Source organism: Myodes glareolus, chromosome 20 (genome assembly GCF_982192425.1).
Source record: "Myodes glareolus chromosome 20, mMyoGla1.1, whole genome shotgun sequence".
Lineage (NCBI taxonomy): Eukaryota > Metazoa > Chordata > Mammalia > Rodentia > Cricetidae > Myodes > Myodes glareolus.
In genome coordinates, this window is record NC_142045.1 from 20,022,798 (window position 1) to 20,166,976 (window position 144,179).

The 144,179-nt window shown below is 43.4% G+C and overlaps 5 protein-coding genes and 1 long non-coding RNA gene across 9 annotated transcripts in view; 3 read left to right on the forward strand and 3 right to left on the reverse strand.

Annotated features, from left to right (window-relative positions):
• The first annotated feature begins 2,502 nt into the window (after positions 1-2,502).
• Rarres1 (retinoic acid receptor responder 1) lies at positions 2,503-37,814 on the forward strand. The gene is made up of 6 exons (XM_048424602.3): positions 2,503-2,843; positions 22,173-22,238; positions 27,015-27,198; positions 32,775-32,911; positions 37,066-37,128; positions 37,213-37,814. Exons 1-6 carry the CDS (start codon positions 2,589-2,591, stop codon positions 37,360-37,362), a joined length of 855 nt encoding a protein of 284 aa, XP_048280559.1. The 5' UTR covers positions 2,503-2,588; the 3' UTR covers positions 37,363-37,814.
• A 5,260-nt stretch (positions 37,815-43,074) lies between these two features.
• Gfm1 (G elongation factor mitochondrial 1) lies at positions 43,075-85,434 on the reverse strand. Its single transcript, XM_087899463.1, has 18 exons — positions 85,239-85,434; positions 83,688-83,840; positions 82,245-82,377; positions 79,616-79,820; positions 77,451-77,567; positions 76,140-76,290; positions 72,371-72,525; positions 70,991-71,075; positions 67,450-67,587; positions 65,963-66,064; positions 64,282-64,338; positions 61,285-61,422; positions 59,848-59,930; positions 50,511-50,673; positions 48,906-49,050; positions 44,508-44,668; positions 43,541-43,594; positions 43,075-43,422 (listed from the first exon to the last, which is right to left on the reverse strand). Exons 1-18 carry the CDS (start codon positions 85,320-85,322, stop codon positions 43,291-43,293), a joined length of 2,256 nt encoding a protein of 751 aa, XP_087755589.1. The 5' UTR covers positions 85,323-85,434; the 3' UTR covers positions 43,075-43,290.
• Positions 54,575-59,819, forward strand: Lxn (latexin). The gene is made up of 6 exons (XM_048424483.3): positions 54,575-54,902; positions 55,999-56,061; positions 56,850-57,027; positions 57,310-57,446; positions 59,184-59,246; positions 59,491-59,819. Exons 1-6 carry the CDS (start codon positions 54,774-54,776, stop codon positions 59,587-59,589), a joined length of 669 nt encoding a protein of 222 aa, XP_048280440.2. The 5' UTR covers positions 54,575-54,773; the 3' UTR covers positions 59,590-59,819.
• Positions 85,435-98,158: 12,724 nt separating the features above from the next.
• Mlf1 (myeloid leukemia factor 1) lies at positions 98,159-121,438 on the reverse strand. Of its 3 annotated transcripts, XM_048424765.3 has the most exons (8): positions 121,290-121,438; positions 111,358-111,502; positions 108,094-108,138; positions 105,982-106,065; positions 104,864-104,992; positions 102,871-103,030; positions 100,437-100,575; positions 98,159-98,757 (listed from the first exon to the last, which is right to left on the reverse strand). In XM_048424765.3, exons 1-8 carry the CDS (start codon positions 121,334-121,336, stop codon positions 98,652-98,654), a joined length of 855 nt encoding a protein of 284 aa, XP_048280722.1. In that variant the 5' UTR covers positions 121,337-121,438; the 3' UTR covers positions 98,159-98,651. The 3 variants fall into 3 exon arrangements, with proteins under 3 accessions (XP_048280722.1, XP_048280723.1, XP_048280724.1); XM_048424766.3 differs by lacking the exon at positions 108,094-108,138; XM_048424767.3 differs by lacking the exons at positions 105,982-106,065; positions 108,094-108,138.
• Positions 121,439-121,580: 142 nt separating this feature from the next.
• Positions 121,581-131,344, forward strand: LOC125394227 (uncharacterized). Its single transcript, XR_007230133.3, has 3 exons — positions 121,581-121,749; positions 122,520-122,670; positions 131,132-131,344. It is a non-coding gene; the product is annotated as an uncharacterized LOC125394227 (long non-coding RNA).
• Positions 131,345-143,628: 12,284 nt separating this feature from the next.
• Positions 143,629-144,179, reverse strand: part of Rsrc1 (arginine and serine rich coiled-coil 1) — a 290,122-nt gene continuing 289,571 nt past the window's right edge. For both annotated transcript variants that reach the window (XM_048424583.3, XM_048424582.3), the window contains exon 10: positions 143,629-144,179. This exon is cut by the window's right edge and continues 1,490 nt beyond it. The gene's annotated coding sequence lies outside the window, so the exon portion shown is untranslated.

The window sequence follows — 144,179 nt, forward strand, 5'->3', positions numbered from 1 at the left end:
TCTTCCTCAAAGACAACCACCGTGGCTGCTTCCGGTAGGCTCTTCCAGAGGCATTCTGTGTGTCCATGCATATCCAGAGGGCACTGGGTAGTCTTGACAGGGGATATAGATGGGGATTACTTTTCCATCCCACATTATCAAAGAGGATCTGCATGTGTATGTTAACAGCTTAGTTACAGACACCCTGTGATAGCTCGTTTGCTCCGAGTTAACTCTCCAGCCCTGGACAAACGCCGGGTTGATTCCAGAAGACATCAGAGTCCATATAACAAAGAAGTTCCCGAGCCTAAATGGTCAAAGGAGGAGGGAAGGCTGTGAGGAAGAGGATGAGAGTGGCGTAGACATCTCAGGTCTCAGGGATGCAGCCACCTGAGCGGAGGGGCATGGCCACTCCGGAATGACTGGTTGCTTGTTTCCCTCCTCCTGGCTTGGTGAGACGGAAGGCAGCTTGTCCTCGGAGTGTTAATCTGTTGCCTTCTCAAACTGCCTGCTTTTCTGAATAAAGATCCAGTTCCTACCTCTGCTCATTGGCACTTGTGGCAGGAAGGGGACCCAGTGCTCTGGCAACGTCTCACCCTTGTACACCAGGAAATGCGTGTTTTCTGACCACAGATTGCTTTCCAAGTGTCCATGTGGCTACTAACCATGGTTAGTCTAGAGACAAGGAGAGAAAGAAAAAATGAAGTGGAAATTAAATGTCTGGCCCTTTTTAAATACTCCATCTGCCCCAATGATTCTGCTATCCCCTCTGGATACGACTTCCAGTCCTGACCCAGGTTAAACCTCTATCTTAGGGCTTCCTGCCCCATCCTCAATTTCCTGCCGAGCATGTTATTCCAAACAGCACAAGACACGGGCTCTTGACCTGATTGACTGTCTGAGCCCCACCTGCCTAGGTGTGCTCCAAATGTTTATCTGCTTGCTCATCCTCCTCTCCCCATGACCCGGGTTTTCCACAGATGTGCAGGAGAAAAGCATAGATGGGCAACAGGACGGAGTGCGTTTGGATGGTTCCTTCTCGTCCATGGACGAGTGTCCCGCGCTACCTTCTCGTCTGCAAGAACGACGCAGGGCACTTAGGATTCTTCTGCAGTAAAGCTTTAATGCGTCTTGAGAGGGAGAGCATAAGCTTACATGGCGGAGACCCAGAATGAGGGAAACCCAGCCCTTATAAAGGAAACAGTCCTCGCTTCTGACGTATCACTCTTGGATTGGTCCGCTGCCCATTATCCCAGATGATGCCTCGGAAGTAGGCAGGGACGCAGCAGTAGAGAGTTACCAAGCACATGCACTGGGATTAAAGGCGTGTGCTACAACACCTTGAACTCACAGAGATCTGCCTGTCTCTGCCTCCCAGGCATTGGGACCAAAGGCGTGTACCGCGTGTACCACCACACCTTGAGGTCGCAGAGGTCAATCTGCCTCTGCCTCCCAGGCATCAGGACTAAAGGCGTGTACCACCACACCTTGAGGTCGCAGAGGTCAATCTCTACCTTTGTCCCTTGAAGCAATGGAGAATGTGGTTGCGGCCCTCCACAGACGAGGGACTTGATAACTGCAGAACAGCTCGCTCCAGAATCCCATCTATGAGTGCTGGAGTCAAGGGCAGACAGCAGGCAGCGAAGCTACCCAACCAACCGCCCTCTTTCCCCGTATTTAACAAACTGGGTCTCAACCATTCTTTGGCCCTTTCAGAGGGGTGACCATTGCTGATAAGGTGGGCTAGACCCCCGAGTATCTCTACCTGTCCTGGATTCTCTCATTTTCTGTCTCTTTCTTGCTTTTCATTTATTATCTAATTTGTTGCGTGCTAGGTGGGTGGTTGATTGTCCCGAGAAGAAACTCTAGTAATCAGGCTTGACAAAAGCCTTTTTATTCGCTGTCAGACCCCCAGGAGCACGTTCTCTTCCCCCTACCCTCCTCTGTCTCTCTCTGTTTAGAAACAGCAGCCACCTCTTTTACTGTCTGTCACTTTGTATCCACGTCTCACAGTCCTAGAATCTGGCTTCAACCCAAGGCCTCTCACCAGTATTAAGTAATCTGCTTGATTCTCAGAACCTCTGTCGGGCTGCCCACCACCCATCCTCCCTCCCCGCCTCCAGGCTGACCTGCAGGTGTTCGCCTCCAGGCTGACCTGCAGGTGTTCCCTACCTGCTCACAACCTCAGCACACTTTCCCTGTTCCCAGCTTCCTCTTCTAAGAGTCCCCACCAAGGCCTGAGGCAGCCCATCCCTGTCACCTCTCTCCTCTTTGACCTGCAGCTAACCTTTGGAGTGGGTTCTCTCTAAAGTCAGACGGTTGTGAAATCGGCGACAAAGCCAGGTCCCCAGAGCTGGGATCCGGGTGTGCCGTCGAAGAGGCGTGCCACTGCCCTCTGACCCCTCTCACTGCGTAATCGGGGACACGCTCTGTGACCCGCTTTCCCGGAGGCGCTTTCTGGTCCTTCTGCTTGGACAGGGCGGCGACCCGGGGGCGGAGGGGAGTGGCTGCCGCGGCCTATTTCAGCGGGCATCGCAGACCCGGTTCGGAGAGCTCCGTGCCAGCCTCTCGCATTCACGCCGTCCAGTTGACCCTCGCCGTCAGCGTCCATGCAGCCTCGTAGACCCCAGCGGCCCGCGCTGTGGCTGAGCCTCTGGCTACTGTTGAACCTCGCGCTGCCCGCGGCTGCCGTGGCTCCCTGGGATCGGGAGCACACCAATGTCCCCACGCGGCCCCCGGCGGAGGGACTGCCACGCGGGATCCTGCAGCGGGCTGCGAACGCTGCGATGCACTTCTTCAACTTCCGCGCCGCTTCGCCCAGCGCGCTGCGGGTGCTGGCGGCAGTGCAGGAGGGCCGTGCGAGGGTGAGTGGGCCGCGATACGGAGGGACACGCGCGGGGACCGCGGTGCAGATCTTGCTGCTGCTCGAGGGCCGCGGAGTCCTCAAACGCCGCCTTTGCCTTTCTGACATTTCCGAAGCCAGACATACTTTACATGCTATAGCATCATAGGAACCTTTGGGGAAACTGAAGAAAGGGTCTCACGAACAACAGTCCCTGGTTAGGGTCCCCCAGCATGAGTGACTGTTGGGATGCGCACTATGTACCTATGGCTTAATTTACCTATGGCTTAAATTCTGCGGCTTCTACCAAAGGTTAGGGAGGTGTGTCCAAAGTCTAAGCCAGCTCTCAGCATCGCAAACAAGTTTCTGGTGTTTCGCCCTGTTTGGTTGTTAATTGAAGACTACTGTGTAAGATTCCTCTAGGCCTGCGCGGGAACCACCTAGTTCTGGCGTGGTCCTGATCTAACCAGTCAGTGATAGGGCCGCAGTCTTCTGCTGGAACTGAAAGCGGTGCTCTCAGACCGCGAGTGTAGGCGTGGATTTGTGTGAGCGAAGCTGTATGGCTCCCTTCATCAAACAGATCTTAAAAGTTTACTTTTAAACTGCAGAGTCCCAAAGGCAGTGCGGCTCCCCCGAATGTTCCACAAAACCACAGACCCCGCGACCTTAAATCGTGTGTAGCTCTGAGCGTTAAGATTTGAATGGGTAGGATGGTAAAGATGGTTCTCTGTCTGGGATCAGATGATGTGAACCGCCCTTTGGACGGTCAACCTTGCTCCTTATTTCTAGAAAAGGCAAACTATTGTGATTGGGCAAACTATTGTGATTGTTTACAAGCAAAAACCTTTACTGTCTCGGGGACATGCCCCGCCCAAGCTCCAGTCTTTACTAGTTTATCAGAAAAAGGTCATATTAAGAGCTCGTCTTCCTCTCCGGGAGGAAAGAGGAGCCCTGAAGGTAGCCTCCCTGGTTATCTAGGGGGAGACTTCTCTGTTAAAACAAAACAAAGCAAAGCAAAACACCCAGACTGGCAAAGTATACCAGTTTTCAAAGACCAGGGATTTTCCTGCATTCCAAGGCGATTTTCAGAAATCATAAAGAGGGTGAGTGAGGCGGTCGCTAGGTAAAGGTGCCTGTTGGCGAGCCTGATAACGTGACTTTGGTTCTCTGACCTCGGGGCCAAAGGAGAGAACTGACTCCCCCAAGTTGTCCTCTGACTTCCACGCGCCTGCTACAGCATACATGCACACACATAATAAACAAATGCATTTTTAAAAAAAACATTAAATACCTTGCAGTTCTATACTTTTGGCCACCCTTTGGAAACGGAATCTTTGGCACCCTAACGAAATAAGCTAGCTCTCACAATCTGAAGGAAAACCCACTCCCCTTCCCTTCACTGAGCGCTCTGGTACAGCTTATCTGTAGCAGTGTTCCGGAACTTTAAGAAGACCCTACTTCATTGCAAGTGGCGAGTGTGAGTGAAACTAAAACATGGGATCTAAGACATCAGCCCAAGAAACAATTCCCTGATGTTATGTTTCCTCTTAACCGCCCTTAACCTCCCTGGTTTTTAACATTTATGTGATTGCGGGAGCCAAGGAAAAGAGGTCAGTGTGCCAAGAATCAATTTCCGCCATGAATCTAGTCAAATTGTTTCCCTTAAAAGGCTACTAAAGAAAGGTCCACCCTTAAAGATGATCAGGCCGGCCAGTGTTGGGGAGATAAACATCTAACAAGGGCATGCAAATGTCTGGGAAGGTGGCAAAATGAAGGTAAACGCCTGGGAATGGGGGCTGATCCCTGGCCAGGGATTGCAGTAAGCTGGCTTCCTAGGGTCTGCAGCAGGACCTATTTAGACTTTAAACTGGGTCTTGTTTTACCTTCAAAGAGCCAAACAACTTGGAGACCCATATATAAGTATTCTCCAGCTATCACCCCACTTAGGATAGAAATAACATAGTCTGCCAACGCTGGGTGGCTATAAAAGTTGTGTCATATGATAAAGCAGGCAAAGTATCAAAATAAGAGTTAGAGGTAGCCCATTGCCCAGTATCTAAATCTTGAACATTTTATGTTAGGCATGAAGCTGGATTTTGTGACCTTACTTCAGATGTGGGGTAGCAACCTTAGGAAGACATCTTTGGCATTCTTTTTGCTTTGAAGCACTCAACCACCTCTTTTAGGTGACACAAACTTAGCTTGGTGGGGACAGCTTCCAGAAAGGTGGCTGTAGGAGCTCCAATGGCGAGAGAAGCCGCAGTCCTCAGAGAACTCATCTAGTGTAGGTAGATGGCCACCCTCTGGTTAGAATCTCCATCCCATGAGCATTTCGTTAGGATAATGCAATAGGTTGCCACGCTGCAGCTGTCCTTCACCTGGTCCTGAACCAGGGGGAGCAAGAGGATGCCTGAGTGGGAGAAGTGGAACTCACAGGGACCCCTCTTCACTTAGGGCTGAGTATGCTCCTTTTTTTAACGTGAGGGGCTGGGACTAAGTCAGGTTTTCGAGGTAAGGGATCAATTGCTGTGGGTCCAGTTATTGTAATTTTTGGCTCCAGGGATTGAGCACAAAGCCCCATACATGCTAGGCACATGTTCGACCACTGAGCTACTTCCAAATCCTATGTAATGAAATGACTTGGGCCATACACCATGAGGGTGAATGGCAAAAGCAAGAGAGGTGTTTCCCAGTGTGGTCCAAATCTATGTGCATAAACCAGGCCATGATGAGGGATGCAGTTCTTGATGTAGACTTTATCTGAAAACAAAAACAAACAAAGCAAAACAAAAAATGGAAGCCAGGGGACCAAAAGATGTTTAAAGACATCTTCCAGCCTGGAGATTTCCTTGTTTCTCTTAGCGCCTGGAGAGTCCTCATTTTAGAAACATTGTTGCCCTCTCGTGGTCAAATGCAGTAATCACTGTAGATTATGGTTTAAGAAAGCACAAGGAAAAGTCTCTGGCTCCTGATTGAAGATGAGACCTTAAGGTGGGTGGCGGCCTGTGTTCTCTGCTATCCCTACCCATTGTCACCTTGTTCCTGGTCATACACTATCATTCCATGACCAATTTTTTTTTTTTACTTTCCTTCTACGATGTGGCCCAGGCTCAGGATCACAGTTGGAGCGGAACAGATCCCCCATGGTGTTGGAAGTTCTTAGGCTTCTGGGTATCCTGGGTCAGGCCTATGGGTTTCTCCACTCCTGGATACTTTGATTTCACTGAGATGTATGGATTTGAGGAGAGTTCTGTGGGCACATACTTCCCAAGAAAGCCACCGTATTCAGGAATCAGTTGCCTGGAAATTGGTCAGGGCCCATTTCCCATCCAGAACCAGATGCAGTTCAAACAGCTGGGCAAGGTGTGTTGGGGGAGGGGATTGCCCATGCTCTCCTCCAATAAAAAGTAGTAAGTATAAATATATCCCTTTAATTTTGATGTATGGCTGTTTGACTGAAGCTTTATGGGGGTCTTTCTAGCAAGAAAAGCTTCACTTCGGTTTCCATTTTGGTTTGCAGCCAGTGGGGTGTGCGCGTAGAAAGGATAAGGTACCTAGTCTTCTACGCCGGCCTTTCCCCTGCTTCTTCCACAATCGTGGCTTGCTCATACAGCAAGAGTTGAAGAGACAACCCCGTCGATTCTTTCCAGAGCACTGAGTTTGGACCTTGTGAGTGTGCTAGTTAGTTTTCTTGTCATCTTGACACAAGTCTGGTCAGAGGGAACCTCACCTGAGACTATGTTTTCATCAGATTGGCCTATAGACAAAACCATAGGAGTATTTTCTGAATTAATGATTGATGTGGGAGAGTCCAGCTCACTGGGAACATAGCCACCCTGGGCAGGTGACCCTGGGGTGTATTTAAGAAGAAGGGGATGTTGAGACAGTCACAGGGAGTCAGGAAAGCAGCCTGACCTCTGCTTCAGTTCATGCCTCCAGGTTCCTGCCCTGCTCGTTCCCGTCTTGGCTTCCCTCAGTGATGGATCGTAATAGGAAAGTGTAAACCAAAGAAACCCTTTCCTCCCCAAGCTGGTCATGGCCTCTATCACAGCAATGGGATGCAAACTAGGTCAGCGGGTAGGACACATGTTTTAGACCTGTTCTTCACAGCTCACCCAACAGTCGGCGCCCAATCAGGTAGTAAGTGTGTCTTAAATAGCCGGCCTAGAGGTGAGTCAGTGGTTTTTGGAAAACATTGGACCACGCTTGTCAGGCCAGAAGGTAGAGCAGCTGCTGCTCTCAGGATTCAGACTGACTACCGCAGGCCCGAAGCAGGAGCAGAATTCATCCCCTGGGCCACACAGATCCAAGTGCATGCACTCCACTGAGAAAGAAACGCACCGCTTCTCAGTCGACAGAGCACTTTAGTACAATATTAGACACCCAATTACGCGTCTTCTTGAACCCTTCTCTCCATTAATGTCAATAATTCAGAGTCAATCAGTAAGACTAGGAAAGCAATGCATTATGTAGGCCGTATTACATGGAGACAAAAATTGGGGAATCAAAGAGGCTGCGATGCATACGCAGGAGGAAAGATAATAAAATAGTAAGGCAAAGTCAGGTTTTCTTTCCCTGAAAAAAAAGCTCTTAACTTTTAGGGACTTCGTGAGACGACAGCCAAGTCAGAGGCCCTGTAGGGCCTTGCTGTCATTAGGGCTGCGAGCTGCCTAAGGAGGAAACCTCGTGGCACAGAGCACAGGGATGCACAGAGTAGACAGTCCTGGCCTGACCTGCAGAGACTCAGGCAGACTACAGTCTTTGCCCACCACACGAGCTCCCAGGGGGTAGGATCCAGGTCCAGCATTTGGCAGGGAATGCCAGCGGTATAAAACCTGGGTGTGATGTTTCCTTGTCCCTTGCCCCAAGTTGCCCAAGTGACTGAACCCAGATGAGCCAGCGGATAGGAATGCCCTCAACTATTCTGGAACAAGTTGGTTTTGTTCCTATTCTCCTGTCCGCAACATTTTACATTTGGTTTTCTACTTGTCAGGCCAGGGTGTTTGTCATCACATGGTATTAGCAGTGCCCCAAGTAAAGACGACTGGCTAGGGGCAGGTTGATCTTCTTGGGCGTCTGCCCAAAAGCCTTCCTTTAAGGCTCTTAACCGTTCCATTGGAAGTTGAATGCAAATACTCAATCCCTTAAAGATGGTGTGGGAGAATTATCTGTATTCTGTCAATCATATTTTAATAAAACGCTGATTGGTCAGGCAGGCAATATAGGCGGGAAAGCCAGACAGGAAGTAGGGGTGGAGCAAAGAGACTGGGAGTATTCTGGAAGCAGAAGCTCTCTCTCAGCCATTCCTGTACAGACCACCGAAGAGGCAGCATGTAACTTGCCCAGCAGAGAAAGGTACAGAGCCATTATGGCTAACATAGATGAGAATAATGGGTTAATATAAGTTATAAGAGTTAATAAGAAGCCTGACCTAATGAGCCAATTAGTTTATAACCTTCTGGAGTCTTGTGTGTGATTTCTCTTTGGGGCATGCCGGCTGAGGGGTACCAGGCGGGACAGATACCCCAACAAGCCGGCCCTCATGTTACATAAAGATTAATTTTTAATACTAAAAGATGAACAGTTTCAGTGACTGCTAAGCCGTGAGTCACTCCATGCATGCATACAGCCAGGGCAGGAGCAAGTCATCCGGAGAATGTTTTAGAGAGCCAACCCCACACTGATTAAGGCTAGGAGCCCTGACAAGCGTCCATTCGGGTTATTTGTTATGGTTGCGTAAGGTATCATCATCATCGCCACTAAAATCAAGTTGAAAGAGAATCTTCTGTGTGCTTGTAAAGAGGATCTATGTGAATCCACGGTCACATCAAGGACACATGTCCACACAGCAAACATTACATGAGGGACCACAACTAATTCTCTATATTTCTTCCCATCTCCACGTGACACATGACCATAATGCTCGTGGGTCCAACACGTGAGATACATTCACCTTCAGTTCTAGAGGTCAGAGGTCTGCAGTGGGTCACGCTGCCCTGGAGGAGGTTCAGCCGAAGCCTCATTCCCTTGCCTGTTTGGTACCAGCTGTGTTCCTTGGCTCATGGTTCCGTCTCTTCTCCTCCGAGCCAGCAGGGTCACGTCTCCTGTCTCCAGAATAACGAAGGATAATTTCATAATGATTACAGTGTATTATGGTTATTCACAATATATAAAGATTATTCGTGATAATGATTATGAGTGACCTTGGGGAAAATTCCCGTTGTTTGCCCAGCCACACCAGTCCTGGGGCCCCTGAGAGTACTTCCCACACTGCCAGGTACTGATGGTTCTTGGGAAACGGCTGCCCTTGTTCCCTTTGTTCGACTCTTGAAAACCATGGCAGTACTCCGCTGGCTGTGGCCTGTTACGAATGTGAGCAACTTTTGTAATATGAGCTCAGTTTGCTTTATCTGCCCTTGCCTGAAAGGAGGAAATGCAATAATATAATTCCAGGGCATAATATAATATGCGCTCTGTCTAGAACCTAAGAATGGCCCAACAATTTTTATTTACAAATGAGTTATTTTTCTCCAACCAAGCCTGACTCATAAAAGTAACCTTATAAAGTGGAGATGCTTGCTTTTTTTGGAATGGCATGACATTTATCTTTTCTCACCAAATATGAAGATGGAGGGGACATTTAGAAGCAGAATGTTAGACCAGTGGGTCCCACTGCGATGAGAGGGGAGCCTGGGAGCCCTCTGAGCGAGACAGCATAACCTGCTTCTCACTTGCCCACCACCCCAGCATGAAAAAAAAAAATGTGGAAAGTCCTCAGCTATGGCCCGAAGACAAAAGGAGGGGGACAGAGTTTAAGAAGCAATGGCAGAGAGGAGAAACAGAGTGAACATTTTGCTGGAGCACAGGGCTTCCGTTCACACGTGAGCCTTAGGTTTGGGTGTCTTATCACGCAGGTTCTTGCGTTGCAGATGAATTTAAACAGGGAGATGGAGTTGTGAACTGTGCTCTCGGGATGGATAAATACCTGTCGCTTGTCTTCTAGTTCCTTGACTTCTCTTTAATACTTACTCCTCCCGGCTCAATGCTTTATACAGCGATTCGGAGACAAAGCAAGACAGAAGAAACCTGCCACTGGTTAGAGCCTCATCAGATTCTGCTCCAGAAACCGAGCGTTAGGATGATCCATTAGGATGGAAATAACTCTGCGGTTGGTGATGAACAGCATTTACTGAAAAGAAGTGAACTGATAGAGCTGCACTTAGAAGTGTGCTTTTTACTTCTTGGTGCACATGCCAGCGCTATATATAGCAGTGCCTCCGCCATGGTGGTTTTGGCTCTCTGTGGTTTGTTACTGGTGGTCGATAACAGAAATACGAAGTGGGCATTTTCAGAAATAAACATTTGTGAAGTTTTAAAATATATGTCATCCTGATGGTGTGAAATCTCATGCTAGCCTGGTCTGCCCTGTATGTGAATCACCCAAGTGTCTAGTGCATCCATGCTGTATATGCTACTCTCCAGCTAGTCACTCAGTAGCTAACTGGTTATATTCAGATCAGCTGTCACAGAATTACAGGGCTGTGTTGAAGCCATTTTACTTCCTAGTAGCCCTAGAGCAAAAAGTCACTATAGAACGTCACAATTCTTCTATTTTATTATTGTTCTTGCTGTATTAGTCAGGGGGTCTTTAGTGGAACAGAACCAAGAGAGTGTCCATATAATTTAAGTGGGGATTTTATTAGATGGACTTACACAGCTAGAGGCAGGATAGTTCCCCAGGAGCCCCCTGCGGGAAGGAAAATCTGTGAAACCAGCGGCTGTTCACGTCCAGAACCTGAAAGCCCAAGAACAAAATGTCCCGATGCTGTGGTCCCGATCTGAGGCTGAAGGCCCAGTGAGTAACTGAGCAAGGGCAGAGCTGAAGGCTGAACGATCTCATCTGCAGATAACGGCCAAAGCAAGAATGCCTGCTCAGGAGGTTGAATGTACCGGAACTCAGTGTACACGTGGAACTATGAAAGGACAAAATTTACTATTAAACATAGTCACTCACCTTCTTTCAGAATTTTAAATAAATCCTAAATAAAGTGTTCCATAGTTTAGGAGGAAGAGAAATCATCCAATGTGTGAGCTTCTTTTTCCTTCCATCCTTTTGTTCTGTCTGCACCTCTGGTTGATTAGACCCACGTTCGGGGCGTTCGAGGCATTCAGGGGTCTGGAAGGACTCTAGTGAGCAGAGAACTTTGAACCCTAAGATTCTCAAGGGTTTATCTCACCTGAAAAAGGGCCATCACATTCCCAGTTAGCTCTCTCTGCCTGTGGATCACCATGCCTGCAACCCTACCTGCCTACTGCAATGCCTCCCAGCACAATGGCCTTGGACTTTAACCCTCTGGAACCAGAAGCCAGAAATTAAGTACTTTCCTTTATAAATTGCCTTGGTCCTGGTGCTTTGTCATAGCAATAAAAAAAAAAGTAACTAAGACATCTACTCACAGCTACACGTAGTGACATGGGTAAGTACCTCATTACATTAAAGCAAGGTAGTTACCCATGTCACAGGAAGCAAGAAGTAAATTTTCTTCAAAAAAAAATAATTTCATTTCAGATTGCCCTTCTTGGAAAAGAGCCCACACTAGATTTATAATCCATCAGTTGCTGCTGAAGCAGAGGGTGGCTTTGCCATCTGGATTTCCAAAGTATCATAGTTTGATTCTCCCAAGATTCTGGGTGCTTACACTGACCACAGTTTAAAAGAAGTTCTCTATATTGCTGACCCTGATGATGCCTTAGCTTCACTACCGAATGAGCTACTTGTCACTTCTTATCCCTCAGAACTTCTATGGTCCCACGCAGCAGTGAGAAAGAACTTCTCAAAGTGTGGTCCCAGGACCAGCAGCTTTGATAGCAGCTGGAATTGGTTAAAAAACAAGTTCTCAGAACCCACCCCAGACTGTCTGAATTAATACTTAGTGGGTGGGCCCAGCACACGGTGTTTTAGCAAGCCCCTTTAGTGCATTCTAGTGAACAACCACAATACCAGGATAAAGTCCATGAAAGAGACCTCCTCTAACCTGGCCCCTGCCCAGCACTGTGACCTTAACCCCAAGTCTACCCCAGGTTGATATGCCAGCGCTCCAGCTGGGCCGCTCCTGTAAACTGGTTCACATTCTGCCCTGTCTGGAGCAGTTTTTTTGTCTCTTGCTTGTCTTGTTCCTTATCTTTTCTGACACTTTCCACACCTCCCGAGTTTGCTTCCATTCACAATGTATCCAAAAGGGTCTCTCTTCAGGGCCCCTTCTACAGTCCCAGGGCATCTTTCCATCCGAACTGTTAGGGGTTACATCCTCCCAAAGGGGTCTGTTCAAGTCTTCATCCAGCTGGTGAACGCTCCCCTTACTGTAAAGAGGGTTTCGAACGATGTAATTGAGGGACAATGAGGTCCTACTGTATTAACCTGGGCCTTAAATCCAGTGACTGCTGTCCTTTTAAAGGGCCATGAGAAGGGACAGACAGAGGAGGAGAGATCACCATTTAAAGGCAGAGGCAGAGGCTGGAGCAATGCAGCTGCAAGTCAGGGATGCCAGGGAATGGGATCCACCGCCTGGAGCCAGGAAGAGGCAATGGTGGATTCTGCCCAACTACCTGTTGTTTTGAGACACCCAGTTTGTGATCCTTTACTATGAAACCTTATCAAATTAGTACAGAGGTCCTCCATGGCCAGTGTCTCCCAGAGAAAGGTTATCATCTCCGGGATCTGGCTTGCAGACACCATACAAGGTCCACCTCAGGCCAGGAATTCATTCCACCACTCCCTCGCACGCACACACCAGCAGCAGGCTTGCTGGCATCCTTTTCTCGGAAGGGGCTGCTGACACCTGCTTTTGCAACCTCTGTGTTTGCAGTCTTGGGAGGATGGGCTCTGAGGATAGGTCATATGCTACAACTGACAGCTCTTGACGGGGCAGTTCTTTGTTCTGGGACAAGTTGCCTGTTTCTTCATTTATAAAATGGCAATAGTGAAATATCTATTTCAAGGTTTTGTGATAAAAGTTTCTACACAGCATCTTTGGGAAGTCAGGAGAAGCACAGAATGAGAGTGGCAAATATATATATAGAGAGAGACGGATGGGTGACATGAGTAGATAGATGATTAAAAGATGATAGATAGATAGATGATAGATAGATAGATAGATGATAGATAGATAGATAGATAGATAGATAGATAGATAGATAGATAGATAGATGATAGAAGATGATAGATAGATAGATGATAGATAGATAGATAGATAGATAGATAGATAGATAGATAGATAGATAGATAGATGAGAGATGGATGATAGATAGATAGATAATAGATAATAGATAGATAGATAGATGAGAGATGGATGATAGATAGATAGATGATAGATAGATAGACAGACAGACAGATAGATAGATAGATAGATAGATAGATAGACAGACAGACAGACAGAGGGACTGATTGATTGTAGTAGGTACAGACATAAATTCATTCCCTCCCAGTGGCTTACAGGATGCTTTATATATAAGCACTAAATAAGCACATGATAGTATTTGATACGGATCTGAGGAGCCTTTTGCTTACGAAAAAAGAAAGAAAGAAAGAAAGAAAGAAAGAAAGAAAGAAAGAAGTTAAGAAAGAAAGAGGTATAGGATAATAACTCTAGTTCTTTGAAGGCACCTCATTGTATGTTTTCTCAAGCAGAATTTTGAAAGTAGCCCCCAACCCTCCCAAAGGACTGCAAATCCAGCCCAAAAACGTCAAGGTACTGAGCAATTCCCAGAAGCCACCGGGGAGCAGGAATGCAGGGACCAACTAGACAAAGCCCAGATTCAATATAAACTCTGTGCCACTAATGGTGCAGATGGTAAGGCATTATGTCCTAGGCTGTAGCACATACACTCTCCTTTCTCACAGAACTACAAAGAGCCCTACTAATTCCTTTGTGTTGTAGTCACATGGCCACTTGCTTTGTTTGCCTTTTCTTAGCAAAGAACGTTTTCCTGGAAAGTGTGGGAATAATGCACTCTCCCTCTGGCTGTGTCTAAGAAAGTAGCACAGCATCCTCATCTGTTCTGCAGATGGTCATTTTGGGTGGCATGGGATGCTGGGCATTAGATACCCAGATTTTCCCTGCAGTCTACTCCCCATGGTGGGAAAGCTGGGGCTGGCTCGCCTCTGCACAGTGTTGGATTCGGCTCTTTTAAAATGAATGTTCTCACTTTTTTACATCACATATGTAGAAACCTCTTATGTAAGATGCAGAGAGACTGCGTGGTGGGCAAGGGGGCGGGTCAGTTGACCAAGAGGGGTCTAAATTCAAAACCTTGCATTGTGTTCCCCACAGCCCCCGTTCTAGGCACTCTAACAATGAGAAAACTAATGAAAACATAGATCTAAACTCTGGGGTGGGGCACCAGTGCCAAGTCACTTTGGGCTGGATTCATGTTTTTAAATGCTTTTGTGTCTTTTTAAAAGCCTGTCTGTAAATTTGTTTTGGAAAGGTGTGGGAGCGGGGTACTGAAGAAATAACTTTCTGGTTCAAGATCCATACTTGGAGAGAGAGAGAGGGAGAGAGAGAGAGAGAGAGAGAGAGAGAGAGAGAGAGAGGTCATTTGTATACTTGTCCTCAAACCCACCACCCGCCACCCTCTCCACTGGCAACAATTCCCAAATGTAAGCTGCATTTGTATTTGTGAGTTACAAATATTCTATTCATAACTTTTTTTTGGTTTTTTGTTTTTATTTTATTTTTATTTTATTTTTTTAGGAAGTTATATTGGTTTGTAAAAGTCAGGATTTTTAGAATCTGTCCATGTTTGCTGCCTGTATGCCCACTTTGTTCCCTGGCATTGCTGTATAATATGCCATGAAGGTACCCCCACGGTAGCTGCTTGCTGATACCCACATAACATATTGTGCCTCAGTGAAACCCTCATGAACCTGCTCACAGCTTATTGGAGACATACAGAGCAGGGTTTCTAGACTGCTCTAATCAGTCTAGAAACCAAATACAAATTTGGTTTGATTAATTATGAAGATTGCTGATAGCCAAGCTGTACCAGGCTAGCTTCCCACCAGCCAGGCAAGGCAATTGTAACTCCAGGTCATGACCAGAAATAGATCCCATCTACCTTCCCATTACTAATAATCTAGAAGCTGTATAGTGACAGCTCGGTTTCCTTACATTGTGTTTCCTTCTGCTGAGATCAAACAGGCCTTCAGAGCTGCCTCAGTATTCTTATCTAGGAGAGTGCTTAAAAGGACCTGGCACTGGCCCAGTTCGATGTCTGCTATGCTGATGTGGGTTCCCCTCTGTATTCTGTGAATACCATTGGTGAATAAAGAAACTGCCTTGGCCTGTTGATAGGGCAGAACTTGGGTAGGTTGGGGAAAACTAAACTGAATGCTGGGAGAAAAAGGAGGCGGAGTCAGAGAGAAGCCATGTAATCCCACCAGAGACAGACACTAAACTTTGCCGGTAAGCCACTGCCACATGGTGATACACAGATTAATGGAGATGGGCTAAATTAAGATATAAGAGTTAGCCAATAAGAAGCTAGAGCTAATGGGCCAAGCAGTGATTTAATGAATACAGTTTCTGTGGGATTATTTCTGGGCTGAGTAGCTGGGAACAAATGAACAGCCTCTAACACCACTATGCTACATGCATGAGCATCCCAAATGACCCTTGATGAGCATCTCCAATGACCCTTGATATTTGCATGCTGTCTCCATGGTGTCACTTGTCAGTTAACCATGGAAACGTGTGCTAAGCGTTACACGGTTGGGCTGTTTACTGTGTGATGCACCCCTTGACCAGCAAGCGGGAACGACCACGAAATCGAGAATTCTTCCCAAATCACAACTTTATTGGAGCACTCGATTGAAGGGGGAATGGGGGACAAGAGAGGGCGAGAAAGGGAGAGCAGGAGAAGGTGAGAGGGAAAAAAGCAAGAGAGAGAGAAAGGCCCAGAGGCAGCTGCTTTTAAAGGGTGAAGGGACTCGGAAACTGTCCTGATTGGTGAATACCATTCTGCTGGTGCCCGGGGTCGGGGGGTGGGGGGGTGGGGGGGGTGGGTTCGGGATAGGCTAGGGAACCAAGGCTCAGTTGCGCATGTGCAGGCAAGGGCACTCAACCCCACATGGCTATGCCAAATATGGACTTGTTTACCTCCAAGCTGTAGGATCACCTGCGCCATCTCGTAAGGGTGGTTTCTCCAGGTGGCTCCTTACAGTTTACCCTTGTATGAACTACAGTGTGTCATCACACAAAGTTGGATAGTACTGTCACCCAGTGTGGCTCATTAATGCAACAAAGGGATGCATGAAAACAAATTGTGTGCAGCTGCTGCCAGCCTGGCATGTCATAGCCACTAACATCTCTTTGTATAGGTACAATATACTCTAGAATGATAAAATCACAAATCTCAGCACAGCAGGCATATAACCCAGAAACATGGCAATTTCTTCTCAAGGGTTGTGTATTGTATGCAATTTGATACGCTACACTTAGGAGATTTTTAAATTTGTGTGTGTGTGTGTGTGTGTGTGTCCAAGTGCCTATTGCCTATGGAAAACAGAAGAGCATATCAGAACCTCTGGAGCTGGAGTTGCAGGTTCTGTGAGTCACCTGAGACGGCTTCTAGGAACCAAACTTGAGACCCCTGCAAGAGCAGCCAGCTCTTAACCACTGAGCCGTCTCTCAAGCTCCTCCCTGAGTGCTGCCTTTTTATACAACTGACATAGAGTAGCATAATAATCTTATAGAACCACAGATATGTGGCCCACAGTTGACCAAATATCACTGGGCATAACTTCTTTTTGTACCTTCTTTAAAATGTTCGATTTAGTTATTTATCTGTGCGAGTGTTTTGTGTGTCTGTGTACCACATACAAGCCTGATGCACACACAAGTCATAAAAGATCGTCAGAGCCCCTGGAACTGGAGTTAAGGATCATTGTGGACCACCATATAGGTGCTGAGAATTGAAGCTGGGTCCTCTGTAAGAGCAACCAGTGCTCTTAATCGCTGAGCCATCTCTCCAGCCCCCTTTTTGTACCTTTTGATGGGGCTTGTATCAACCCAGCAGGTATTTCTGTCCACATTTGTGATCCCTGCCTTGGCTCAAGCCCCAGGAAACACCCTTCACTCTCGGCATTCTGTCCCATCCTCCCTCCTTGTTGCGGGTATCCATCTCTGCTTTCCCACCAGAGGCCTTCTTAAAGCCCCCCCCCTCAAGTCATGTGCACTGTAACCTGCACTCACTCACCTGGTCAGCTGCTTAGGGCACTAATGCTAGCCTTTCTGTCCTCTGATTCTCCTCAGGCCCTTTAACCTTCTCGCTCTGTATGAGATGACTGACCCACTCCCTCCAGTTCCTCGTCCGTCTTCAGAGTTGAACTCAAATGTCACCTCCAGATCCCTAGATTGGATCCTAGCCTTCCAAAGCCCATAAGTCAACTGTAATCAGATACTAATCATGTCTACAGTGGCACATATGAGTCTTTAATGCTCTAGGATTCCTGAGCACAGAATGGCATTGTTTTTGTCTGCTTTTCCCTCACCTAGCACAGGGTTTGGGGTAAGGCAGACCCTCTGTAATCCTGGAGTCAGGGCTACTGAAGAACACAGGCTGCCAATCAAGGGCAGCGGGAGTCGAATCTCTCAAGATGAAGGTGGCCCGGCCTTGTGGGGCTTATCTCATGTGGGCCAGCAAAGCTGCTTGTGACTCCGGGTAAGAAAGAGGGGGAGGCTTTGGGGAGATTAGATAAGAGTGAGAACCTTGATACACGATGAAGTACTAAAATCCTATTTGAGATGAAAAGTAGACGCTTTCAAGGGTGCCTAGTTAAAATGAGAAGATCCAAATGGCAAAGAAAGAAAGAAACATTTCAGAGAGGGATTGACTCAGCTTCTGAAGGGATCAAGCAAAAGCACCCGGTCCTCAGTACTGCCATTTTGACTTCAGACCCCATTTTTATCTGTAGGGTGAAGTAAAGTGCAGGTTTCCAAGTCCTGGGGGAGGTGGAAACTTCCCAGTGACTGACCAACCTCCTCCTCAGACAATAGAATCAGTCTGTTATGCCCCTTCGTTCTTTGAGACATTATGGCTACTCCGAACAACAGAAAGAACAAATGAATCTGATTGGTGGGACTCAAATTCTGTGTTGGTTTCTAATGATGGAACACACAAGGAAAGTCCCTAGTCTTTGATTCCTGATTGGAAATTGTAGCTTGGCAACAAATGTTTGTGATTTTCATGCTCATAAACCCCAATTCTGCCCCTGCTTGAAGCTGCCAGGAAAAAAAAAAAGGCCCCGTGTCCTTGTCCTACAGCCCTGATCAATCAGGGACCCGCTTATGTGGGGCCCTTAAGTGTCGTCTCTTCTTCCTCATGGTGCACAATGGGCCAGGTGACATTCGGAGCCTTGATGAGCCTGGTCGTGGTTGTCACTTCCCTCCTCCTGCCTAACAATAGTTTATCGACCTCACTTGTCTTCGTGTATTTCCAACAATCTGGCAATATAAATATGACCTTAAATCCCCTATTACCCTTAGTTCGGGCGCTCCAAGGTAGAGACAAGTGAATCCCTGTGAATTTTAAATAGTGAGTTCCAGACTAGTCAAGGCTGCAGGGGAGACCCTGTCTCAAGCAAACAACAACAGCAATAAATTAAATGTGCAGAATTATTTCAGAATAAGGAAGACCATAGTATGAGGGGCTGGCTTGTCGGGGTTTCTATCCCACCTGGTACCCCACAGCTGGCAAATCCCAAAGAGAAATCACACATAGGACTCCATAAGGTTATAAGCTGATTGGCCTATTATGTCAGGCTTCTTATTAGCTCTTATAACTTATGTTACCCCATTATCCTTATCTACATTAGCCACATGGGCTCAGTACCTTTCTCAGTGTGACAGCTCACATGTTGCCTCTTCGGTGGTCTGCGCAGGAATGGCAGAGGAACCTCCCTGCTTCCCAGAATTCTCCTGTTCTCATTGTATCACCTCTACTTCCTGTCTGGTTTTCCCGCCTATACTGCCTGCCTGGCCAATCAGCGTTTTATTAAAATATGATTGACAGAATACAGACAATTCTCTTGCATCAGAAGACCCTCGAGAGTGCTTCAGTCTGGCAGATCAGCAGCCGCCATTTGTTACTGCCATGAAGGCTGACGCTTCTGTTGCCTCTTCTCTTTCTCTGTGTCATCCCTGGAGGACCTTGTCCACTTCCACACTTCAACCACCTCTGCTAAGTCCTCCTCTTGCACACTTCAGATGCTTCCGATCTGATTTGGCTCCTTCTGCCTCCTCTTCTCGTAAGGAGCTCACCCTCCATCTCTGACACCCCTTTCTCATCTGGAAACCTGAGGAAAGTTCTGGCTCCCACAAATACAGCTGCACTCAGAAACTACAGCACCCCAGGGAACATGCTGGGCCCGTGGCCAGGTCCTTAAGGTCACATGTGGAGGGCAGGGGCCCAGAGCCCGGGCAGCAAGCCATTAAAGGCCTAGAGCCTGTGGTTAAGGAGCGTTGCCTACTGTGGGCTCTGACCATTCCCCCTGATACGTCACCTCCAATCCTTTGTGTCCACATTTTGTCTAGCTAATAATGGCTCAGGAGGTAGCTTAGGGACTGGTGAGATGTCTTAGTGGGTATAAGTGCTTGCCGCTATTAATCCAACTAGGTAAGAATAAGGCCACTACCACAATTTTTGAGCCAAATTTGAAGCAACTTTGTTTTAAATCCTGGCCAAGACTATGGATACTGACCAGATCCATATGGGGAATTCCCAGAGTATGACTCCAAATTACATTAGGCAAAGCCTACAGGGCTATGTACTTCCTGCCTTAGTCCAATCAGAGGTAAGCATGCATCCTGATGTATTTCCTGCCTAAGTACCTCCTGCCTGCGTGTGATCAAGCACACATCCTGTGCAGTTGGTGCAACCAAGCTTATTTACAGAAGTGAGACCACTTGACTTGTGTTTTACACAAACAGCTTCAGCATTCCAGGAAGCTATCTGGCCTTGGCCAAGCAGGCCTTACAGGTTAGAGGCAATTTTGTTTTATAGATCTCTTAAGCACAACACTTTAAAACTATAATGTAACTTTAACTGTTACACCAACAGGCCTAAAGACCTAAGTTTGATCCCTGAGACTGACCCGCATAATAGAAGGATAGAATCATCTCTTATAAGTTGTCTTCTGACCTACACACACACACACACACACACACAGAGAGAGAGAGAGAGAGAGAGAGAGAGAGAGAGAGAGAGAGAGAAACACATACACAGACACAAACACCCCCCCCCCAAAGAAATGTAATTTAAAAATCAAAAATCAGTTACTTCAGGCCTCACCTACTACAATACAGATAACCTTCCTAAACTTAGTGACCTTCGCTATGGCTACACTGGTTGGCTTTGCTCACCTGCTTTCTTACTGGAAGTGGATTCTGGGAAAGCTGGCTAGGGAGGTCTATCTTTTAGCTCCAAACGGGTGGACAGACAGACTTCCATGTGTACCTTTGGTAACATGTTGAAAGCTTAAAATGAGCCCTAGACAAGCACCATTCTCTTCCAGAAATAACCATACATTTTTTTATATTTAAATATATTCTACATAAATAATTGCTCCTCACTCCTGTCTCTTATCCGGTTGTAATTGTAGAAATGGATGCTTCTGATTGATTTAAGGTCAAATAACCATGTTTAGTCACTGCATCTTTGGGCAAAAATTCAAAGGAAGTTGATGTTTATAAAATTCTATTTAATCAGTGTTATGTGAAGTAATTTCAACTCTATGCAATACAAAGGTCCCCTTTTTTCTAGGTAGTAGTCCTCTCATTGAACGATCATTTTGGTCTGTTTTTAAAATGGTGGCAAATAATATAAAATTCCAGATAACTGAAGTTCACTCCACTAAAATTCCAGATAACTGAAGTTCACTCCACAAATCCGTGCTAGGATCAGTTCAGAAGTTTAAAACATTCAAATGTGCATATGGAAAGCTTAGAATGTCTACCTGCCTGTGAAAACCACAAGGGGAAGAAGCCCTGCCAATCAGCTTTCTGCTACAGCAAATGCCCAAGACAGCCAACTCTTAAAGGGAAAAGATTTTATTTTTGACTCAGAGTTTCAGTCCGTGATGGCTCCATCTTGCTGTGTTTGAGCCTTTGGTGAGACAGCACATCACAGTGGGGAGGTGTGGCTGAACAAAACTGCCCTCTCTGTGACCAGGAAGGAAAAAAGAGAAAAGGGACGCGATCATGCATGGTCTTGCGATGGCTTGCTTCGGTGGCCTTACAGATCTGTCACTGGGCCCCACCTCTTACAGTCTCAGCTCTCCCATGGGCACCTTGAGGGACTCAACCTTTAGCACAGGATCTTTAGGGAACCCTTAACACTGGGACTATATCAGGGAACATAAGACCTGAGGATGCCTTCACTGTTCCTGACTGTAGGGCATCCCCAGATCTAGACGTGGCGGCTGCTTTGCCGTCCTTCAGCCCTCAGCTAGGCTACTACACTGTCTCCGGCACTTCCCTGGACCACCACCCTCTTCCTTTATGCTCTCCCCTGAAAATTCATTATCCATTCATTGTCTGTATTCCATTTGACCAAGGATGACACCAGGAAGTCTTCATCTGCCTTCCTGTTGAGGTTGCCTGGGTACCCAGATAGTTCCTGGGGTAACACGGAAGGATGTCGGAACTGATGTCCTTCCAGCCTGTTCCCACGCCTGTTTCTCACTGAATGACTGCTCTAAAAGCCGACTTCCACTCTGGGTTTTCCATATCCCTTTCTCAGCTTTGTCTCTGTGAGTGGGTCAAACCATAAACAGAACAGTCCAAGTCTGAGATAAGACTCTCCAGTGTCCCTGAGGCCTCCTTACAGCAGCTCCACTGACTCGCCTCAGTGTCCCAAGAACATAATGCTGGTAATAGTTTTAAAATTTGTATGCAGATGAGTGCTTTACCTACATGTGTGTATGTGTACTGTATGCATGTCTGATGCCCTTGGAGGCCAGAAGAGGGCACTGGACCCCCTTTACTGGAATAACAGGCAGTCGTGAGTCACAAAGCGGATGCTGGGAATTGAACCTGGGACCCCTGAAAGAGGAGAAATCACTCTTAACTGTGAGTCATCTCTCTGGGTCCAAGAATATGATTTGTCTTATTTTATTTGAAACAGAGTCTTCCTATGTAGTCCTGGTCTCAAACGCACAGAGATCCACCTGCCTCTGCCTCCTGAGTGCTGGGATTAAAAATGTGCACCACTATAACCCAACAAGAATATAATTCCGGATAGGAAAATAGCTGTGATGATTCCACCATGCTAAGATTCTATTTCTGCATTTCAGGTTGACCCTCAAGAGGGATGTGAAGTGAACCTGGTGTTTAGCACAGAGCGCTACAACCTGGAAGAGGTACGTTGCCCTAATTAGTGATGTAGTCTATTAGTCGCATCTGTAAATAGTCTTTAATGGAAAACGTGAGACTGGGTACCCACCACAGTAGTGGGAGAGGACTGGAAGGCAGTAACTGAATTTACCCTTCAGGACAGTAGGGAAATAGTTTACTGAGCTTGCTCCAAGAGGAAAGCAGACTGGCAGTAGCTGGAATCTAGCCTGCGTGTAAGGCAGGTAGGTTGCAGGGACTCCTCTGGCGAATTACTTTTACCGTTATGGTGAGCTTTTTCTTAAGTCAATATGTTCGGTCTTCACTTATAATATTTTAATTTATTCTTTGCAAGTTCCGTTCATATACACAATGTATTTTGAGCTTATTCACCCGCTAGTGCCTTTCTCTAATTCCCATAGTGGCATCTCATTTGTATTTTAATAAATAAAGCTTGCCCGAAGGTCAGTCTCATTCTGAGGTTTACTGGAGGCAGGATGGCCATTTCAGACTGAGGTCAGGGTAAGAGCCAGTGGCTGGCAGTTTTGCTTTTCTGACCTTCAAGTTGAACCCCAATTTCTGTCTCTAAGTTTTTGTTAATCATGCTTCAAATTTCCTCAACACCCACCAACCTATCTTCCTCCTAACTTCATATCCATTATTATTACTATATTATTATTATTAGCACATGGAGTCTAATTAGCACTGACCACATACAGATGGGGCATGGCCAACCTACCAGTGGCCATGTTACCAAAGAAAAGTGAGTCTCCCTCCTCCAGCAGCTACCCAATTGCCCATAACTCCTCTCAGCAGGCCCACCCCAGTCCATGTGAGAATTTTGATTGGCTCGACCCTGTGCAGGTCCCCACATCTGCTGTGAGCTGAGTGGGTGTGTGCATCAGCCCTGTCATGGAAGACAGCCTTTAACAATCGTTTTATGTGTATGGATGTTTTGCCGTCATGTATGTCTGTTGTATGTCTGTGTACCACGTGTGTGCCTGGTGGCTAGAAGACGACACTGGACTCCCTTAAAACTGGAGTTACAGACACTTGTGTCGTGTGGGTGCCGAGACTCAAACCTGGGTCCTCTGGAAGAGCAGCCCAGTGCTCTCGACACTGCGCCATCTCTCTAGCACGGAGACCTTTCCATAGGTTTTCACCCTCTGTACACTCTTCTTTGAGGTTCCCTGAGATTTGGATGGGGAGGGTGACATAGATGTCCATCTACTCATCGATGGCTGAGACTCATTAGACTCAGAAGTAACTGCTACTCCCTGCGAAAAGAAGCTTCCCTGCCCAAGGTGGAAAACAACACAAATCTATGGGTATAAACATAAATAATAAGAAGAAAGTGGACAACATGATCACTGATCAAAATAACTCCCCCGGGGCATATGAGTTCCCAAGCCATGAGCTTTTGACGAGGCTTACCGCACCAGACATGAAATCGCTCCGGTGGAGCGGACCTCACCTTTTAGCAGAAACTGAATGGTCACCTCTGAAGCATCGGTCCCTATCACACCCGTGGGTACAGCGCTGCCGGCATGTCAGTGTTGCGACTTGCAGGGGCCCACGTTCAACAGGACTATTGGCTGCTTCTCTCCCCCAGCAGTTTGCAGAGCACCTTCTAGGATTATGAAACCCAGCCAGCAGGGAAAGCTTTCTGGTTGGTCTGAGATCAATTTCCTGATGTCCTGCAATCATGGTTGAAGTCCCCAGCACTGGGCCCGAATATTTAGTTACAATGCTTTGATTAACCCCCACCCCTTTCTCCTGGGCCTCCCTGACCAATGAATTGCAGAGAGGTTTCCTATGCCCAACACTTAAAATTTTCTCTAAATGACCCATTTCTTCTGGGAGGTGGTGTTTGAGGGCCATTTCTTGCTGTGTAATCCCTGCCAGGTGAAGGCAGACGGTCAGACTGGCAGGTGTACTCTTCTGGGACGTACTGTGAGTCACTCTGCACATAATTTCCAGTTGTACAATCTCTAACACATAAAGAAGGCCATGCGAACTAGAGGAATTCTGACTGATCACACATCTGTCGTGGTCCAAGGCGCAGGTCACAGATGCCAGGCTGCAGAGCTCCACGGCAGGGGTTTAGAACTCCCGGACCATGCTCGGGGACCCCTTTTCTTTCATTAAGGGCTTCAACAATTGCTGGTTTCATATGTCTGCATTTAAAAACCGTCCACCATCCTGTCATTTCCCCACTTCTGTCCGGCCCTGGGAGAGAATTTCACAGCTCCCTTGGGTGTCCCTCCTCGCACTTCATAGTCCTTAGAATGACTCACTATGAAATACCAGTGTGTTCTTTATCCTGTCAGCTGGTGACATTTCAAGTTGGCAGGCTGGCACAGCACAGGGCCAGTTCGGTATCAGGTTGGAGAATCACTCCATGCATAAAACATGGAGTGGTGAAGCCGAGTGGTGGCGGCAGGTGCTTTTAATTCCAGCACTCGGGAGGCAGAGGTAGGTGGATCTCTGTGAGTTCAAGGCCATTCTGGTCTACAAGAGTTAGTTCCAGGACAGGCTCCAAAGTTACAGAGAAACCCTGTCTTGAAAAACCAAACCAAATAAAACAAAACAAAACAAAACAAACAAAAAGACAAACAAACAAACAAAAACCACAAAGCAGTGACCTGCATGCTACAGGCTCTCTACCTCCTTGCAATTCCCACCACGTAGCCCACGACTTGCTAGTTTGCCTTACCCCATTTTCAGGAGAGAGAAAGCCGAAACCCTATGTGGAAATTAGAAGCAGATGAATGTCCCTGCGTGGAGTCAGACTGAGAGGCGGCAACCAGAATCTGGGTGGAGAGGCCGGCCGGGATTGTCAGCAGTGGTGGGCCGAGCCTAGGAAGCCTGGGAACTGCAAGCTGCTGTGCCCCACATCTAAGCGTGGGAGGCAGAGGTTCAGAGAGGGCATGGCCTCCCTGACCCAGTGCCTCTGGAAGAAAGCTCGCCGGGATCAGAAGCAAGTTCTCGCGTGATACACACAGACTTTGCGTATAAACTGCAGAGTTGATTTTTCTGGAAGGATTAGGGAGGTGCCTTTGATTTTTAGCTTTGTAAACTGAAAGCATTGCAGCTAGACGCTAACGATGACTGTTTTTTTCTGACCGACAACATGCTCCCGTGGATTTGATGGAATAGCACTCTCGGAGCGCAGCTAGCCGACCAGCGCAAAGGTCGGACTTTCGTCTTAGGGGCACTGTTTCCACAGAGCTGTCTGAGGGGAGGTGCACAGAGGGGACATAAATACCCAGCTCTCTTCCTCTTCTCCGAGGATGGCTGTCATCAAAGGAGAGGGGACTTCTCTGATAGCAGCTTAAAGAGTCTTCCAGTTTTTCTATGCTGCACCGATCACTAGCATGTTAGTTACTGCACCAAACCCTCCTCCCATCCCGAACAGACACTCCCAGAGGAAAGCTGCCCAGTGGAACACTTGTTTCAGTTTTTTTTTTTTTTAAACTAGTTCTAAAAGCGGGCTTATTTTGAAGACCCAACTTTGATTATAATTTCCTTCCCTTCACTGGGGACCTTTTGAGTTTGTTTCTGGTTCTTGCCTCAACACCAGGATGCCATTGAAATCACTAAAGAGAAATGAAGGTTATTGCTTCAAGGGTTCCACTGGTCACATTTTGATAGGACGCCTTTACTGGGCACCCATGGCTAGTGGGCTAGTGATTATGAACTTATCATTCCAAGTCTAATTCTGATGGTTGTAAGCATGTGCGCTTTTCTGGGGATAAGTCCTTGACTTTAATGGCCAAGCTAAAGAACCTTGACCAGGAGAGGGGAAAACCACTACCCAAAAGCATACACATCTGAAGTCTTTGGATTTGACATAAGCGAAGGTGGTCACAGAATCCTCGGTCTGAGTGCAGGTGTCTGAATGTGTCCTATCTGGATGATTGGTGGGTTTAATTTGGTAGAGCTCTCAGAATAGGGAGGCAGAATTATTATAGCCTGGGTTAGTAGCTGAGCTCAGACAGGCACCAGTGCAAGTCACGTGAACTGAAGATGTGGAGTGGTTTCCTTTTTAGATGTTAGCATTTGGGTATTTAGGGAAGGAGCTAACTTACACACATACATGCTGGTATTTTCGTCAATAGGAATCAGCTTCATCTTCCAACTCAAGTTAGTAAGCATAATACCCAAGTACCATTGTGTTAGTTCCAGATAGAGCAAAGCGGCCACTATCCTAGAGAGGTGAGCCAAGGTGGGCTCCACAGATTTCTTTGCGAGATTTCCAGCATCCTTATGTAAAGGCAAAATCAGAAGGTACAAAGTTGAGATGGCAGCAAGGTTGAAGGACAGTTCCCTTTCTGTTGCTGTAAGAAAATCCCGACGAGATCGATGTGAGAAACAGAATTTGTCTGGATGGCAGGTCCAGGGCACATTCCATCACACTGGGGAGTCACACTGCACCCACAGTCAGAAAGCAGTGAGGGACGCCGCTGTGGCCTCCCCAGCGCGCCCTTCCTCCACTTCCGTAATCCAGGCTCACAGGTACCCACAACAGGTGGACTGATTAACACAATCAAGCCACCCACCTCGGGCATGCCTGGAGGTCTGTGTCCTAGGGATTCTGAATTTTGGCTAGTTTCCAGTTCACGCTAACCTCAATCCATGAACACAAAACTCACCTTCTACAAAGTTAGGCTCCTTCTGTTGCTGCCAGCCTGCCACACTCGATGGATGCTCAGCCCCCCATGTGTCTGTGTGAGCTGCACTGGGCACAGCTGATAACAGCTGATAAGGAGCCGCCTTTGGTAACTCTGAAACTTTGATTTCAGGAAGGTGAGGAACGTCTGGGCAAATGTTTCGCGAAGGTGCTTTTCAAGAATCAAAAACCCAAACCAGCCATTAATGTCTCCTGCATGGGGCTCACTGAGAAAATGAAGACACAGGAAAGAGATTATCTGCTTTACAAACAAGTGAAGCAATTGAAGACTCCTCTGGACGTCGTCCGCATCCCTGGTATGAATCAGTAGCTGGGGGTCCTTTAGTCAAGGTATATGTAATCGCTAAGCCTTAAAAGGAAAGGTTATTTATACTTGCATGTCTGGAGAGATGCTAAAGTTCAGGTGTGGATTGGGATGTGTCTCATTATTTAAACCAAGTTCACAGGTATCATTTTCTATTCATCTCTACCATATACCAAAGCCACCAAAGGCTGAGTCCCTTAAGCTGACCATTTTACATCCCAGAATGAGAACCCAAGAATTGATTCTATGAATAAAAGACAGAAGGCGTTGAAAACAAAAAAGATCACATAGCTTCCAGCGCAGATTGCAGGGGAGTCTAGAACCTGAGGTGATACTTCTAGAGTTTCCTTGATAGCCTTGGGAGGTTTAGCTGACAAGATACTCCATGTCTGTGCTCAGCCCCCCTGCCCCAGGGCTGGCTGAGTGACTGTCTGGGCCGTTCTGGGTTGCTGCAGCGGGCCGTGTTTATCTCATTTCAGGTCAGTGGCTAATGGGCAGTGGAGCCGTCTCCCAGAGACGTGCCCTGCCCTCTGCAGTGACTCAGCTGGAGTAGAGCACAGCTCATTTGTCTTGGCACTCAGCAGAGTGTGTGGGCGCAGTAGGCCTTCAGCACTTACTGGCAAATCCAATTTCCCCGAACCACAGAAGTCATCTCTGGACTTGCGCTTGGGCACGTGCTTGACATCTGACCGCCCTGATGCTCTCCTTCCCACACACGCTCTCGGTTTGTTCATTTGCCCAGAGACCCCTCAGTTCCTCATCCACTCCTGAGAGCCCAGGCTCCGTTTGTCACCGCATCTGCCCCCACCTACTGACACTGACTAAATGCTTGCACTTCTAATATCCTGGGCCTGAGTGATTCCTACCTAAGCCTTCACTGACAACAAAGATCAAATCTTGAGCCAAACAACTATAAGAACTCAGAATATTGTTGAGGATAGCCATGCTGCTTGGGATAGGTGAACTAATGACTAATATTTAAAAATCAATAGCTTCATGGGGATCTTGTTTCCCCTTTAGTTTGGGGAATAGGACTCATTTGCTCCTTAAAAGAGATGTATTTTTAACTATGTGTGTGTGTGTGTGTTCATGTGTGTGTATGTGTGCACGTGCATATGAACATGTGAGAGCATGTGCCCATGGAGTAGAGAAGGCATCAGACGCCCAGAGGCGGAGTTGCAGGTGGATGAGGGCTGCTCCGTGTGGGTCTTCTGCAAGAACAGTGCATGTTCTAAGACACTGACTTTGGATAGGACTTCTTCCGGGAACATTTGCCACAGGACCATTAGCTTTGGAATACTTTTCAATAGACCCATTCAACTGGATCCTGTTCACTTATGATGTCTTGTGTACTGATAGGGACCATTCTATAGACTACCTAGGTTTGGCTACTATAAACGCCCCCCTCCCCCCGCCAAAAAAGAAGTCTTGGGGCTGGAAAAATTGAGAAGACAATTTGCTGCACAATCATGAGGGATAGCGTTTGGGTCCTATCACCCGTGTAGGAAGCTAGGTATTCCATAAACACCTGCCTATTCTAGCTCCAAAGGACTTGGCGCCTCTTCTGGCTTCCATGCATGCACCAGAACACACACATGTGCATATACAGACAGATACATACACGTCTGCGCATCCACAATACATACATAATTCTGTCATAGGGGAGGGCAGTTTGCATCAACAGAATCTGAGTTCTGCTCTGACTGCAAGTTCAGCCGACACTGAATGGTCCTGAATGTTCATATATGCAAAACTAGCTTAGGATCCAAAAGGTTTGGTTTCCTAGTCAAATACACCAGAGTGTAGTCTGAGTGTGTGAAGGCTGGAGAGACCAGGGACATTTCTGCTGGAAGCTCACAGGTCTCTAAGGTGAGCTGTACATTAATGGACCCATTGTTCCATCGTATCAAGGGGACAGTCCTGTTTCCCTGAATGAGTGCAAGATAAAATACATCAAGACAGCTGCCTTAGATTCTTAGAAAGTACCAATTATCAATAGAAAGCACAAAATATAATTATTTTGTTTTAAAAAATGAACCTTTATTATAAAATAATGTTATGATTCAATAAATCATGCAATATACCCCTACTTTAATCTTCTAATTATCAACTTGTTTATATTATTTGTTGAAAAGTATATTTTTGTTCATCATTACTACCCTTTTAATCTACTTACCCAGCTTCCAATAGGAAATGACTTTTGATATATTGAGTAGCCGAAATCAAGTAACCATGGACATTTGCAATCTATTGAATTAGAAATTTCTAGAAACAAAAACAAACCAAAGCGTTGGCTTTACATTGAGTCCAACCATGGAGACAGGCTTGAAGTAGCCAGTTCAAGCCTTAGCAGTTTCTAGTCAGTATTTAGTTACTCCAGAGCACTGAACGGTCGTAGCTTAATTAACAAGCAAGACAATCTCATTCTCGCTCCGCATCGTTTTCCCTCTTTAGTTAGTTCACAGGCCTCCCAACGAATGAACACAATCTATGAACAGAGGAAAAGACCCGAGGAGCTGCAAATCATCAGTAACACCCTGTGTTGCTAAGAACAGTGACCCTGTCACGTGTCCCCCACCACCGACAGTAGTTAGGGCAACTCGTTTATCTTCGAGGGGGATGCATTTGGCGACTGCAAATCTCAGGCCACAGTAAGATATAATTGTTGGTGAGCTGCGTGAAGAAAGTTTCAATCACAGAAAAGAAGGGGAAAAGGATGCCAGAACCCTGTGACAGCAGGACCAAGGCAAAGGTATTCCTGACACTGTGTTAACTTTGGAATCCTGCACTACACAGTCTGGAACCCTAATGATCCAGCTAGCTGCTCACATCAAGGAGACACTACAGATTCATTCATAAAGCACTAATAATTCTGCCAGATAGCAGAAGTCTGAAACTTCTCTACTAACATTAATCAAGTCGCAGTTCCCCGATGATTAACATGTTCCGGCAGAACGACAACTGAGTTACAGAAGTTAGCTCAAGAAGTCAACAGAGTACCTCTGTGCTCAGTTCTGAGCATGAAGGCGCTTGGTTGTTAGCAGAAGAGACCCATGAGACCAAACCCTTAGGGGAATCATGCAACAGTGGATGATGGCGGAGCAGGAAGCCAAGGCCTTTCAGCTCTACTCTCAATAAGTCTTCTTCAACAAGCACTTGCCAAGTGCCAGGCCCCTGGTACATTATATCTAATGTCTCCTTGCTCTCTACCAAACAACCACGTGCAGGCTTTTGCCTTTCCTCCTCAAATTCTAATGTTTACTTATTCTGATTTCTGTTGGGGGTGAAGGGGTGGGGAACATACCCGTGGAGGCTAGCATTGTGAGGTCAGTTTTCTCCTTCCACCTTTATATGGAGTCCAAGGGTTGAACTTGGGTCCTCCGGCTTGCATGGCAAGCTCCCCCCCCCAACCCCCATGTCCAGGCATTGCTTCCACAACTTTACACCGCATCACTCTTTTTTTTTTCTTTCTGTTTTTTAAAGTCAGGGTTTCTCTGTGTAACAGCCCTAGCTGCCCTAGAACTTGCTTTGTAGACCAGGCTGGCCTAGAACTCACAGAGTCTGCCTCTGCCTCCTGAGTGCTGGGGTTAAAGGCGTATGCCACCACTGCCCCAGCCCCACCAACTCTTATCTTCCCAAACTCTCTCATCCAAGAATCTTTATTTTTAGTTTTTAAAAGTCTGGTTTTATGTATGTAGGTGTTTTGCCTGCATGTATGTCTGTCTATGTACCTCTGTGTAACAGCCATAGAGGTCAGATGGCATCAGATCCCCAGGACAGGAGTTACATGAGGTTCTAAACTACCATGTGGGTACTGGCAATTGAACTCAGGTCCTCTGGAAGAACAGCCAGTGCTCTTAACTGCTGAGTCATCTCTTCAACCGAGGATCTTTTCCTTTACATCCTTGATTCTGATTTCTCTGGCTTCTCCCATGATTTTCTCCCTCAGTATCCCTCTCATCTCTGACATCCTGGCCACCAGGAGCCCCTGATCTTGCCCCAGAGACAGTGCTCTGTTGACCAAGTGCTCCACAGAGCCATTGTCCCTTCCCTGCCTCGCTCTTCCAAAGGGGACTGTCTTCACACTGCTCAGCTGCGACCATTCCTAACCCATCTTCTGTGCTCTGCGTAACTGAAGCTGCTCCCATTACCAGGACCACTGATCACCAAACCCAACAGGACTTCCTTGTTCTTTCAGGGTTTCCTTAATGCATCATCCACTGCTGTAGGTTTTGTTTTTTGTTTTTTGTTTTTTCCTCATACTTCATACCTCTAATACCAACCTCAATAAGCTCCCTCCTCCAACAAGTTTTGTATATTCTGGTCTTTAATTGTATTACTGTCCTAGGGTTTACGAGAAAATTTGGTCATGGCCGCCCCCATCTCCTAACACTTGGTAATTTGCCCCCTTCCTATGCAGTTGACCTCCCCAAAACATCTGGGATCCATTCTGCTGTCTTCAAACTCAGACAACGACTCCTGTGTCCCTTGTCCATAGGACTACTGTAACAGTTCCTCCCAGGGCTTAGATCTCAGTGTCCTCCTGTCTGTCCTGTACAGACTGAAGACTGACATAGAGTCCGTATCCACCTGGCTTTGCACACAAGGCCATTCGTAGTATGACGCCATATATATTTGTATTCCTTCAGGACCTACCACTGAGTCCGAGCCTGCCAGTGTCCTCTTCCTCAGCCCACCCATCCCCTTACGTTGCCCCCACCGCCCTGAAAACAGTCTCCTTCCTGGGAGCTTTTGCCAAACTGGCCAACCCAAATAAACCATGCCCCTGCCTGCTTGTCCTTCAGTTGCCTCTAGAAATGCACCAACTGTGTTTCTACGTCACCCACAGGACCCACAGCCATCAGGGGGCAATCTCTGAATGGTGTGTCCCCCACAGGCAACTCTGCCATGCCAACCAATAGGATATATGCTGAAATTTACTTTACCTAAAGAATGCTTCCTAATAAGCTCGCCTTGGGGTACCAAACTGCTGGTGGACCATGACAGAGGCTGCCTCCACCAAACTGTCCCCAGTGGGGATCTGTGATGCCGCCCTGGAAATTACTCACTAACGTTTGACTTAAATAACCATCGTGTCCCTATCTACGGAGTCCGATATTGAGTGAGTCTTAAGCATTTGTTGAATTAAAAAAATAAATGAATTAAAGGTTCAAAACCAAACAATACAGAGAAAATCCATCTGATTTTTTAATGCATTCAAAAGTGACTGGGAAGATGCCAACTCATAGATGAGCTTTAAAGGACACGGTGGCACTGGCTTTCAAGCCAAGGCAGCTGGTAAGGAGATGGGCGGTCAACCAACAGATATCCAGATTAATGTTTTAGTGGCATACATACGTACATGGTGCTACAAATTGCCATTAAGTCAGTTTGTACTTATTTGGCAGAGCAAATAGAAGCACACAATCTCTCTCTTGACCTCAAGTCTGGCTCAAGACACTGCAGCGAGATGATCTAATACTACATTCCTAACTTCATTACTGAAATTTCCCAGGTTTCACCTTAAAAATCGCCGTAATACAAATGTGCTTTTTCTCTCCTTCTCAGATAGTCACGGACGTATTGATCCCCAACTGAGACCCATCTGGGACTTGGCTTTTCTCGGCAGCTCTTATGTGATGTGGGAGAAGACAACCCAGTTTCTGCACTACTACCTGGTCCAGCTCAGTAGTGTAAAGCACTTGGTAAGAACCTGAAAATGAGCCGGGTCAACTGAGCCCCTGGGGATGCAGGGCTCCTGACTGAGTGGCGGAAACACTTACCTTCGTGGCAAGGGTTTTCATTAGGTTTCATTCATCCAGCAAACATCAGAGTGACTGCAGTGGCTCATGGATTGTTTTAGAGATTGAGGTAGCAGTAAACAAAACCACATTTGTTGTCTTCAATGAGACCCAGTTCTAGAAAGAACCCAGACGGAGAGCTGATAAACCAATGGATATGTATCAAACAGGGGTAGGAAGGGCTGTGGACAAAAGAAAGTGAAGAGGAGGAAACACAGGATCTTGATGGACAGCTCATGTAGTCAAAGTGAGGCTGCAGGAAGGAGAGTCACACTGGATCAGAAGCTAATGGCCCTGAGAGAGAGAAAAGGGGATTTGAGACCGGAAACCGTGGCAGCAGGGTGGCTGATAGCTGAGGGAGCAGCAAGGCTCGGGAGTTATACAGACTGATCAGAGAGTCTGTGCAGGAAATGAGATGCCATAGCAGGAAGTGGAGACTATCCGTCCTTGGAAGTCTGGGAGGCCGTGAGCACAGGCTTGTCTTTATCCTGTCAGGAGGAGAGCAACATGATGTGGTTTTCACAGGCTCTCGCTGGCTCTGTTCTGAGAACAGACAGCAGTGAAACGAGAGAAAATAGGAAGGTTTGGTGGGGGCGTAGACGTCGGGGCAGCCAGGGATGCGGTTTGAATCCGCATTCAAATCAACCAGTCAGGTATGAGACTGGCAATACCACTCAGGGTTGGATGTGAGCATCAGAAAATGATTAGTGTTGAAGGAGGAGAGTTTGGGATTTGAACCAGAACCTAGGATAGTTTCTATGCACTGATTGGAAAAGATATCAAGCCGTGTTAGAGGGAACCGTCTTGAGTTGTGGCAAGAAGACAGTATGTATATTCACGTTGTCATAGAGGTTTGTGTTTACGAGACAGTGATGGCCTGTAATCAGGCCCATGTGACGGTGTTGAAACCACCGATGGGCAAGATCACAAGCGGTGGCGGATACCGTCACACGAGACTGAATCTGGAACTCATCTAACCTTAGAGCCGACAGACTCCACCTGGAGGGGAAAGGGACACGAGCCCAGGTGGGAGCCAGTGTAAGTTCTCTGCTCTGTCCTCTGGGGGGGCGGGGGGGAAGGCAGAGTCAAAGGCGAGGGTGACGATGAGAATTTGTGTTGGGGACGAGGTGGGCCCTCACGTGAGTGTCAGTGACCTGTGCAGAGAGTCTGCTGCTTTTAGCAGGGGGAGAAGGCAAGTCGCACCTTTAACCAGGGTTGGGATTCTTCTAAGGTAAATGTGATAGAGGGAGAGAGTTTTTTTTCCAGAGGAAAAGCTGAACCAAGTGTTAAGTACCAACAGCAAACACGTCCACGATTCACCCATGGGCGGAATCATCAGTATCTTCTGAGGAACTTGCAATGTTAATATTTTTGACGCTGATAATAATCTGGTCTGTTTTCCAAAGACCGTTGGAAAACAGACATCAAACAGAACCTAGGTTGTTGGTATTTTTTTCTTTCACTGATCTTTTTATAGAGTGTCTTTTAACAGAAATTATTCTAAAATTGATTGTTGCTAGGTAACCAGTCAGGGTGTGGCCCCACTTGTCTCCTTCCACTCCTCCTTCTAACAGAGCAATGGAGTTGACAAGGCCAAGACAGCTCAGAGGCAGGAGGTGTCGGAGGGCTTCTCACGTCCACCAAGCCTGCCTGGGTGAGAATTATTATCCGAATCCCCAGGGTTAAACTTATCTGCTAATGCAAGAGTATAAAGAGATGCAAATTTATAAATTCACAGCCCTAGATCAACAAGGCCCAACGGAAAAGTGGGCAAAGAAAGGAAGGGCTGAAATACATTCATAAAATAAGACCCAGCATCCAGCAATAATTATCTCTTTAGAAATGAAGAACAAATGATATTTCCAAGACTATAGACTATGCCAAGGATGGGGGAATATATCAGTTAAGAAAAAAAAAATCAGGGATAAAGACTTTCACTGTTCCCTTAGCCTTTAATACAAACAGACAAAAGCAAAACTATGGATTATTCTAATTCCAGTCCAACAGTAGCAAATCTTGTAGCCACACTAAACTACCTATCTACCAGGTCACCACTTATATTAGTGAGTCCCAGGCTACACATCAGCTTAAAGCCTTCACTAGCCCAGCATTACAGAAAGTATCTCACCGGCCATATCTCTTCAGCCGAGAAGCCTCTTTTCGACCACTTATATTAATAGCTCAAGCCTAGATATTTTACTACAACCACATTGGTTCTATCAGGGCTTAGCTTCTCCCTTTAGGGGATGCAGGGGACGTGGGTGGTGGGATCAGGCAAGGCTTCCTTCCCCGTGGCTTCCAGGAAGACTAGAGGTCCAAGTTACAAAATTAAAAATAATAACAATAAATCACCATCCATCTGGAATATAAGCACTTGGCATTTGTGATGGTTTGAATAGACGCCAAAGAGGTTATTTCTGAATAATATTACAAGTAATGACTTCCTGGCAGGGCTTGACGTAGTGAGGGCAGACAGCGGGGTGTACTGTTTACCTCTGCAGTTCTGTAACAAGCTGTGCTTTGGGTTTGGTTTCAAGGACCCTTCCTCCTGAAGGAAGATCCAAGCACAGGGGATTATAACTCAGCCTACACATGTAACATAGGCAATCTCTTTCTTTTTGTTGCTGCTGGGGAATGAGCCTAGAGCTTCACACGTGTGAGGTGGGCACTCTACTACCTAACTACATACAGTCTGAGCCCTAATCTGTGGTTTGAGCAAAATAGTTTACTAAATGAAATTGGTATTCGACTGTTTACGGAAAGCTAGCCTCTTTTTACCTAAAACCCGAAAACTACCAGAATTTCATTCAAAAATGCTCTTTTGAAAGCCAGGCATGTAGCACTTAGGAGGTGGGAGCAGGAAAGTTAGGAGTTCAAGACCCACCTGAGCTATAGTTCAAGGCCATTGTGGACTACATAAGACCCTATCTCAAAAATATACACATTAAATAAAAATATGCCATTTCCAAAAGCAGAATAAGAAAGCGCTGCCTTGAAGGGATGTAAGTAAAATCAATTTAAACATTCGAAGACTACATTGTAAAGCCAAGGCCCCGAGCTTTCGTTTAGGGCACAGCAACGAAAGCAGGCCCACACATTCAGAATTTATATTTTCTATTTCTGTCTGTTGCATGCGTGGGTACAGAACCCACGGATTCCAAAGGGTCACTGTGATAGGAAGTGCTGGTAGGTGACTCTCTTAGGAAAGACAGTTTTCCCTGGTGAATTCCGGTGTTGTGGCTAGTGCCTCAGTTGTTCGAACGTTCGTGTGTATACTGCAGGCCAGAGAGAAACCTACCCAGTAATAGAAGACAAGAATGGTCTGCTTCTACCTCTTCTGCATCGTCTACAGCCTCCCCCCACTCACTGCACATGACTTGGGAAAATCTCCACCCATATAAGAAAAACAAAGACAAAATCTAAAATCAATTTCCTTTTTATCGTCTCCCCTCCCCACTCTTTCAGATTCTTCAATAGTTTCACTAAAAACTTGGTAGAAGACTATAATAAGGCTGAAGATTTGAAAAATATTCCTATCCTTTTTACTAAAGAGAAACATACCCTCTCTATATAAAACTAAGAACTATAAAAAGAGAACTAGGAAATTGACTTATTAAAGTCTAGAGGAAACACGTGTGTGCGGGTGGTGGGGACAAATGCCTGCCGACCAGAACAGACCTAACATGCTTTATTTAGTAGAAATTTCGTTGCTTTTCTCTTGTCTGTCAGAGTGGAGCAGGGCGAACATATCACAGGCACACATACAGTACCTACATCACTAAGGTTTCTAGAAGATTCTCCTTATCCTCACAGGCATCAGCCTTCAACAAAAGCCATCAGTGCCAGAGAAAAAGCTTTAAGGACATTCAACCAGACTCCCATAGAACTGAGGGACAAAACCTAAATGTGATCCACGACTTCCCTAGCTTGATCCAGAACACCGCCACGGTGCAGCAGAGTTAAGCCACCACCCGCAGGAGCAGATGACACAGCCTGGCAAACCCTGAGTTTACAAACGCCATAGTGTCTGCCCTACTAACTCCGTTTTCCTCCTCTAGAAAACCAATGATGATGGCATTGACTTTGATTTCACCGTTCTACTTCATGAATTCTCAACACAGGTAAAAAGCAACATTTTTTACCTGTGTGTCAAACTTTTAACTTCAAGTTTTCCAAGTTATAATATTTAGACCTTCCCTTCCTAGGAAATCATTCCCTGCCGTATTCTCTTGTTCTGGTACCCTGGCAAACCACTGAAAGTCCAGTACCACTGCCAAGAGCTGCAGAGCCCAGAAGAAGCCTCTGGAACTGACGAAGCATCAGCCATGGCACCAACAGAGCTCAGTAATTCCTAAAGAGAAAAACCTGTTTCTGTCATATCCCGAACAAGACAACTCCACTGGCCTACTTCAACACTCCCATATAAAAGCAAAGGTCCAGGCTCCTAGCAACTCAGGCAGGCCTGCGGCTACGGAGAAATATTTCCCACCTGATTGACCTTGGGGTTTAACTCTGAGAGCAGATGGTACCTATCTGCTCAGGACTTGGTAATCACAGTTCACTGCTGAGTCTTGGTGCAGGCGGACCAATATTGCTTTGCAGAAAGGGTTTCACCTCTGAATCTGTGTTTTTCACTTCTTTGGACATATTATAGCTATTTCGTGTTGTTAAACTGTTCCCACTCATTCTGTCAACAAACATCTTTTTTTTTTTTTCAGTGAAAATAAACTGCAGGGAAATACTTACTGCCAATTTCAGGCAAGCATTCCTGTTTAAATTGCAAATAAATGTATGCATTTCTAAATAATGTATTTGTAAGCTTTTGTGTGCATAGCAACATTTAGGCTAACCTAGAACTAAATCAAATCCCAGTACTGCCTGAATCAAATCTTACAAACAGCACACAGTGTCTCACATGGAAAAGCTGCAAACAGTTAAAAAAAAAAAGACACTGATCTAGTTCAGAGTATACTATATATATATATATATATATATATATATATATATATATTTAATTTATCAGGACAGCTCAGATCCAGTGTTGGTGTCAGGAATCTCTAAAAGCAAACACAGTATCTAATAATCAAATCCAGTGAAGTCCTCCTCAAGGCAGGAAGACCTGACCCAGGAAATGCTGCCGTCATCCATTTGCCTCTCAAATTGTTAAAATTTAATGGAACACTTATGTCACTGTCTGAAACCCCTGAGCCAGGTTCCGTGGCCAGTAACTGATTAGGGGGCATCAGCTTCAAAGTTAAAAAAGCACACAGAAGCACCCTCATGAAGGGTTAGGTTATGTCCCCATAGAGGCCGGAGATGCAGTTAATCCACCTAACCCAAACACCAGCCCAGCAACACCACTGACTTTGCTGTTAGCCCCTGCACAGCCCTGTCCCGCTGCTACTGTCCCAGCCTCCCGAGTCTCATGCGGTCTATTCCTAGCTAAGGCTGAAGTTGTCCGTATGGTTTTCCAGAGAGAATGTCATTTCCGCATCACTGTCAACTCCTAAAAATGGAGTGTATTTCTTGGTCTGTACTATTTGATGACGGGAAAGTGTACACTTTAGAGAAAGGTTTTAGACAGGGACGCTTAACAAAAGAGCCAAAAACAGATCAATTGTGTCTTTTTTTTTTATTTAGAACCCCAAACTGTTGCATCTCCCCAATACCCACTCCTTTTAGTAAGTCCTAATCCCCTTGCATGATCTTGTAAGGGAAACAACAGCTCTCCCACTATGCAGTGGTGAAGACTCCATACATTTTCAAAACACCCAAAAAGCAGTACGTAATGACCGCATCGAGCCAAAATCAAGCCAACAGGTACAAGTGTTCTAACTGAAGCTCCAGAACGAATCTTCCAAACTAGATGCCACGAGCATCATGTAGACACAACACATCGTCCTGTGATCTCTATTCATCTCACCTATCCTTCTAAATGGTATTCAGCTTTCTCCAAGATCTTACTTTCAAAAGATTTTCCATTAAGCTTATATGTGACCGTAATTCAGCCAGTGAGCAACAAACATAATCTTGAACAGACTGGTTTAGGTACAGAGTGTGAAGGGGAACGGTTCGCAAAAGATGCAAAGGAAAAGCAACTAAGCGCTTCTCCGGGTCCTCATCAGAGCATCTTTTCTAACATGAATGCTGAGATCACTGAGCTTGATTTAGTTAACATTGATTTCACTGGCTAACAACAGAGCAAGCACTTCATTTGCCGTGGCATAAAATGAAAAGGGAAATTCCCCAAGCCCTCTTTCCATCGGCAGCGTAAATGCCGAGTCATGGTGTCAGGGACAGTTACTATGACCATTGCATTCATCTCGAATCTCCAGAACTTTCAGGATTTCACAGTGTATCAGAAGTGGTACCAGGCTTTGTCTGCAATTTCCTTCTACTCTACTCGGTTTCAAATTTTCCTGCTTGAATCATAATTTTTTAGATTGTACACATGGCAGTTTGAATGAGAATGGACCTCACAGGCTCCAAGCTTGGTCACCCAGGAGTGGTACTATTTGAAAGAATTATATGTGCCTTGGGGGAAGTGTGTCCGTGGAGGTGGGCTTGGAGGTTTGTCTCTCTCTTCCTGCTGCCCACAGATCCAGATGTCGAACCCTCATCTAATTCTCCAGCATCTTGTCTGTGTGTGTGCCACCATGCTCTCGGCCATGATGATAATGGACCAAATTGAAACTGCATCTCAGCTTCCAATTAGATGATTCCTTTGATGAGTTGCCAGGGTCATGGTGTCTCTTCACAGCAATACAACAGTGACTAAGACACTTCATTTGACGCTCAGTTGAAATGTCTATATTTGGACTTGGATGCTAGTCCTTCAAGACACACTGACTTATCTCAATCTTTAGAAAATTTTTAGAAAATTTGGGTCAGCTAGCTTTCCTAGCTTTCAAAACACAAGGCTCAGCCATAAAGCTCCCCAGCCTACACATGAAGGGGTAAGGGAACCAGCACATTCTCTAGAGAAACAAGTGGGTTTGTTTCTTCAGGGAAGAAAGAAGCTAAGTTAGCTGTAGACTTCTCATTCTTGTTCAACAAAGTACAGTTTCAACAACACAAAGAGCTACCTTCTTCAGTGGGAGAATTCCACCAAGTCACGATTCACTCCTTTCTGCTTGCAGCACTCCTTGGCTGCCAAATTTAACGATCATATGTTAAAATATTAAAATATAAAAATTCCGATTTTTCAAAACTGATAAAATTCTGTTGATTCACAAGCTACACAATTAAGCAGGGAGGAAAAGAATACAACAAAACGGAACTGTTTCTTTAACGACAGTTATCAGCTGAAGAAACAATAGCCCAACCGTGACAGCTCACAAAAGAATATTGATGTTATACATTAGAATTACCAGAAACCTTTACTATCGTGCCCTGGACCTATGTGCAGGCGACCTTGCGGTGGTCTTCAGCATCAAATGCTTAAAGCTCCAGGGGATTTTAAGTGAGTCAGGAGCGGGCAGCCAGGCAGCAGCCGCTAGTGCAGCCTCTCCCCAACCCAAGCTGACTCTTTAAAATTAGCTAAACCTACTCTTCATAATAGTAGTGCAACAATCTTCATTTATTAATACCCACATTAATCTTTTCTATGCTATAGGCTTTGTTTGACCATTACCACCCACCCATCACTATGAATTAGCAACAGATGTGGCTCTGTTCCTGTCCTATGGGATCCTGATCCATTCACAGTCCTACGTGGACCCATGCCATTTGCCTATGAAATGCTGCAGATGGCTTAGGTACCCAGGATAGTTATTAGAGCCTCTCTCTGCTCCTCCCCTCCCCTCCCCTTACCTCTTTCGCTCTTCTTCTCTTCCCTCCCCTCTTCTCTCTTGAGACACATTTCACTGTGTAGCTCTGGCTGACCTGGAACTCACTATATATACCAGGTTGGCCTTGAACACACAAAGATCTATCTGCCTCTGTCTCCTGATGGTATAACCAGAATATTTAGCAAATTAAAAATACAATTTTTATCCATGTTTCTGATTATTCTCAATATCCAGAGACTGCACTAAATTCTGTGGCAGTATTTCCTTACTGAGAATGTACTCAGTAGCCAGAGCAAACCACTTCCCAGGTTTGATGCTATGGTACAGCCACACACATGCAGGAGGAAATGGGGCTGGTGAATAATTGTAGCTACAGTATCCGTCTGAAAACTCAACCAGCTTCGTGGTCTTCAAAAACTCTATCTCTGTATGTTTGTTCTTGTTACAATGACAGAGTATTTACTTTCACAGGGTTACAAGAATTAAATTAGATAATGCATCTGATTTAAAAGCAGACAGGCAATTTACATCTTCTTACCCTAGAATTCTGAAAGTATAAAGTCTACAAACAACGAAAGCCAAAGAGGCTGCACAAGGTGTCACAGGCCTGTAACCCCAGCATATCAGGGGTCAGAGGTGGCGGGCGTGAGAGCAAGGGGTCAAGGTTAGGCATGAAATCCTGTCCAAAGCCCCACGAGAAATAAAAACAACAATTTTATTTCTATTACCTACTTTTATCCAGTAAGGAAAACAGACTAGAGTATGTTTGAGGCTTCAGAGGTTTTGGGGTGAGAAAATCCTTAAAGGTATAAAGCCAACTTATTTTGGAAACAAAAGCTTAACATTCGTTCTTTCTCAATCTCAAGAATACAATGTAGGCTAAACTCCAGTTACTCAAACTGAACTAGCATCTACCACGAGACTGAACTGACTGGTCAGCAACTCTGTAAATTCTACTTTATCAGAATCTGTGCATACAACTAAGGAGAACATATGTGAGCCCCTTGTTCTTGTCCAATACAAGACGGTAAATAGCACTGTGCTAACAGAGCGGTTCTAAGTGTGCAGAAGCCACAAATTGAAGCCATTTGCCATCTTTAGCATTTTAATAACCCAGCGAAGGACCTGAAAATGCTCTCTAGTAAGATCATAATGATTCACGTTTAAATGATACTCCAAGAAATGTCGTGATGTACAATGTTTACTTTCATGGCCTCAACAGAGTAACTTTTAAATCAATGTATGCCACAGAGACAATGGGAAACTTATTTGAAAAGTAAACCACCAAAAAGCACTGGCTCTTGACTATTAATGGAAGAAGCTACATGACTATTCTGTACTGTTTTTCCAACCTTTCTGGATGTCGAAAATTCTCATGATAAAATATGTAGGGAACTGGAGAGATGAATCAGTTTCTCATGCTGGACGAGCAAGCATGAGGTCCCAAGTTCAAGCTCCAGAACCCTATAAGGTCAGCCGGGCATGGCACACCCCTACAACCCTAGTGCTGGGGATGCAGGGGCAGGAGGATGCCAGGGGTCAGTCAAACTCCAGCTCCAGGTTTAGTCAGAGACGTCATCTCAAAACTGAGTTAGGAGACAATTGAGAAAACAACTCCTGGTATGCACATTCACACACAAAACTGTAAACCTACACACACCTGCTCACGGGGTTGTGGGGGGCACGGGCTGCACACCCACAGTCCTAGCACACACACACATGGGGCAGGTATGGGCTGCACACCCACAGTCCTAGCACACGCACACATGGAGGGGGCACGGGCTGCACACCCACAGTCCTAGCACACGCACACAGGGTTGTGGGGGCACGGGCTGCACATGCACACAGGGTTGTTGGGGGCACGGGCTGCACACCCACAGTCCTAGCGCATGCACACGGGGCATGGGGGAGACACAGGCTGCACACCCACAGTCCTAGCACATGCACACAGGGCGTGGGGGGGCACAGACTGCACACCCATAGTTCTAGGACATGCACACGAGGTTTTGGGGGGCACAAGCTGCACACCCACAGTCCTAGCACACGCACAAGGGGTGTGGGGGGCACGGGCTGCACACCCACAGTTCTAGGACATGCACACGGGGCGTGAGGGTCACGGGCTGCACACCCACAGTCCTAGTACTTGGCAAAAGGATTGCGAGTTTTGAGGTCAACATAGGTTACACACAATTGCCAAAAAAATTACAAAATAAATTTAAATCTATTCTAAGCTGAAATAATATTCTCTTCTTCCCTTAAATAAATATTAAAATATACTTCAGTAATAATATAATTTTATTTAATGTCTTTCATTAAACAATAAAATAGTCAATAGTTTAAATATATGTACATAATTATCTTTGCATATACACTGAATCTCCTGAACAGGAGACAGCAGGGCTCCTAAAATTCAGCCATCTGAATTCATTCTCCTGGATCCATCTTCTCCAAATCTTGTAGTCAAACAAGTCACTACATGCAAAGTGAAGAGAGTCAGTTCTTGGCTTTTCCTTTTTTCACAGGAAGCTGACCTGTAGCTTCCAAATACTTATTAACGAGCTCCTCCTGGGTGGCCGGGGAGCAGGGCTGGTACCTGCAGTACTCCATCGTGTACTCGCCTTTGCCCTAGAAGGCCAAGACAGGGGGGCTGGTTTGCTTAAGGCTCACAAGCACAGAGTTGGCTCTCACAAGCGCTTACTCTGCGGGGTGCCCTGAGGTTTCCCTCCATCTTAACACTGCTTACCTCTGTGCAAGACCTAAGTTCAGTGGAGTAGCCAAACATATTATTTAGGGGAACCTAAAAGCAAGCATAATAAATATTTTAGCGCCACTTGTTGAAGAATATTTGAGGACAATCTTTAAAGCTTTATAATTCGCTTTCTATTGACAAGTTTAGGTTTAAAGACTCAAAAGCCAGAGTCACTTCTGCCTTATCCAAAACACGAGACCCTATTTGAAAGTTATTTTGACAGGAATAATTAGAGCAAACCTTCAATTTCAGAGTGGACACCACTGCTGCCCCTCCCTTCTCATCTCCACACCACTGTCTACCTCCGTCAGTTCAGACACTCACACGTGTTGTCTCTGTGGAAATGTTAATAAATTTCCATTGCGTGCGTGCATGTGTGTGTGTTGCTGGGCACTGAACCCAGAGGCTCATGCGTGCTTGGCATGTGCTCTCCCACTGAGCTGCACCGAGCTCTCCTCTGGGTACCGACATGCTACACAGCATGGTCTTTCTAGAGGGGATCTGAAATGGGACCGATACTTTCTCCTCCATGAGATTTAAGACGGGTACAGATCAGGTTTGAGTCTTTAAACCTTATAACAATAAAGTAGTTATACAAATAAAGTTAAAACAGGAAAAAAAACTATACAGCTAAGAAACAAATAGCCAAGATATAAAGAATCCTGGTTTTGGTCTTTGCACTCAAGATTCGCTCTTGCAGAAAATTACATAAATTGCCACCAAATAGAATCTACAAACTCAAAGCAAATGCTTCAGTTTGCTCTGCAATTTCCAAAGCCAAAGCTAACTCATTTGCTTCCGGGGCTCGCAAAAGCAAGACAAAGCTGTAACCCCAGAGGGGTTACCTCATGAGGCTGAGGCACTAGGGTTACCATGAGTTCCAGGCTAGCCTGGGCTACAGTGTAAAACTGCATCTCAAAAGACAAACGAGACCTGGGAGGCCATCAATGACCATACTCACATCGGCATAGAGTGTAAAATAGTCCTCGACCCCATCTTGTCCTGTGATTACTCCGTGGCGCCGGTTAACTCCTGCGATTACTGCTCCCTGGAACTCGTTAGGAGCTACAACTTCCACAGACATAATGGGTTCAATGATACACAATGTGGCATTGGCCAAGGCTGGGTTTAAAAATAAAAACAACAGAAAGAAAAGTTAAGTACATTATTCATTAAACTGGAATTCTTTCCTGTTCTACATGAGGCAGGGAGCACTGTCCCAAAGGTACACAAGCGACAGGCTTCTAATATCCTGCACTTACTTTTTTATAGTAATGGTAACAGTTTTATCTATGTGGAAATGTTTCATTCTGCTGCTAGTATTTTGATTAGCATACTTTAAAAAAAAATCCTTAAACCTCATTACCTGCTGAGCACAGAGGGCATCAACCACCAAGTCCTGCGCTCTGCACACTGTGCAGCTGTGCAGCTGGTCTCCGTGATCGGCACACAGACACGCTCTGAAGCGAGACCAACGCAAACCCATGCTTGCTTAGTGGTCCGGGGCACACACAGTACACACATATTATATATATACCTGTATATATATATAATGTATATATAGCGTGTATGCGCATACATTTACATACATACATACACACATATGTAAACTTATCACAGGGCAGCAGAGGGTGCTTGAAGAAAAGAATGAGTCACTTCTAAGAAGCCTTCCCTTTCCTAGGCTGAACAATTTCACTGCCTGATCGAGACTCAGGTTCTTAGTTGCTGTCTTCTAGCAAGTCATTGCCTCTTGTGAAAAGTCTGTCCAGGTCTTAAGTTTCTTCACCAATGACTAAAAACTATCTGACTAGATGGTAACAGCCCCCATAACATGAAACTCATTGTGTATTTTCTTGTCCCATCTAACACACAGCTACTATGCTTCTTAGTTACAAACACTGACTAATATTTATGGAGGAAGTAAAATAAAACCTCAAATATTTATACTTAATTTAGTCACTTGCTAGAGCAGAATGTTTAGCCTCAGACCAGCTGCACTGTCCCCAAATAAAAGCTTTTAAGCAAAACACAGGAAAGACAACTAAGGAGCTATTTTGTTTGGAAATAACCATGGTTTTCCAGGGCACCTCTCTGTACGGAATCACCGCACCCTCTCGTACATTTATATAGGGGCCTCTGAAGACACCACGGTCTGAAGCGCAGCAAGTGTCAGAGTGACGACCTAACACACTCCTCAGGACAAACTCCACAGCTGGTCAGGTTCCTATGCCATTTACAGAACATCTCAGTATTTGCATACAGCACTCTTACAATTACCTATAGATCCCAATACCCAAATCACTATAAGTCTATGCACTGGTTTCTATTAATACCATTGCTGATTCCCTATTTCAATCCACTAGTAAAACCACCAGCATCAGCAGGCCAGGGGCTTAAGTGGCTGACGAGGAGGTAGTCAAGGGCTAAGACTAGTTAGTCTATGTTTAACTTTAAGCTCTACCAAACTAATATGCCAGGTTAGGCTATGAAACTAATTGCTCCGAACCTCCGTTCTCTCAGCTCTAAGGTCTTTGTGAAGATAGGCTCTCTCTCTCTCATGTACTCAACATAACGCAGCACACACAAGGGATCAGGAAATGCCACAACCAAGGAGAGCATGCTGGGAAATGAGTGGCACAGCTAACAGGAAGAACTGTATTCAGTGTGCCTAAATGCATGCATGCATGTGTGTATGTATGTATGTGTGTGTATGCATGTGTGTGTATGTATGTATTTATGTGTGTGTACGTGTGTATGCATGCACGTATACAGACACACACATATCAGGTACATTTTCAGGTAATATTCCCAGGCAGCCTGGGAAAGGTCAAGTGCTGACCTATTTTTACACAGTAAGGGGAAGAGAAAGACTCCAACGCAAAGCCTGGCATGGAATGGCAAGAGATCCCAGAGAGACGGTCTAATGCCAGATCTAATGCGCTAGCCACACAATGCTGGCTGTTTAGAATGGCTGGAAGGCCAGTGTTTGGGAGAAAAAGCATGGTCTTCTCTCCACAAACCAGTTATGGGGGTGACAGCAACACTCGCGTCCTAAGGCCAAGGCAGGCTACGCACATCTGGTTCCACACTTCAGTTTTAAGTTACACCACTGACTGCTCTCTGAGGCAAGCTCAAAAACTGGAATACATGAGAATCTAAACTACCTTCTAATCTTGATACTACATCCCATATTACTACATACAATGATAGACACAACAGCCTAACATAAGCCACCCTGGCACCGAGCTCATTCAGCAAGCATCACTCCTGCCCCAGAGTCCTCGAGAGGCATTTGGTGACAAATATGCATCAGGTCTTTTCTTTTGGGGAGAACTCCCTGCCCTTGATTTTATTTACTTAATTAAGTTTGTCTGTATTTTTGAGACAGGACTTCTCTAGCAGCCCTGGCTGGCCTTGAACTCAGAGCTCGCCAGCCTCTGCCTCCCAGGTGCTGGGGTCAAAGGTGGTAAATGTTAACATTTAAAACTCTCTCTTTTTGAGGACTTTAAAAATTGATCTTTATTTTTATTCCCAATTTAATGCCTTTTCTTTTTAATACTGCATTCTATTTTTGGCAACTGCTTGTATTTATTTATGGACACATTTCGTATACATTTTGTCTCTAATCACGGAGCCCCACGGAGAAACCCGAATCAGTTGTCTTCATGCCAGCACCTTGCTTGTCTGCACAACTTGATTAAAAAAATTCCTATTTCAATTATAATCCTCAGTTTTTCCTCTGTGCACCTGCCAGGTAATTTCTCATTTCATTTACCTTTTCATTGGCATGTGTATATTACAGGCATTTACATCAGTACTTCCTTAATTTAATATAGGAAGAGTTCAAAAGGATGAAGTTGCGTGTTAATTGATGTGCAGGTAATTGATCTCAGTTTTATCTAACCCATCTTTCCATGAAAGCTGTAAACTTCTAATCAAGAACCAGCATAAAACAATGGGTGCTTTTAAATTCAATTGCATTTCTAAGAAGTGTTAAAGTCATGGCTAGTTTAAGAAGTGTGGAGAAGCAGAGAACATCTCAAGGTCAAAAAGTGGGCAACCGGATCCGAGTTATGCCTAACGGTATGTACATTCGTACATCGCTTCCTCTCTTCAGACTGACCAGTTCCTACAGCACAGACTACGGGGCCTGTTTAATATGCAGCCGATATAAAGAAAATGGAGGCCTGCTCTTTCTTTTACAACTGAAAACCAGAACAGAATTACTAGCTTTAACTAAGGAATTAGCAGCATAGTCTAGAAAACAGCGGTGTTTTCCTCCCAGACACTGCCTAACATTATCACAGGTGCAAACCGAGACCGAAGGGAGTTCAAAAAGCTCGAAATTCACACAGAATCAACAGAATTCGGATTTACAGACTGCTTAGGAAACAATGATTAAGAAATATTAATTCTCTACTGCCTATTTTAATTTTCTTTGATGGAAATATTTTTGAAATGTTTTATGGATCATGATCTTATTATGTAAAGATACTTATGTACATTTCTAAGGAACTGACAAACACCAGATACGGTTGAGGAGACAAAGAAAATTAAATTTCCTGGCTTCAGGGTAAGTATGAAATTCCCTGCTGGATAATTCTGATGTCACAGTTTTGTTGTCATTTGTTTCCCACTTCCCTGAATTAAAAGCAAAGAATCCTCAGAGGTTAAAAGCACTGGCTGCTCTTCCAGAGGGTCTGAGTTCAATTCCCAGCAACCACACGGTGGCTCACAACCACCTATGATGGGGTCTGATGCCCTCTTCTGCCATGCAAGCAAGCACACAAGTAGAGCACTCAAGGAAAAAAAAAAAAAAGCAAAGAGTCAGATATGTCTGCCTGCAACTGCTCAGAGTTCTAGCTCACAGTTTAGTAAGGGCGATAATTTTAGCAGTGTAGTGGGAAGTCTATGTTATGCATAAAGATTACTGAATTCTTTCAAAACACTTTTCCATTCTCACAATAATCCCTCACAGCTTAAATGTGATATATGAAAAAATTACTTACAAATTTATGAACTCCTTGACATTTAAATAAATGAGTAAAAATAACACAACTAGGTAATTTATCTTTAAAATACTTCTTAAGAATTCTGAGCATTTGTCTTCTCTATTAAAACCCGAGCTTCAGATTATATATTAACTTAAACATATTAAAAATAAACACCCAGAAAACTTAGAACAGGGGAGGCTTTGATTTCGCAAGAGTCATCTCCCTCCACTCCAATCCATAAGCATCCCTCCCTCCCCTACCATTCTCCATCCCCAGTTCTGCATGGAGAATACAAACTGCAGCTTTGGAGGCTGCAAAGGTCTCCCAAGGAAGACAGAGATGGAGGGCACTGGGACATAGAGTACCTTGTTTAAGAGCACCTTCTCCAGCTCGGATGAAAGAAATTTCGTTAGAATCAACCATGTGGTGCGCACCATCTTGCAGAACAAATCGTAGCCCAGAAAGCTTGTGACCGGAAAGAGGACCCTTTTCGCAGGCATCCAAAAACCCCTAACAACGAATGAATACAAACTGCAATGAGATTTCACTTGCAGAGCACGCCCCAAATTCCAGAACAGGTCAGAAATGTAATGTTATTAAGATGTATGCTGTCTTACACCTCTCAAAAAATGTTCTGAGTAAGCTGGGCATTAAATGAACAATCCTGTGAGACAGGACAGTGCATGAAGGTGTGCGGGGGGGGGGGGGCTGGAAAAGGGAGCCAAGGGCACCCACCAGCCCTGCCCATAACCTCAGCTTCAGGAGTTACTTAATGCTTACACTCCTCCCAGAGGCAGCAGGGCCTTAGGTCCCCAACCCGACCCAAACACACGTGTAAGCAGCGGCTGTGGCTTGAGCCTGTTCCAGACCCATCACTACTCGGCTGGAATGACAGATCACACCAGAAAAATCGCCGCGTAAGGTTGCATGATGTTGTTAAGAAATAAATTAAAGGGGATTTCCGTTTTCCAAAGGCAACTCCCCTTTTAAAAGATAGCTTCATTAAGGTACAATTTACATACAACGAACTGCGTATGTTTAAAGAGTACAGGCACCTAAACACTTCCGAACTCCTCCAGTTCCGGCACACAGTACACACTCAGCGGGTCACTTCTGACATTTCAGAACTGTAAACTATGTATGCTGAAAAATATGTAAATTCTTCTAAGTTCTTCTTCTCTTCTGTGAATTTTGGAGACACCTGGTATTTAGAACTGTTTGAATGGCAAAGGATAATCTTAAAATAAGAGCGAAATGCATTACCAACATCAACAAAAAAATGCTGTGACCACTGAAGCCAAAATTATAACCTGCTGTCTACAAAATAAACAATTGTTTAGAGCGCACAAGCAAGTAACGGAGAAAGGGAGGCCCTGGCGCTCCATGAGGGCGCACAGCTCTCTGCAGATCCACACGGACAACCGTATTTGGCCTCAGTATTTTTGAAAGGTGCAGGTAAATCGTTTACTCCCAGTTTAACTAGTTCTGCTTGGATGGAGTGGCCACACACCTTTAACCAAAGCACTCAGGAAGCAGAGGCAAGTATTTGAATTCCAAGCCTGTCTGGGCTAAGTACAGACGACCTGTCTCAAAACAAACAAAGTAGCTCTTCCTTTACCAAGAGCACATTGAGCAGCAGCAAAAAACGCAGTAGGGGAGAAGGCAGGTGCCAGAGTCTTAGCAGACAAGCATTCCCACACCAGCACACACAGAACAATCAGAAGCCCCTAAGACTACGACACACTGTAGTGACCGAGTATAATCAAGGCAGTAGCAGCAATTCGTGACAAGCGATTATACACCAGCCTGTCCACAGCCTGTGTCCTCAGCCCCTGAACTGGAGGGTGGAAGATGGAGGGCCTAATGGCCCATAAGGAAGGATTGTTAACTGAAAGGACAAGGGGTATGATCTAACACCAAATAACCCGCCTTCAAACACAGACAGACACTACAGAGCTTTGCTACATCACCTTCTCAACGGCGGGCACAAACTGCTTGGGCACGTTGGCCCCGAAGGTCTCGTCGGAAAACTCCAGCTTAGTGTACTCCTCTGGGGCCAGGGGCTCCAGCACACCGATCACCTTCCCAAACTGGCCAGCACCGCCGGACTGCTTTTTGTGTGTGAAATCAAACCTGCAGGTGATGCAGGGAATAAAACAGAGTGTTAGTGATCAGTAAGATGAAATAAACGCCACTAATTTACACAAAAATCCACATTTCATATCTTTTTTTTAAACTTTTTTCTTTGACTATGATGGCCGTACTAAGAAATTTATTATAGAAGTGATTTAGAAGAAATTCTTCATTTCTGTTCTTACTCAGGGGTGAACGAGGGGCATATCACCTAAGCACTCATGTATTAGCAATCCACAGCTTCTAATACCCTACATCTGGCTCTGGACTGCTGCCCTTCCGTGTCACACAATGTAGTAAACAAGTACGGTTACCTGAAAATAAGAACTCGGATGACCACAGTTCATTTATTTAGGCAGTTTCTGCTGGATTTTACTACTTGGTATTATCTACAGAGGTGATTTAAAGGGAGTATCAGATGTAATAATTAAGACCTGAAAATGATTAATACAAATGACGATGAAGAGCATAACAACAGCTTCCAAATGAACTTAGTCCGAGTTTCCATCAGGCCAATGGATGGAATGAGTATTTTACATGAATCTCAAGCATGGAGACACAGCGCATAGGTGGCTGCTTCTTAGGACACATGGAGACGCCCTTCACAGGAGGCTACTTCTTAGGGAAAACATCTCGTGTCTATAACTGTTTGCCAGGCACTTCTTTCTTTAGCTGCTTCTCTTCAACCTGAGACTTTCCGGGGACAATCACTTTCAAAAGTAGGGAAGCCATCTACAGGTGAACCGACAGAGTAGTGGACGAGCCTGTAAGCAGCTCGGAAGAAGCAAATGTGAATAATGGCAGGAGAGGTGTGTCTGGACGGGCAGACTTCCTGAAGAGCCTAAGTGTGCGTGTGTCTGACTAACTGCCTTCTAACAACTTCCAGTGGCCAAGAGCTTCAGGATGGGCTGGGAAACCCCAGAGAGTGAGAACTTAATTTCCCTGAGAGGGAAAAACATCTCTAAGCAGCAAGAGAAGGGAAGCAGAGGGCAAAACCCTCACAAAGTCACCAGAGAAATCCAGTGGAAGGTTTCCAAGTGCGGAAACGGAGGTCCTGCCAGGTAAGTACTCAAAGTTCTCCGAGGACGGGGCATTTTGTTCTCAGTCTAACAACAACAGCTCCCTACAGCGGGGAAGAGAGCTTGCTGTCAATTCTGATGCCCTGAGACCGCACGGTGGAAGCAGAGGCCCAGGTCCCACAAGGTGTCCTCTCTGTCCACATTCTGGCCACAGCACACACGTACCCCTACACCCATACCAAACAAAATAAAGTATGCAGATTTTTAATGAGGAAATAGTCTGTATCTGTGCTATAGAAATTAACTATGGTGAAATCTAATCACAGCTATTTAAACCAACTTGAAAATTCATCAACTTAACAATTCAAGTACACAAGCCCTTGAGGCAGTGACCATAAGACCACACAGGACAGACACAGGGCACTCCAGACTGCTGAGTCCTTCGGGCACCAACATCCAAAGAATCAGCTCATATCCACGTAATTCTATACTTTTAGGGACAATGTAACTTAGGAATGAGAGGAAGCCAAGAGACAGAATGTAAGGGCCAGGTTTGTGTCAATCCTTGGTGTGCACTAAACCCAGAAAGCATTACAGTTTCCGGCCATCATTTTAAAGGTTCAGGACCTGAGGGTCAGAGAGGTCAGAGAGGCTAAGTAACTGGATAAACCTAGCTGCTCCCTGCCACCAAAACCAGGACTGGCAACGTTTTCCTAGAATGCTAGTAAGAAAATATAAACTAACTAGACCCTGACTGATGGGTCACCAGTCAGACTGCATAAAAACAGATTTTACAGTAATCAGTTAAAAGGACACTGGCTGGCTACCATGCTGAACACCAAAGAATCACTAGCCTAGAGTCACACTGCTGGCAGCCCGGGAGAGGCAGCCTTACCAAACTACCATGTCATATCAAACATAATGTTAATGAGAACCGTGTGTGTGTGTGTGTGTGTGTGTTTTCTTGTTTATCTCTAATTCATATATTCAATTTTACTTTATTTTTTATTTATTGAGGGTCTCAATATGTTGCCTCGGGCAGTCTGGAACTCTTAAGAGATTCCCTGCCTCTACCTTCCAAGTGCTTGGATTAAAAGCACGAGCCACTAAGCCTGTCCATTTTGAATTTATATTCATACCCAAGTTACAAGCCACAGTAATTTTTGCCTTGTTTAATGCTTACATTGTAATGTAAAATCAACAGCGTAAATTACCTGGCCCTGGAGACTCATGATAACTGTCGTTCTCTTGAAGACAGTCTGCACATTATTCAAGTCTGAGTAGGATGGACTGAACATTGACCACTGGTGGAATTACAGTAGGTAACTGAGACTTCAGAGACCCTACTGGGGCTGGAGAGAAGGGCCAGCAATTGAGAGCACTTGCTGCTCTTGCAGAGGATCTGGGCTCAGATCTCAGCAACACCATGGCAGCCCATAACCATCCCTAATTCCAGTTCCAGGGGATCTGGAAGCTTTTCCTGATCTCCTTGGGCACCAGGCACACACCCGGTACACATACACAGTGTGTAGGCAAAACACTAAGAAGCCTTTCGGAAAAAGGCACGGGTATGGGAATGATATTCTCGCAGTTCAGCTTGTTCAACATCTAAACAAAAGCAAATTTCCCCTTTAAGGTAATAATTATAATTTTAAGAGAACCTAAGTTGATATGAATATTTTAAGTACCTTCATGACATAATCTATGTCAGTTATTAGCAGCACAGTCTGACTCCCCAAAAGCTGACTTCGGAAGCCCACACTGTAGCCCTGACTACTCTGAGTAGAAGTCCACAGTAATTACAGGAGACGCAGCTAGAAGCTTATGAAACTTGATACTGCAGGCTCTGCAGAGTGCCTTCTGACTCACTAACTACACAGCCACTCTTTCCTGGACACTAGCCAAGGAGCACTTACCTCAACACACGCATGCACACACACACACAACCCCTAAAGGGCTAGTTCACACATGAATGACTTATTCAAAGGAAAATTCAATTTCAAGAGAAAAAAATATCTTATTATCCTCTAGTTACTTCATACTGGAAGTAACAGGATGGGGCGAGAAATGCTATATTGCTTATTATTTCTTAAAAACCCACCTAGTCCAAAAAAGTGCTCACTTACAGGAAACTTCAGTAGCAGGAAACTTCAGTAGCACACACAGCACAATCCCCTTCTTAGAGCGTCACAGCATACATAGCAGTCTACCCCAAAATCCTCCAATAGTCTACCTTAAAGAAAAAGGGATGGGGCTGGAGAAATGGTTTACTAGTCAAGCACACACAGTTTGGTTCCCAGCATCCACGACTGCAAAGAACTTCATCTCGGGGGGGGGGGGGGTCTGGTGTGTCTGCACACACGTGTGCACAGACATATATATGCATATAGTAAAAAAATAAATAAATAAAATTTTAAAACAGAGAGCCAGGAGTGGTGGTTCACACCCACTAAGGCTCATATTTCTAAGATCAGGTCTGCGGGTACATTGTAAATTTTCTTCTGATCCCAATTAGTCCCCCGAGTTTACAGCATGTTTTTTTCTGCCTCTCCACTCTGGATCATACTCCAAAGGAAGGAAGCTGAGGTGAGCTGAGGTCTGAGATCGGGAAAATCGGGGCGGATCACACCTGGAGCACTTTGCACCTTGCCCTGTGAGGCCCATGAGAAGGAAAGTGTGTTCCAATCCGTACATGAAACAGCCAGAGGCAGCTGAGAACTCTAGAGGACCCACTGAGGCAAGGCGGGAAGACCCCTCCCTTGCCTCCCGAGTTCTCCCGCACCTGCCCACCTGCCCAGCCTGGAGCCTGCGGGAGCCGGAGGGGATGCCCGGGCTTTTCTCCAGGAGGCTCCCGCCTACCCCGGGGCGGGGCCCGGGCTCCTAGCGGCAGAGCCACAGCCCAAACAGTTTCCTGCGCGAAGGAGGAAGAGGGAAGGAAGGCGCTGAGGATCACACACACCCAGCCCAGCTGCCGGCTTCTCCACCACCCGGTAGACTACGCGGGCCTACGCGGGCCGCTGCACTCAGCATCCGCTGCGAACCCCTTAAACCAGGGCAGCCCGCACTCGCTGGTCCCCAAAGATGGAGATCCCAGCCACCCACTATGCCGCCTCCAGGGCCGCCTCGGTGGCGGAGAACTGCATCAACTACCAGCAGGGGACCCCGCACAAGGTGTTCCAGGTGCAGACCGTCCAGCAGGCCAGCAAGGAGGTGAGTCCCGGGCCCCAACTGGGATCGGTTAGCTCCCCCGCTCCACAGCCGCGGCTCCGCCTCCCAAACTCGCATTCCTACAGGGTCCCTCGGACAAAGCCCCAAACCGTTTGCTTCCACCATCAAGCAGAAAACCCCTGCAGCCAACCCAGCAGACAGATTTTGTACGCACAAAATCTCCCTTTCCCGCGGTGAGACGAGGTCTAGAGAGGAGGTGTTCTAAACAGTCTGGAGGCTGTCTACTGTTTCTCAATCTGCTGGCTGTCTTGGCCAACAGAAGCTCATGGCCTCCAGACAACTCCCTAAACTTTCAAGGCAACTCTTCAGCCCTTTACCCAAAAGGAGACCGTGAGAAACAAGCCCCTTGTAAGAGGACAAAAGCAGTGTGGGCTGCTGCCAGGCTCTGGCCACCCACATCCTGCCTTAGATGATGCGCTGCCCTGGCTGAAGCTGGGTTAAGGTTCGCCCCCCCCCCCAATCGAACACAATTTTAACTGCTCACAGGTTATTTGGGCTGACAAGGCAAAGGGTTTTATTTTTGAAATGGTACTAGATAATTAGGTGTAAACTTCAAGTTTATCTTTTTATTTAAAAGTGAAATATCTAATGTATCTATTCATAGATTTGTTGAAGTAGCATTTGGCAGATCAAGCACAAACAGCACGTACACACACTGGCTCTATCACCTGACAGTGATCTGCCTCTAACCAATTTTGTCACTGGACGGATGCTCTGGTACCCTGGGCTTTACGATAAGCCTTTTCTGAGGTGTATCCTATCGTCTTTGTATCTGTGTACTTGCTGTCTATGCGTCCATCCATCTTCTACACTAATCTAAACTAAATCTGCTGGAAACTGCCAAATTGGATGCTAAACACTTGGCGACAGGGGCCTTTCTCAGGAAGTAAGACTTGGGGGAGCAGGTAGGAGGCACAGTAGTATACACACTGTCAGCACAAACCCATGTGTTGTGCTTGAATGTCCTTCCTCACACCAGCCGCCCTCTCGGCCAGGTGATAATGAGAAGGCCCCAACTGAAAGGATCTGACTTATTATTCATGTCTTCTTCTCTCCACTGCATTTTCCTTAATTTCAGGATATCCCAGGAAGAGGGCACAAGTATCACCTTAAATTTTCTGTGGAGGAAATTATCCAAAAAGTAAGTTAAATGCCCTGTCTAGTAACTACATTTTGATTCGGAATATTCTAGATCATTCTGGCTGCAGGGTTTGATCTTGAGCTTTTACTATTGCCGCTGTGAAATTTCTGCGTAAAACAGCAGCATCTCTGCAGGCAAAGCCATGTGAGACAGCGTGGACTGCCTCGGTTCTTTCTATTGAATTATTTAGAAAGTCAGTTATTTCAGTCCAGATAAATTACCCTTAAGAAGATCACACATTCTGAACAGTCTGAACTTGGGCCTTGTATGATTGAATGTAGTAATTTACTCTCCAGTCATGATTGCTTTTCTACGCCTGCCTTTTAACTGGGTATTCAAATTAAGTCTGCTTAGGAATTCGGGAGCAATAGAATGGCCAACTGTGATTCCACTAATCTTTCAGTAACGGGGCGGGAAAGTTTGAAAATTTTTATGCCTGTCAAATTATTAGGGGAATAAATTTAAAAGAGGGAACTGCAGCTTGCAGCACAGCCATCTTGAAACTGGAAAGTTCGCCCTTTCCAGGAGAACAACTCCAGGAACTCAGGAAATTCCCTGAAAGGCACTGAGCTGCTACTCTACCCCTTCCTTCTGGAGCGGGGAGAGGCTGCCATGCAGGGAAGGAGGCACACTGAGAAGGGACCAGTCCTGTGCTGTGAGGTCAGACTAAAGTGGTACCCACTAACAGCGGATACACGCAGTCTCAGGGCTGGAGCTCCTCACATCTGAGACCTCACAATCGTGAGTGGCCATCACTAAGACTGACCTCTTGTAAACGTTTCTAACAGCAAGTCACAGTGAACTGCACAGCGGAAGTCCTTTACCCGCAGACGGGACAAGGGGCTGCGCCCGAGGTCAACTTCACGTTTGACGGAGAAATCGGCAAGAACCCGGATGAAGAAGATAACACATTTTATCAAAGGCTTATGTCTATGAAGGAACCACTACAAGCACAAAACATTCCAGGTACACACATAAAGCACGGGAAACAGGCCAGAGATGTACTATTACCCATGCTCAAAACTGCTTGATGCTAACTATGTCTAACTATGTTAAAACTGGTTTTTACAAAAATACTTATTTCTAATCTAATTCAGCAATAAAAAAAGAGGATCTGGAATTTTACACATGCATGGCTTAATTTAGTTTTCACTCATATCAGAACACTAGGAAGCATGACGAAGAATTTTGATTTTTAATCTAAAAAGGTTAATATTACATTCACCATGTAAATGTTTCCTCTACCAGACAGCTCTGGAAATGTGTCTCCACAAATGAAGCCAGTTCGCCACTTAGCCTGGGTCGCCTGTGGTTACATTATGTGGCAGAATTCGACTGAAGACACATGGTATAAGATGGCACAGATCCAAACGGTCAAGCAAGTGGTACGTCGTCGCTCCCCCCACAGTATACTGCTACCATACAGATAGCACTTTTGCAAGTTTCTGTTTGTAATCTTTCACGCAAGGCAATCACTTAGTTACTTATGATGTGTTATTCAGACTCTTTTCCAGAGCGAAAGGGTTGTAGCGTTATTAGCATACACTGGACAAAGACTCAGGTATATACTACTCACTTTTAATGAATCGCCCTGTCTTTAATTTGCTTTACAAAGGTCCTGGGAGCCACTTTTTGTAGCATTCACAAATAAAGGGGCACTTCGACACTGTGAAGTTGTGAGTTAAAATTTGGCCATTTCGGGGGGAGGTATTCAGTTCGATACAGAATATCTCCTTTTTTAGCAACCTAAATAGTGTATCTGAACTGCTATTGTCAGCTAACTGCATTTTTCTCTGCTGAATGGTGGTTCCCTGGCTACCATGGTCTTGGAAGCTTGGGGTAGTTCTGGCTGTTCCTTGGCTCGTGCATGATCCTTTTCTGTAATCCCTCCAGTCAGAATGATGACCTCACACCGTATTATGAGCCTTATGCTTCCTAGAGCCTAATACCATGGTCTGTAGAAATGCATCTTCCTAGACCAGAAATACGTATGAATAAATCCTTCAGTTTTCCTTTTGGAGGTTAACTGGGGATATTCAGCTAGCAGCTGATGGGGAACAAGCAGAGTAGTAAGAACAGAAAGACAGTACCCGTGAACAGAGAAAGGGGCTTCCTGCTGCCTCTTTCGGTGTGCAGGCAACAGACTGCGGAAGCGCCCGAGCGCTGTGTCTCAGGGACCCTGGTAGCCGCTCCTGAGACATCATACCGGCCGGAAGGACAGCAGCTACAGCACTAGTGAGAGGCCAGAACTACCCAATACTGCAGCGTTCTGAGAACTAGTGAGATGCTTTCCTCATGTGTCTCACACGCACCAACCTTGGTTACAACATTCCTTTGAAGCTACTGAGCCATCAACCCAGGCCAGGCACAGGCTGCAAAACCACAGTCATGAATTCTCGAGATACGACCAGAAACATACAAGCCTTTTTTTTAATGTGTATTAAAAAAAAAAGCAACCTGTGAGCCTTCACTAAATTATGATTTTAAAAGTGAGAGTGGTGATTCTAGGTCTATATCTGTAAGCACTGTTAGCTGAGCCCCACAAGCAGCTTTGTGCTGCCCATTGGAGTCTCAGTGCGGCCAGGACAAGTTTAAGAAGCCTCAGTCTCACGGGCACAGCACACTTCTGATGATGGTTTTAGCCCACAGATGCAGTTCTGTGTAGCTCACTGCACACATGCTTTTTATTCCCGAAGTAACAGAGTACAGAAGGAAGCGTCACTGTCAAAGCAGATACTCAGGCATCACCTTAATCGGTGTCAATTTTCTAAAGAACGCGGTGTGAGTGGCTCCCTTCCGCGGCATCCCCACTGCCGTCGCTGACACTAAGGGTCCCGAGATAAGAAGCTACGGACAGTAATGCTCTAAATAGCTGCCACGGGTTAGCAAGTGAAGAAACAGAATCACAAGTTTTAGAGTAATAAATACAAAATTGTGATTTTTTAAAATGTGGTTTGAAAGTATTTGTTTATTCATATAAGAAAATAGTTTTCTGTCAGGCTAAGTTAAAGGCAGTTATAAACTTCAAATTCTTTTTCATAAATCAATATTAACTCAGAAATATTAAGGTGTCATTTTGCCACAATATTATTTAAATACTTTTTTTTTTTTTTTGGTCATAGCCAAGAAACGATGACTTCATTGAATTAGACTATACCATTCTACTCCATGACATTGCGTCACAGGTAATCTATGACTCATTTTTATTTGATGCAACTCTGAAAATCAGTAATTCTTCTGTCACTGCACAGTCACCTGTGCCTTTGGACTCCACGTAAAAGTTAATGAAAATTCAAGCAGGCACCAGGCTCTGCAGCAACTGGCCTTGCTGCTGCTGTTCCTGATGAAGGCACTGTAAATATTGCCAACGAAATAGAAACTCAGTTATGTTTTCTAATTTCCTACAGCATCAACTGTCTTTACTTGCAGGAGACCATTCCCTGGCAGATGCAAGTGTTGTGGCACCCACAGTACGGTACCAAAGTCAAGCACAACAGCCGCCTCCCGAAGGACCTGGGAGCGGAGTAAACAAAGCCCCTGTCACCCGGATGAGATGGAAACGCTCCTAATGATGCGGATGGCTGTCCTCACTGGCACCTAGCCTAACACCAAATGAATCCCACGGAGTCTCTCTGTTTGTCTTAGCTACAGCACCGAGCTGCATAGATCCCACAATGCAGAGTATTACTACGTAAAAATGTCTCTCCAACAGTAACAATACTGTGTGCATCCCCGAATAAAAAGTCCGCTTCAGTCTCGTGGAGTCTGACTGCATTGTATACTTACGGCACAGGGGCAGTGATGGTCTCTCTAAAGGCCACTTTGGGCTTTCCTATGATGCAAGGACAGCCATATTCTCTCTCCATTCTCTAAAATGAAGGGGGGGGGGTAACATTGTTTATATTTTATAAAGTAAAAGGAAGAAAAAATACCTTAGCATCATTCAATGAAATACAGAAAAAAAAAACTGAACAGTAAATTTTAAATCATTTTAGTAACTGGCAAGAATCAGATGTGATAGTCTAATAACACAAACTACCTTTACATATCTTACAAAAGTAAATTCCAGTTTTGACTCATTAATTTATACTCAGTACCATTTGCTCTATCTGTCACAATCTACTGTTGATTCATATTAGCACATTCACTGGAAAAACAAATCTTTTATCAAGATATGCTATCCTAACTGCAAAGACATAATCAGGCCACAATCTCCACTAGTGTTAGCTTTTGTTTACATTTTGACCATATTTACACTTGATCTAGGAAGAGGTTTTTTTGTTTTGTTTTGTTTTGTTTTGTTTTAAATCTGTATGGAACTGGCCTCCATGTTTTGTTTTGTTTTCTGTTTTTTTGAGACAGGGTTTCTCTGTGTAACAGCTCTGGCTGTCCTGGAACTCACAGAGATCTGCCTGCCTCTGCCTCCCAAGTGCTGGGATTAAAGGCGTGCGCCACCACCACCCTCCATGCTTTAATTAGTTGATTATTTGTGAGACAGGGCCTCTGTAACTCTGGCTGGAACTCGCTCTGTAGCTCAGGCTGGCACTAACTCAGAGAGAGCCCGGCTTCTCTCTCCGAGTTCTGGGATTAAGGCTACCTTGCCCTGGCCTTCATGTTTATGTATGCGTTTGTGTCTGTATGCATGCGCCACATATGTAGGGGTGCCGGAGGAGGGGACCGGATCCACTGGAGCTGGAGCTGAAGGAGGTTGTGGGCCACTCGGCGTGGGTACTAGCAACCGGGTTCAAGTCCTCTGGAAGCACAGCAAGTGGCTTTAACCACTGAGCCACCTCTCCAGTCCTCATGAAGAGAAGTCCTGGGAGGTAGGCACACAAACAGGCTGTCTCCCCCAAGGCTTACTTTATTTGACCTGATAATCGACCGGGACTGGATGGGGGTCTTAGTACAAATCCCAGAGCCTAGATTCTAGGAATCCGATGTTTAACAAAGACTTGGATAAAAAATGACTCATTTTTAACACAAGAAGGGAAGCCCTGCAGTGTGCCATGCATGGATACAAATCAGAGCTAAGCCTGGAGAAGCAATATCAACTTAGTCAGTACTTTGAGCAGCAGTTGGCTTTTTATCTTGATGACCTTGTGTTCCTATTAATCTTCCTGCCTCACCTTGCAGAGGTGTGATTACGGGATGAAGGCCACTCTGCCAGGCCAAGGCACACTTAGTAACAAAGGCAACTATACAGGGCTGCTCTGTGAACCATACCTGAGCATAGATTTCCAGGTGTAATTCTCCCATTCCAGACACAATTGTCTCCTTGCTCTCAGCGTCAAAACGGACTTTAAATGTGGGGTCCTCCCGAGTAAACCTGCCAATGCCTTTTGAAAACTTTTCCAGATCATTCTTTAAAAGAGGAAGAAAAATCATTATAGGATTAAGCATGAAAAACAACTGTATTTTTTTGAGATGTTACTGAATAAATCCATATACACTGGTAACTAAGAAATAAAGAGGGTCTATATCTAGTTCCACCCCGATCTTTTCGGAAATAACCATGGCTACCACAGCCATGGGCCCAGCCGGCTGAACAGGATTTTCTCTTCATACCAAAACAGAAAACAAGGGTCTAAGATTTAGCTTTCACTTCCCATCACACTGCCAAACTATCCATATTGTGGGAACTGCCCGAGTGAAGGAAGCGCTGGACACTTTTGCAGATCCACTATGTAATATAGTCAGCATGTTTACCAAGAGTCTTCCGTAGAATCAAGAGCATTAACTACTCTGTGAAGAAGACGGACAGCAAAGGAAATAGCACATCATGATGTTTCTGTTTCCAAACAACCTCCTCGGTCATCTGATATACCTTTGTACTTTGATGTAATTCCACACAGTGAGCAGGCTAAGATGCCCATTTCCCTCAACTCCAGATAGGGTGCATCCTATGAGCTGTCAGAGTAGGCTCAACACAACCCAAGGATCTTTCCAGGTGGAAAAAAGCAGACAGGAGAGGAAAGCCATGCTGGTGAGAGAAAGATAGGAGAGAAACAGGAACAAGACCCAACCCACTGCTACCAGCTCTAAGCATGGTGGGGGAGGGAAGGGAACACTGGAGAGATGGCTCAGGGGTAAGAGAACTTCCTGCCCTTCTAGAGGGCCAGAGTTCAGTTTCCAGCACCCATGTCAGGGGCTCACAACCTCCTACAACTCGAGCTTCAGTGGATCGAATGCCATTGACCTCTGCACGCATACATCCACACATAAATACATTCGATCTAAAGATGATAGAGAGGGCCATAAGTCAGAAACAGTGCGCAGCCTCCAGAAGCTCGGAGCGACCCTGAGGAGGAAAGGAAATGGAAACCCCAATCATACACCCATAGGAGCCCAGTTCTCCCCACAAACGTGAGCAAGCAAGGAAAAAGGTTTTGCCTCGAGCATCCAGAAAAGAATACAACCCTGAGCTGGAGCTCAGAGGGGAGAGCATTTGCTTCACAGTTGGAGTTGAGTCCGAATCCCCAGAACCCATGTACCACTGGATCTGGTAGCACAATCCCGGAACTCCCGTGGCCAGATGAGTGGCAGAGACACGAGACTCACTGGACAGAAGGTAGCTGGTCAGCTAGCCTGGTACACACAAGGGTGAACAACAGAGAGACTCTCAAAATAGACGAGAGGTGATGGTCAACACACGGGATTGTCCCTTAACCTTCACGAACACATGCCTGCACTCACACTGAAAAGGATGGACACACACACACACACACACAAACACACAAACATATCCCTGCTTGATTAATTTAAACTGTAATGAATCATCAGTTTCTAACCTACAGAACTATAAAATAAATACACTGATGTAGTTTTACATTACTAAGTTTTTGGAAATTTCTAATGGTAGCAATAAAAAATGAATATGTCCTGTATGAGACAGGTACATTAGCATGCTGTATTAGCAGCACCATTGATCACACACTTGGAGCTGTTAACACCTACTGTGTGTGTTATCTCAGATTTAACTGCAATGTAAGTTTGTAGACAAAGGGTAGGTAACTTGCTCGAGGTCACACAGGTAACACAAACACACACGAGGGCATCAGTTTCTACGATGGTGCACTCAGTTAACTCTTGACTTTTCTCGCATTAGCCATGCTCCCATTCAGCAGAAGCTCAGTCCTGCTCACTATCAGAACTCAAGGCCTTACAAGTGAGAGGGACTTGGGACTTCATCGGGTGACTGGAACAAATTTACATGTGAGAAGACACTTTTAAATGTTTTCACCCAATTTCCTTCTGTTATTGTGAGTTATTAACCGTGAGCTCTGAGTGTGGGACTGGAAGGTACAAAGACACCTTTCATTCCTAACCTCGCTAGCAGCCTTAATAAAGAACTTGAAACAGAGCTCTCTTTCAGAGATGTAAGATGCAAGGGTTAGGCCCCACGAGATCTGAGAAGATGGACTCTTTCCATGACTTTCACTCCCTTGACTTTCTCCTTTCTATATCGGAAACAATTTCAAAACAGTTTCTCAAAAGAGACAAAATAGCAGACATTAATAATATATCCTACAGGACACATTTACCCAAATATGCAAATGACAGTTCTCAGATAGCAAGAAGTCTTAAAATGTTCACTCAATACATGAATGAATTCACTCCAACAAGGCAACTTAGGAACTAAGCAACTATGGCTCAGGATTGAACTAATTCCAATAGAGAACAATATAAACACAAGGCATTCAAGCAATTCTGGCTTTGTAGAAGGCCAAATGATATCAAACCTAATATATAACTGTAAAAACAGCACATAAACTTAAAACCCTTAATATGAAATTATAGGTGGTTTCAAAAAGTTACCTTATTAGCTTGTGATATTATAATCAGACATCTCAAAACAAAACAGAATCCAGAAATATATGACAGCCCACTAAGTAGTGACAATGAAGTGTCATTGCAACTTGAGACAAACGCCGTCTTCTCCCCGTTTCAGTAACCTAAGACTCTAAGAAGGTAGACTTGCCATTCAGAAGTCAATGCCATGGTTAAGAGTTAAAAAGTCTCTCCACCATTAAATGCCATCTAGTCCTGCAACTGCACTGAGGACTTATCAGGACGGATGAGTACATGAAAAGGCCGATCTCGGTACCAACAGAAGGAGCAGAAAGCAGCTCAGTGCTGCTTCCCACAAGACGCCATGTCAACAAGGAGAATGACGGGAGAAAGCTCACGTTCAGAGAGATCTGTCAGAGCTCAGACGCCTACCTTGTTAGAAGGCTTCATTGCTACTGAGATGACAGGCTCCGGAACGTGAATTGATTCCTAAAAAAAAAACATTTTTAAGAAAACATAAAATAATTAAAAGATAGTTTTCTGACTCAGCAATTGGCTACTCCATTAACAGAACAAAGGGCAGTCACTAGCCAACACCTCAGACTGGACATTACGGGTCTTAGTCTGTTTTGTATTAAATCAAGTAAGAATGTAACATTAATAAACAAAGATGTATACTTACAAGAACTCCTACCTCCCCAAATAATTTATGGACTTTATTGACCTAACTATTGAACATAATCACGACAATGAGGTTGAATAAATGGCGGCATATGGAGTTCTTTTCTTTCTGTGGGCGTATATATTCTTATTGCCTCTTCTACATTCCTGGTGTAGTCTTCTGATAAGTTATGGTTTATTCATAATGAGGGAAACAGAAGGGGCTTCAGTCTTTATATACACGTCTTATTTGATCAACGACAGGTCGAAGAAGGAGAAACTATTCTCATTTCATAAGTCAAGTTACTAAAGACTAGAAAGGAACAGGAAATAACTTGGCCAAGGACCAGGTAGGGAGAATTGGGCAGAAGTGAGGTTAACCAAGACCCTTCCCTCCAGTGTCTAAGAGGACAATTCCCACAACAAGCAGCCACTTCATAGTACAATGGTAAGATTTATTTATGCACACAAGTGTTTGGTCTGTGTGTACATATGAGCACCAAGTCTGTGCAAGAGCCCGGGAAGGACAGAAGAGCGTACTGGGTCCCCTGCAACTGGAGCTAAGTAGCTGTGAGTTACCATATGGGTGCTGGGAACCCAACCTGGCTCCTCTGTAAGAGCAGATGGATGCTTAGCCACTAAGTCACCTCTCCAGCTCATGACAAGCACTTACACGAGGCCTAATCTAAAAGATAAAATGTCCTTATTGAGAGCTTAAAATTGCAGATTTATGGGTTTTGAGTAGTCTTATAATAATCTGTTAAACTCAGAGAATAATTTGTTGTTGTTGTTTTGTTTTGTTTTTCTTCAAGACAGGGTTTTTCTGTAACAGCCCTGGCTGTCCTGAAACTCACTCTGTAGACCAGGCTGGCCTCGAACTCACAGAGATCCATCTGTCTCTGCCTCCCGAGTGCTGGGATTAAAGGTGTGTACCGCCACCACCTGGCACTAAGATACCCCCAAGCACAGACACCTTGTTATCCCCAAGTCTATTCTAAACATTATAGTCTGGCCTTACAGTTTTCTAGGTTACTGGAAGAGGTCACTCCCGGTCCCTGGTTTGGTAAGCAGTGCTCCACTGGGAGCAGCCTGACAACAACAAGAATTAAAGTGGCACCCAGAGTGGGTAGCAGACCAGAGCGGAAGAGCTGGAGCTACATGCTCCAAGTTTTATCTAGCAGAAATTTTCCTCCACATTAAAATCTTGGAAGATTGTGGAATGTTTTTACTAAGAAAAACCAGGTAAGTGAGCCCGCACATAGCACTTATCTAGCAGACATTCAGAGAGCGATCGCCAACAAAGGCCATGAGGGACAGTTAGTGCAAACCTTTGCAGCTGCTTTGCTGCATATAAAATACACTACATATAAAATACACTACATATAAAATACACTACAAATAAAATGGACGCCTAAAATTCCAACGACGAGAAGCTTTGCGGTTCCGGGCTCACCATAGAAAGGCCGCTGTTGTCTTTGTTGGTGAATGTGTCTCCGCTTGCACAGTCGATGCCAAACAATGCACAAATGTCTCCAGCATACACTTCTTCAACATCCTAAATAAAGACAATGCAATTTATACTTGCACATAAAATAAACCAAGGAAGAGCATGAAGCAACTGCGCTGTAAACATCCTACACATAAGCAATACAGAGATTCTTCCTGAATTCTACCAAGAATGAGCAAATCCAACACCAGCAATCACTCATGCCAAGGCACGCCTTCAACAGTCTTTAAGACAAGCTTTTACACTCAGTGGAAAATCCCAGAGCTACGGCTTCTCTGACTGGTCTGTTTTAAAGCTGGGGTGCGCTCTGCTGCCTCAGGGCAGTGAGACCCTGCAGGACATACACGCAAGGAAGACTGCAAAGGAGGGAGACTACAAAGGAAGTTTGGTAAACAAAGGTAGAAGAATGGAAGCCACGGGACTAAAAATATCTTTAATGGCTCACAGATGCAAGCATCACGAAAACACAGGAAAGCTAGGACAAAGCACCACTGCCTCCAAGCTTCCGAGTTATTGTCCTTCCTCCTTCCCTGCTCACAGTTCATTCATAATAGCTGTGGGGTGAGTGGCTTTCTTTGATGACACATATTTGCCTGAAGCTGGCAAGAAATGTCGGTGACAATTACTAACCCTGGAGCCTGCCCCTCGCTGCCTATTGTGCAAAGCTGCCAAGTTTTTATCGTCCCAGAGAGAAGAGGCAGGTCTTCTAAAACCTTCCCGTTTTTACTTAAACCAATAAGCTGAGAACACAGAGCCAGACTAGAGAGAGGCGTGGCTTCAGCACCCAGCATAAGCTCCCAGGCCTATCTATAAGGACGACAAAAGGCAAATATAAGCCAAGGACCCAGACCTGAGAAATTACAGATCTTCGGGGAGATTCTGGGAGCAACATGGCCCTGCAAGAGTTTGCAGTATGGATCCAGGCCGGCTTGGGATTCTGCCTTCGGTTCCTGAATGCACATACCCTCACTGCCAGCACATCCCACGTCGGATGGAGGTACAGGTCCCCATACTACACAGTACCCTCACTCACGCTACCTTACTTCAGAAAGGAACGTCATCAAACCACGTGGAAAACTGTGAATTTACTATTTGTTTATCCCTAGGAACCACTTTTCTAAACGCTTCTCATGCTTCTCCTCTCTCCCAACAGGCTCCCCTTATGTGTTTCGGGCTGGCCTTGTGATTCTGTCGTCGCTTCCCGAACACAGCCGGCATCTTTGCAGCTCCCGAGGACAGAGCCTGCGCTGAATCCCAGAGTCTCTTTTCCTGAACCAGGGCCTCTGAGGAAGGAGACTAGCTTCTAGAGGAATAAACCAAGCCCTTACCACCTGCCAACCACTTCACCTTCAGCAGGGTGCTAGATTAGTCAGAGGAACCAAGGAAAGCATAGCCTGCGGGCCGAAAGCAGCGGGCCCCGGTGGTATACTTGCCTCCATCATGTCGGCGTGCATGCGCACTAGCCTCTGCACGCGCACCTTCTTTCCCGTCCTCGTGTTGTAGATGGTGTTGCCCTTTTTCAGTTCACCTTGATAATTGCGGACATACGTTAGCTGTCCGAAGCGGCCGGCCTAGACATCAAGAGTGCATTTTAGAAGAACCAAAGAAATGTCAGAAAAAGAAAAGAATCAAAACAAATTCCAGTTACATAAACAATGAAGAGACAAAACCAGAAAGTAAAAGTATATGTCAGGAAAATATATACAAACAAAGTATCCAAGTTAAAAAAGGAAACCCATTTTACTACAAATTTTAAGTAGCCAATTGCTTTTAAAAATTCAAATTTGTTAGCAAAAGTTTATATCAATAAGTAAAACACCTTGACCTTAACAATAAAAGGATAAAAGATATTTACATTTACAAAATAAGAAATACAGAGTCAAAGAAATGGCTCCGTGGCACCTGTTGCTTCTCCAAGTTCAGTTCCCAGCACCCACATCACGCAGCTCCCAGCGCCTGTAACTCCAGCTCCATGGCAACTGGTTCCCTCTTCTGGCCTCCGTGAGCACCTCCACTCATACGCATACACCCGCACACACAAACACTAACCAAAAACAAATCTTACACAAAATAGAACTGTACTATAAATGTAGAGAAAGCAGCTATTTCCTCCACATCCCTGTCGGGAGAGACCCAGGAAACTAACACATCTTCCAAGACTCAGAGCTCAGAGAGGCCTATGGTTCACGAGCGCCCCCCAGTGGTTTGGAGCAGACAGTTTCTGGGGAAGAGCATCCAGATGCTTTGGTGCAGCAGCCTGTCTGCCAGCTGGGCAGAGATTCCAGGGACATGGCTTTCATGAGGCATCACCACTGGGCGGTGTTTTCGGTGCTGCAGAAGTCTAGGGGCAACCCATGCTCCTCTGGCTGCCCCGGTAAACTCACTGGCTCACCTCATTAGGAGGACGAATGTGTTTGGTCTGTCATTGAGCCCTGTTTGGATGAATAGATGCTTATTTCTTTCCTCTTGAAGTCACTTGACAGCCTAACATAATGACTTCTTTTAAAAAGTACAGTAAGAAAGGGAGAGAAAACAAGAGCCATTTTATAGGGAAGAGATCTGACAAGCCCTACCTAAGTCAGGTGATCAAGGTCAGCCTAACAGTAGAAACCATGTGTTTGAGACATGTCAGGGATGACGTGTTCTCTGCAGTCACCCATTACCCCAATCTAATCTTCACAGAAACATCAGAAAGTTTCAAGCTGGAAAACATCCTGACTAACACTTCTTAAAAGTGGGAAGCAAGGAAAAAACTCTGAGACAGTTTACGTGAGCTGTCTTAGGCTTCCATCGCTGTGGTAAACACCACGGTCAGAAGAAGCTTGGGGAGGAAAGGTTTACTTCCACTCAGAGTTCCAGCACTGAGGGACGAGGGATGTCAGGGCAGAAACCTGGAGGCAGGAGCTGATGCAGAGGCCACGCCCGGGTGCCCCCCATGGCTTGCTCTGCTTTCTTGTAGCTCCCGGGATCAACGGGCCAGGGGTGGCACTGCCCAGGGGTGGCACTGTCCAGGGGTGGCACTGCCCAGGGGTGGCACTGTCCAGGGGTGGCACTGCCCAGGGGTGGCACTGCCCAGGGGTGGCACTGCCCAGGGGTGGCACTGCCCACAGCAACCATCACTCAGGGCCAATCTGGTAGAATTATTTTCTCAGATGAAGCTCCCTTTTCCAAAATGCCTCTAGCTTATGTCAAGGTGACATAAAATCAGCTATGACAGGTGGTGTGGGAAAATTGTCTGTATTCTGTCAATCATGTTTTAAATAAACGCTGATTGGCCAGGCAGGAGGTGTAGGTGGGAAAATCAGACAGGAAGTGGAAATGATGTAAGAAGAGCAGGAGAATTCTGGGGAGGAGGAAGTTGATTCCTCCCACTCCTGCCCAGATCACCGAAGCAGCAGGGTGTGAGCTGCCCCACTGAAAAAGGTACTGAGCCACATGGCTAACATAGATCAGAAAAATGGGTTAATCAAGATGTGAGAGTTAGCTAATAAGTAGCCTGACCTAATGGGCCAATCAGCATTATAACTTACAGAGATTTCAGTGTGATTTTTCTCTGGGACTAAACAGCTGGGGGGCCGGGCAGGACAGAAAAACCCCCAACAAACAGGCCCCCTCGTGTTACAGACAGGAACCATGCTAATCTAATGTGCTAGCTGAATGGGATGCGAACAAGAAAGGGCTATAAGCAATAACCACAGACATTTGAGTATGGGCTTTATTAATAGTAAATTAATACTGTTCCATTAGGTGCAATAATGTTGACTAAGAAGAAATGGATGAATGAATTCTCTATATGAATATTTATACTTTTTCTGTAAATCTAAAAGATGTTCTTTTAAAACTTATAAACTTCCCATGTCCAAAAACTAGGTCAGCACCTAGGCTAGGGCAATGGCTAAGCAGGGAAGAACATTGTTTGCCCTTGCAAAAGATCTGAGTTCAGTTCCCAGCAACCACACAGTGACTGAGAACTGTCTCTAACTCCAGCTCCAGAGGATCAACACCTTCTTAGACCTCCATGGCACTGCACACAAGATGGTACACAGACATATATGCAGACAAAACACTTATACACATAAACTAAAATCACTAAAATAAATAAGCACCTTAATTTTTAAAGTATAAATAATATTGCACTATAAAGACACACTGCAGGTTACCTACACAAACCACAACACCTGCACATCTCCAGCTGCCCATAGATCTCTCTACAAACCGCAACACCTGCACATCTCCAGCTGTCTACAGATCTCTCTTTTAAAAACTAAGCAAGGCTGAGAACCTTCATAAGTGACATAGGACAATTTTTTTTCTAAAAGTGGACCCACTTTTGCCTATAATAATGTCCAATACCTATATAATTTTAAACCAATTATAGCATATTTACCTAACACGCTATTTTGTTTTTATTTTTTTGACAGGGTAACCCTGGCTGTCCTGGAACTCTTTATGTAGACCAGGCTGGCCTTGAATGGAGACATCTTCCTGTTTCTGCCTCTCAAATGCTGGGATTAAACGTATTTGTCACCAGCCCTAGCTACTTAGTATAATCTTACACTCCATTTAAAATGTTGAAACTGAGCTGGCCATGATGGCACACACCTGTAATCCCACATCTCAAGAGGCTGTAGCAAGAGGACTGTGAATTTGGGGCCAGCCTGGGTTACATATAAGACCCAACACAAAGCAATGAATTAAATCTTCCAACAATTTATAGAAATATGGACTATAAGTATTCTAAATGGAAATACCGAGGTAAAACTATGTAGAGTATGGTTTCTATACAACTGCAAAGAGTTAACTTCACCTAACGACAAGGAACTTCCAGCTACCTACCGTCCGAGGTTCTGGCCACTCTTATCTCCTCTGCTTTCCTAAGCATTTCACAAGGGCATACACAGTCATTTTATAACAGGGTTAAAAGCCTAGCAAAGGAAAACTAGACTGCAGTAAATACGTTAGATAGCAACTTACCTCCAATTTAAAAGCCAGGCCCACAAACGGGTGGGAATTGTCTCTCTGGGAGTTCATTAAGATTTTGGTCTTCTCTTTTGAGTCACTTTAAAGAAAAATAAAGCTATAAAACATAATACTTAGTGTGTCTTTGTGTGTGTTGTGTACATGTATGTATGTGTGTGTATGTACGTATGTATGTGGGCATGTATCAGCGTGCATGCATGGAGGCCAGGGGTGACTTCAATTGTCTCACTCTATCAATCTCAGCCGTATCCTTCATTCAGTGAGTGATGATATCTCTCAATGAACCTGCAAGGGGGCTGGCAGCCAGCTTGCCCCAGTGATCCTCCTGTCTCCACACAGTCCCCTCCCATCAGTGCCTCAGTTTCAGTGTGCAAGCACACCAAACACAGCTTCTTACATGGCCTTCACTTAAGCAGCAAGCATCTTAACCATTGAGCCAACTGCCTAGTCCCTGGATATTTTATCCATATCAATTTAATCTTATCAAAGAGAAAGAGCACATTTGCTAACAACTTCTGAATACACACCACGCTTCACTGGAAGAGTTCAGTAGAGTAAGTCCTGCAGGCTTTGTACCACACAGACAGGACCAGGGTGGACTCAAACGCTGGACCTCTTAGAGAGCATACAGAGTAATATCCGGAAGAGCCTTAAGGTTTCTTTCCTTGTTGTTGCTTTACATTGTATTCTATGCATATGTATGCAGAGCTCGGAGGACAACTTCTCTGAGCTGGTGCTCTCCTTCCACCATGTGGGTCCCAGTTAAACTGAGGTCACGAAGCGTGGTGGCAGACACCTTTATCAGATGCGCTATCTCACTGGCCTGAGTTTCATTTTTTTTTTAAGTTACAAAAATTCTATAACTGAAAATAAATGATAGCAAATGAATAAAATATTATAAACCTTGAGAGATAACAGAACAAATTATACTTTAAAAAATTTATTTATCATATATATGTGTGTATAATATATATATATATATATATATATATATATATATATATATATATATATATAGTGTTCTGCCTGCATGTTTGCCTGCTCACCAGAAGAGGGCACCAGATCTCATTATAAATGGTTGTGAGGCACCACATGGTTGCTGGGAATTTTAGGACCTCTGGAAGAGCAGTCAACACTCTTAACCTCCTAGCCATCTCTCCAGCCCACAAATCATACTTCTAAGTCATAAATGATATGGGAACTCATATAGTAAATATTTTCCTGTATACCAAAATTGATATCCAACTAAAAATGGTGATTTTTATGAAGAAAGAAAATCATAAAAATAAATGAAAGACCAATCCTTAAACCTCTTTGTAGTGCATAAGCATTAAAGCATCTTTCCATAGAGCACAGTGCACGTAGCATACTCACTCCTGGTTGAGTATGGCGTAGTTCTGGACCTCAGACGGATTGGGAAGGTATTCTAGAACAGCGTCCAGGAGAGGCTGGACTCCTTTGTTCTTCAGAGCACTTCCCAGGAACACTGGAGTGAAGGATCTACTCAGGGTTGCTCTCCGGATTGCCAGCTACAGAACACAGAGAGTACGATTCGTGTTACTACAACAGCCTAGGCGTCAGGTCAGTTATGAACACACAAAATGAAATAATACTCCGGAGTGCTGGTTCCAGGGAAGGACAAGAGAACATCTCATCAAAATATTGAAAAACGGGAAAATTGCTTTTCTTAGGGCCAAGTAATGATTTATGGAAATATATATATTAGACATATAGAATACTGTAAACTCTATGAGAATAATTGTGTAAGAGGGTGAACACACACACACACACACACACACACACACACACAGAGCTAGGTGTGGTAGCATACGCTAGCAATCCCAGGGGCAGCTGGATCTCTGTGAGTCAAAGCCATCCAGTCAAGTTTACACAGTAAAGCAAAAATCACATCCCTGGATTTATGAGAAACTAGCATGTTTTAGAAAAGGGCAGAGAAATGGTTTCCCTGTAATCTTTGGTGAAGGTAGTTTTAACTGTAAACTTGACACAGTTGAGAATCACGGGAGGGGTGAACCTCTGACAGTGTCTTTGGAGGATTATTTTGAGAGTATTAACTGAGGTGGGAAGAGCCACACTGGATGCAGGAGACACCATTTCACAGGCTGCGCCCTGGACGGAATAAAAAAGGAAGACTGAGCTGAGTAGGAGCATACATCCATTAATCCACCGCTCTCTCTGCTTCTGAATGGATGTACTCTGAGATCCACTGCCCTCTCTGCTTCTGAATGGATGTACTCTGAGATCCACTGTCCTCTCTGTTTTGGAATGGACAGACTGTAACCCACTCTCTCAAGCTGTTGACTTCCCAGTAAGAATGAACTGTAACCTGAAATTGTGAGCAAAGAAACTTCTTTGTCCGTGAACCCTGAAATGATTTTGTTGTCTTTTGAGATAGGTCTCATTAGATGCTCCTGGCTGGCCTTAAACTCACTAGAATCTACCTGCCTCTTTCCCAAGGGCTGTAATAAAAAGCCTGCACCACCAAGTGGAAGGCTCTGTGTTCAAGACTTAGAAGCACCACACACAGGAGCACACACATGCATGCACGAACAACCAAACAATCATAGTCACAATTTTTAAATATTAGTATAGTAAAAGTCAGATAAGAGTGGAGCATATGAACAGAGATATAAAGAGGGAAAGACACACAGAGAAGAAATTACTTTAAACGCCTGCGCTGTCTCTAGGACTCAGAAATGGCTATGGGACAAGCGATTAGACAACCATAAGCCATTTCCTCACAAAGGCTTCCCACTTCTAAGATGCAAACAGGGACACAGCACCATTACGATACTTAGAGTCTGCAGCACAAAGCACAGAATCATATGAGGACGGTGACAGGAGGAGAGGAGGATACGGAAACCATCCCATAAGTCAGCCGAACAGAGCCCCCGCTTTCCAGACATTGCCTGTTTTCAGAACAATCATTTCCACACCTAAAAGTTGCTGTTTCCCAACACATCAATAAGCATCCAACCACAGCACAGAGACTAACATGTTCACGTGACCCTAGGAGATACAGGCCCACACAGCCCTGTGGACTGGCAGCAATGGTTTGCTCTATGATGCTCTGCACATGGTGTGTGCTAAACGCTCTCCAAAATTAGAGTACATGCTGAGTAGACCCCAGTAATCATCTTGGACACTCAGTTTCTCTTATTTTTGCTTTATTCAGTTTGGTTTTGATTTTTTGAGATGCGGTCTCCCTAGGCAGCCCAGGCTGACCTCCAACTTGAGATTTTCTTGTCTCCTCTCCCAGGGCTGGGATTATCAAGTCCACACCAGACAGCCTGGGCTTCCTAGGTAGATCCACAGCGCTGTCACAACTTCTTGCTGAGGGAATTAATTCTGTGAGGTTCCTCTGGAGGCTCACACATGGCCCCCTTCAGACAATCTCATGTGCCTTTTCCCTTCCCTAGGTTTTCTCTCAACGCTCTAAGTATGACCATGAATCAAATTCTGTGAATCCCAGGAAGTTACTAAACATTTGGGAATAAACTTAAAATCTTGACACATTTTTAATGATAAAACGTATACACAGCCATCTCTATCGCGGTTCAACATCTAATACTTGGCTTTATTTACAGCTAGACCTGTACATCCTACAAGTATTCCCTGCTCATCAGGGCTAAACTGCTAACTCTTTTGAGTCCATCAAAGAACTCGCATTTCAAAATAGGATCCCAGTCTAACACTTCAAAGAAAATCAGGAAGGACACTCAGCTGCAATAGTGTTCTTTCTTGTTTTAGATTTACTAAATTTACATTCAAGTGTAACATCTTATATACAATAATTACCTAGCTGATCTCTGCTAGGCATACCAAGTGGTTTTAAAAGATTAATGTCTTCTTAAAAATACATAAAATTTACCATTTTAACCATTTTGAAGACAACAGCCCAACAACGTTTTGTCAATTCATAATGCTATACAGCGTTCATCACTATCCATCTTTAAAACGTTCATATTCTCCAATTAAAGCAGTAATTCCCCAAAATAAAGGTTCTCTAACAACTCATATATCTACTTACTTTTGGGTTTTTTTGTTTTTGAGATAGGGCATTCAGTACACAGACCAGGCTCCCCACTATGTAGCCTAGGATGACCTTGAACTAGTGGGAACTGTCCTGTCTCCGCCTCTCAAGTGTGGGATTACAGGTCCACGACTCCACACTCAGCTCAAAGCTCTACTTTCTACGAATCTGACTCTTCTCTGTCTACCGCATAAACGAAATCATCAAACAACTATCTTAGCTATTTGGCACATTTCACGAGAATGTCTTCATAGCTCATTTCTGGTGTCACACTGCTCAGAGTTCTACTTTGGAGGGATAAAAACTATTCATATTCACAGACCACATGACTTTTACACATCCATTCTAAAAGACATTGATTAGCGAATCACCGCTACTCCTTGGCTGAGGTGGATACTGCATACATGTTGGGGCACGCTGCACTAGCTGGGACCCCTCCTTCTCGGGGTGAGCCTCCAGGGAGAGGCTTACTGCCACGCTGCCTTCTACATTGCTTGGCACATTTCCACCAGGAAGGCACAAGCGTGTGAGTCTCCACAACTGCATCAATGCTTGCTTTCTGGGCTTTTCAGGTTTCCGCTAGCTGGTTGGTTGGTCTTAAATAAGATTCATCTTAATGGTACAAATGGTCTCTCACCGTGGCTTTGATTTGCATTTTTTCTAATGATTAGGAGCGGAAAGTATCTTTTCATGTGCTGACACTTGAACATCTTCTTTGGGGAAATGTTTATTCAAAAGCCTCTGGCTTCTGAATCTTCATGTTTATGGAAGTCAATTATATTAATTTTTTTGCTCAAATTGCATTAATAAAGCCCATTAACAAAAGAATCAGGCCTTCTGCTCCCTTTTTCATTATAAAATATCTGGAGGTGCTGGAGAGATGGCTCTGTGATTAAAAGAACTGACTGCTCTTCCAAAGGACCAGGGTACAATTCCCAGCACCCACAAGGCCATTCAGTCATCTGCAACTCCAGTTAAAGGGGGAATACAGCGCGCTTTTCTGGCCTCCAAAAGCACTGCATACAGGCCAAACATCCGTCAACATTTTTTAAAAGTGTCTTTAAAAAGATCTATTTTGACAGTACTTGCCTTTAAGTCAGAAACTGAGGGGATTTTTTCTTCCAAGAAGAGCTCACCAAGTTGTTCATCTGAATTAGCAACACATTCAATTAGCTCCTGCCGGTGGTCAGCTGCTGCGGCCCTCAGCTCAGCTGGGATCTCCGCATACCGAACGATCTGACTAAGAGAAAGAATGCTTCACTGCAGTGGCTCTAGTTGATAAGTTAAGCACAAATCACTGACGGCATGCCAGCAGCTTCAGTGTTCTGCTGCTGTTCTGGCAAACGCTCCGAGGAATCTGCACTCCAACAGCAAATAAGATAACTACATCTTTACAGTTCAGACAAAACAGTGGGCAAAACCACTTCAGTGGACCAGGTCCTTTTCGAGAATGTACCACCAGGGAACAGAAGAGTCTAGACTCAACACTGCCCGCTACGAGGAAACAAAGCAGTAAGCTTGATGTCATAAGCATACTTCTCACAGCCCTATTCTTCTCATAGCAAGTTTTTCAGAATAATAATGATGAAATATAAAATTCTTCCCCATTTAATATATACTGACCTATCTTATTCTACAGATAAAATGAGCAGAAGAACATGAGGTCAAAACACTGATCCAGGAGCCGCGTACGGTGGCGCACACCTTTGATCCCAGTGCTCAGGAGGCAAAGGCAGTCAGATCTCTGTGAGTTCGAGAACAGCCTGGTCTACATCACAAGTCCCAGACCAGCCAGGAGAGACCCTGTCTCAAAATGAGCAACAACAAAAAAGACCTGTGCAGCCAGCGCTGGCCTTCAGCTTGCTCCTGACTCGGCCTCTATGTGCTGGAATGATGGGCATGTACCATCGGGTCTGGCTTTCCATTTTGAAATAAATAGCTTGAAAGTACTTTGAAACTGTTGTTAAATATCAAGTGTTATATCACAGATGGTTGTTTGTAGGAAAAGAGTTAACTACCTAGAGTCCATTGTGGTGACACACACCTTTAATCCCAGTACTCAGGAGGCAGAGGTAGGCAGACCTCTATGAGTTCAGAGTTCAAGGCCAGTCAAAGCTACGTGGTGAGACCCTGTCTCAAAAAAATGTAAGTTATCTAACCCTTCCTCCTAGAGACTGCAATATTCTTATAAGTATAATTATGGGCAATAGAATCTTCAAGAGGCCAAATGGTCTCTAGTATGACTACTAAGAACATTTAATTTTAAGTCATTAAAATCACCTTAAAGAATGATATTCAAGCACATTTTAAAAAAATAATTAGCCTCTGTTTAACTTATGACTTCCTTTCCTTTGATGTCTTTGAAAATACAAGATTTTGGCTGTGGATTTTAGCACTTACCCAAAGTCTCCATCAAAGTAAATAGCTCGTTCCTCAATGAGGTCTATAATACCCTTAAAATCGCCCTCCAAGCCAATGGGTATTTGCACAAATGCTGCGTTGTGATTTAGTTTGGATCTGAAAAACAAAAATATTTGCTTGCCTCTTCTCTCAAAATTATTTTTGAAATGACAAAAGGCAAAAACCCAAACAAAGAAGCAACGGCAGACATCAGAGAACTGAAAACGATGTTAGCAGTGGGTAGGGGAGCAACAAAGCAACGGCGACAGAAGCCAAATCAGAAGCCGCAACCCACCCGAAATAACCTGCACCCCAGACCCCCTGAATACGATCACACAGGGCAGAAGGGAAAGACAGAAAATCAACGGCCAGGAGATTAAAGATGGTGGGACAGTGGGACAGCAGCCCACTTCTCATTAAGTCAGGTGACAGAAAGACAGCCACTCAGAGAGGGGGTTCTCGCAGGAAAACACAGCCCGCTAGTGTGCGCACACAGAACAGACAGCCATTAACGTGGGAACTCCATCCTGAGAAGAAATACACTCTGCAGCACCGCTTATGGTAAGCTAGGTCTGCATGTAAAGTTGTGGGCACAACTAAGTGGACATGACTATCATTTGAAGGAAGTCAGGAGCTTACAGAAAAGGGGTGAGCGTAAGGCATGTACTAATATCTGGGGCTGGAAAGATGGCTCTGTGGTTAGAAGGGCTTGCTGCTCCCCTAGAGGACCGGAATTTGTTTCTCAGCATCTGCCAGGGAGGTCACACCTGCCTGTAACTGCAGCTGCAAGAGATCCAATACCTCTTTCTCCTCTCCCTGGACACCGGAACACGTGGTATACACTCACATAGGCACATAAATAAAAACTATCCAGAAATACCTTTTTAAAAAACTATTAATATCCAAGAATAGTTACCAGAGGAAAGAAAATAAGATTTAAATTAATATTTTTGTAGTGCTAGGATTAAACCAAGGCCTGACACGCAAGAGCTCTAACACTGAGATACATCTGCAGATAAACTTAGAGATGTGTAAAGTACCTCTATGAGAAAAGTTACAAATATGAAGAATTTATGGAAATTGGTTATATAATTGCTGAATATTTTAAGAGGTTAAATAACAGAAAAGACACAAGTGACTATCAGAGTCATGAGCTAAAAATTAACCTCAAAAACTCTGTTTGGGCCAGTAAGATTGCTCAATTGCTAGACACACTTGCCATGAAAACTTGATAACTCAAAATTTAATTATGCTAGAGCCCATGTTAAAGGACCCAAGCCACAAATCTATCCTGATTCCCACGTGTGAGTAGCATCGGCACCCCATTTATCACACACACACACACACACACACATGCACGCGCGCTCACTAATAAAAAGGAGTCTCTCGTGAGTCAGTGAATAGTAAGAGGGAAATAGAAAATATGACAGAAGACAAGACATGAAGGCCAGATCCACAAGCTCCCGAATCTGCTTCACCAGAGTTCCAAAAGACAAACAAGAATCAAAGACCCCAAGTAATCAAATAATGTAGAGGAAGAGATTTCTCAGAAAACAAAAAGACCTGGTAGAGAGAGTTCTAGTGCCAAACACAAGGAAAATTAGGACCAAAAAATACTTTTACCAAGAATATACTAAAAATATTTTATCAAGGAAATATTCCAAACACCTAGAGAAGACATCACTTCCACGTCTGCAGGAACATCCTCCGCCGGGTTTGCCATCAGATACGCCGCTCTTAGCCCAGTCACTGCCCCAGAGGGTCCAGCCATGCCCGTCAGCTCTGCTGGGTGAAATCTGCCAGGGGCCTGGCAGCTACGGTTGCCACATTTGTTAAAACCGAAACCTTCTCCAGGTTTAACTAAGGACAAAGCAAGTGTCTCTGGCAGCTACGCCTTCTGGACGGCAGCACAGCGGTCGGAACTGCTGGACTGTTCTGGAATCCTCAGCTACCCCAGAAATAGGACGGGTTTTCCCACTTCCCAGCGAAGGCAGTGAAGAACCACTGGGTAAATTCACCCACTGAGATTGGGTTCCATTTACCAAGACTCACAGAAATGCATTTTTGAAACAAGAAAAAAACCCTTTAAGATACAATTTAATAACTGAATTAACTGTCTGAATGTGAGGTTTGCTATCCAGACCAGCTCTCCTGAGGCTCAGTACCTCATTTGTTGAAGGGCCCTGGCTGGGTTGGAGCCCATCCGGTCCAGCTTGTTGATGAAGGTTAAAAAGGGGACGTTGTAGCGCTTCATCTGGCGATTGACAGTCATGGTCTGGCACTGGACCCCACCGACGGCACAGAGAACCAGGATGGCACCATCCAACACCCGCAGGGACCTTTCCACTTCTATTGTGAAGTCCACGTGGCCTGAATGAGGAGGGTTTTAAAGAACAGTTTGAATGTGTAATATACAATTTATTTGTCCTGAGGTTTCCTGTTGCTGGGCTGAAACACTGACCAAAATCAACATGGGGAGCAAACTGCTTATCTGCCATCCGGGTTACAGTTCACCATCTGGGGAGGCCAAGGTAGAACTCAGACAGGAATGGAGCTGAGCCCGGGGCTGCTTGCTCACTTGCTCCTCATGGCTAGCTCGACCCAGTTTCTTATACAACCCAAGATCACCTGGCCAGCAGGGAGACCTCGCCCTAGGAGGCTGGGTCCACCTATCCATTAGCAATTAAGAAAAGCTCCACAGAATTTCCTAGAAGCGATCTGAGAGGTGTTTCCATAAACAAGCTTTGTGTTCCCACTAGACTCTAGCTTGTGTTAGGGTGACAAAAAACTAAGCAAGGCATGACTGTCAACCCGGCATACTAATACAACGATCTTGGACAATAATCTCTTTTCCTGTTTCCCCAAGATCTCATGTTAATATCAGTATCATAATATAGAACATAACTATAAAAGTCTCAGTCTTTAAAATCCTGGATCTCTTTTAGAAGTCTAAAGTCTCTCTAAGACACCCAAGATCTCATAACTGTGGGTTCCTGTGAAATAAAAACACAAGTTAAACACTTTCCTCACTAACAGAGAAGAGCAGGACACAGGCACATGGTGTAAAAGTTCCAAAGGGCTTGGGCGGCCCCACTATCCGGAACACAAATGGCTTCTCTCCTAGGTTCAGGCCGGCTCCACTCTGCAGCCGCCAGCTGTCGCTGGGGGTCGTCCCACAACACTGGCACCTCCAAAATGCTGGGGTCTCCACTGAGACTGGGCTGTACCTCCACTCACAGCCTCTCCTAGGGATCTCTTCAGGGCTAACCCCAGCGAGCATCAGTTTCTCTTCTCGACCCTGTCAGTCCTGGGCCTTCTCCTGCAACTGAGGCTGCGCTCACGCCAATGCCTTCCCGGTGCCAAGCTTCGCCTCCTCTCCAGTACCCACCCTGCCTTCAGACACCAGCACTCCCTGGATGAGTCTTTCATGCCAAGTTCAGCGGCCAGCATGGCATGAAATCTTGGCCCCCTTCTGGCCCCCAGCTTCTGTGGGCTAGTCATGGGGGCTACTCGCAGAAGACTTCCCCTCAGCGACGCTGGCTTCTTCTTAACTACTGCTAACTCCTCAGCCCCAGCTGACCAGCATGGACTCTCTCAGCAAGGCAAATGTCTGACTTCCGTGGTGCCTGCTGATCACAACTGAGTCCTCAGCCCCAGCGGACCAGACACTGATTCTTCTTAATTCAAAACACCACATAAGCGGCCCTGAGGCAGCCCTTGTTTCCCTCTGTCAGGCCACCTCACCGGCATCTCTTCCAGGATTCCTACCTTCTTAGCGCCCACCATAGCCCACTGAGTTTTAAGAACTCGATGACTTTCTCAGCTCAAGGTTCTCAATGACTTCCACAGCCCTCTTACAGGTCAGGTCTGTCACGGCAACAACCGCAACCTGCCCCAAGTTCTGTATTAGTCAATTTCCGGTGTTTTTTGATAAAACACCAGGACCAAAAGCAACTTGCGGAGGAAAGGGTTTATTTGGCTTACAGTTTACAGTCCACCTTAAGGGAAACCACACAGAAACTCAAAGCAGGAACCTGGATACAGGAACTAAAGCAGAGATCATGGAGGCTGTGCACTGGCTTGCTGAGCCCAGCCCACCTTTTTATATCTCTCACGTGACCTGTGCACTCATGGGGAGGGACTATGGGGCCTGTTCCCTGAGTGGGCTTGGCCCTCTATCCGTTAGCAACTGGTAAAATGCTCCACAGACGCGTCTACAAGCAATCTGATGCGGCATTTTATCTTCCCACTGATCCTAGCTTGTGTCAAGTTGACAAGAAAACTAACTACCCAAGCCAGGCGCCAGTGGTGGCACCTTTAATCTCAGCACTTGGGAGGCAGAGACAGGTGGATCTCTGTGAGTTCGAGGCCAGCCTGGTCTACAAGAGCTAGTTCCAGGACAGACACCAAAAGCTACAGAGAAACCCTGTCTTGAAAAAGCCAAAACCAAAACCAAACCCAACTACCTGGACACTATTAATCTGTGCTCATTCACCCACTTTAAATTGTACAGCAGACTCCTCACCTCACCAATTTCCCGCACCCAGCGTCAGGTTGAAGGTCAACAGGACTACTTCTAAAGGCTCCTAGAGAATGCTAGAATGCGTTAAAGGCAAGAGCCCATCTTTCTTCCTTGCGTTATTTTTCAATGAAACCCCATATGGATGAAGTGTGCTAAGTTTTAAATCTGACAGGAATTCAGTTTTGTACTTCAAAGATGAACTGCGTCAGAGCAGAAGAAAGAACTACATGTATTTTTGCCCAAAGAAACTAGGAGACAAAGGGCCCGCTCACCTGGGGTGTCTATGATGTTGATGTTGATGTCTTTCCACATGGTGTAGGTGGCTGCTGACTGGATAGTGATCCCCCTCTGTCTCTCTAGTTCCATGGAATCCATGACAGCACCCACTCCATCTTTGCCTTTCACCTAGACAGGAACACAAAAATTCAGAGTCTTCCTTTATCCCAAGAAAGAAATCTTTACTGAAATGGAACCAGATAACAAAGTTAACATACACAACTGGTAGGTAAGTCCATACTTTAACCGTATCATCTCAAAAGCAAACGATGGTTTCCTGTCTCGGCTGCCATGTTCATTTTTCCCCTTCAGCAGCTGCCAAGCACTTGGGGGCAACCACCTGTTTCCCTCTGTCCTGTCGTCTGCTAGCTTCTCACAGCCTACAAACCGAGACTCAGGCACCAGGCCTTTCGGCTCTCTTCCACAGGGACTCTTGAGGCACAGGTCAGGGTTCAGCTTTGCAAGTATACGCTTTAACGATGCTCTTCACCCGACGAACAGTTTAGACTGGAGGGCTCAGTTACTCCATGGTATGGCAGTGTCTTTCAAGGGTCAATATTTTAAATAATTTTCCGACAGGTTTTTAATATAGCTATACTCAACACTATGAGCAAAAATCCCTGAAAAGAAGCTGTGTCTGGCAATGAAGCAGTCTGATCTGGGCTGATCAGAAGTTCAGTATTATAGAGAGACTGGAATTTTGCAGGCTCATTAGCCTGACGTTGGGCTAGTTTTGATCTTTTGGAACAGCCATTCCCTGACCCACACTATATCTGAAATTGCACCTCATGATAATAAACAGATACAAACCCCTTAGAAGCTATCAGCAATGCTTAGCAGGACCCTGGCTTCTGCCAATCCTGAAACTAAGAATGTCATCAGAGAGCATCTTGGGTCTACAGAACGGTTCCCCACGTCTCATGTCTGCCTCTCTGGGGTACCCACCAGAGCATTTTAAACGTGCCTTGACTTACAACCTTGTTCTAGAAAACACTATGAAACGGCTTCCGTGCTAGAACATGGAATCTGAGGTAGCCGAAATCTGTATGCCCGGGCCATGGTCACTCAAAATGGCTACAGGATAAACCTTTATTTCCTTTAAGAAGAGAGTTGTGGGCTTTTTACATGGACAGCAACCATTGGAATTCACTCCCATTTAACATTATAAACACGCATCCTTCATTACATGGTTAGGACTACTGTACCAGCTGTGGACGGGCCCAGGACCCTGACTCAACCCTTACTCAGGATGCTCACAGTGATCTCTTTCAGGGAGAGCATCACAGGAACATGAAGCCAGCTTGGCTTCCCCTCTCTGTACATCTGACTTTGGCCAACAACCCTCTAGGACCCAGCTGTGTGATGCTTATAAAATTATAACTCCAAAACAATAAAAACAAAGGGCTTAATCAGTCTGTAATCGGCCATGAGCCACACACCTCGTGCATCGTGGCAATCCTGCCCGTGTAGTACAGCACCCGTTCTGTTAGCGTCGTTTTCCCGGAGTCAATGTGAGCTGAGATGCCAATATTTCGTATTTTTTCATTGGGAACTATTCCTGACGAACACCATCGGCAGGCCTTCCAATTAACCTGAAAAGAACAGTTTTTAAAGCTCGACTTAACATACCTTTCATGAGAGATCACAGTTAAAACAGAAACCATGGATTTTTTTTTTCTCAATCTTAATGCAATGAGTATTAGATACAGAATCCTGGATTTAATTCCCGATAATACTCAAAAATAAAAGCAGGACAGGTACAATTGCTAAATGTTAGGGTTTTTTTTAAACGTTTTACATTTGTTTATTTTGTGTATATGTGTTTTGCTTGCGTGTATATATGTGTACCACAGGCATGCCCAGTGTAGGAGGAGGTCAGAAGAAGGCTTGGATCCCTCGAAGCTGGAGTTACAGACTGTTCTGACATGGGAGAGCTGGGAATTGAACTCTTCCCCTGGAAGAGAAGTCCTGTGGGTGTCAAAAGGGCAATCTGAAGGAATCCGATCAGGCCCCTCCACAACATAAGTCTCAAGACTGATACTCATGCTTGGTAATTGCCCTTACATCTGAGCCTATGTTACCCAGCCCAGACCTTAGTTTTAAAACACACACCGGATATCATAAAATCATAACTATACCTCTCAAGGTATAATTAATACCTTGAGAGTTCACCTTAATAAGAAATACAAGTTTTAGGTTAAATTGCACCTTGAGTTTTCTGTCCATCCTCTTCCTGTAGTCACAGCTAGCAAAGGTGTATAAGGACACACACCGTCTACACCACTAACTTCTCAAGACAGCCCCCAAAGGTTCCCAGGTTCACCCGCACAAAATGGTGAAGTACCTTTTTTGGTAATTGTTGTTCCTGCTAACTTTACGGGGGGAGAGGAGCTATATTTATTGAATCAAAACAAAACTGCACACCCAAACGCTCTGCAACCACTTCTGGGAAGGGAGAAGCTGACAACATGGAGAAGCAGAGTTGACAGGCGTTTGGATGGTTGAACCACAGGGACATTTGACAGCAAAGCAAACGAGGGGTCCAGGACAGGTAAGGCACTACAGCTACCAATGGCTGCTCTACGAGGAGTACCTCATTCCAAAGGCTTACAAAGTTTAACCTATACGCCTACGAGGGAGACAAGGCAGAAGAGAACCGGGAAGCTGAGCGCCAATCAAAGGGCACAGCACCCGTTCTGAGCATCCAACCACACTCCGGAGTCAGAAGAGCACTGGATACCAAATCAGAAGCCCGGAGTTCGAGCCCCGGGACACGAACTTTTCATCTGACTTCACTCGGGGCACTTCTCTTTAAGGTAGATCATACCCATCAAGAAGCAGGGTAGCACAGAGCTGCGGGTCTCAAGGCCGAGGTGGCGTGCGGATACCCAGGGGCTTTGGGGGCTGCGGACGTCGCCGCTCAAGATCCCGGGTAGGGGAAGGGTTGTCGCCACCTGCTCGGCTCTGGCAAGCTCGCCGGGCATCAGTACCTGCTTCCCCTGCCAGCCCAGGACGGCAGGGACCCGAGGGAGCGGCCCACGGCCCAGAGCCGCGGCGACCCGCAGCAGACGCATGGCAAGTCTGGATCAGCCGCTTCCAGGGCTCCTGCTCGGCTGGGCTCTGCTCTACACCGGCGGCAGAGCGGGAAGCGCTCAAAGTCACGCCGGCCACCCGGGCCGCAGAACACTTCCGGGAGGAAGGTCAGGAGGAAGGCTAGAGGAAGGCAGAGGGAGAGGCTGCTCGGTCTGAGCTCCAGGGAGAGCGCGCCGTCTCCCGGTCAGGAGGAGAAAGTGCAGTTGGTGCACCGGATTGTCACAAGGAGTGGGGATAGTCTGGTCCCTTTGTCTCTCAAGGGAAAAACAACAAGATAAAATTCATCGCTGTATAGAAAATGCACCAACACGTCGGAGGCAGAACTAGGCAAATCTATGACTTTCAGGCTACCCTGGTCTACATAGAGTTCCAGGCCTAGAATAGAAGTGACACCCTTTTTCTTTTTTCTTTTTCCAGACAAGAATTTCTCTGTATATCTTTGGCTGTCCTGGAACTCGCTTTGCAGACCAGGCTAGCCTCCAACTCAGAGAGCTCTATCTGTCTCTGTCTCCCAAGTGCTAGGATTAAAAGCGTGTACCACCACACCGGACAAAGGAATCTGTCTTAGTTATTATTACTTCTTTTTTTTTAAGATTTATTTATGTATACGAGTGCTGTATCTGCATGCCAAAAGAGGGCTTCAGATCCCATTATAGATGGTTGTGAACCACCATATGGTTGCTGGACTTGAACTCAGGACCTCTGGAAGAGCAGCCACTGTTGTAGCTCTGAGCCATCTCCCCAGCCCAGCAAGACCCTTATCTGTTGAAAGGAGGTTGCTTGTTTGTCCTGGCTGCTCAGCCCTGAAATAATCACACAGAAACTGTATTAATTAAATCACTGCTTGGCCCATTAGCTCTTGCTTTTTATTGGCTAACTCTTGCATATTAATTTAACTCATTTCTAGTAATCTGTGTATTGTCATGTGGCTGGGGCTTACTGGGTAAAGTTGTGGTGTCTGTCTCTGGCGGGGCTGCATGGCTTCTCTCTAACTCCTCCTCCTTTCTCCCAGCATTTTGTTTAGTTTTCCCCACCTAGCTCTGTTTCACATTCTGCAGGACACAGAAGAAAGCGACTGACAAACTGTCAACACAGGCGGAACTGTCTTTAAAATTTCCTGCTTTGTGGAAAAGTCTGCTGGATATTACGGGCTTGTAGGCTGAAGATGGATGTTCCAACAGTACATAAGAATTTAGAATGACTGTCCAGGTAGCAAGATGTCTCTGTCAGTTCTAGAGTTTTGGACAATGCACTTTGATGGAGTTGAAGAATTTATAGTTATAGGTTTCCTTAGTTATGATAAAAGATAAAGTAGATGTAAATATTGTAACTGTAATTCTTGCTTGATACCTGTTTTGTTATATGTAATTTTACTATGTTAAGGTTAAAACCTTCTTTTTAATTTAAACAGAAAAGGGGAGGTGATGTGAGATTTCCTTCTGTATACTGTGATTACCATTGTTAAACAAAGGAACTGCTTTGGGCCTATTAGCAGAGATATAGGGGAACAGAGATAGGTAGGGAAAATTAAGTTGAATGCTGGGAGAAAGAAGGGCAGAGTCACGGAGAAGCCATGGAGCCGCTGTCGGAGACAGACATGCTGAAACTTTGCTCATAGGCCATGACCTCGTGGTGATGCACAGATTAATGGAGATGGGTTAAATTAAGATGTAAGAGTTAGTCTGAAAGACTCCCCTGGGGCGTCTTCCCTCGGGAGAGGCCCCTGCGCCCCAAAGATCAGTCGAAAACACGCAGCCGGATGCAAACTGCAAGAGGTTTATTGGAGATACACAGGCACCTGTGGGCGGCAAAGTCTCTCGGAGGACTTGCGCGCCTGCAGGTTGGGGATGAGGGGTTTTTATAGGGGAGCAAAAGCGCGGGTACAGAAGCAGAAAAGCTTTCATTTCATTGGTCAGTTCAAATAAGGCTAAGCTGAGTGGCACATTCCTGACCTTTTACCTAAATACCAAGGAGGGGGTTGTCCAGACCCACCTGGATACCAAAGAGGGGGTTGTCCTACCTGTTTTTCTTATCTCTTCCTGCCTTCCTAGCTTGGCTGGCGACTAGATGTCTGATCGCACAGCCCCTAACTCGTGACGAGCCTCGCTTTCTACGTGACTCAGGCCTCGCAATCTTCTCTTTCTTTGTTCCTATGACCAATCCATAAATCTCCTGTCTCACAGCCAGATAAGGCTGTCTTTGCTCAGGTGTCTTTGCTCAGCATCCCGGCCTTTAATGAAGCTTGCTATCTGAAAACCTTTGCAGAGCGTTATAACTGTGGTTAAAGTTAAAACCACAGTTTTAACTGTGACCCCAATGAAGTTGGGGTCCTTCAAGTCAATAAGAAGCTAAGCTAACGGGCCAAGTATTAATACAGCTTCTGTGTGATTATTTCAGGGCTAAGCAGCCAGGAACCAAGAAGCAGCCTTCATACAACACTTTTCAACAAAACGAAACGAAAACAGAAAATTTTAAACATGATTGTTTTACCTGAATATGAATGGGGATAACGTTTATAACAATTTAAGTGCACAAAATGTCTCCAGTGGTACAGTATTAGAGAGTATGGGGGAAATGATAGCACATAGATGTTGAATCACAATAAATTTCCTTCGAAACATTCTTTAGTGTTTGTCAGTCATATTAGCTATGTGTCCTTGTGTCTACCAAACTGCATGTGTGACGCTTCTGTTTGGACATCTTAAAGACATCTAAAACTTGAGACGTCCAAAGCGGAGCTTCTGATCTCCCCCAACCCTTCCCCGACAGTCTCTATCTCAGCAATGGAGTCTTTGTTCTTCCCCTGGACCTAGTCAAGGACGACACCCACTCTGGCACCATTTGCTGACCCCTGTATGCAAAGCTCCCAGCACATCCTAGAGATGCCACCCTGAGGTGCTACCCAGACCCTGAACTTCTTTCTGCGACTCAACAGGGTCCTATCTTCCTGGAGTCACTGTGAAGAGCCCTGGGTTGAGGTCACTGCTCTTGCCTGCCGTATTTCAGTATATTCTCAGCACACTGACTAAACGGACCCTTTTAAGGCACACTGTGTTTCCTTTCTGCTGGAAATGGTGCCGCGAATCCATGGTTGCTGTTATTTCTACTTTGGTGTAAGTTCGGTGTTGTTCACAGTGCTCTTTGGGAAGGAAAGTTCAGCTCTCCTTCCAGGGTATCGCAGTCCTGGACAGGTGGAGGCATTGCCAGAAGAGGCCAAAGCTTGAGGTCAAGGCTCTGGGACTCTTCTTTCCATGTGAGAACGGCTCCAGGTGCTTTCTTCTAGCGGAGGGAGACCAGAGGGCTCTGTGTGTATAGTGTGCTTCTGTGTCAGCTATGAACCCAGACAGAGCATGACATCAGAGACCGAATGCTGGTTCCAAACTCTCAGTCACTGTTTCCTGACCAACATCCTTTTCCTTTTTATTCTTCCTCGGAGTCATTGTCTTCTTAATTTGCTCACTTCTGGGGCTGGAGAGGTGGCTCTAGAGGTTAAGAGCACTGGCTGCTCTTCCAGAGGTCCTGAGTTCAAGTCCCAGCAACCACATGGGTGACTCACAACCATCTGTAATAAGAATTGGTGCCCTCTTCTGGCCTGTAGGCATGCAGGCAGGCAGAACGTTGTATACATAGTAAATAAAGAATTTTTAAAAAAACTGCTCACTTCTTCCTGACAAGCTTGAACAGCTCCATCACCCATTTCTACATTTGCACGCATCCTGCACTTTCTCCTGCAGTTCATTATATAGGCTTTTTCACTATACCACTCGGTAAGTTACAGGGATGTCTTTCATGACCCCATTCTTGTAAAAAAAAAAAAAGTCAGTTCCATATTCTTTAATAACATTAGCCTTACTCGGAGATTTAGCTCTGGAGATGTTCTGTGCTGTTGCTGGCTAGTATTGTGTAGATTGGGAACAGCCAATGACATGCTTTGATTACACCTGTGCTTTGGGTCAAGGAGACCATCTCTTAAAGCAGAAGCAGAGCCACAGGTGGAGAGGAAAATGAAAAGAAGAAGGAATGTCAGACAACCGCAGGAGCTTTGTATATGGTTAACCTGTTCTCTGTGTTGCGTACTTCATTGGAATCTCTACCACCCAATACCTTTCTCTAATCTTTTTTTTTCTCTTAATTATTTTATTGATTTTATTGAGCTCTCCATTTTTCTCTGCTCCCCTTCCTTCCTCTCCCCTCCCCTCCTACCCTCTCTAATCTTTAAAAATTCTGTCAAGACTTTGCTTCTATAGTTATAAAATTGAAGCATTTAGAGCAAGGGTGAGGACTATGGATTTCAGTTACTTATGAAATTATGTATTGCTATTTGCCTAGCCTCTCCCTCAAAATCCTCCCTGCTCTAGTTAATGGTGGCGCTCAAGATGTGGTGATGGAAGCTATCATGATAGAACTCTCTCCAGAAAGGGGTTTGTATGGTAAAAATAAAATTTGGTCTTAAGGTAAAGATTGTTCCCAAATGAAAAAATAAAAGATGAGGAAAAACTGATCAGAGAAGGTTAAAACATATTATAAAAACATTGCAAATGTTAATTACAAGATGATAATGGGTGATTAATACAATTAAGGGTCTTAGAATGACCCTTCAATCTTCAATCATAAGGTCAAAACTCCCTACCCCGATGTAGAACTAGCCCGTGTCTTTATTTACAGTAAGGTTTTCTTAAAACGCTCATCTACTTTCAGTAACATTTACAGAAAAAGTGACTTGGAGAACAAGAATTTTATGTTTTGTCCTCTTCTTGATGAGCCATTTTAGACTTGGTGATTTGGTGTTATACAAAGGCCAGGATTGTATATTTGCCTCCCGGGTAAAGCTTTTCCTTGTTGCGTGGCCATTGTCTTAGTAGTAGGAAGCGTTGCATTAAGAATTATTTCTAGTTGGGATGTTTCTGCTAAATTACATAATAAACACGATGTATATTTTAATAAAGATTACTCAGACCTTTATAAAATGTATTTGTAAGTCTATCTGGTCTCCTGTACAAATTTCTCATCATCCCTACGATCTTCAATGTCCTGAATTGATGGCTACTACTTCTCTAAACCTGAGATCTACTCTCTTTTGAAAAATGTATTTATCTCCTTCTAAGAACTGGGTGTCCTAGCCAGGTGGTGGAGGCAGTGCACACCTTTAATCCCAGCACTTGGGAGGCAAAGGCAGGCAGATCTCTGTGAGTTTGAGGCCTACGTGGTATACAAAACAAGTTTTAGGACAGCCAGAGATACACAGAGACACCATGTCTTAAAAAAAACAAACAAAAGAGTGAGGCTTGGAGGGAAATGGCAAAGCGTTTGTCAGGGCCATGTGTAAATGCTGGCAGCGTGTGCAGAAAATGTCCACCATAACTTTCTCCTAGCCAGAAACTCAGGTCCTGAACCCTACTCCCCTACAGAAGCTGTTCCTACCAAGATTAGCTAAATCTGTCTCCTTGATCCAGCTGCACATAAACCCTGCCTCCTCCTTTGGTTCTATGTAATGACCCCACTTCCTTGTTCAGTTTTATGGAACCCCACCTCCCTGTTCAATTCTATATAAACAAAGGCAGAGTTGCGTGGTTTCTCCAGCAGAGAGCCCAGTCCAACTCTAGCTTTTCTGCGAGTCTTTCTGGGTGTGTATTTTCTTCATTTCCTGGCCTCCCCAGTCAAGTCTGATCCTGGACCCATGCCCAGCCATATCACTTCCTGTCCCCACCTCCCTAGAGCTGGGATTAAAGGCTTGAGATCCCCAGTGCCAGGATCAAAGGTGTGAGCTCTGTTTCTCTTTTTAGACTGTTTTAAATCCCTGGTAGCCCAGTGTGGCCTTGAACTCTTGATCTCCCTGCTTCCACCTCCCAGTGCTGGAATTAAAGATGTATGCCACCCCACGGCCTGGCCTCTATGGTTAACTAGTGGCTAGCTTAGCCCTCTGATCTTCAGTTAAGTTTTATTTGTTAGAGCACAAACAAAACATCCCCACTAAAGGTCAAGCTGGTACCTACGTACTCTTCACTGCCATAACGGCATCTTTGATATACAGGAAGGTTCTCTGCATGCTCTCAAAGTAGAAACATAAATACCAACCCATCCAGGAACAGTTGGATTTACAGTGGTGTCCTGGCTGCAAGATAGGCTAGCGTAGTGATGGCATAAAACTTGTGGGAATAATCAACCAATATCTTATTTGACTTGAGGCCCACTCTGTAGGGCCCCAGGTCTACCCTTGCTCCTGGGGTGCATCTTGAGGACAGTTTCTGGTCAGCCAGCTAAACATCCTGTTTGTTTCTGTGCTCCCTCTGCGCCTCTCCTGGTGATTAGCTGTAGGGCATTGTTTCATCTTTGGTATGGTAATTTCCCACCTGCCTGGGCGGAATTCCTTGTGCAGCAGCCAGGTATAATAGGATTTCCCCAAAGTTGAATAAACAGCATTCGGCTGATCTCCTTTCGAATGACCAAGGTCTCTTGTGTGTTCTTTCAATCTCCAGGCCCTTGCCCAACTCGCAGACGGTACAGTGGCGCGCGAACTGTACCGAGGGGGTAACACAGAATCGGGTGTTACAATTGGAGGCACTGCTGGGATCATCAGCAGTTACAGTCAGAGACCCATCTGCGAGATCGAAAAGTAGGGATCCCTGAGAGGTCACCCTCGGAAGGCTGGCCAGCAGGTAAGTGGTGAGGGTGTATTGGTTATGGGTGCAAGTAATTCTGCTCCAGTGTTAAGGGGCCAGTTAACAGGCCAATTGTTAGTTCTTTTGGAGAAACAAGGCACCAGTATTAAAGTTGAGACAGCACAAGAGATCGTTAAGACAGTTTTAGAGTTTAGTCCCTGGTTTCTACATGCAGGGGGTTTTAATAGTACTGATTGGGAGCAGGTAAAGGCTGACCTTCAAAATGCACTGAAAGAGCGAGGGCCAGAAGAATTCCCCATAGCAATATTTTCGCTATGGCACTTAGTCAGGGATGCTCTTCTCAGTGATGATGTAAAAGTTAAAGAGCAATTAGAGAATTTGAACAAAACCCTTGAGGAGATTCAGGAAGTAGAATCTGTGAGTTCTATTAAGAGTTTTGAGGAGCAGGAAGTTAAGAATGTTAGAAGGGATATAAAAGAAAAAAAAATTTAAGAAAGGAGATCGCACTGATAAGAAGTTAAAAAAAAGAGGAAAGGAAGGAAGCAAACAGAGATCTCTCGATGAGACCTCCGCCGCAAAAAAACATTTCTTGCCACTTCAAATCCTCGTACAACTGCTTCCGCCCCTATAGACTTAGAGGCGGAAATCCGAGAGATCCAAGACAAAGTAATCTAAGTAGAGAGAGGCAGATTTACGTTGTTGTGGAAATTATTGATCCACAAGAGCAGAGGATCAGGCAGCATAACCCCCTGGCCTTTAAGGATATTAAGCAGTTAAAAGAAGCAGTTGTGGCCTATGGAGCTCATGCTCCTTTCACTGTAGCTTTATTAGAATCCTTTGCAGAACTCAACCTTACACCCAGTGACTGGATGCAGCTTTGCAGGGCTTGTCTTTCGGGGGGAGTTTATTTGTTATGGAGAGGTGATATGCAGGAAAATTGCAAAAAGATCACACGGAATAATGCCATCGCAGGTTTCCCCCAGCATAACCTTGACATGTTAACTGGTGAAGGACATTATGCTGGCTTAGCAGCACAGATTGCACACAATCCTGCGCTTTATGCTCAGATAGCTGCCGCCACCGTTAAAGCTTGGAAAACTTTACCTAACAAAGGGGCAGGAGAACAGTTTTCTAAGACCCTTCAAGGATCTTCAGAACCTTATTATGAGTTTATTGACAACCTGCTACAGGTGGGAAGTCGCATTTTTGGGGATGTGGACTCTGCTATGCCAGTCATAAAGCAATTAGCCTATGAAAATGCTAACAGATTTTGTCAAGAGGTTTTATGCCCCCATAGAAAAGGAGATTTAAATGACTTTATCCGGTTATGCAGGGACATTGATTAGTACCTTGCTCATCCACCAGCAGAGAAGCTTCCTCCTGCAGCAGATGGGAAGAGAGGTGGACAGCCACACTTTAAGCAGAGAGTGAGAGACCTTGGAACACTCAGCCCTAAATGGGATGTCTCCATCAAATCCCTCCCCTCAAGGCTCAGGGAACCCCGTGGATAGAGTGTAAGAGCCAAAGGGAATGGAGGACACGAGAACAATGAGAACAACGCCCTCTAAATCTACACAATCAAAGCTCCTAGGAACTCAAGGAGACTGAGGCAGCAAGCACGGGGCTGGCAATGTGCATACGCTATGGCTCCCAGTATAACCTTCCTATGGGACTCCTGAGCTTGCCAACAGGTGGGGCTTTGATTCCTGTATCTTTTCTTGGGCTCTTTTCCTTCTGTTTGTTTGGTCCAATTCCAATGTGGTTTTTGTTTTATCTTATTATAGTTTGTTGTGTTATATAATTGTGTACATTATATTGTCTCATATTATATTGTACCTTAGAAGCCTGTTTGTTTCCTAATGAAAGGCAGAAAGGAAATGGATCTGGATGGGAAGGGAGGTGGGGAAGAACTGGGAGTTGAAAGAGGGGAAACTGTGATCAGGATATAGTGTATGAAGAAAATCTATTTCCAATAAAATGGGAAAATATCTGTCCAATAAAGGGGGGAGAAACCCAGCTACTGCATATGAAGTAATAGTGAGTCAAAATGGCAAAGAGAAAACAAAAACTAAAAAGATAATTTAAATATCACTAATGGAAAATATTACATAGAATATGAGACACATACCCCATGGGAAACATTATCTATATATGTCAAAAACATAGCTAAAACAGCAGGGTTTTAGCTTATTAAAAGGTGATTTCCTCATCTGCTACCTCTATTTTTTTGGTAGTTGTGTTCTGAGTCGTTCAGTGTTTGTATGTTCAGTTTAATAGTCCTATTATATGTCATGATCAAATACGTCAGATATAGAAGAATCAGAATCAGGTCACAGCAGCTGAATCTGATGTGACTCAGGGACTTCTTATTGAGTGGCTTTACCAATTGTTTCTGTCCCAAAGACTGTTTTCATAAAAACTCAATGAGTCTTCCTAGTGTCATAGGACACAAAATGCGATGTATGACCAGCTCGTTAGTGAGGTTCCCAGAAAAAAAAAAAAATTGCTCTTGTGTTTTAGATTCTAAAGGTCAATTGAAAACTTCCCTGATTGTGCTGCCGTCTGGAGCCACATAGCTATTCAGTGCCCACCTCTGTGGCTATGGGTATGTTTTAGTTTGACAATTTCATACACATGAGTGGAAATTCTCAGGAAGAAACTGTCATACAATTTTGGGATGGGAGTGTGTGTCCCTGTTAGATCCCAAAGAAGCCAGGGACAAGTCTCACTCAGTACCTGTGGCTCCTCCCAGCGCTTCTCATTCTGCCCCTGCCCCCAGCCCGAAGCCTCTTCATCCCCAGGCTGACTTAGCTTCCCTTCTCCCAACTTCTGATTCCTATAGAACTCGGGCCCCTTGGCTCTCTTGGCCTCTTGGCTCCTGACTGGCTTGTTCTTGGCCTCCTTGCCCTCTCTTCTCCCTCTCTCATCTTCCTCTCTGGCTTCTGCCACTCTTCCTACTGCGCGGAGCGGGAAGGGGGGGAAAGGGGGTGCCCGTAGGGAGGTGGCCATGTTCTGCTGATCACATTCAGTCTGGACTCTTCCGGATGCTTTTAGCTCCTCTCTCCCTAACGTCTATACTAAAACCCTTCTTCTCAACCATACCTGGGAGGGAGCAGGTGTGAGAGCCAAAGTTATTTTTTTAATTACTGTGCCTAAGAGAGCCATAAAACAAAATGCCTCAAGCCTGCAAGCTCCTGGCCCAAGGACAGAAACTTCCTGAAACGCTGGAGGCTATTGTTTACATAAGATAACAAGTCACATGTTTTCAATTTCCTGTTCTTGTTTGGTTGCCCTTGTCAGTGCCTGGTCAGCGTAGCTCATGGCCATTCTCTGGGAACTCTGGAATGGACTTGGATTCCTGGCCTCTATTTAATTAAAACTTGCTTCCAATTTGGCTCAAAATGATGGTAACGATCTCATTCTCACCCAGTAGGATTAGCAAATCTTCATTTTTATTCAGTCACAACCAGAGTCAAAGGAGTAAAATTAAAAATGGAACGCAAAACAGATCTACTCAACTTGGCCACACTGGAAAGAGAGACAGAGAAATCCAGTGAACCCCCAAGTTCGCGTTTAGAGCACCCAGGATATGCTCATCTACACAGTCTTGGTCAAAGTGCGGTCCTTGTTAGGATTCCGGCATTATGCTGGCCCCACACCTGGCAGGGTGCACCCTGGCAGGAAGACCCCTGGCCAGTCCAGAATCCTAAGGCTGCTACATCACTGCCTGAGGGCAGGAGACAAGCTCTGCCCATTTCCGCTCTATTCCCACTGTTCTTCTCAAGAGGAAGCAGGTCTCTGCCTCTCAAGCTCTGTCTGCACCGCGAATTTGCCTCTCGCCTGCCTCGAGGCCTCTGGCTCTCACACGTCGAGGTCTCTCTCAGGCTCAGAACAACTGTCCCATCTTCCAGGTTTCATTCTCATCTAGTAGGGTAGTTTGATAAGTTGTAAGAATGGAAGAAGAGTTACACCATACAACAGAACTCACGGTGGGAGGTTTATTGACCTCTGGAGTTAGGGAGGGCAGAAGACCACACACACACACACACAGACACACGCACGCACGCACGCACGCACGGGATATAGAGCATGTGCACAGGGAGAGCTCTAGGTAGCAGCTGCAGCCTGATGAAGTCTTCAGCCAGGACCCATAGTGCTGGCCGGTGTAGATGCCTGAATACTGACAAGAGCATGTGCACAAGGAATGCTCTTAGTGGCTGCAATTGAGGACCCCAGTATAATGCCTGAATGCTAACAAGAATTGTGTGAGATCTTTTTTTTTGGGGGGGAAGGAAGGGCCCCCTGGGGCTAGCACCTTTTCATTCTCCCAGCATGAGATTCCTAACCTTTTGTTAGGGTAGTTACAGATAGGAAGGGTACTGGACCACTTCAAGTGTGGCCTGTGGCTTGAGAGCCTGGCTGCCATACCATATAGAAATATGGGCCTACAGGTCAATTTTGTTATATGTAAATTTCTGCTCTTGATTAAGGTATTGTGTTTGTGTACCTCATTTAAGAGTGTAATTTATAATTAAGAAATATAGGTCAACAGATACATCTATAATAGTCAAGCTTTTAGTCATATTAGTCGGGTCTTCTAAATATAGATATATGTCAGTTAGATAGGTATTCTTCAAATCTTTCAGAGACCTTCACAATATGGCATTTAAAATGTTTTACTAACTTAGGACTTTTCATGACAATGAGACACATCTGCTCCTGGCAGCACCAGTCTACTTTAATAGGGTAAATGGCATAGAAGAGGCTTCTTATGGAGTTGGTTAGTCATTTGGGCAAAAAACTACTCTTGCCTGGACTGCTTGATGTTATTATGTACATGCAGGACCCACAGAAATATGACTATTGAAGCTGCCTAAAGAAGGAGAGACAGTCTTTTGGGGTTCCTGCTTCGTGAAAGAGTCTGCCAGTGATTCTGTAGGACACAGAAGAAAGTGACTGACAAACTGCCAAGATAGGCAGAACTGTCTTTGAAATTTCCTCTTTCATGGAAAAGTTGGGGTGTCTGTGCAGGCAGCACAGCTCCTCCTGGTGCTTGCATGTGGATCTCTGAATCTGCTACCATCAGTTACTGGATGAGGGTTCTATGATGATACCATCTTACACCTGTCAGAATAGCTAGGATAAGAAATACTGAAGATAGCCTATGCTGGAAAGGATGTGGAGTAAGGGGAACACACTCCTCCACTGCTAGTGAGAGTGTAAACTTGTACAGCCATTTTAGAAATCAGTATGGTGGTTTCTCAGAAAACTGGGAATCAAGACCCAGTACTACCACTCTTGGGCATATGCTCAAAGGATACAGACCCACACCACAAGGACACCTGCTCAACTATGTTCATAGCAGCGTTACTCAAAATAGCCAGAACCTGGAAACAACCTAGATGCCCCCAACCAAAGAACAGATAAAGAAAATGTGGTACATTTACACAATGGAGTATTACTCAGCTGTAAAAAAAAAACAAAAAACAAAAAACAAAAACAAATAACAACAAAAAAAACAATGGTATCATGAAATTTGCAGAGAAATGGATGGAACTAGAATAAAATCATCCTGAGTAAGGTAACCCAGACAGACAAATATGAGTATACTCAGTCATAAGTGGATATTTGCTGTAAAGCAAAGGATAACCAGACCACAATCCACACCTAGGTAACAAGGACCCTAGAGGGATACATGGATTGTCCAGGGAAGGGGAAATAGATGAGATTTTCTGGGTAACCTGCGGTTGGGAGGGGTAAATGGAAGGGGATGAGGGATAGAGCATTAGGGAACGGGATGGTTGAGTTGGGGGAGGGATGGAATGGGAGAGCAATGAAAGAGAGATCTTGATAGAGGAAGTCATTATGGGGGTAGGGAGAAACCTGATGCCAGGGGAATTCCCAGGAATCCACAGCTAAGCAACAGTGTCTGAACTGGCCTTACCCTAACAGTTATCGTAGAACCTATTTTAAGTTTTTAAGCTAGCTAAGTACATAGCAATTATAAAATTTGAGAAAAACTAAACTTTGATTTGTATCACTCTACTGTGTGTGTTAGCTAAAAACTACTGAGTGTATTTTCTTTTTTGGCTTTTCAAGACAGGATTTCTCTGTGTAGTCTAGGCTGTCCCAGAACTCAGAGATCTGTCTGCCTCTGCCTCCTGAGTGCTGGGATTAAAGGCATTCACCACCACTGCCAAGCTTGAGTATGTTTTATTTTAACATCCACTTTTGTGCTCTGAACTAAATGACAGAACTAGTTCAGAACTATAATCAATCATGGCAAGTATGCAGGAATATATATATATATATGTATATATATATATACACATATATATATATACTATATATAGTATATATAATATCTATTATTAAAATATATAATATGTATTAGATGTAGTTCATATCAAAATAACCAAGAAGGCAAAATCAGCATTTGAGTTTAAGTGTTTAGTTTGAGTATGCTTTAAAGACTTTTATATAGAATGTTTACCAATTTAATCACATTGTTGAACATCAATTTTATTCCTAAATTATGAACAATGCAAAGCTAAAACTTACAAGGACATTCAGATTCAGAAGAAAGTTTCAAAGTACAGTATCAATTTAACGACAAATTGGTCTTTTGTATGTTATCTAGCACCATGACTTTGTTAAACAACCAATTAAACAAATGAAATGCACTGTTATTTATTTTTTGCTGATTTTCAATGGTGACCCTTTGATGTTGAGTTTGTCCGCAAAAACGTGTGATCTTCTTCCATTCTCAACGGCTGGATTTTGATGAAATTTCTCTCTAAGAAATATACATATGACTATTAATACCATTTAAAAATACTCAATGGTTTATAAGTCACTGCAAACAAGTTAAAAATCACTACAATTTAAGAGTTTTATCTTAAAAGTTCCCCCAGAACTTTAGAAAACTACTTTATTGAACATTCAAAAAGGCAGGAGCTGTTTTACCTAAGATGTACGGAACTGCCTGCAGCTTAAACGGTGTTGTTAAAAATGGTGGCCACTAGTGATGTCCACCCTTAATTCAGCTCCCGAGCTGTACCACCCACGTGTGAAAGGGGATTCGTGGTCAGCCATGTCTAACAGTTAATATGCTGGCCAGCACACTTTATCATGTGGAAATTCACTACTGAAAATTTAAACGGACAGAACTACTAAGAGAAAATGTAGCTGCTAGGGCCACAGATTTATACAACAGCCAACATGAGCTGGCTTTCTCTAACTGGGACCCAGATATTGTGCTGAAGCTTAGCAATGTTAGAAGTTTAACCATAAGTTTTCAATGTGAGACAAAAATTACTGAAAAGATAGAGACAAATTTTTAAGCCATTTAATAGAAAACATTCAGGCTCTAAATTCCTGACCAAGTACTTTCAAAGAAAATATGCCAGCATGTGGGATTCTGCACAAGGCTTCAATTTATTCAAGGCCCGTGTGTCCAGTGCTGGTTCTGTGAGGCCGTCTCTAACAGTCCTGTACTCTCTTGGAGTCTAGAATGGATTCCTGCGTCAAGGGCTGTTGTAGTTTCTCCCAAAAACTTGAATTAACTTCAGAATATGTACTAAATGTATAAAAGCATCATACATTTTAATATTCACTTTTAACAATTTAGTTTTCCCAGTTTTTCCAAAAGCAAAAAACAAAAGATAAAACTTTTTGTAAAATTTATCTAAACTATCTAGTATACATAAAAAGCACATTTCATTAAATACTTACACAATACTATTACATACTGTGAAAGTATTTATAATTAATTTATAATTAAATGATGGATTTTAACTGAGTAAGAAAGTTAAGTTTTCTAAATACAAAACCTTTCTCCTTATAGTGTCTATATAATTATCTTAACTTTGTGTGAAATTATGACTTTGAACATTCACATTGGGAAATTGCTTCACAAGACAGCTACATGCAGTTTCCTTAGAATTTTTGTCTTCTATTTTTTCCCCTGATGATTAAGAACAGCTCTAAAATAGTATTTATTGTTTTCAGAAACAAAATTTTGATTTGCATGGACTACTCAGATTTAATATAAAGTTGTTACTTTTTTCATAAAAGTTACTTTTGATATACACAACTTAGATATTCTTAAGATTGTGATAAGAGATAAAGTTACATAATATTTTTGCTTTATGTTTATGTGTGGGGGTAAGAATACATGTGTGGGTAGGTTCATGTAAATGTGTGTGTGCACATATATAGATCATAGAAATTTTGGCTATAATTCTTTAGGCTTTGACTCGGAAGGCAGACGAGGCTGGCTGGCCAGTGGAGACTTGGGGATCTGGATTACAAGTGCATCCTACTATGTCAGGCTATTTGTTTTTTAACATAGGATTTGGTTATAAAACTCGGATCCTTGCGATTACATGGCGAAACCTTACAGAATGAGCTGTCTCCCCAGGCCACATGACCCAACTTTTAATTAAGAGCACTGCTCCGAGAAACAGCTCTTACCTTCTTTTGGGTTCTCGTGACCCTGGGTGCTCATGACCCACACTCCGCATCCTAGTGTTCTCTAGATTGTGTGGCCATCCGGTAGGCTTGTACTTCAGAACTTCATTTTGCCACTCATCATCAAAGGCATGAGCATCGCCTATACAAAAGGACAAGTATTTAGGTTTCTATGCCAGCTTGGCCGTGGGTCACCACACACTTCAGGCAGTCTAACCTTCCGACAGAGGAGGATGCTTCTGCAGTTGTCTCCTTGTTTGTTCTCTCCTATCGATCATCTGGCTATGGTGGTATGGGCTTTCACTTAGCTCCTGGATTACCCTCTTATTCAAGCACACGCATTTCTGAACTTCTGACTCATCCCATCATGGTAGAGGTGCTCCCCGTGTTCGTGAGCAGCCCGTCAGTCGCTTGCATCTCTACTCACCTCTTCACCTTCCTGACTTGACTTCTCAAGCTTGTCAGTTTCCTAACACTATCAATTATGATGTCATGAAGTAGGTAAACTAATTTCTATAAGAACACACAGATGATTGTTCTTGCTCTTTTACATTGTCTTTATAAAATACCCTAAACTTTCCCATATATTGATTATTATAAAATACTTAGTGCACACATGTACATACATAAATGTGTATGTTATTTATTTTTTTTAATTTATATGTATTTGTGTGTGTCCATGTGTAAGTATGAGGATGTAAATGCTGGTGGCCTTGGAGGTAAGAGGCATCTCTTTGGAACTATAGTTACACGTACTTGGGGGTCACCTGATGATGTAACCCACATGGGTTGGCCCTGGCACCCTGACTAGTGCTGATGGGGGAACAAAGAAATGACAAGGAACACGCATACAGAGAAGCCGGGGTCAGGCGGGCTGCCAGCACTCTGCTGAAGCAGCACCAACTACTCCCAAACAACAACCTGAAACCTGTGTTTCTACTGGGCAGCACAGATGGGGGGTTAGCTAGGCTCCACAGGTCGTCTCTGTGGACCAGCAGTCTAATCTGTAAGAACAGCCAGGAGGAGGAAGTTGGAGTTTCCAGTTTTTGTATACAACGATCAATCCTCTGTAAACGCTCACACTTGGACTAGAGGAACAAGACTGCCAACTCCTAGGCTGACCTACTGGGGAATGCCTTTGCCATTTCTCACGGGTCTGAGGCTTTGGTCCTTATATGGCCGTCACCACATCAATGATATACATTCTTTTAAGACTTCACTGACACAGGGCTTCCTCTGCTCCCTACATCCTGACAGTAAAAACTGAACTTGGGTGCTCTGTAAGAGAAGTATTAGCTTTTAACCACTACTCCGTCTCTCTAGGCACCTCAATATATGCCTCAGTATAAGATCATGATGATTACAGTTATTTGGCTTCCATCTTACTGAGTAAGAATGATTTCTCTCCTACCATGTAGGCACCTGGAGATAAACTTGAGGTAGGTTAAGTAATAAGTGCATTTATCTTATCCCCTGAGCAGTCTCACCAGCCCATAATAGTCATTTTTATCTAAAATAATTTCTTTTCTGAAATAATACACATTTAAACTCTTTATTATGATAAAACATTATTCAAAGTATTTTCTAAAAATGAGATAAATGTGACATTGCAATATAATTCAATTTTAATTAAAACATAAAAGCTTGATTAGTAATATTTATTTAGACAAAATAAGTAACTTGTCAATTAATAGTAATTTTAATGTAATTTAAAATATAATGAGACAAGGTAAGAAGTAGAAGAGCTCAAAGTACTGAAGAATAAATATAAAAATCTAGAAAAGAAAGATTTGCTTGGTATTTTGTATATTATCTTACAGATATATTAGAAATCCAAATATACTAGAAATTAAAATTATCTATACAAACTATAAAATCTTTTAAGTAAGTTATGAAATATTTACAAAACTTTTAGGTGACACAGAATACTTTTGAAAAATACTAGGTGTTTGTAGTTATAACTGGGATAAAATGAGCAGAGTGTGAGCAAAACAACAGAAAAATACTAGGTGTTTGTAGTTATAACTGGGATAAAATGAGCAGAGTGTGAGCAAAACAACAAAGTATCAAGTTGAAAGATATGTCTATATATGCGGAAAACTATTAAAAAAGAAGTTCATCAAAACCTGGATGGTATTTGGGAATTGAAGTTATGATTGATTTTTATTTATTCCTTTAAGCTTCTTGACAATCACAAAGTAAACTCATTTTGCCTTTGGATAATTAGATAATATTACTAAGAAAGAACTCCAAATCTTTCACCCTATCACTTATAAGAAAACTGAACAATGCCTCACAAAGTCAAGGTAAAACGTGTTAGGAGACAGGACCACAATTGAAGACTCTGACTAGCACTGCCTACACATTCCTCATCCTAATAAAAATCCATGAAGTCCTAGGAATGCAGCTACTATTTGACCTTTGTGCCATAACTTACTCTCATTCATATTGATGAACTCTTGATTGACCTCTTCATCTCCGGTCCTGTTATTCTTTGACTTTTTAATGACATGAGCTCGGTCGTGGATATGGTGACCAACAGCCATTTTCTCTAGACCGCTGTCAGAATCTCTAATCGCTCTTCTGGTTTCTTTTATCTTGAAAAATAAGGTAAAAGTTATTTACCTAATATTTAATCCTACAGAATGGATTTAATTCTACATTCTTCAGGGTCTCTTTATTGAAGCAAGGCTGCAGCTGCCAAGTCCATTATTTTGCACAATTAATAAAAGAGTTAACTATACTTAGCTCCATTATTAACTTGACGTGGTAATAAAGATAATATTTCCTTAACTGTTTACAATTTTAACATTTTCCAAGTTGTAAAAATAATAAAACAGAGAAGTTGTATAAACCTTAGTTATGTAAGAGAAGCTATATAAAACCTTTAACGCTGTCTCTGACGATGTCATGGACGGAAGCTATTAAGTGCAACTACTGCTCCAGTGAGCTTGGAGGGGAGAGTCTCACGACCACACCTACCAACACATGAAGTGTTATTAGAATGCTTATGCTAGCCAATGATTATTAGTATGATTTCCATGTGACATCTATAACTGTATCAGTTTACATTAAGACTTCACTATGTTCAGCAAAGTAAAATACTAGTAAATTTGCTAAACAATGCAAAGATAATCACTAATAGGTGTGTTTACACATCAGAACTAAAAATGAATTACTTTATATTCATTATTTTGTTAACCTAAAATCTTACCACAACCTACAAGGCAACGGAGAAATGGAAATTTTTATGTCTCTGTTTGTAGAAGTCAAGAATTTTCATCACTATGGGTTAGTAAGTTGGTAAGTTCAATTTAATTTTTAAAGGTGAGGGGCTATGCACACCCTAAAAGCCCAGAGATACTATCTTTAGATTCCTTTACATGGCACTATTGATAAAGTTCTGTGTTATAGTTATATCCTGGGTGCTACATAGCAGTTAACAAGAAATAAAAAGTTAGGTATGGTGGGCCACTCAGGAGGCAGAGGCAGGTGGAGCTGGATGAATTCCAGGTCAGGCTAGTATGCACATTGAGTTCCAAGTCAGCCAGAGCTACGGAGTAAGACCCTGCCTCAAAACCAACAAAACCAGAAATTAAAATAAAAAATAAAGAAACCTGGGTCACAGGTACAACTTGAATAAATTTCTGAAACATGTGCTGAGCAATGGCAAGTTTGGGAGGACACAAACAATGACACTATTTATTTGTGCAAAGTTTAAAAACCTATAGAATAATGTTATATTTTACGCTGTATTCATAAAGAATAAATAAAAATATACAAGTATGACAAGCTCCAGATATAAGAAAATGGTTGTGAGACAGGAAAAGTGATCTTAGAAGAATTATATGTCACAATCATCCTCAAAAAATAAAAAAGAATTATCTTAAAAGAAAAAGAGGAAAATGCTGATTTAATTAATCTATGTGGCAGAAATATGGATTTATTATACATCCTTTCTGTACACTTTAACATTTTTTTTTTGTTTTTTGAGACAGGGTTTCTCTGGAACTTTTGGGCCTGTCCTGGAACTAGCTCTTGTAGGCCAAGTTGACCTCAAACTCACAGAGATCCGCCTGTCTCTGCCTCCTGAGTGCTGGAATTAAAGGCATGTGCCAGCACCCGGCAACACTTTAGGTTTTAACTTCATATATAAACTCTAAGTAGACATTTCATGAAACAAAGGTTTCTTTTAGTATCTATCTTATCAATGTACAAATGCAATAAGGATTATTTATGTGACGGTAAACCTCAACTTCCATCAGTTACCCACAGTTGGATGTTAATGGTTTCCATAGAGAAATACTCAGATCCAGGCATGGTAGTTTATACCAGCAGTTCCTCACTTAGGAGACTGAGGCAGGGCTGCTCCATGTTTGAGGGCAGCAGGGCCTACACAGTAAGACTACACAGCAGTAATAAAAACTCACTCCTCCTGGAGCCCTCCTGGTTTGAGTTGAGGCCTGGAACACCTTTGGTGGTTCATCTCCTACTTTGGAATAGGTCATGACAGAGGAAGAACAAAACGAATGCCCATTTGGATCCATTGAAAGCTGACCCTAGAGACAAAGGCAATGTAAATTAAGATTCTAGTTAAATATAAAGAACGAATGCCAAGAGTTGAAATAATCAATACTATTAGCTATATAGTTGTTCAAAATGGAACTAGGTGCCCTAATCTACTTCGACTTTTGGTGCTAATTTCTATCTCTTGTGTAAAGAATAGCAAGTGACTGGAGTCCCAGTTTGTGTGGCTCAGGTCTAGACAAAGAAGATGCACTCCTTAGGCGAGGCTATCTCTTGTAATGTCCTGCCAATCAAGATCAAGTGAACTAGGAATGTACCAGGAACTGTCACACTTTCTTTGGGTACCAAATTGATCTATTCCTAAAACCATTGCCAATACCCTAGATTTTTAGCATTCTTAAATGATCCATTGAATTCAAATTGGATATTGAAATGATACAGGTCACCTTCAGACCAAACCAAGTTGCTTGTTTTGATGCTAATATTATAAGCACAACAGTAGCCGTATTAGTGTTCATTTATAATACTTAGACTGTATGGAGCTAATCTAACATCCAAACCATTTTTGTTTTCAGAATTTTTTTTAAATATTGAAATGTAGTTACTAACATGTAATGCAACTTTCGAAGTAAATAGGTAACAATAAAACATGCAAATTTATAAAGTGTACCTTTACAATAGCGACTCATAATATTTTTGTAAGCCAACCAATGTGACTTATGAGACCTTTAGGTTGTAAATAAATTAATGAGATATAATTATAATTTTTTAATTGAGTAAGAGAAAATATCTGCAAGCTGTTATTATAATTATAATATTCTAATATAATCACTTAACTTTTGTTTTGGGAATCAATTACCTAAGAATCGTATATGGGTTAATCATGCAACTACTCATGTGATATTGTTCATGGTTAGCCATGGAATCACTACTTTTACTATGCTAACTGTGGTTAAATATGTTTGAAAATCACTACAGTAGCTGAAAATAGTGTTCTCATCCGTCTGTTTTCAGTACTTACAAAGTTTCTTTGTAACTCCTGCATACTGTTTCGCATATTTAACATCATCCGATCCATTGTCTGAAAAGGGTTGACATCTGCATGCTACAGGATATCAGGAAGTATGTTATTAACTACAACACCAATGCATATAAATCTTCCCAAACCAGTTAAGAAACATTCCCCAATTTACTGTATCATGCAGTAACCAACTAGGCAAAAATAATTTAAGGGCTACACATTTAGAATGATTTGCTAAAGAAAAAGGACCAGATGCAAAAATCATAAACAGACAACATAAATTAGGGAGTTAGAAGACTGCAAATATATACACACATTATATGCCTAGATATATACACACACATACACATATATAGATACATTACATATACACAAATGTTTGTATATACACTTACACATAGTCAGTTTTCTTAAGCCAGAGTCCTCCTTTCTCCTCCCTGCTTTTTTATCTTCTTACGAACCCTTAAGGCTCAAAGTCTTCTCTAGGGAAGGACGGCTCAGACAGCACATACTCTCCTGGGCAGGGCCTGAGCTCAGTTCCTAGCAGTCAAGCACTTCACTATTACCTGTAATTCTAACTCCAGCTACCAAGTGTCTGACACTCTCTTTGGCCCCTTTACAAATGTGTATAAATCCCCACACATAAATACTATATTTTTAAAATTCACCTCTAATTGACCTTCACCATTACACTCAAAAGCTTTGCGCTGCGGTCTTGTGTTTCCCGTGTGCTACCATAGTGCACACCTCCTCACCATTTTTCTAGTGTCTTTGTGATACACTGCTTTCTTCTGTAATTAATTCCTTAGAGAGGACAAATATTCATCTCAAACTTCAGAGATTCAAATAACTTAAATTTAGTGCAAAATAATGAAAATAACCTTTTCATGAAAATCTAGCTACAAGCAGTCTAAGTTTATTGTCTTCCAGTCCTTGGACTACGTACTGGCATTAGAAACTAGCAAACTAGTCACACAGGCCGGCAGCTCTGCTATACAATACCCAGATTTGTAAAGGCAGCAAGAAAAACCTGAAGTCAGAGAGAAAGTGGCCAACCTGACTGTTCCCAAATATCATAATTTGTCACCTTGTGAAAAGTCATCACAGGCAGGTGGAAGTCCATCTTTGAAACACAATTATCAAGTTTCTTTGAACAGCACGTGAATGTTTCCTCAAAATCTATTTTTCCATTTCTGAAGACTAATTTTACATTTTGACTGACTTACTGTAACCATCTTGATCTCAACCTGTGGGTCACAACCCCTTTGGCAAACTATTTACAAAAATATTTAAATTATAATTCATAACAGTAGCAAAATTACAGTTACGATGTAGCAAGAAAAAACAGTTTTATGGTTGGGGAGGTCACCACAACGTAAGGAACTGTATTATACGGTTACAGCATTAGGAAAGTTGAAAACCAATGATCTTGACAGAAATGAAGACATTCTAAAAACCTATTTGTGCCTCCCTTTGGTTATCAGACTATTGAAATAATCCCCTAGAACTGGATTTTCCTCGAGAATTTCACGGTAGGAAAACAAAAAGGCTAAAGCCTGGTACTATCCAGTAGAGGAACTTGTCTCCCAGGAAAAGATTTAAGAGTTAGTTCAACATGTTGGGTGCTTTGCAGGAGAGACTGGAGCTGAGTCAACGATGGGTCCATGATGGCTGGGAGCACACTGTGACTAGGACTGCTTACTTAATCCACACATCTTCCCTCTATACCAAAGTCTACGTAAAGACCCTGCAGATGGACTTGGGGAGGCTCTGGACCTTAGTCTCCCCAGAGTGGCAACACTGAACACATCTCTTCTTTTTCGCTTTTCACTATTACTTGTCTGTTTAACTGGCTTATAGATGATCAGTGGGTAAGTCTGGCTTGTTAGTGCAGTCAGGCCCAGGCCCTGGTCCTAACAACTCTGGTAATTACTTTAGAAAACCCATGTCTATGTACTCTTGGGTAAATTTAATACATGCAACCAAGGTTGTCAGTACAAAGCTTAAAAGCCATTCTGGAAGTTAGTGAGATGCATGCAAACTCACTCTGCTTGAGTTAATAAAAATATGTTAAAAATATAGCGAAAATAATTTCTGCCTGATGACACGAACCATACCACCAAGCCTTCCAAAAGGCACAAGAGAAAAACTTGTTGCCTAGAAAAAAAATACACAATAAATTCTGGTTGCATTTATCATATGGGCACACCTAAAATATAAACATGCACTGCAGAGTCATGCAGCTCAGGGCTACAGCCATTCCAGAGCTTTTTAGTTAAAGATACTCAGTGAGCCTTTAGATGCTCTGTTTACTGCAGCATCTGCCTGGACAGCAGACAGACACCACAGCATGACTGAAAATAGGGCCACTTTAGTGAGGTAATGGAAAGTCTTTCCTATAGACTAACGCCAACATTTCAAAATTAATTAAAGCATCAAATATAATGACTAAGATCAAAGCATTTGCTAATGTCATTGCTATTTCTACTCCATATTTTTAAAGATCCACTACTCCTGCTAGAACCAATTAAAACAAGACATTTAATGGCATTATTATCATTACCAAATGAGTTAACAGATAAAAATGTATGCTTCCTAAAGATCAGTTCAAGGGATAAGAAATTAGCCTAGGTTTCAGAAATGGCAGGCAAACCAAGTTAAATACCATAGATGGAATAATCAAACGGTTCATACAACTCCCAACATGTAGAGAAGAATACATTTCTATGGGAATAAAGGGATGGGGCTGGTGAGGTGTCTCAGTGGCTGAAGGCGCTTGGAACCAAGCCTGCTGACCTGAGTTGGTCTTCAGGACCCACACTAGAAGGAGAGACCTGACTTCCCCAAGACTTCTCTGACTTCCACATGGGCTCATTCCCTCAAATGCAATTAACTTTGTTTTAAGTTAAAACTATTGACTGCTTGAAGGATTCAAGTGCTCTAAGTAAAACTTGATTTTTCTGAGTTAAAGTGTATAGCTACAAGGTGGGCAAGATATACAGACTCCAGATCTTGCCATTCAGGTAGGGGGGCCGAGGCAGGAAGACCTGGAATTCCAAAGTCAGCCTGCACCACAGAGTGAGCTCCATGCCATCCTAGACTACATAGCAAGGCTCTGTCGCCTAAAAGAAGACTATGGATACACATACAGACAGACAATGTAAAATGTTTTACTTTTTTCTTTGTTTTTGTTTTTTTTTTTGTTTTTGAGACAGGGCTTCTCTGTGTAATCTCAGCTCTTCTGGAACTTGCTCTGTAGACCAGGTTGGCCTCAAATTCACAGAACTCTGTCTGCCTCTGCCTCCTGAGTGATGGGATTAAAGATGTGTGCCACTACATTTGGCTAAGTTTTACCATTTTAAAATCAGTATTACTATAGACAAGAGAATAATCACAAAATTATGTGTATTTAGAACAGAATCATGTTGGATGCACCAATAAAATTTTTACTTCTATTTCTTTGTATTGAAAGAATATATTAGATGCCCTCTGGCATATCACCTAGTTATAAGGAAACTAACAAGTTTAAATACTAAATTTAGTTTTTATACTTTTTTTTTTTTGAGACGGTGTCCTTGTTAGGGCTATTACCACTGTGACAAAACACCATAACCAAAGCAACTTGGGGAGGGAAGGGCTTATTTGACTTAAGCTTCCAAACCACTGCTCATCATCAAATGAAGTCAGAACAAGAATTTAAGCAGGATCCTGGAGGCACGAGCTGATAAAGGGGCCATAGAGGGGTGCCACTTGCTGGCTTGCACTGTATGCTGTCCATAAGCTATTCACTATGAAGAGTTTTATTATAGCAGCCAAACTATACATGAAAACAAGAGACCAATCATTTTAAATTTTCATTTAAATGTTAGTCTTGAACTTTCTTTATATTCCAAATTATCTTCTTACTTGACTTTCCTATTTGATCATGACATTGATTAATCACATTTCTTCTATGTGTTTTCCTTTCAATTTAAAGAAACTTTAGTGAGACAAATATAATTTTGAAGAATACTTATATGCAAATAATTCTAAATAATGCATCTTACCAACTACAGTTGCACAGAAATGCATCTCTTTATTTGGTTATGTATTCCTTATTCTAGTTTTTCTTAACATGTGGTACTTTTTAGTACAAATGTCTGTGGAAGAGACAGTTACTTCTGCTCCAACAGGTGTCCAATGGAGTTACTGCTCATTTGTATAAATGCCGTCAATACATCTCCAGCTGAATTACAAGCAGGTCTCATTTATATGCTTACAAGTAAGGTAACAAAATTACCTTTTCTTGCTCCCTTCGTGAAAGCTTATAAGTAGCTCATTTATGGATATAAATCCAAAAAATAAATGTTTGCTATGGCTACAGCAAATACAAAACTATTTTAATATTCAAATGGTTTTCAACATTCATAATTAATGTGCTCTTGCACTGTCAATTTTTCCTGGCATTACTTTTTAGCTTTAAAAAATGGATTAAATTAAAATTATATAAATGTATGTCTCATCATGTAACACTAATTTATAATACTATAGATACAGCATCTATAAATGACTATTTACTAATGAAAAGAAAAGTATGACTGGGTAAAGCTCACTTATTTGAAAGGCACAGGCAATTTTATTTATCAGGTTTTATGATGAGCCAAACTATTTTGCTCTCATTAAGTTTATTGTGAAGAAAACATGAAAATGTTTTTCTAGAGTAGTCTAGAATTCTGTGGATTGAGCAGTCATATGCCTGCTGAGTTCTAAATGTCTACATTTCAATTGTGAAGATTCATTTTTATGGAAATGCCATTCCTGGCGGCTGAAAAGTAACAGGAAGAGGAGGTGAAACCCACAATGGTTAACACACATGTGCAAACTTTGCCTTGTTTGTGCCCTCCCAGTGGGCTCGCAGAAAATTCTGCTGAGAATATGCAGTTATCCAAGTCTTATGAAATCAAGACTAGTAAGTTCTCAATGTCAAATGTGTCCCAACCAGAGCTTAGTGATCTAATAAAGCTAGAACACCACACTAGATTTTGTTACTATTTAAAATATGAAGTATGTGATTCTAGGAGTTCCTGCTGGCTCTAATGCAGCACAGGGGAGGATGTTCTCAGAGGGGAAACATGCAAGAAACAATGGCCTAGTATTGCTTATAATTGTACAACCTTGTGGTCCTAAAGTTTTAATAGCACAGAGCAATTCTGTACCATTAACAAATCATTGTTCCAGGTTTTAACTTTTCAACATGCCTCACCTTTATGTAACAAATATTTCCATGATAGAAGTATTAGTTATACCCTCTCATTGTAAGTATGTAACTTCTACTTTTTTTTTTTAAAAAAAAATCATGTTTCTACAGAACTTTCTTGCTTGCTGTCTTTAACTTACAGTTAAGGAATCTTCACCATCATTATCTCTACGATTGTGTGTTCTTCCTCTACCATCAGAGATATTGAGCAAGTTTCTTCCAAAAGGTTCAGAGAAACTTCTCATCATGTGGCGCATACTTTCTCGGTGTGAAAGAAAGGAATCACTGTTGAGATACAGAATAATGAAAAATTAATGTTACAATTTAAGAAAAACTGGCATATCGATACTACAAAGAACCTTGGGGGTTAATGTAATTGTTAAGGTAACAAAATATTACAATTTAGAAGAGCATTATTTAATAAAAGACCTAGTATTATAAATACAATTATAAATAAATTTATAAATCCTATCCTATTTGCTATCCACTATATTTATTATACTAATAAAATATACTTTCATCTCAATGTTCTATAAAAATGGTAAATAAAATTACCATGTTATAAGTAGTTTAAGATGAGGAAAATTGAAAATATCAGAAAAAAATATTTTTGTCTGGTAAGACCACTGTGGGAAGTCTACAACATAATTCTACAGGGTTAGTAAAGAACACCCTATGCTGAATACTCCATGGGTAACAAATAACCTGCCAAAACTGTCTTTTTAAACTTTTAACTTTCCTTATTGAGAGTTTGTCATTGAGAAACATAGCTATGTTTAAGGACACTATAAAAGTACAGATTATATCTGTATAGTCAAAGCCAAAGATACAGATAATCTTTATAAGGTTAATTTTTTCAAGACAGGGTTTCTTTGTGTAGTCCTGGCTGTGCTGGAACTCTGGAGACCAGGTTAGCCTGTGCCACCATGTCTTGCTTCTAAGACTAATTTTTATTTTTACTAATTCTAAATTTTACAATAATTAAACACCAAAATATCTCAGTACCAAGCTTCAAGAAATGTTGTCAAACTTCTTTAAAATTACTACCTATTAAGCTGGCTAAAAATACAGATTCCTGCTCACACCTACCATGATGATCAATCATACTGGCTCTGGGTCTGATTTATGAATATGTTCCCCTGGTGATTTTAACTCAACTTTTGAGGAGCAAGGTCCTCTGTGAATCTATGGTACCTGAATTAATTAGAATTTGAGCATTTCTTCTGGAGACAAGTTTTCACAACTATAAAATAAGGATAATATCAAATATTCCTGTTATCATTATCACAATATGTAACTTGAAAACACAAAATATCTGATACATTACTAAGTTGAATAAATCCTCATTTCTTAGTTTCACTTCCTCTTTCATGTATGACCATCATTCTCTATTATTCTATCACTAGATGCTTCTCAGGGAAAGAGATTAGACTTTAAAATACATAGAACTGATACTGTTCCAGCCCTTCTTCTATGTACGTAAGTATCCAGTTCCTTAGTATAGCAACTCTTTCACTGCAGTTTTGATTGGAAAGCCTAAACATTTTAATACGTCAGTATCACAATAATTTTCCAGTATTTTTCCAATATAAACACACTAACCATGAGTCAGTAATTGACTTTTCATTTTAGAACATTTCAAGCACATCATGATTGTGACTTCCTTTGTCAAGTAACCTTATGGCTCCTTGCTTTCTACCTGAACCCCCCCCCCCCACGACAGTGTGGCCTCCTTCCAGTCCCAGTCCTTTGACATTACCACAACGAAGGCCTGAAAAGCCAACACCTGTCAGTAATCTTAGACAGAAAGGGCTTCTCTATGGAATTATACAGTATTAGTTTACAATTTAGTCCTACTAGCAAGAGTTCAGATTTCTTCATACATTACCTTGGAAGTTAAAAAAAAAAAAAGCATGTGGCTGGAATCACTGCTCAGCAGAGTGCTTGCCTAGCACATGAGCTCTAGGCTCAGTCTCTAGCACTGGTTTTGTTATCACAGCAATCCTAGCTTTCACTGGACAGTATTCCTTCCGTTTTTATTTTATGGAATAGTTTGAGAAGCACTGGTGTTAGTTGTTCTTTCCAGGTCCAGTGGATTCAGTAGTGCATCCACCTGGGCTTGAACTGCTTTCGTTTGAAGTCTTTGTTTTGTTCTTAATTGCTGCTTCAATCTTGATACTTGTTACAGATCTGTTTAAATTATCTCATCTTGGTTTATCTTCTGTATGTCATATGCATCAAGAAAATCAATTTTTATACAATTTTCTAGCTTACTGGAAATGATTATTTAAGGAACATCCTAACAATCTTTGGAATTTCATTGTTATCTGTTGTAATGTCTCTCCTTTCATTACTAATTTCATTAATTTGTGCCTTCTATTTTCTCTGGTTAGTTTGGCTGAGGGTTTGTTGACTTTGTTTCTCATTTTTAATCTTTTCTTTTTAAAGAACTCTGATACTTTGTATTTTTTCATTTTACATCTTAATTACTGCCATGTTATTTCTATCCACTAATTTTGGGTTTAGATCGTTTTTATCTAAGGACCCATATAGTATATGATTAAGCTATTAGAGATCTCTTAATGAAGGCATCTGTAACTATAAGCTCCCTCTTAGGGCTGCATTCATTGCATCTAGTACCAGTATGTTGGATTTTCATATTTTTTTGGTTATAGCATTCTTAAAATTCCTTTATTGATTCCTTCAATGATCCATTCATCATTCAACAGCCTGTTGTTCAATCTCCATGAGTTTAAATATGTACTACAGTTTCTCTTTCAGTTGATTTCTATTTTTATTCCATTGTGGACAGAGAGAAAACAAGAAATTCATGTCATATTAGAAATCTATTTTAGAGGAGGTTCCATGGGTTGGTGAGAAATGTGTGTCCTGCAGATATATTGTAGGGCCACTTGATTTGAGGTCATATAACTCAGACGGTTCTCTACTTTTTGTCGAGATAATCTATTGGTGAGTGTGAGGTACTGAAATCACCCATTACTACTGTGTTGGATTTTCCTTACCTCTAATTTTGTGTGTGTGTGTGTGTGTGTGTGTGTGTGTGTGTGTATTTATGTATGTATAAGGGTACATATATTTAGAATGGTAATGTTCTCTTCATGAATTGCTTCCTTAAAGTCTATTTTGTTACATTAGAACAGTGATATCTGCTTGCTTCCTAGTTCCATTTGCTTGAAATACCTTTTTCCATTCTTTTATCCTTAGGTTGTGGCTGTCTTTGATGGTGAGGAGCACTTCTTAAAGGCAACAAATACAAGATTACAATGTGTTGACCTGTCTTTTAATTAGGGAATAAAGACCATTATAAAGGCATGTGTTTTCTTAATCCTCATTTGCTTAACTATTGTTTCAGCACAATATCCTTTCCTATAGACTTGTGGATGTTTATCTTCATTCTGAAAGATGAAAAGAGCTGGCTTAGTGATTATCGATTCTTTCACTAGTTTTTACTAAGGAAAGCTTTCCTTTCTCCTTCCAGTATGACAGTTTTGCTGGCTACCTGGACAGAAAATCTTTCAGAGCTTGAAATACTTCATTCCAAACTTGCCTGATTTTTAGAGTTTTGCTTGAGAAGCCTGCTTTATTCTGATAAGCCTGTCTTTATGTGTGACTTGGTGTTTCTCTCACGGCTTTCTGCATACTTTCTTTCTCTTCATCTTTAATTTCTAACTAGTTGATTGAGTTTTTTTTTCCCCTTGGTCTCATTAGTTGAAAATCTTAATATCTCCTGCACCTAGATAAGCTTTTCCCCCTAGATTTGGGAAAATCTCTACTATGATTTTATGGAGAATACTTTTTATGTCTGTAGCATGAAACTTGTCTGTATCCATGATTCATAGATTTGGTCTTTTCATGGTGTCCCCTAGATCTTATATTCTTGTATATTATGTTTATATTTTCTTAATTTTTCCTTGTCATTGAATGTTCCCATTCAGCCACCTTGTCATAAAGCCCTAGTATTCTGTCCTCCCCTTGACCCATTCTATTGGTGAAGTTTTTTCTATGAGCTTTTTATTTGATTCCATGAATATTCTACCGCCACCATTACAGATTGATTTTCTTTTCAATTCTCTTTACCAAATTCTATCTTCATATCTCATATTAATCTCATTTCATTCAACTGTTTGTATTCTTTTGGAATTAATTCAAAAAAGAATAATATAGAAAAAAGGAAAAGAGAACAGAGAGAAATAGAACAGAGAGAAACGGAACAGTTACACCTGCACTGAGCAGTAAGTAGCGTAGGAATGAAACTGAACTGGAGACCTGGATGGGAGTCATCTGAATATGTTTTCTTTCCTGCTTGCTGATTCCAGCTTTGACTTGAATATTCCCTTCCTGGGCTCCCAGTAGCAAGTCACATTCCTGAGCAAGGCCACTGGCACTCTCCCGCCAAGGGAGGAGACGGCATCTCCCAGCTGAGACAATCCTTCTAGGATACACTCTGGGTTTTCTCTTGTTCTGTTGCTAAGTGTCCTATTACACTTTACTACTAAAACTAGAAATATTTTGGCAATCACCCCACTCTTCTCATAGCTGTATCTAACTTCCTCTGGTTTATTTCCCCCGCGATTATAGCAGACCATGCCTGCATGTTGTCCACCATCTTCTTTGTCAAAAAAAAAAAATTCTAAAAAGCACAATTGCTTCAAATGTAATTGCTTTTGGATCAGCAAATGCTTAAGTGAATTTGTGTGTGGGTATACATAAACTTTTTTTAAAAAAAATTGTTTGAATTCAGCTTTGTTTTGGTATAATTTAATCCAATAATTATAGTTTTGAGTTTTCAAAATGTATAGTCTAAGCACAATTATACACAACATCTATATCATCTCAAAAGTTCTGCTTTGAGTCTTCACAGAAAACCATCTTCCCAAATCCTACTTAACTAATAAGCTTCGCATTAGATTGTCACCACTGCGATGGAATACGGCACAGGAAGAACTTAAAGAAGGACGTGCTCTGCTCATGGTTTCAGTGCTCACAATCACAGCACAGAAGGGCGAAATGCAGGAAGGCTGCTCTCAGAGTGGCTAGGAAGCAGGGTGACTACCATGCCACGAGCCCTCTCCTTTCTCCCTGGTACTCTACCTGGGCCTCCAGCCTGTGGGGACAGTGCCAATCATATTCCCCATGGGTCTTTTCGCCTCAGCAAATGCTCTCCAGAAACTTCTCACAGACATTCAAAAGTGCGCTCTACTAATCTAGGCATGTCTCAATCTAGTTGGCAATCAGCACTAACCATCACAGACCTTGTCATAGTTTTGCCTCTTTTCAGGACTCAAATAATGGAATCACAAAGTGTGTCGTGTTTTATATTTAGTTTGTTTGACTGAGAATAATGCTTTTGTAATTTATCCGTGCTGTTTTATTCACCAAATGTTAACCAAACCCTAGTGTGTATGTGTGTGTGTATGATTATAATCACAAAACTATTTCTAGTTTTTTTTGTCTCTATAGTAAGGCTGCTTGAGTATTCAGGTGCTACTGCGGCTTTGCGCATACAAAGTTTCATTTCTTTTGAGCAAACATTTGTCAGCACAGCTGCTGGGCTGCACAGCAGGAGCGCAACTTCACCAAAGCTGTGTGCTAGGAGCCCTTTCAGCACTGCGATCCTGAAACCTGGCACTGTTAGTTTCTCAATTTAAATTATTTCAGCAGTAGTATAATCATATCATTGTGATTTTATTTTGTATTTATTTATATAAGTGATAGAAATGAGTGCACAGACATACCTTGCCCATTTAAAAATGTCCTTTGCTCTTGGCTGTTAAAGAGCCCTTTATATATATATATATTTTAAACAACTTTTGGTCTTGCCATTTCATTTTAAAATAACCACATAGCTATAAGTCTTTATTATTTTTCAGGCTGAGGTCTATTTGTATCTTGGTTTTGTTTTGTTTGAAATAGGGTCTCATGTAAGTAAGGTTGGCCTTGAAATCACTATATAGATAAGATAGCCTTAAACTTCTAATCCCCCTACTTCTATATCCAGAGTGTTTGGAGTGTTGGCTCTGCCACTAAACCTAGTTTTACATGGGGCCAGGGGTCCAATCCAAGGCTTCATGCGAGCACACTACCAACCGCGCCACACTCACAGCACAGGCGGTCAGCCTTCACCGCAGACTATGACCTTGGACAGCACAGCCTACAACTACTTTCTTTTCTTCTCATCTGTTTAAGACTTAAGTTAGAAATATTATAAAGTGGATAATAGCATACTAAGGAATTTGCTCATTTAGATGTGTGATAGACAACTACTCCAACCATCTTCAGTGGTGCCAAATCCCTGGTGTTCATGCCATCATGTAACCTCTTCTGTCCTTGAACATGAGATGGACTTGTGGATCTTTTTTTTTTTTTTTTTTAAAGAAATTGGTTATAACAGAATAACAGGATGTTACATTCAGAATCACACATTTCAAAGGCTGAGTTTTGTCTTAGGCGTCTCTCATGCACAGTGGTTGGGAAGGCTTGTGAAGTCTACATGAGACAACTTAGAAGCACATTTTCTAAACCAGCCAGCAGATATGTGAATGAACTTGAAACTGAACACCCCTTTAGACAACACCTGCGATAACCTCGGGTTCAACAGACTTGACTGTAGTCTCCTGGGGCTTGAACTACTCCACTGAGCGTACATGTTCCCATAAGCGATTGCAGCGATAGGTAGCTAACACACACACAAGAGTAAGCTCTTAAACTAGAGGGCAGCTGAATCAGGAACAAGCCTAGGGCACTTCTGACCAGCAGAGTAACCGTCACAGGTTCTGGGAATTAAGATATGACTATCTTTACAGAACCATTAGCCTGCCTTCCATGGACATGTTTCTAAAATTACATTTTTAAAGTAATTTTTAGAAAAAAACCATCAATTTCTGCCAACTATGCAGAAATTGATTAAGGAGATTAAGATGCTGTAACACGGCTTGTGATTAAACTGCATGGGTGTATGCTGAATGAACTGCCAGGAACCAACAAGTAAGTTCTTTATGTAAACAACTAAAAAGACCCTAAAGTATCAACATCTGCAGAAATACCTACCACAGCGTCACCATTTTTTCTGTGTTATGCTGAACTGTAATTATTATTTATTGTTATAATTCAAGGGAGCCTTTTCTTTTCATGTCTCTCTCCTTCTAGACATAGGGTCTCACTATGTAGCCCTGGCAGGTCTGGGACTTGCTACGTAGACATCTACCTCCTGAGTGACTTGACTGGAAACACTACTACTGGTTCTCGCTTTGTATTAGGCAAGTTTACTGACTGTTCTGTCATCTCCGTTCTAATGAACCTACCCATTCAACTTTTTGCTTTCAAATATAATTTCCAGCTCTAGAATTTCTATTTGATATGTAATACACACACATATTTATACTTACTAGAAATAGACATGTTACACATAAAATTCACTTCCTTTGTTGAGATATCATATATTTTCTTTCATTACAATCATTAGTCTCCTTCACATATGGGATAAAATTGTAACTGTTTTAAATTGTTTTATCCAATAATTCTAATATCTGGATAACTTCTGGATAAGTTTTTATCTATAAAATGAGTCATATTTTTCAGTGAAGTAATTCCGAACTCAATGTGCACTGTAGGGGTTCTGAATTTTGTTACCTTCTTCAGGTAACTCTTTCTTAAGCAGGTCATTAACGTGGTTGCCTTCGAATTCAAATTCTATGTCTTAAATGGGAGATTGAGTCTTGCTTGATTCTTGGATCCTTCTCAGTAAGCGGCTCTGAGTCTGGTTATGCACAGATTTCTACAGAATTTGTCCCAGGAAAGCTCTCTAGTTCTCCCTTCGGGACGCTGTCCACTCCCACCGCACGCCCTGCTTTTCAAAGACTGTAGTAGTTCTGAGCTCTGTCCTTGGTTCTTAGGCCAGAAGGAGTTTTGACTCTTGTACTAGTTTCGGCTGCTTTGATGGAGCATGTGGAGCTTGGGCTCAGGGTAGAAGTTTGTTTCCCTCTTCCCATCTGAGGAGTCCTCTTCAGTATATACAAGCTTTGAGCCATTTCCCAGGAATTTTTCCAGAAAGCTGTTTTTATAGTCATCACACTTCAGTGTTATCTATAAGATCCATGGGTCCAGTTAATTTGGATATGAGATGTTTTTAGTTATTTGGAGGGTTTTTAAAATGAGTTTATTTTCAAAAGAAAAAATTTAAGAGTAATATTCTAACTAGACAATTCTAACATCAAAGCATTTATTTGATGAAAATAGTAATTACTGTCAACAATCAAACACTACACAAACTGCTCAGTGAATCATAAAGGATAAAGTCACCATTAAACAATGTTTACTGAATATTTTCTAGGTTACAGTAACCACTAGAGAATCCGATGACCAGGTACAAAGTTAGCATCAAGTACAATCTTTATATAAAAACAGTATGATCAATATATCTTACTTCCCTTTTGTGTTCCTAAGGTCAGGAGATGGCTTAGTAAGTTTCTCACCTTAATAAATTCTTTAATTTAGTATTAAACAATGAATACTAATTTTGTTAGGTTTGGAGTAAAGGGGGTAGGTCAAAGGACAAATTGCTTAAAATATAAGTTCATTCTTTTTTTGTATCCTCAGATGTGTTTATGCTATGAGTAATGGTTGTAAAAAAATAAATTATAAGCATGAGTCAGTTTTAGAGTTAATTACTACAAATTTGCCTTGTATTTTTAACAATGGTTGCTTGGCTCTGAAGAAGGCTAAAAAAGTGTTGAAAAGTGTGACTTTTTCCTGCTATGCTCGGAGGAAGTCTGCTTTCTGATGTGTCTATTTCTGATCTGTTACTATTTTTGATCTCAAACCTTGGGTTCCCCGCCTTTGCTCAGAGGGTCATCCAACAGTTTAAGTTACACTCCTGCTAGACATTTTTTTTAAAAGAAAGATACTAATTACATTTCAAATTAAACATTTAATTAAGGACCACTCATTTTGCTATAAGTAGGCATACAATAAACCCAAACACTCAACAGAAAACTCGATTTTATTTACTTCAGCACTCCTTGTCACCTGAGGTGTTCATCACACACCATTTCTTTGTCCCTCCCCAGTTATGAATTAAACAAGGCCAATTCTGCTCATGAGGCAGGCAGAGAAAACAAACGGTGGTCGCATGGCAACGCCCAACTCCTTCCAGGCACCTAGCACAACTCAGGCAGTGCTGCCAAGGTGACAGCCTTCACGCTACAAAAACCTGTTTTCTATAACCTAGCGCACACCTTTAATCCCAGCACTCAGGAGGAAACAGGTGGACCTCTGTGAGTTGGAGGTTAGCCTGGTCTACACGGAGTTCTACGCCAGTCAACTCTACAGGGTGAGTGAGGCCCTGTCTCAAACAAAACAAAATAAAAATTAAAAAAAAAAAACAAACACCCTCCCCCCAAAAAACCCCACCTGTTTCTCAAGTCAAGTGTCACCTTACGAAGCCCCCCCACCCATCTAGTAAAGTAATTCTCACCAGCGGCTCCACCAAGGCGGCAGGTATGGCCACCACCTAAGCCCTGCTACTGCACAAGGGGCTTCCCATCCCAGGCCACCCCAGACCAATCCCCAATGTCAGCAGCCATAGAGAGCTGGTCCTCACCTCCCACCAGCAAATCCTCTCCTCACCTCAGGTCCTCAGTGCCCTTCCACCCCCAACCCTGCTCAGCTCCCTCTAATGTCCTCGGTTTCTCCTTGTCCTAGAGCTTCAAACCCTGTCCTCACGCCCCACCTCTACTCTTCACCTAAAGACTCCCTTCAGCTCGACCCCACTCCTGCTCACACCCACTCCTGCTCACACCCACTCCTGCTCACACCCACTCCTGCTCACACCCACTCCTGCTCACATCCACTCCTGCTCACATCCACTCCTGCTCACACCCACTCCTGCTCACACCCACTGCTCACTCTTTCTCACACCCACTCCTCACACTGCTCACACCCACTCCTCACACCCACCGCTCACACCTACTCCTCCTCACACCCACCCCTCCTCACACCCACAACCTGCCGGGTCCCCTCGCCTTCCGGGCGTGCGCGCGGCTGACACACTCACGCGAAGAAGGGGTCGTCCTCGAAGCTGCTGCTCAGCATCCGGAACATCGTGGCTCCACGGCGGTTGGCGGGCGCGGGTGGAAATGGGCGCAGCTCGCCGCGTCGCCCCCAGCCTGCCCTCTGCTTGCCCTGCGCGTCTGCCTGCGGCCAAGGCCGCGCCCGCGACTAAGGCGGGGCCTGACGCCCCGCTGCCTCTCCATTGGCCCAGTCCCTGTGACGTCATGAAGGAGAGGCGGGGAAGGGGAGGCCGGCTCGAGGTTGCCATGGCAACCGCGGTAAACACACGGGAGGCTGGAAGTTTGGCTCGAGGCCCGACGGGACCTTTCAGCGAGGCTCCCCAGAGACAGTTTGGTATCAGAGCCGCGGGAACCAAAACAGCAGACCAGCTCTTTATGACCTTGGCCAAATCGCCCTTGGTCCCCAGGGTTCTCTGGTGGTAGCTGATCAAATAATGAAAAAAAGTGAGAAAACGTTTTGAGTACAGTTATCAAGTAGTGTATTCACTTCTATCAGATTTCAAAAATAAAGCTAATATATGTTTCTGTGATCTAAAACTCTAAGTAATACACAAACATGTAGACATAGGATCAAAACAAAAATTACTTTTGTTTTACTCCCTGTCCATTTCAAGGACCAGAGCTCATGATGAAACCAAGCTTCATCTTTCCAGCATTCTTAACAGGCAGGATTTGGGCCGAGATCTGAAACAAGCAGCCGTATCTAACTAAAATTCTATTTCTATTATAGTATAAAGGAACCTCTATTTATGGCAAGGAAACTGGTTTCCATCTTGAAGCAGTGCAACACCTTAATGATACAACCAAACATTTTTAGTGATTTTCAAGAGATAGCACTGGTGAGATCTGGATATGGTATTATGGAAGAGGAAGGGGTAACATTAAAGTTACTGTACAATTGTTGATGTTTGGGATGTTTGGAAAGTGCTATAAAGGCCCTTCTGAGACCTAGAGACAGAGAAGGACAAAGGTCGATGGCAAGGAAGGGCGAAAGGTATCTGCACCCTCAATTCACTGTTCCCACACTCCCTGGGGAGTTCCCTTGAGGTGGAAGGGTGTCCATGGCTCCGAGGGCCCCGTGAGGGAGAGGTGGCATGCTGCCATGCAGGAGAAGTGTGCGGGACCTGATTTGGAAGTGACAGGAGTACTTAGGGTTATTTTTGGAGCTGGGAATTTAATCCTTTGAACCTTTACCCCTCCCCCCATTTCACCAGGTTTCTCCGCAGTCTGCTTCCCCGAGACTATTGGCTTCAGGCAGGGCAGGCTTCACAGTCTAAGATGACGCGGCCCTTCCAGGAAATACACCGGCTATTTTAGTTTTCCTCTGGCCTCAGCATGATGCTCGGAGCGATGGCAAAACTTTCGGTAAGACATTAGGAATTAGTTCCTGTTTGGTACGAAGCAAATGTGCGAGAGATCGTAGTTTTAAAAAAACATAGAAGGAATACAGTCAGTGGGGCATGACAAACAATAATATTAAAATACTTTTGCACAGAGGCTAAATAAAGAAAACCGTGAGAAAAAGTCCCATCTTGCTGCATGGAAGTTCACCCCATTGTTGAAACACACAGGAAATCTTGAATTCAGGGACAGGCTGGTAGGGATCCACCAGCGCATACAAACGCACACAGTTTAGACACCTAGTAATTATACCTTTTTAAAAGGTGGAAGAAGAAAAAGACTTGGAACCAAAAGCCTCATGACATCTATAGTAAATGGAACAAAAGAAGGGTTGGGTCAGGAGAGGATGAACACCCCATTAAGGAAGCAATGGAGGTATGGAGCAGGCTGAGAGGGGTCTTGGAACTGGCTGTAAAGACAATTATAACAACTATTAGTTGTGAAACCCTCCTGCAATTTAAGTTGTGTGAGGGCGGGCTCAAAATGAAAAGGTAGTATGTGCTAACTGGCAAATTGGGAAGAGTAAGAGGGGAGGGAGCATACAGTTACAAATAGGGGGTACTACATCTTACTGAGAAAGTTAATTTGAGCAGAATGTTATAGGAAGGGCATATGTATCTTTCTGAACTTTCTAGGCTGGTACAAAGGTGCCTGATATCTGACATGTATAGTTAGCTCTACTTGTGTGACTTGAAACTCACCTTCAGGGAGTAAAATAATAAGCTTTATTTATTAGGATAATAGTTCTCACTTGTTCTTCTCATGTCCCTAACACTGCCCTAAGTGCTTTCAAACACATTTTCTCATTTAAACCTTCCAATACCATGTGTACTAAGATGATTCTCCTTGATTACACATGAACACATCGATGCCCAGAGAATTGATGGCTCGCTTTAAAACTGAGATTTGTCTTGCTCCGAAGGTTATATTATCTCGGCCATCCTACTTTGCCTCCCTGTAAAGTTTACAAGAGTCATGTACTAGAATGTTTGTGTGGCAAATTGCATGTTCACACATGTAATCTCTAACCACACTCCTGCTTAGTTTCATTGGAAAAAAACACTGACCAAGTCAAGGAAAGACTTGCAGAGAAATGCATGAAATAAAGCCAATTCTGTAACTCTACTAATGACACGGAGAGTTCAAAATGTCAGTAAGATCTATGCTTTCCACCCATCACAAGTTATTTAAGAAAGACGACTTATATCCCTGACGCTATTCTAGCCATTTAGAATACAAAACTCCCTCGCCCATTGGAGCTTACATTCCAGCTCATTAGCTCGTGTGTCCGAGATTCTACAAACAGTTACAGCACCTTAGAATTTTCAACATATTTCTAATATATTACCTCAAGTGCCCAAGAATGAAGAAATCATTATTTCTAGTATAGTATCTCAAGTACCCAAGAATGAGGAAATCATCGGGCTTTGAGTGCTAGATTTTTATGTTATTATATTTCTCCAGAACCCTGAGTTTTAATGGTTATAAACATCTTCGCAGCTGTTGATTCTAGTGCACCCACGAACTCTGTACCCTAGTCTAAATGCCTCTTTCAACAGTGCGTAGATATTACACCTGACACACATCCCAGAGTCACCTGGGAAAAGGAAACCCCAAATGAGCTATGGCTTCAGTCAGATTGGCCTGTGGTCAAGCTTTGGAGGAATTGTTTTGGTGGATGATACATGTGTGATGTATCCCTAGCACGATCCCTAGGTATCTGAGCCTGTGCTGTATAAGAGAGCCAGTAGAGCAAGCAAGCCAGGAAGCGGCACCCATCCATGATCTTCACTTCGATTCCTGCTTCTGGGTTCCTGCCTCCAGCTTCTTCCCTGACTTCCCTCAGGGAGAAGCTGTTACCTGGAGGCATAAGCTGAAATAAACCCTATCCTTCAAAAATTGCTCTGAACCATGGCGTTTATTGCAGAAACAGAACGAAACTAGGACAAACGTGCTCTAAGAACGAGATAGCAAATCCAACGCATAATTTGTCCTGTGCCAACCATGCAGGGAAACATAATAACTTGGAGTAGTTGGCATATGTAAACATCACCAAGTTACAGATGTGAAGGTATATTTTTCTTTTTTTTTTAAAAAAAGATTTATTTATATTATTTTATGTGTGTGGGTATCTTGCCTAGATGCACAGATATGTGTACCGCATGCATGCATAGTACAATGGATTCCCTGGAACTGGAGTTACAGACAGGTGTGAGCTGTTAGGTGGGTGCTGGGAACTAGACCCAGGTCCTCTAGAGGAGCAGCCAGTGCTCTTAACTGCTGAACCCTCTCTTCAGCCCCAAAAGAGCTTTTGGGGGGATTTGAGACAAGGTTTCTCTGTGTAACTGTTGTCGGGGACCATTCCCAGCTGCTCAGACCATGAAATAATCACTCAGAAACTGTATTATTTGCAATTCTGTTTTCCCAATAGCTTGAGTGTATTGCTAGCTAGCTCTTACATCAACATTTAACCCATTTCCATTATTTGATATTTTATCACGAGGTTCGTGGCCTATCAGCAAGGTTCCAGCTGGGATCTCACATCTTTTCCCTCTGGCAGCGATGTGGCATCTCAAGACTCAGCCTTCTTTCTCCCAGCATTCAGTTTAGTTTTCCCTGCCTAGCTCTACTCTGCCCTATCACAGGTCAAGGAAGTCTCTTTATTCATTAACCAAAAAAAGCAACACATATACAGAAGGACTTCCCACACCATGTAACTGTCCTGGTTGTCCTGAAACTCACTTTTGTAGACCAGGCTGGCCTCAAACTCACAGAAATCTGCCTGCCTCTGCCTCTTGTAGCACAGATTCTAATTTGTCTTAAAAATAAAAACCCAGAGTCAGATATAGGGATTAATGCTGAAAGATCAGAGAAAAAGAGCAGCCAGTCACTAGTTTTGACCTCTACTGAATCCTCAGACCAAAGGATGATCCTGTCCCTCCAAATCCTCAGACTAAATACTTTCTCTTTTTTTTTGTTTTTTTTATTTATTAAAAATTTCCACCTCCTCCCCACCTCCCTTTTCCTTCCCCCTCCCCCCTCCTCCTCCCTCTCTAGTTTTAAGAGCTGTCAGGGTTCCCTGCCCCGTGGGAAGTCCAAGGTCCTTCCTCCTCCATACAGGTCTATAAAGGTGAGCATCCAAACAAACCAGGCTCCCACAAAGTCAGTCCATGCAGTAGAATAAAAACCTAGTGCCATTGTCCTTGGCTTCTCAGTCAGCCTTCATTGCCAGCCACGTTCAGAGTGTCCATTTTGATCACATGCTTCTCTACAAAACCTCAGACTGATGCTCTGAGCTCCTGTCCCAGGTAACCTTGGGTGCATGGGGGGGGGGTGGGAGGGTTGATGGAAGGGGAGAGGGTTAGAGAGAAGGGAGTAGGGGAGGAATGGAGAAAGCTCGGTTGACCGGGATGGGGGGAAGGGAGGAAGGATGAATGTGGGATCAGGGAAGAATATATTTCAACTAAGGGAGTCATATTAGAGTTTACAGGAAACTTGATTATATATGGGATCCCAGGTCCAAGGAGAGATCCCCAGATTGTTCTCTGGACAGAGGAGGGGGTGCCTGAACCGGCCTTGGCCCGTGACCATACTGATGAATATTTTGCTTATCACCATAGATCCCTCATCTGGCGTTGGATGACGATACAGATGGAGGCCCGCGTTGGAGCACCGAACTGAGCCCCCCAAGATCCAAACGAGGAGCAAAAGGAGGAAGAAAATGACGAAGGACTGCGAGGGATACTATCACCCACTGATACAAGGGGTCGGATCTAATGAGAGTTTACCAAGGCCAGATGGACCGTGACTGAACGAGCATGTGATCCAACCAGATTCTCTGAATGTGGCCGGATTTTCTGAATGTGGCTGGTCTGCAGTCTTTCCGAGAAGCCATTGACAATGACACTGGGACTGGTTTCCTCTGCATATACTGGATTTTTGGGATCCAGTCTGTTTGGATGCTCACCTTCCTGGACCTGGAGTGAGGGGGGAGGAACTTGGACTTCCCACAGGGCAGGAGACCCTGACTTCCCTAGGGGACAAAGAGGGAGGAGGAGAGGGAGGGGGGGAGTGGGAGGGCGTTGGGAGGAGGGGCGTAAATGGAAACTTTTTATAATTTAATAAAATTACAAAAAAAATAGAATACAAAAAAAATAAAAATAAATTATATTTTTAAAAGGAAAAAAAAATTTCCACCTCCTCCCCACCTCCTTTTTCCTTCCCCCTCCCCCCTCCTCCTCCCTCTCTAGTTTTAAGAGCTGTCAGGGTTCCCTGCCCCGTGGGAAGTCCAAGGTCCTTCCTCCTCCATACAGGTCTATAAAGGTGAGCATCCAAACAAACCAGGCTCCCACAAAGTCAGTCCATGCAGTAGAATAAAAACCTAGTGCCATTGTCCTTGGCTTCTCAGTCAGCCTTCATTGCCAGCCACGTTCAGAGTGTCCATTTTGATCACATGCTTCTCTACAAAACCTCAGACTGATGCTCTGAGCTCCTGTCTCCTCCCGCCTTGTATTTCTCTCTCTATCCAGTCACATCACTCCTGTCTCCACCTCCCTAGTGCTGTGATTAAAGGTATGTGGTCCTAAGTGCTGAGATCACCTTTGTGTGAGCTCTGTTTCTCTTTTAGATAGATTGAATCTCAAGTAGCCCAGGGTGGCCTTGAACTCACAGAGAAACATCTGCCTCTGTCTCCTCAGTGCTGGGATTAAAGGTGTGTGTCACCACTGCCTGGCTAACTAGTGGTTTGGCTGTGCGCTTTGATCTTCAGCCAAACTTTATTTGTTAGATCACAAACAAAAGATCATAGCATCCGGTGTGCTGGAATTAAAGGCACGCACCAGAAAGCATTACTAATACAACAGGAAACTTCCTCTTGCTACTTCCTAGGCCACACCCCTCAAGGGTAAGTAATATTCTGAGATTTTCTTTTTTCCTTGAACCCACACCTAGTGCAGCATGTACAGGCAGCTTATTTTTTTTCTTACTGTTATGAAGTTGTTGTCCATCCTTGATGGAGTTGGATTGTTCCTCTATTTTGTGTTTAGAAATAAGGCTTATATGACTATGCTTGTATATCTTTAAAATCAGCACTCTGCTCTTCTTAAGCTTTTATTATTGAGATTATGAAATAGTTTCTTAAAGAGAAGTATTTTAAAATTTTTTTCTCACAAAGAGAATTATTTTTCTTATTGACTTGGCACATAAAAGTTGGCTAATGTTTTGTGTTTATAGTTGTATGCTGAATTTTCCAGAAAAAAAGGAGAAAAGCTATACTATATTTGAGATTCTACAAGATCGAATGGTGGATTAAACTCCATGACTGTAAAACAAGACTGCTGCAGACCCAGAGCCAACTTATTTTGGGCTCACTTAGTCCCTTTAAATTAAGAGCCATTCATTGCCCAATCCTGTTTCTTTTTGATTACTAAACCCTGTTAAATGTATTTTTAGCAGACCACTGGCTTCTACCAATCCAACAGCTAAGAAAGCCATCTGAAACCCATAGCCGAGTTTTCTCAGCCTGGCTACAACTTGTTTATTTATGGCATTTGGTAAATGCCTTGATTTGTGACTTTATTGGTTCCGTGTGTAACAAAATCTCCTTTAATAACTTTCATAGTGGGACATCTTATTCAGGGCAACCCGACTGACTGTATGTTACTATGGCCATTCATATTTGGCTAAGAATGAGCTACTCCTTATTCCCTTTGAGGTGAGATCTGTGTTTTGCATCTACATAGATAAGAAGGGACACTTTAAATTAAAGAAGAAAGCATAATTATGAGCAAACATCAATCGAAAAGTCTAAAAGTTTCTTCAGAAAATAGTACTGAAGTCCCCTGTTCTCAGAAGTGCTTTAATGAGGCTATCTAAAGGGCTATTTTTGAAAGTTATTTTTGGAGAGAATTCAACGGGGGCCCCGCTGGCAAGGCGACCAAGGGACTTGGTTGAAAACTACTGAGGGCTAGGATGTCTTCCTTCCTTTGTGATGTGTTTGGATCCCTTTATTAAAAGTTGCAATAGGAAGATTATCTGTTCAGTCACTGGGAGGCCGTGAAAATTCCAGTCCTATCGACCGTATGTGTTTGCTGTGTGTGCGTGTGTCAGGTGGGGGAGGTGACTCCTCCCTGTCCTGGTCCCATTCCTAATTACACCATCTACACATGTTCATATGAACAGACGTTAAGGTCTAGGATCCACATATGAAAGAAACTAGGGTATTTGTTTTTATGAGTCTGGGTTACTTAATGAAACTCCTAACGTCAAGGCACATTGAGTCACAGAACCCCCATCACGATTTCATAGAGGAAAAACAAGCTGTGTAGAAAGATAAGTTTTCCTAAAGCCGATGGCCAGGAGGTGCTAGGGTTGGGGTTGGAAGTTTGGCAGTCAGGCTGTGGAATCTGAGTTTTTAATCAACATACTGGTATGTATGAGCTCTTCTGGCCCCTTTTCCTAATCACTCCCCCCCCCCCAAAAAAAAACAAAACAAAAAAACCAAACCAAAACAAAACTCATTGAACTGACCTCCTTACTGTCAATTGGTGGCAGAGTAAAAATACACAGACACGGATTGGGGTCAGTCAAATAAAAGGGAGGGAAGTGGATGATAAGCTGACCCTAGGATCAAAGTAACAACCAAGTTTATTGAGTTTCTGCCGTGAGCTGGGCACAGTTTTAATGCTCCAGAGATTGGACAGACAATTGCTATACTACACCAACTGCACAAGACCAAGAGAAGGGCCAGGGCAGAGAGACCACTCATTCAAGGTCTCTCAGCCTGCTGAGAAGCCCACTCCATCTTCCTGCTGTGTCATTGTGGGGACCCAGAGGGGTGGACCGGTAGCTTGCTGCAGGGGACTGGCTTCCAGCTGGAGAAGCATTGCTATGGCACAGAGTTCAGATGTCCCTGCAGAGATGCATGCCCACTGGTCACATGGATTTCACAAGAATTCTCTCTTAATTTTTTTTAAAAATTAATAACTAATTAAAAGGAAAGTCCCTCAGAGCAGGCCACAGCAAAACAAGCCTGTGGGCTGAATCTGGCTGCAGGCTGCGAGCCTGTGATCCAGTTACTGAGAGGGTGTGTTTTCATGGCATGAAAGAGACACATGAGCCCTGTAACATCCACACACCGCCTTCTGCACGTAACTCTAAGCCAGACCGACAGCAAACCCTGGGTTGGGAGAGGTAAGGTGTATCCTGGTCTCTGGCAGGAGGCCCTTGCCAGTGGACACCAGTTCCCAGTCACATCACTGAGGTCCAGACTCTCAGATGTCAGGGTCACAGGGCAGTCATTTCATCTCTGCAGGATGTTTAGACTGCAAACTAATTCTCACCTAGACCACAAATGTTTAGTTCAAGTCTGTCGGATTCAGTGTACGCTATTACTTTTAAAATTCATTCTAGTCAATTTTAAATTGGATTAAAATTATATTGCATTTCAATATAATGTCTGCATTTCAATTTTTTTCTAGATTGCCTTTTAGTGTGCTTTTGATAAAATATGTCTCCTGATGTTAGAATAAAATAGCAAAGGCCCTTACGTCCACACAAAATCTGTGAACAAACTGTCTGCTTCCAAGACTTTGCCGTCTTAGTGTTTGCTGTCAGTGGAGCTAGCATACACAGTAGCTGTGTGTAGTAAACCAACATTTTACCATGATATAGCTATATCTATATCTACATCTACACACACATATATAATGTGTAATATTTTATATACACACATGTATATGTATGTATATATATAAATGTTCTTTTCCTTTATTTTCTGATGACACTGAGGATTGAACCCAGGGCTTTACATCTGCTATGTGAGCACTGAGTTGTTTCTCCCTCTGCCCACTTAAAAAACCCTTCCTCCTTTGGTTTATGTATCACAACACTGGAGACTGAAGCTCGGGGCTCACATACGCTAGGCCAGGCACATCATTTGGTTACATGTCCATTAGAAACTTGCACCAGAGCAATCAGTATAGGCCAGAACAAAATGATCAGAGTTAGTTATTTTGTTGGGCTTGACATAGGAACCAACAGTTCGCTGGCAAATTTGAAAGCATGACTTAGCCAAACGCTGTGGTTCGTGGTCTGTGTGTTGGCTGGGTCTCTCTGATTTTTTACCTTTTCTGCTTTCTTTCTCTCCTTTCGCTGATTTTTTTTTCCCTTCTGACTTAATGAATTTTGTGTTTTATCTAGATTGATTCTGTGAACTCTGATAAAACACCTGATGCTTTCCTAGAACAAATACTGGTACCTAGCCATAAATAACGCAATCAGGTAGCCACCATTAATTTGATGGCGGTGTTGAGATACTGGCCTCTGTCTGAGAACAAACTCATTAAGGGATCCTCGCTGACATGATAAAGTGCCCGTGAAGATCTCAGAGTGATGTCTCTAATTGCCCAGGCCTTTTTTCCATTAGGTATCTGCATGAATTATAACTCTTCGGCGAAGATAAAAAGGCTGCTGCGAGAAACTGCCCCAGCGCTATAAGGGCTGTCAGTCTGGAGGGCATCTCAAATGAGATTAATGATGTCAGCACTAATATAAGAAGATTTAGCATAACCAAGATTATGGCTTCTGCAGAAACCTGCCAGCACTCATTTATTTTGAATAAATATTATTTTTAATTAAAGTCCTAAGGTGGGTTATTCCTGAAATAATGAGATCTACAGTGATTTCCTTTGGGAATTAATTTTCTCTCTTAATTCCCAGTCATTTTGATGGTTGTGGCTCATAGAATCTTGCTCATGACAGTTAGCTTTGGAGAACACGCTGCTTTTCAGCTACCGACACCAAATAACACAATGTTCGTTAGAACACGGGCCTCTAATTTTATAGTCCTCCTTATCACTTAGTCCAAACACATTTACAAGGGACTGCCCATAAATGTCTATGGTGAATCTGCTTTGTTAAAATAAGAAAATCGCTCAGGAGGAAAAAAAAAAAAACCTTAACCTAAAAAGCAAAATGACTACAAACATAAACTCAGAGAATTGTATTATTTCTACCTTTATTGGCTCTGTTTCTTTTTATTTTTTGCCTTAAGCATTATGTTAAATATTTACACATATAAATCCCCATTCACGTAAGAACTTGACACAATGGAAGATTTCAATAGCCTTTTGCTAGATCATGAACTCCGAACTCTGTGGCTCAAGTTCAGGGCACCAGGCCAGACAGCCTCTCTAATAACAGTAGCAATGGCCCAGCATTAAGCCGACTGTCTGAGTCAGTGTGCCTTTGCTGGGAAGAGACACTGGGACTACGGTGACTCTGAGAAAAGAAAGCATTAAACTGGGGCTTGCTTATAGTTTTAGAGGCTTAGTCCATTGTCACCTGTAGGGAGCATGTCCGCAGGCAGGCATGGTGCTGGAGAGGCAATGGGGAGGTCCCATCTGAACCCATAGTCAGCAGGAAGAAAGCCTTTAGGTCTGGCTTGGGCTTTTCAAACTTCAAAGCCCACTCCCAGTGACACACGCCCTCCAAGGCCACACCTCCCAATCCTTTCAAATAGTGTGACTCTGGTGAGGAAGCATTAAATCTATGAACCTATGGGAGGCATTCTTATTCAAACTATCATACTAATCCTCATATAAATATCAATACATGGCTTAACCAGATTTCTAGTGTCTCAGTACAATTGGTGTTTTATTATGGCTGCATCCCAAACCCCAAACCCAGTGCCATAAAACAATCACATTATTTGGCCTCATAAACAATAGATAATAATAAAGAACCTAGATAGACAAATTTTGCTTGTATTGGGGCCTTCGTGGGAAGTCTGTGTGACTGACGGAGTCTGTACTCGGCTGTCTGACGGCTGGTGCAGCTTTCGAACTAGGAACTCAGTTGAGACTATTACTTAGGTAATGCCGATAAGTGGATTCTACAGGAGCCTGGCTTTGTCAGAGTATGGTGGCCCTCTTCTGTGGCTTTGCAAGTGTTGAAAGTGTGAGTGTTCTAGGAGAGTAGGCACAAGCACAAGTCTTTCTGAACTATGTTGTGCCACCTCCCATGGAGTCTGTTGCTTGCAAGCAAGTCATGAGGACAAATAAACATTCAATCACAACAAATTTGCAGACACGTTTCAAAGCCATCGCAGAGAGTACTGAAGAGTCTACTGTAATTCTGTGGATTGTTGGTGTTGGGGAAGCCGAACCCAGGTTTTTCCAGTTATTTCCCGCTGACACACTTGTTTTGCACACCTGTAAGTGGGGGCCACTTCAGCAGTTGTGCCCTCGATTTCTCGAGCTGGCTACCTGGGTCAGCTGCTCAGGGAATCTTCCTCCTCAGGACACAGAGAGCAAGGTTATGCCTCCCATTTCCCTTCTAGTCGTCATTTGAGGACCAAGTGCAGGCTCAAGCACGACAATAATGAAAAGCTACTGAATTGGTTGTTTTAGTTCCAGGAAGTCACACATCTGGGCAGTTCAATAGTTAGTAATTTAGTGTGTCTGTTGGCAGAGAGATACTGCTAGTGGAGACAGAAATTATGTAGCAAAGCTTGTTTAAAAGAACGTAGAATCGGAATTGGACCGAGCACTTTCTATGTGTTGAGTAATGGATGAACGAGAAGCTCCTTTTGGTTTTCCTTTGAAAAGAGAGAAGGTTGGGTTAAGAAACCAAAGCACTTAAGTTGTCAAGCTGGACAGAAACCAGAGGTAGACTGACGACCTGTGCCTCCTTTCTCCTGGGCCTGCATCCCACAGATGTATACCTTCATGACAGAGTCAAGCTCAAACCTTCAAGCCAAACTTTCTCCATGAGATTATTTTCAGCTTTGAAGAACTACTCTAACTGGTTGAGACCGGTCTGGGATAAAGTGCTGAAGTGCATGGATGGCTGGCAATTCTCAGGGTTAAATGTCACTCCCTTTACATCTGAAATGTTTGCGTAGAAGGCCACAGCTGTTGTACTTAATATAACGTTACTGGGAGGAGCTTTTCTAGCGTTTGGAATGCTGGGAGAAGGGTGATACCATCCAGTGGTAACCTTAACAGGTTCAGTCTTTTCCCATATTAACAAAAATTTGAGTGGGTAGATGTGTTGTATAGTTTTTTTTTGATAAAATTTTGCTTATGATTTGTTGATGTAAAACACAGATTTTGTTGGAAATAAAATAGACTATGGTGAGTCAAAAACCAATTTCTAATTCCAAGGACAGATATTCAGGTTACCTGACTAATGCTCCTTATCATGGAAGGGGACATGTGAAAATTTTTATTATTTTAATTGAAATTTTACATACCAATCCCACTCTCTCTCCTCCTCCTGCTTCTCCCACCTTTCTCCTATCCCGCCCCCTCCATCCACTCTTCAGGCAGGATCAGGTTCTCCCCTCTATATCTAGGCTGAGCAAGATATCCTTCCAAAGAGACTTGGCTCCAAAAAACATTTCAAGAAGTAGGGATAAATCCTGGCCCCACCAGTGGCCCTTCAGACTGTCTCAGCCATACAACTGTCACCCACATTCAGAGGGTCTAATTTGGTCCTATATTGATTCCCCTGCTGTCAGACTGGAGTTGGTGAGCTCCCATTAGCTCAGGTCAGCTGTTTCTGTGGGTATCCTCATCATGGTCTTGACCCCTTTGCTCATATTCTCACTCCTCCCTCTCTTAGACTGGACTTTGGGAGCTCAGCCCAGTGCTTCGCTGTGGATCTCTGCATCTGCTTCCATGAGTTGCTGGATGAAGGCTCTATGATGACAATTAATGTAGTCATCAATCTTATTGCAGGGGAAGGACAGTTCAGGCACCCTCTCCATTGCTTAGGGTCTTAGCTGGGGTCATCCTTGTGGATTCTTGGGAATTTCCCTAGTGCTAGATTTCTTGCTAGCCCCATAATGGCTCCATCGATCAATACATCTCTTTCCTTGCTCCCCCCCTTCTGTCCTTCTTCCATTTTGATCATCCTGTTCCCTCGTGTTCCCTCCACTTCCCTTCCCCTCCTCCTCCCCTCCATCCACCCTCCCTTTTTCCCCCACCCCCATGTTCCCAATTGTCTCAGGAGTTCTTGTCTGTTTCCCCTCTCAGGGGCATCCACGTATGTCTCTGTTAGGGTGCTCTTTGTTAACCTAGCTTCCTGGAAACAACCTAGATGCCATGTGAATTTTACAGTCATAGAACCAAAGAAAGAAATGAGTGCATATTTTAGTTAGTGTTCCATTGCTGTGAAGAGTCCATTACCAAGGCAACTCTTATAAAAGGTAGCATTTAATTTCAGACTCATTGTTCCAGAGGGTAGTTGAGTCCATGACTGTCCAGGCAGAAAGTAGACAAGCATGGTACTGGAGTAGCAGCTTTTGATCTGCAGGCAATAGTCAGCAAGCAGAGAAAAAAGAAACACAAGGCCAGGTGTGGGCTTGTAACATGAGGGTCCGGCTTGTTGGGGTTTCTGTCCCGCCCGGTACCCCACAACTGGCAAGTCCCAGAGAAAATCAATCAATCACACAGAGATCTCTATAAGTTATAAAGCTGATTGGCCCATTAGGTCAGGCTACTTATTAGTCCTTGTAACTTATATTAATCCATTATCATTAACTATGTTAGCCACACGGCTCAGTACCTTTCTCAGTGTGACAGCTTACATGTTGCCTCTTCGGTGGTCTGCACAGGAATGGCGGAGGGAACTTCTCCTCCCTAGCCTTCTCCTATTCTCATTGTCCCGCCTCTACTTCCTGTCTGGTTGACCCACCTATACTTCCTGCCTGGCCAATCAGTGTTTTATTAAAATACATGATTGACAGAATACAGACAATTATCCCGTACCATTTCTCTCTCTCTCTCTCTTTTTTTTTAAACAGGAAAATATCCATAGTCCATTTGCTGGGAATGTGGGCGTAGTATTTCAGGCTCCTACAAAGTGGCACCCAACGTGGTTGAAAAGGAAAAAAGAAAAGATACCACCCTGAATGTTGGAATGAAAGGCATTAGAATAAGGTGGAGGAGGCCTTTTGTCCTGTGAAGCTCCTGGATAACCCCCTCCTTGGTATTTAGGTGAAAGATCAAGAATTTGCCACTGAGCGTGCACTCTTAGCCTTATTTGAATTGACCAATGGAATGAATCCCCATAACCACGCTTTTCGCTTCTGTTCCCGTGCTTTTGCTCTCCTATAAAAACCCCTCACCCCAGCCTGACGGGCGCGCAAGTCTTCCGAGAGACCTTGTCGCCCCAGGTACCTGTGTATTCGAATAAACCTCTTGCTGTTTGCATCAGTAAGTGTAGTTTCGTCTGATTCGTGGGTTGGGGCCTCTTTCGTAAGGAAGACATCCCTCGGGGGTCTTTCAGTGGTAACTAAATCCACTTAAAAACCTGAGAGAGCTTAAAAATAAGGAAAGGAGAGTTTAACACAGATTTTGCTGTTTTCTAGGGCGTGCTGTAGAGAGATTTCCTGTTTCAGCATTAGCGGCAAAAAAAAAAAAAGCTGCGCCATTTTAAAACGCGGCTTCCTGGGCCCTGCCACCGGTGCAAACTCCGGCTATGGAGCATTTCTGGGCCCAGACATTTGTGTGCCCACTCGGGGTCGGGAACAAAGTAGCTGAGACCATGTTCTTGGCTCGGTTCTTCCTGCCTGAGTAAGCGGTGGGATCAGGTCTACTAGAACGTGGCAGTTTTGAAATACCAGTTTCTGGGCTGTGCTGCCATCGCTATCTCTGTCTGGCTCCTGCGGGAGACAGAGCTCTTGAATGGAACATTTGAAGTAAAGTGCTACAATTTGTTTGATGGCAACTATACTCAATGTGTGCCCAAAAGGGGGTCATTGCGTGCTGTGGCTCAGAGGCACAAGCACCTCTGCTATGCTAGCAGTGCAATGTGCAAGGCTCAGAGGAACGAGCAGCTCCACCATGTTGGGCTGGGTAGGGCAAGCAGGCACTACCTGTTTTTGACCTAGGAATGTCACAGCTTAGATTTTTAAGTGCTTAGTGATTTAAAATTGCAAAACAAAAATGCTCCTAGATAGTAAAAAATTACTGATTCACAATAGGACAGATTCAGACATAAAAGACCTCTAAAAGGGTCACAGTGTTGGATGAGTGTACGTAGGCTTGGGAGAGAGAAGAAAAGGAATATAGAGAATAAAGTTAATGCCTAAAAAAAAAAGGGTAAAGTCTTTAAAGAGACAGATTACAGATAGTTATAGATTAAAAGAAATAAAGGAAAATAAGCTACATAAAAATGGAAAATTCACAGAGAGTCTGGATTATGTGCATTGTGTTTTCTTTAAAATTTTTGATTGTGAAGGAGCTAAGTACAGAGAGACATTTCATTATATGGGCTGCCAAGCTAAACCAGAATGGATATCATAAGGGTATAATGACTTCCAAATTTGGGTCTAAGGATATGATGCTTTGGAGAGGGTCTTCTTTCGTTTTCACAGAAGATGAGACTCTATGGATTGCTTCTATCCCAGTATGGTATGATACACTACGCCCTCCTGAAAGGTTGCTGTGAACACCCTCAAAAAATTACTTCGCTAAACCACCGACTGAGATGAACCTGGCACACAGGTTGTACCATGAAAGACCTGATTAACAGCACCCCCATACAGCAGGAAGAAGTTTGGAGAGAAATAACTACGCCCATATTCCCAAATATTGTTTATAAATGTTCTTTTACATTTAAAGGGGGATATGATATAGATATGAATAATTTGTATTGGTATGGATTTTAAGGTCAACTTTGTTATATGTATATGTACTTCTGCTCTTGATTAAGGTATTGTGAATGTGTTGTTCATTTACAAATGTAATGTATAATTAGAAAATACAGGTTGTTAATGGATAATCATCAATAATAGTCAAGCCTGTAGTCATGTTAGATTTTCTAGATATATAGAGATATATTTCAGATAGGCATTCTTCATGTCTTTCAAAGACTACAGAATATGGCATTTAATGTTTTACTAACTTAGGGATTTTCATGACAATGAGACACATCTGCTCCTGGCAGCACCAATCTACTTCAAGAGGAAGATGGGCATTGAATAGGCTCTCCTTATGGAGTTTGATAGCCATCTGGGCAAGAAACTGCTCTTGCCTGGACTGTTGCATAGACTGGACACAGAGAACCCGCAGAGAGAGGACTGCTGAACTTGCCTAAAGGTGAGATATTCTTTCGGGGTTCCTGATTTATAAGTCTACGAGACATTCTGCAGGACACAGCAAAAAGTGACTGAACTGTCTTTGAATTTTTCTTCTTCATGGAAAAGTCTGCTGGATACTATGGGCCTGAAGGCTGAAGATGGATGCCCCAATGGTACAGAGGAACTTTGAGTGACTGTCCAGGCAGCGAGATGTCTCTGTCATTTCTAGAGTTTGGAAGTTGCTTATTTCTTATTTGCTTAGGTAATATTATATCCTTCTGGAGTCTTTGATGGAGTTGAAGAATGGTTAGTCATAGTTATAGTTTTCCTTAGTTATGATAAAAGATAAAATAGATATAAATATTGTAACTGTAATTCTTGCTTGATACCTGTTTTGTTATATGTAATTTTACTATGTTAAAGTTAAAGCCTTTCTTTTTGTTTAAACAGAAAAAGGAGAAATGATGCAGGAGAGTCTTATGTATTTCTGTTGCTTTCATTGGCTAATTAATAAAGAAACTGCCTGCCCTGATAGGTCAGAACATAGGTAGGCGGGGAAGACAGAAGTGAATGCTGGGAGAAAGAAGGCAGTGAGGCAGACGCCATGCAGCTAGCCCCCAGGTCAGACATGCTGAATATTTCCTGGTAAGCCACCACCTCGTGGTGCTACACAGATTACTAAATATGGGTTAAAGCAAGATGTGAGAGTTAGCCAATAAGATGCTATAGATAATGGGCCAGGCAGTGTTTAAATGAATACAGTTTCCGTGTAATTATTTCAGGTAAAGCTAGCCGGGAGCTGGGACACAGCCCTCCGTTCCTTTTACATGGGCTTTTGAAACCTCAAAGTCTACCCTCAGTGAAGTCTTCCTTGATAGGGCCACACCTCCTCCAATAGGACCACATGTCCTAATCCTACCCAAATAGTTCCACCATCTGAGACCATGCATTCAAACATTTGTGCCTATGGGTCCACTCTCATTCAAGATGCCACAGTGTCTTTATCAAATGCCTTTGTGAGGATATCAGGAAGACCAGCAGAGCCAAGGGGAAACCTCTGCTTGGGTTCCGGGGTTTATCATATAGCTTGCCTAGCTTAAAGATTGGTGTGAGCTTGTTATCTGCTAAGCTCGATGGTCCATTCTAAAAGTTTTCCTCTGTAGTTATGAGGTTGCCAGTTAGATACAGAGATTGCTGGGAAGTGGTTATTAAGAAGCACCGATGATAACCTAAGATAATTTTGGCTCTTGATCTGCAATATTCCACCTCTCCACAATCACAGGGCTTTAGTCAGTTTGTAAAATCTTCAATATAAACGTGGCTTCTTGAGAGAACTTGGCTTTTGGAGAAAACGTCACGTCACCATTATCAGGAAATTTTCTGCTATGAATGAACTGAAATACTATATTCCACTGCAGATTGGATATTAAATATTCCCCCAACTCATGTGTTGGAGGCGTGGTCCCCAGGGTAACTCTCAAGGGCAGGCCTTTTAGGAAGGGTTTGGATCATGAGAGTTCTAACCTAAATCCATTGATTTAACTACAAATGGCTTCATAATCTGATGACGTTTTTGGGAAGTGGTAGAAACCGAGATAAGGGATTTGGTTAGAGGAACTAGGTCACTGAGGGGGTGCCATTGAAGGTCTAGACTTTGTTCCCACGGCCTCACTTTCTTCTCTGCCAATTTCCCATGAGGCGAGTTCAGCATATGACTTGTGCAAGTCAGGTCTCTCATTTCATCATGTGCAGTATGGGGGTCAAACTCAGGGTGTGAGGCTCAGGGGCAGGTATGCCTATAGCCTGACCCACGCAACTATGACAAGAAAAATAATTTAATAACTCTCATTTTACATGATAGGAAAGCTATTTCCTTTATTCAAAGCTAGCAAGTGAGCAGATTTATTGCTACCTGAAATGTTCTCTTAATATAATTTATCTAAAATATATTGACAAATATTGAGAACTTTGAAGAACTTGTAAGAAGGCAGGCAATCATTTAATTTACAAGGTTTATTCTAGAATTGAAACCTACTATTTCACTCCTACTGATCTATGCTACCTTTGTTATTACAAAAAGCGACAGAGACTTTTGTCACAGATTGTGGTAACTCCAAAATAGAGTTTCAAATGAGAAAAGACATATTTTAATATCACTCCTATTCAAAGACATCATGGGTCTCTGTTTAAATATCCTCCCTAGAAACTTGGAAATTAGTTGAACGTTTCTTGGAAATTGTACCAGAGTTATTTTTAAGATTAAAAATACCTGAAACCAGAACTTCAAATTAGAGTCTGTTGTGAACAATCGCATACGTGTCAGTCACTTGTCACTGTCTCATCGCCAGCTGTAAAGGTCTGCAGAAAGCCAGCCTGAGTGCCCCTGCTGAAGGTGGGCCACACAGGGCTGAAGACGAGCACAGGCACCGGGAACAGGTGCTAACGGGAAGATGAGTCTCTCCTTGCAGGCTCAAGGGCTCTTGGTAGAGAGCTACTAACTGACACAGGGCTCACATTGCTATTTCTGCGCGATGGCACACTTCTAAAACATGTGTTTTTGTGAAGTGCAGCAAAGCATATTTATAAGACTTTTGATAACTTTAGATGACTTCTGTTTCCTTGCCTGAGGTGAGTAGACACTGGTCATTCAAGAATGCAGCATTTTGGAAGAAAACCACTATTTCCAACTGTTAACAAAGTTGATAATTCTAAGACTTATCTTCTCCAGGTCAGGAAGAATTACTTAAGCTACAAAATGTCTAAATAAATGATCTATCCATAGAATTTTAGAAAATACAAAACAAAAACAAAAAACTCTCAACAATACCCCACCTGTCTCAACATATCATCCTGGAATTTGGGAACCATTCGTGCTTTTCCAAAAACTCCATTTTCACTTTTTAGGATCATAGAGATAGATAGACACAGTCATGGATTTTGCTAGATACAAGGCCTTGGCAGCCCACTGCTGAAAGGCTTCTGAAGGCAGAGTTTTCTATGGGTTTATCTGAGTACCAAGCATAGGATCCCAGAGGGTCAGTTCAGTTCACCACTCTGAGAACTGCAGTGGTTTCATTTCGCCACTCCTCTTGAAGACCTAAAAATAAGGTGGTACATTGTGGAGTTTCAAGTGTTGTCTTACTACATTGGCGAGTTTTAGTTTTTGAAAATTGATCTCTCTCTTTGGAAGGAGAGGAAGTCACAGGAGGCCAGCGTACGGTAGATCCTGAATGGTCACACCCACATCACTGGAAAAAAAAAAGCAAAATAAAGAAAGAAACAAAACCACCTACCAGTCTTTTAAATTTATTATGCCAGTATTGGGAAAAAATTTACGGTTTAAAAATTTTCAATGCACATTGTACAATGAAAAGTAGACTTTAATGAAAACCTGGGGAAATACGGGACTAATGAGATGCTTGTTTAAAGTCTAGAGCCACTGTTGGTAGATGCTAATCCAGAAGGGAGGATACCACATATCGTACATGTCATGGGAACCAAATTTTGTAGGGTTAAAGACACTGGTATTTAAATCAGAGAAAAAAAGATAGGTTGGTTGTAAAATTTATTTTTTTGTATTCATTCCAATGAGTTTGACAAATTTATTTTAATTGCATTTACTGTGTATTTTTGGTGCTGAAGCCTGAATTCAGATCCTGCACTCTACCACGATAACAGTTACTCTGTCAATCTAACTGACTTAAGAAGTATCTAGATCAGTAAAGTACACCTTTAGCTGTGTCTCTGAGTATATGTACAGAATGGACCGAGGGAAAACCTCTGAATGTGCTTGCCGTCATCCCATAGGCTAAGAGGCCTGAAGGGTCCAAAGGAGTGGTTCTCAACCTGTGGGTCAATTTACTGACAGGCAAATCTCTGTCTCTAAAAGTATGATTCTTAACAGCAGCAAAATTATGTAGTAACACGAATATTTTTATGTTTGGGGGTCAGCACAACATGAGGAACTGTATTAAAGGGTCGCAGCAGCAGGAAGGCTGAGAAGCACTGCTCTCGAAGGTGAGGAAAGAGAACACCTTGCTGCTGCCAGGGGTCCACTCTGCTTCCTGCTACCACCACAGAAGCTGCTTTGTCATGCTCTCCGGCCATGACGGACTGAAGCCTTCAAACCCATGGGGAAAAGTAAATCCTCTTCCTAGAAGCGGCTTTCCTCCGGAATTTTACCCCAACAATAAGAAATGGACATAAACACCCTACCCCTAACTGAACAATTTAAATAACCAGCCAGTTAAGAATACTTGCTATTTGAAATGGGAAAGTCTTTCATAATTAAAAAAAATATAGTCATAATCTCTATGTCAAACACTGGGTCAAATTCTGGGGTAAAATGTTAGCAAAAGTAGTCCTGAGATGTAATATGTCTGGACGTTTTTTATTTGATTTAGGGAAAAAAAAACTACCACAAATTGAAGATGAAATATTAAAAGTCCATCTTCGTGGCAAAGGTTAGGATAATACTCAGATCCACAGTGTTCTTCATGTCTATTTTTATTCTTGACCTCTTGCAAAGTCTCAGGCACATCCTTATGAAGAGGACACACTTTCCACAAGGGAGTTCCAAGAGTAAGTTTCCTTAGGGTAGTATCTAACAGTTGTCTGGTCATTTCATCACAAGAATTTTGATTGATGTCTAAACAAAAAAATTTGGGAAAGACCCAAGCATAGGAAAACAAAACAAAACAAAACAACAACAAAAAACCCAGGCTGTGGAGCTGGAGGCTCCAGGCATCTTAGCTGTCTAAGACCAGTTCAGACCAGTTCCAATCTCATCCATGAAGCCTTCTTGAATTTTTTTTTTTTAATTCGGACTAATTTCACTTTCTTTTACATAACCCAGTCTTCTCTCCTGCTAGTGTGTGTTAGATTTCTTATATTATGGGTATGCCTAGGCTTGGGAGCTTAGCCTCTTGAGGGTAGGACCCTCACTGATACACCTTGTGTTTGTCCATAGATCCCTATAGTGCATTGAGCATAAATGAAGCACTCAGAGTAATACTCATGACTAAGTTGGTAAATATGACCACGAAGAAGCTTTGGATTTCCTAAAGAGGTTCATTGCAGCTCTCCCAAGACAGAACCGAACCTCACGGTGCTGTCAAGGAAACAGATCAGAGAAGACTGAACACAGATCAGGGATGTGGGCTATTGCCAAGATCAGCTCAAAGTCCAAAGAAGCACACATAACCTGGAGGGCAGCTTCTAAAACCATTGCCCACACAACCGCTTATTTTGTCTTTCATTAAAATGCTCCCCAAGTCAAAATGTTCACTTGGGCTAAGTAATGCATTTTTCTATGAGCATTTTTAATGTTGTTCCCCCTCCCTAAAAACCAAAGCAGGAAGGTCATTTATTAATATCCCTACTTCCTATGCTAGATAGGATGCTCAAGTCAAGTAGGTAAATGACCTAAGCACTCTGTCCCCTCATTGTGGGGCCTCCTCATAAAGTGAGCGCCAGGACAACGCTCTTGGTCTATTCTTCCTAGCAGTATGCCTGGCATCAGAAATAAAAACCCAACTTGTAATAGCACCTATAGTTTGCAAGAATCCGATTTCAGTGCACTAAGGTCTCTTACAAGCTGGGCAATTATCACTAATCAAGCAACATGAAAAAGATGCTTGTATTTTACAGGCTTATTATGTTGGGATATTAAAGGTGGCCAGGGTGCATCATCCAGCTTGAGTTTGGCAATGCGCTTGATAATGTTCTATAAAGTCTCTTCATTAAATCTGATTTGGCTTCTGTGGTCATGTTGTGGTTTTAGAGAGAAACAAAATTAACGAGATATGGAAACGAAGGAGGAAGCAGTCACTGAGTTCTTTAGGACCAAGTTTATTTGCTCACTTAAAAAAAAACAACCAACTTTAATTTGATTTATTTCCACAAAACACTGATCTTTAAAATCCAAATTCCTTTTAATTCAAGTCTCCGCATGTGGTGTCCCTGTCCTGAAGGAAGGCGAGTGGAAGGTATATTATCAAGTTGGTCACGGGGTCCTCATTGCTGCATAGACAGGGAGCCTCGAAAATACTGAGAAAACTGTGTAGGTTCCCTATGGCCAACTGACACCTACATCCTTTCCTAGACATAGACTTCCTAAGGGGTGAGAGCACATCTACAGTTTACAAATTGTACAACAAATTCACAAGCAAAGTACTACAGAAACGTGAATCCCTCCTGAGACCATGACCGTGGAGCTGTGTATATGTATTAACAGTGACACAGAGCTGGCTTCATATAGGGTATGTTTATTTATAGAGCCGAGGAAGACAGCCTCTACTGAGATCCAGAAAATGTATTCGTAAAAACAAGCATTTAAAACAAACTTCTTCATGACATTTGCAATTGAGCGCAAGTTCTTCGTAGT

Bases quoted from the DNA above. Each gene is read 5' to 3' on its own strand.
- Rarres1 (XM_048424602.3), top strand. From the start codon at position 2,589: ATGCAGCCTCGTAGACCCCAGCGGCCCGCGCTGTGGCTGAGCCTCTGG. The intron at 27,199-32,774 runs GTATGAATCAGT...TCTCCTTCTCAG, and splicing joins GGACGTCGTCCGCATCCCTG to ATAGTCACGGACGTATTGAT. The intron at 32,912-37,065 runs GTAAGAACCTGA...TTCCTCCTCTAG, and splicing joins TCAGTAGTGTAAAGCACTTG to AAAACCAATGATGATGGCAT.
- Gfm1 (XM_087899463.1), bottom strand. From the start codon at position 85,322: ATGCGTCTGCTGCGGGTCGCCGCGGCTCTGGGCCGTGGGCCGCTCCCT. The intron at 77,568-79,615 runs GTACTGAGCCTC...TTTGTTTTTCAG, and splicing joins AGGGCCCTTCAACAAATGAG to ATCCAAACTAAATCACAACG. The intron at 67,588-70,990 runs GTAAGTTGCTAT...CTTGATGTCTAG, and splicing joins GCCTGGCTTTTAAATTGGAG to GCCGGCCGCTTCGGACAGCT.
- Lxn (XM_048424483.3), top strand. From the start codon at position 54,774: ATGGAGATCCCAGCCACCCACTATGCCGCCTCCAGGGCCGCCTCGGTG. The intron at 54,903-55,998 runs GTGAGTCCCGGG...CCTTAATTTCAG, and splicing joins TCCAGCAGGCCAGCAAGGAG to GATATCCCAGGAAGAGGGCA. The intron at 57,028-57,309 runs GTACACACATAA...TTCCTCTACCAG, and splicing joins ACAAGCACAAAACATTCCAG to ACAGCTCTGGAAATGTGTCT.
- Mlf1 (XM_048424765.3), bottom strand. From the start codon at position 121,336: ATGTTCCGGATGCTGAGCAGCAGCTTCGAGGACGACCCCTTCTTCGC. The intron at 104,993-105,981 runs GTAAGTACTGAA...CTTTGTCTCTAG, and splicing joins AGGAGTTACAAAGAAACTTT to GGTCAGCTTTCAATGGATCC. The intron at 98,758-100,436 runs GTAAGAGCTGTT...TATATTTCTTAG, and splicing joins TCACGAGAACCCAAAAGAAG to AGAGAAATTTCATCAAAATC.